This window comes from Adiantum capillus-veneris, chromosome 22 (genome assembly GCF_014529385.1).
Source record: "Adiantum capillus-veneris isolate H3 chromosome 22, ASM1452938v2, whole genome shotgun sequence".
Taxonomy (NCBI): Eukaryota; Viridiplantae; Streptophyta; class Polypodiopsida; order Polypodiales; family Pteridaceae; genus Adiantum; species Adiantum capillus-veneris.
Window position 1 is genome coordinate 21868197 of NC_140952.1, and position 144179 is coordinate 22012375.

Here is a 144179-nt window from a genome sequence, read left to right on the forward strand (position 1 = left end):
ACACAAGCATTTGTTGCGTGTGGCATATCGTTCAATGTTATGCGCAATCCAATATTTCAAGATGCTTTGATGAGTACAGCCAAAAAAGGATTTGTGCTTCCTGACTATAACAAGATGCGAACTGAATATCTTGATAAAGTCAAAGACAGTGTTGAAGCCATTCTCAAACGCACAATCCTAGAGTTTGTTCCAACATATGGATGCACCATAGCATTGGATGGATGGACTAACTGTCAGAAAAAACCTTTAATCAATGTAATGCTTATTAACCCTAGAGGGGCTATGTCCGTGGAAGCAATTGACAGCTCATTGAAAGAGCAGACTATCACCTACCTAGCAGGGGTGTATGAGCGTGCAATTGCAAAGGCAGGTGGACCAAAGAATGTGACTGCTATTGTCACAGATAATGCGGCCAACTACAAAGGAGCAGGAAGAGCTATTCAAGTCAAGTATCCGGAGATTTTTTGGGTACCATGTGCAGCTCACACTTTAAATTTGCTTTTAAAAGATATTGGTAAAATGGCATGTGTGAAGCAAAATTTATTGGATGCAAATCATGTGGTGAAATTCATTAGAGAGTATCAATTTTCGCATGCTCTTTTTCGAACCAAGTCACCAAATAAAGCTCTGCAAATATTTTGCGCAACAAGGTTTGCTACGGCGTACTATGTTCTTGCTGCTTTGCAAGAGTTGAAGCCTGCATTGATGGAAACCTTAGCAGACAGAAGATGGGATGGATGGCTCAGCAAGTATCCAAGTTATCAGGAAGCAGCTGGTCGATGTGCACAAATAGTAAACTCGCGAGTCTTTTGGCGTAATGTAGAAAGAATAGTAACTGTGTCTAAGCCATTCGTAGATCTTTTGAGAGCAGTTGACACAGATTCTTTTATTTTTGGTCGGGTCTACTGGTATATGTCAGAGGCTATACGCAAGCTAAGAGAAAATGTCAATTTTGGTGCAAAGGATAAAGCTACCATGATTACAATTGTTAACAAGCGTTGGGTGCAGTTGCATACACCATTGCATGGTGCGGCTTTTGTATTGGATCCTAAGTTTCAAACGCATCAGCAATTTGCCAACAAAGAAGTTATGTCCGACTTCAAAACAGTGTGCTCCCAACTCTTAGGGCACGAATATGGAAAAACAGCTTTTCATCAGCAAGTAGATTATGCCAACAGAACTGGTATGTTTCAGGATCCGTGGCATATAGATGCCATTGGCAAAACAAGTGCACCTTTATGGTGGAAGGAGTATGGTGGAGAGAAAGTGGAGTTGCAACACATTGCAGTTAGAGTTTTATCAGTAGCTGCATCAAGTGGAAGTTGTGAACGAAATTGGTCAGCATTCGACTTTGTGCACACGAAAAAGCGAAACAGACTTCATACTAAACGGGCTGCTGATTTGGTGTATGTTTTTTGCAATATGAGACTTATTTATAAACCTCAAAAAATTGCAACTAGAGCCGCTCAAAAGCAATATGGAGTCTTCCAAATGCATGAAGCTATTTCTACAGAAGTTGATGATGAAGATGATATGGAATGGGAGATAGTTTCAGAATGCTCAGATATGGACGAAGTAGATGATATGGTTGCAGTTTTTGAAGATGGAGATGATTTGTGAGAGTACCATTGTAATACTTAACAAGTTTTTGCATATGATGAAAGAAAGTGGTATCTCGTTGTCGTTCACATCAAAACCTCTCTTTCTCTCTTTCATACGCACATATTTACTCACACACAAATATAAATTGCCGATAATATATTGTCGAATAACAATTACATAAAGTCGATGTAGGTTTGAAATTACAACAAGGTTCTGGGAAATTACTCAATCGAAAAGAGTTTGATATAATTTTGAGATTACAAAAAGCTTGTGAGTGACTTATGAGTTTGATAGATTTGCTATAAGCTGGTCTATGGTAAAATCTATAATTCCTAGCTCAGGGGATGGTTGAGCACCATCTTTATGTGAAGTGGTAGTATCATCTGGCAAAGGTCCATACAATGATTCATATCGTTGAAGCTTTGCTTGTGCATCACTTAACTCTATTTCAAGCTCAAGAATACGACCACGATGCATGTCCGGTGTTTCTCCTTGGCTAGCAAGGTCTTGTCCTTGGCTGGCTAATTCAGTTAGTGTTTCTGACTCTTCAGGAAGTAAAACAATAGGACGCTTGCGAGGAGGCATTGGATTATTTGCATTTCATGCTGCCACCTTTTCTGCAATGCGTCCACGTCCAACGCCAGCGGTGCCTGGACGATCTGACTAATCCACTCTCTTCAGCAAAACATATCGAACATAGCATTGTTGGATAAAGTAAATTGCTACTTGGTTGTTGTTTGGTAGGCATCTCTCTTGTCGTATAAACCTTTGCAGCAATACACGTGCCAGTCCTTTATGCTGCAAATCAGAGAGATTTAACGGAGCTGTATCTTTTGCATTGCCACTTATTTGAAATAGTTGATGACGTACAAAGTGATTAGGGCAAAGCTTTTTGCACTCTTTAAGGGTTAGTGGTTCGCCCTGCAGCTCAGATTCATCTTCTTCAATGTTCGCAATAGGAGAAAGATTTGCTTGTCCACATCTAACTTGTTCTTCTTTAAAAATTGCATGAGCTTCAGCGTCGTTGAGTTCTTCTTCCATATCTGCATATTAGGTGAACATGTCATTACTTTTAAATACCCATTCAATTAATTTGACATTGAACAGTATATCAAATGACAAACATAGATATTTTGTTCAATTAAACATACAATTAAATCTGACACCAAAAGTAAAACAATGATGAAATCATGAGACTTGTGTTTTCATTAATCATCAGCTGGTCGTAAGCCAGATGTCATTACAATGTTGTAACCCACTCTATGGGCACCATTTAAACATAAGGAGAGGTCAAAAGCGTTAGGCCGGGTTTTGGGGTTTAGGCGCTTGCCGGTTTCAAGATGAGCAAGTACATTACTCAAAAAATGTCTCTTGCTTTGTTCTTGGGGCTCGAGTAAGCACTTTAAAATGCGTTTACATGTATGACACATGGAATAAATATCCATAGCTTTGGTCCAGGAGGGAGGATTTCTAGATATACATTCGGGGGCTGCCCATGGATAATCTCTCTCATATTGTTTTCTAGTTTCTATCTGCATATCGCGTAGAGGAGGAAAACCGGCTGTGGTATTTGTTTTGGTGCATGAACCCCAATCCACAATGCCGGCATAAACACCTTTTTCGCCAAAATGCAACATCATATTCCGAGAGTGTAGACCATTGTGGAGGTAGTTATGCGAATGTATATACTTTAGAGTTTGGAGGAGAGCATTGATGATCTGCAAAATATTCTCCTGGAATAGCTCTATTGTTCCTGCAGTGAGTACATAATCGCGGATGACAGGTTGGCTGCCGTCTGCAGTGCATTCTTTGATCCATTTCTCCACATGGCCGCCATTCCAAAATCGTGAAATGAGCATTGGTCGCTCCACGTGGTGCACCATGGCAAGAGGGTAGATAATACCTCGATGTGAAATATCCAAAATTGTTGCTTCGTCTTTGACCTGTTGCTCCATGGTGGGCCCATGTAAGTGTACTTTGAACACTTTTGCAGCATACACTTGATCTTTGAAAGCGGGATGTGTGACACCCACACGCTTCACATGTGCCCATCTTCACTCTCCTAGCTGTGGAGCTTGGATATTGAAGACGGTTGTGTCAGGTAAAAGGTGTAAAATACGTGGTAGTTGAGAGAGGTCTAATGTAGCAACGGATGACGTTGCAGGCTCTGTTCTAAGAATGATTTCTGGTTCAACAGCAACTTCAGAAGAGCTGGCTTCCACTCTTGCACGCTTTGCTGCTCTTTTTAACTTTTCCTTGCTCTTGAACTCCATGTAAAGCTGTTGCACAAGATGTATGCGCTTAGCTATGTTTGGCAAGGAAGTAATTGCTGGATTTTTCAATTCTTGAAAGGTTTTCATGATCTATCCAATGGTTTGTTTGACCATGTTTACTAAAGCACCTAATGTCAGGAGGGCTATGTCAAAAATAGGTGGTGCAAACTCTGCCTGGAGCTACTCAAACACAGACTTGGTTAGAGTCTCTGTAAGCTGATAAAAATGCTCCGGAGCGACAGGGTTTAAACAACGCCTAATCTCTGCCTCTGACGAGTAATGGAAGTGTCTCACAATCACTTCGGAGACGAACTTTCGTTGATGTTTTGCTAGCTTCATGTCTGCCATATCTGTATGACAAAATTATAAATTAATAATCTTACGAAATGATTGTACTCCTTAGTAACATAGTTATTATATAATGAGTGTTAACCCTATATATATATTAAATGATGATTCAAATTTATTAAACAATACTAAATTATTACAAATTAAAGAGAAAATCTTATGATTACAAACCACATCGTGCGAATCGACCATGAAAATTAATTTAGAGAGAGAGAGAGAGAGAGAGAAACAGGCCAGGAGTGTGAGATGCTCTCAGCACAAGAACTGGACCCTGCTATGTGCAGAAGTGTGAGATGATCAAAGAAATTACATCTAAAGGGTTGGAAAATCGTATATGTGAACAGCTCAGCTAGTGTGAGATATTCTCAGCACAAGTCCTGGATGCTGTTGTAAAATAGATTGATAGTTTTTGTCAATATAATCCCTGATAAAGTGTGTGGAACTCACAACACAACTATCAGCGGATAAATTAACAATTGCAGATGTAAGTTACCTATCGTATGTGTTTACGTCCAAAACAACACCAAGTCATTTAATGATGAAAAATGATGTTCTTTTGGAATATGAAACACACGAGTAACCAGTATGTCACATTAAGATGAAGAGGGCATGAAAATATGCATCTCTTCACTCTTAATATAATGAGTGGTAACGCTTGTGTTTCTATGTAACACATATGACAAAAAAACTTAATCTAAAATTGTAAATTTTATAAGCTATTTCTAATGGAGTGTGTGGCACGCACAACACAACCATCAGCAAACAGCTCAACAATCTCAAATGTAAATCAATTGTTGTATATATCTACGTTCAAAGTAACACCAAGTCATCTACTGATGAACAATGATGTTACTACAGAAATAGAAGCACAAAAATAATGAAAGTCGTATTAAGATGAAGAGGGCATAAAGTATGCATCTCTACACTCTTAAAATGACGAACGTTAATTTTTGTGCTTCTATGTAGAATAATCAATAATGATTTACTTTAAGATTTTAAATTTTATAGGCCACTCTGAAGTGAGAGGTGTAGCATCATGCCTACTACACTCCACGAGTCGACCTCTAATCCTAACTCATCTCTATGGTGAGAGATATACTACTACACCATACGAGTGAGAATCTAAATTTACCCTAAGCCTTCCCTAGAGTGAGTTATATAACTACACACCACGGGAAAGAAAACTATATTCTATACACCTCTGGAGTGAGCCATATGGCTACACACCACGAAGTGGACTACGACCTGCAAGCCAACTTTGTGGTGAGAGCCAAAACTACTGCATCACACAAGTCTGGCACAACACAAAAAAAAAGTTAATATTTATTGAAAATTTAAAAAATATACCTGAAAACCGCTGTAAATCAAAGACACTGTCTCTATCTGGCAAACTCTCAGAAGCTCCAAGCTCTCCAAACTCCAAGAAAGTCCACAATGCTTTTCGATCGAATACGGCCACATTGTATATATATACTTTTTTTCGATCGATATATTTTTCGATCGAAATACTTTTCGATCGAAAATATATCGATCGAAAAATGTTTTATACGGCTATTCGGTAATTATTCGGAGATACGGCGTATATTGATGTTTTATACGTATAATTTTTGTTATACGGGCGTATAAATGCAACACAGCTCATGAATGGTTGTAGGCTCTCCAGACCCGCCGGATAATGCATCGGTGGTCGTCTTCCCCGTCTCCACTCGATCTGTGCCCTCTGTCGTTCTTGCTTTGCATCCTCGTATTGTGAAATCCACTTTTGCATCACTGGATTGTGAAGCATGCAAAGTTCGATTGATTTTAGCCTCTAGATCTTTCGTTGTCTTCTTCTCAACACCGAGATTGCACATGACAATTTCAGATATGCGCTCATCATCTATAGTTCGCCATAGCGTGTCCCGGGCTTTATCAAATCCACTCTCCAATGTAAACTAGGGACTTTGATACCAGCCAACCTTCTGCCATATGCTACCCTCCGGACATGCCTTTTGACGCACATATCCCTTGAGTGTTTTCATGAAACGTTATGAAAAGAACATCCATTTGGAATGTACTATGCCAGCTATTTCCACCTCATCAACTATGTGAACAAGAAGATGCACCTGAATGGTTAGCATGGTAGTAGGAAAGTGTTTCTCAAACATGCATACAACCTCCACAGCGTTTAGTTTGGCGAATGGTATGGAGTCTACATTGATCTCCTTTTGTGAGATCCACTGCACCAACTTCGCAAGTTTGTAGATTGTGTTATGGACATCAGGAGACAAACATCCCTCAATGGCCACCAGTAAAATAAACTACAAAACACGTCTAGCAATGATATTAAAGTCCACACACAAATTTGTTACACAATTCCCACTATGATATATTCCACTTCAAACATACCTGACACATTTTATGCCAGCCATGTGACTTCAAACCGGTAAGCTTTCCTTCTTTAGTGAAACACGTTTGGAGCGAGTGCATTACGCCAGTGGGGGTCTGCACAGATCGAATGGTCTCTTTTACTTTGCGCTCTTAGGCTATTATCAAAATCCATGGCTCTTTAGGGAGTTTTATCGATCCATCGGATGCTGTCTACGGCCAATATTTCTCCATACGATCCACATTTCTAAGGTCAACCCTGGCTATCAAAGTATCTTTCTTGCGGTCAGATGGTCCCACAGCAGATTACCCACATTCTTGAATATGTGCATTGGATCAAGCAAGTAATTGATCATGAGTCTGGGCCAATATGGTAGCTCATACCATAGAGAGAGTCTCTTCATCCCTGGGGGCAAACCATCATCACACATCTCCTTTTGCTCTAACCATGCTTGTGCAGATATCCTCAGTGGCTCTCTTCCCAAGAAGCGATCGCGTAACACATGATTCTCTGGAAGATACACTTAATGACCTTCGTAGGTTTGCTTCTTCAATAAAGGCACCCGACGTGCATTAAGTCTAGGTCCACATGTGACACATGCTCTGTATCCGCTTGTTTGCAGCCTTGCATGTATACACATGACAATAGATAATCTTGAGAAGAACCAAGAATTATAGTGTTTGAGTTTGAGTGTAAATCACCTGAGCATTCTGTTAGTCCGGGATAGTCATGCGTGGTCCACATTAGAATACCTCTCATCAAAGCATTTTGTCGACCTGTGTGTCGGCTCATATCCACCACTTCTATGCCAATCCACAATTGTTGTAGCTCTTCCAATAGTGGACGAAGATAAACATCCATATCCTTCACTTTATACCGCCCGTGCACAATCAAGCTTAGCCACAGGTGCCCCTTCTTGGTAGTCAACCACGGGGGAATGTTGTAGTTGACGATGACAATTGTCCATACACTGTAAGATGGTGATCTCTGACAAATGGATTTATGCCATCCATAGCCAAGCCTAGGTGCAAATTTTGAGCTTCCCTGGCAAAATCCAGCCATGTTTCGTCTATATGTTTCCAGGCTGCGCAATCTGTAGGAATCCGTAGCACACCATCCGAAGATTTATTCTCCTCATGCCATGATGCTAGGGCAGCCATGGACTTTCATTCGAAGAAATGCTTGATGTAAGGAAGCAGAGAAAAATGTCGTAAAACCTTTTGTGGAATTTTTGTTCCGTGGAGATCTACTTAATATCTCTCGGAATCACATTTCGGAAACTTCTCCATGTCTATGTATTCCCCTCTGAAAAGAATGCAGTCGTTAGGACAAGCGTGAATCAAATTGTAATCCATCCTCAAGTTTTGCAAGATCTTTCTTGCTTCCTCTCTAGAATCTGCCATCACATTATGAGCGGGTAGTATATGCTCTTTGAGCAATCTACACAACAAAAAAAATGTGGTGCACTTGTGTAAGTAATCTATCATATCATTATACATCTAGATTTTTTTATTAAAGTAAACACATTGTAATAGATCACCTGAAAAGCACTATGATGCTAGTGTCACTCCATCCAAACTTTGCCTGCATGTTGAGAAGAATCAAGAGCGCCTTCAATCTAGACACACGTGCTCCATCATACAATGGTGTATCGGCTTCACTTTTCATATCATCATAGATAAGCCTTTCTGAATCCATGATCGTCTCGTTCATTTCATCGATCTCGGGCTCAAGCATTGCCTCGTTGGGAATGTGGTCTGCATGATCATCCTCCGAGATTTCAGAGGCTACATCTTGTGGCCTCAAGTATGTTGCTTGACCAAAGCGCCTGCGAACACGTCTATTGGGTTGCAAGATTGCTGCATGTTGGCCAGCGTCAAAGTCCGACGAATTATAATTGGCAACAACTCGATTTATAATATATGGATCAAACTTGCCAAATTTGCGAACGTTCTGCAAAGAAATGCGTCTTGTCCGTCGTACAGCATGCTTGCATTGATTACAAGGACATAAGATCCTTGTTGAGAGATAGGTGTTTCGGTTGGACGGCCCCACATCCTCGTCACTACTCATAATGAAGGTACAAATCTTATAACCTGTACATAAATTTATCTTCTATTGGCATTCTCCGTCTCTTCTCTCTCTCTCTCTCTCTCTCTCTCTCTCTCTCTCTCTCTATGTGTGTGTGTGTGTGTGTGTGTGTGTGTGTGTTTGTGTGTGTGTGTTGACACTGTAACTACCTCACATTCTCTAGTCATGTCCAATCCCCGCACACCTCGGTCCAGAGGTGCACGGAGATCAGAACCATCGGGTTATAATCTCGTCTTTATTGGTCAATGCTTATATTTGTAGGTAGGAGAAATCTACACACCCACGTCTACATGATAGTGCATGTAGTGGACAAAACCCCTTTGCCTCTTCTCTAGTTGTAGCAATTCACAGCATCTTAACATCTCTTCACAGCAGATTTTTGTTCGAGGGATAACTTAGTACATTACATGTTGGCCTCCAATTCGAGTATCATGCCGTTGAAAGCTTTTCAACTTAAGGTCGCATCTGTAGAGAGGAAGAGATGGATCACCATTCGCCTAACTCTAATTTTTTTACCGTAATCCCGAAGGTAGACTTTAATATAGAAACTAAATCCAAAATCTAATCTTAAATCTAACATAATTGAACAAATGGTGATTTGCGGCTAATTGAATATGGTTAGTGTGTGAGTTAATAGGTGTCAGATTCTGATGGGAATATACATATTATTGTGTAACTAGTGTTTGCTCTTTCGGCAAAGCCTTCATTGATATGCACTAAAATCTAACCTAAATCTAATCTAATCTTAAATCAAACATAAATCTACATCTAATCTAATCTTAAACTCAAAATAAACCTAAATTTAATCTAATCTTAAGTCTAACCTAAACCTAAATGTAATCTAGCTTAAATCTAGATCTAATCTAACTTAAATCTAAATCTAATCTAGTTAATCTTAAATCTTGTCTTAACTTTAAATTTAAATCTAATCTGATCTTAAACTCAACATAAACCTAAATTTAATCCAATCTTAAATCCTAAACCTAAATGTAATCTAACTTAAATCTAACCTAGCTAGCTAATCTTAAATCTTGCCCTAATTTTAAATCTAACGTAATTTTGCATAAATCTAAATCTAACCTAATTTTAAACTCAACATAAACATAAATTTAAATGTAATCTAACCTAATCTTAAATCTAATTTAAACTCTTAACCTAATCTTAAGTCTAACCTAATTTTAAATTTAGCATAACTTTTAAATATAAGTTAAATGTAATCTAACTTAATCTTAGATCTTAACCTAACCTAATTTTAATTAAATGTAATTTTGAATCTAACCTAACCCTAAATCTTAATATAACATTTTGTTTCATATTTTCTCTACTTTTTTTATCTATCTCTCTCTCTTTGTTTTCTCCCCTTACCTTTGTCTTTGGTTTTTTATTCTCTCTCTCTTTCTCCCTCTTTCTCTTTCTTTTTGTTTTCTCCTCTCTCTCTCTCTCTCTCTCTCTCTCTCTCTCTCTCTCTCTCTTTGTTTTATATCTCTCTCTCTCTCATTCTCTCTCTCTCTCTCTCTCTCTCTCTCTCTCTCTCTCAGACACAATGTGTGTGTGTGTGTGAGAGAGAGAGAGAGAGGGAGAGAGAAAGAAAGAGGGGAAGGGAACATGAGAGAGAGGAGAGGGAAGGAGCATACCTGGCTCTCCTTCCTCTCCTATGTGTGTGTGTGTGGGGGGGGGGGGGGGGGTTACCTCTTTCGCTTGAGTGCCAAAAACTCAGATCTGATATCTAAGTTTCTAGCGCTCTCGATTTATTTTTTACACCTGTTGGTGTTGCTATGAGCGTCGCTATGGGCGTCGCTATAGGTGTCGCTATGCAACAAAGAAAATAGCAATGCCTATAGCGACACCGTGGATTTTCACTTTTCAGCGTCGCACTGCGAGCGTCGCTAATGTGAAGTACCTCTTGTAGTGAATCCATCTCATTGATGGACTTCAAGATTTGGAAAGGACCATATTATCTTTTTGTTAGCTTAGCATAATACTTTTGATGGCCCGTAGGATTTTTGCATGTCGTTTGCTTCAATCGAGCCTTAGGAAACTTAAGTAAAACCCAATCATTTTCTTTAAATGTTAAGGCCCTTCTGTGCTTGTCAGTAATAGCTTTTTGCCTTTGTTGAAAGATAGATATAGCCTCCTTAATCTTTTGAAAAGATTCTTATAGGTCACGACTATACTCATTGGAAGCAAAGATCTTCCCATATACTTTAAGTAGCAAGGGACTCTTAGGTCTTCCCTCAATTATTTCAAAAGGTGCTTTTCAATAGAAGTATGTATAGTATTATTGTATGCATACTCTACAAAAGGTAAGTACTTTTTCCATTAAGAGTGTTGATCTACTTCTCTAACATAAGTCTTTAGTAGATCACGTATCGTAAGATTGACTATCTCACTTTGGCCATCCGTTTATGGGTGATAGGTGTGCACCGGTTATGCATCAAGCGGGAGATATGCTATGGTTGTGCATAATATTTCCAACTCACTTTGTATAAGTCTTGGGCTCACTTGGAGTTCCAAAGTTGTATATGCTAGTTAGAGGGCTCAAGCTTCAACCCATAGTAGAAGGGATTGTGGTGAAAGCCTTTAAAAGGAACCCTTAATTCGAGGAGGCTTCATTCGTGAGTATCCACTCTTGATGATCCACTTTTGAGAGCTCTCTCTCTCTCTCTTGAGTGTTCACTCTATGGATGGCGTAGCCTTGAGCTTAATGTCCATGCTTAAGAGGCTAGTACTAATCCATTGTAATTAGAGAAGCTTGACTAATCTAATATCTATTTTACTCATTAGTCTTATCTTTGATGTGATTAGAGTACCTTGGTTGGCATGTGATGATAGGGAAAGCCAACTTCAATGCAATTAGTGTGTGCTTTGATCATGGATGCTTGTGCTGACTGTGTTCTTGTGACTCCATAAGATTGGCAAGTCAGATTTGGTGGACTTGATGTGTATAGAAGTTGATAGATTAGTGATTAGAGAATGATTAGAGTTAGTCTTGCCATGGCTAATCTCTACTTACATTGGTGAGGTATTCTCTTGAATCCTCTATTTTTATTCATCCGATGCTCATGCTTCCATGCCCTAGCCGAGTTGCCGATCCACGGATTGATAATTCTATGTGGGTTGCAATTAGCTCATTGCTACAACGCCTCCCAACATTTGGCACCGTTGTCGAGGATCGATAACCTAAGCTAGTGAATACATGATGTTTAGAATAGAGTAATTTTACTACTAATTTCTCGGTTTTTAAGTGTGTGTAACTCAGTTTTGGTTTGATTTGATGATGTTATGCAAAAAATTGAAGCTAATTGTTGAGTTATGAATACCCCAAACCCCCAATTTCACTAATTTCATACTAACCCTTACTAATTTAGCTTCATTTTCATGCTAATTGTATTGATTTCATGCTAATTTTTTACTAACTTCGCTAACCTAACCACTAACATTTGAAGTGTAATGTATGTTCAATCCCCTTGTAAGAGGTGGAATCGTCACTCTAATCAAGTTAATTGTGTTAATTTAGGCCTAGTTTTATGGTTTGAGTGTTTGATTATTGGCCTACAATGGTCAATTTTGGAGCCGATTTGATGGTGCACACACTTGTGTGTGCAATGATGCGTCTTTGTGTGGAGAAAAGGAATAGCTTGGAGTGTGATTACGATGTAAGTGCACTCACTTGCTCATGTCAATTCTTGATTGATTAATGTGGTTCAATGTGTGCTAAATATTTGCTAAAATTAGGTGTGTAAATCAATTGACCTACACTTTGCACCTAATTTGATTCAATTGGAATGAAATTGATGGTCAATTTTTGACTAATGAACCTTGTGTGTATCAAAATAATGCTTAATTCTCATCAAGAATTCATGTGTGTGCATAAAAATCATTGTGTGTGTAATGCACGAAAGAGTGAAAAAACTGTCAAAAAATTCAAGTGTGTGTGCACCGAATCTTGAGTGTGTGCATGAATATAAAGTGATGGAATTGATGGTATATGAGTATGCAATCATGTAATTGATGTGTATGCTAGACTAATTCAATCATTGGATAAGCCAAATTACCAAAAATTTGGGCAAAAATTGAGAGTGTGCGCCTATCCAAGACCACTTGATTTTCAATTCTTGATGGTCAATTAGGTCACTTAAATGATTTTTTATTGTAAAATGTTCATGAAAAGTGTGTCAATCATTAGGTGTAAGCCTAAATGCATTGTCAATTGAGCCAAATTTGAATTTTTGTGCTTATTTTTGAGTGTGTGCATTGCTTGATTGGGTAAAAATACATGCATGCATTCACTTATGCTTGATTGAGTTTGCAATTTGAGCATTCCAATGTGGAATTGATGTAATTTTTGCATAAAATTTTGGCCTAAATTTAAGTGTGTGTGCCTACTCAATGGCATGTGCAATCCGGTGCTTGAATGAGTAAGTGGTATTTTTTACCAATTATGATGATTAATTCAGCCAAATAATTGATGTGTGTGTCACAATTGGCTTTGAGAGTTGAGATAGATTACTCAATGGGTATTCAATTGTGTAGATTTTTAGTGCATTACCATGCTAATGGATCAATCAATTTGATGAACATGGAAAAAATGCACTAATGTGTGTGCCTATGCAATGGTGCTTGATCTCCAATTTGGAATAAATGATTGGTGTGATCACTAATCATAATGATTGAATAGACCTAAACCTTTGTGTGTGTGTGTGTGTGTGTGTCGTCAAATCAATTGAGATGAATGACTCAATTGCACACAATTAAGAATGATTTTATCTATTGAAATTGAGTTGTATGCCAATTTGATGGGATGGCAAAAATTTCCATTATATTGTGCATTTGCAAGTGCCATTATCAAAGTGTGTAGCGATGCAATGAAAATCCCAATTAGGTTTGGATTATCTGAATAGAAGATTGCAATGATTACAAATTGGATTGGGGTAAAGGTGAGGAGTGTGCATCCATTAAGTGTGTGCATCTCCCAACATTATGAATTGATTCAATTTAATTTCAAATTTGGGAAGTTTTTGTACATGAATTGATTGACTTGAACTTTCATGTGTACAACTCCGTTACCTTTCAAAGGAAGATATGGTTTTATGATTATTCGATCATGCTCAAAAATTGGGATCAATTCCCTTACACAAAGTTTTGATATAACGTTTCCCGTGTTGCTCAAGCATGGCATTGAAACCTGTTGTCTGCAGCCTACCGGTCAAGGGTGCCTTTTTTGCCATGCTTTTCTATTGTTTCTAATGCGCCCTTGGACTCAATCGGAATCTCACACACACAGTCAAATTAGAACACATGCATTTAGTGTGGGAACATTCCCTTAAAGAGATTTTGAATCAAATCGAAAATCGAAAAGCTCCACGCTTTGTCTGACCACTTGTATGGCGCGCGATGTATCCGACGACCCTCGGGCCCACCATACACACACACAAATAGTGACTGGCCAGTAGCGGCCTCAATACCATCTTCCTAGCTGCCTTTGGCTCTATTCAAACACACACACACACACACACACACACACACACACACACATGTGTTGTACACGGGTGCCATTGGCGGCTTGGTACTCTTGTCGCATGTTGACTCACCGAACGCCTTTGTCACTAACTCCCAGCTACCGGCCCCATTTGCCTGGCTAAGCTGGCTTGACTCACACACCAAGTGACACGTCACTGCTTTGCAATTGAGCCCTATGGTCTACTGCCTTCAAAGTGCATTTCTCTCATCCCCAGCATCTTGCCTCGCCTCACAAGGCGTTGCCCCAAAACAGCTACAAAATTGGCCCACTACTCGCAGCCCGTCAACCATTCCTATTTCTACCGCCTTCAACTCGGCTTGGCCCATCATGCACTGCCGACCCACTTGCTTGGCCTGACCCACACACACACATCTGTTTTTGCACTACAGCCTTAGAATAAGGGTCTTTCAAACTGAATGCTCACCCACTGTCCACACCGCTCCGAGGTTCCTGAATCCTCCTCATCTCTCTCCTTAGACCATAATTCTCTACCCCTGCACACTGCCGACGGAAAAAGGAATTAAAAAAAAGTGGAAAAAATAAATCCCTTTTAGAGAATGAAACATAACAAGAGGTTCCCACCACTTTCTCCAGTCAGAGCTCGAAAGCAAGGATTTAAGGTACCTAGAGCTTATCAAAATCTAAAAAGTAGCTCCACACTTTACCTTGAGCGTAGGGTGGTCTGAATGAGGGAAATTGCAACTTGGTTTAGCCTTGAAAAAGTTTGTAACACTCAATTTTGCCATGTATGCCACCAATTGTGCTTATGACAAGAGTTCACCTTATGCATATTCATTGTCCCTTTGTGCATGAAAGATTAAAATTTTGGGATTTTGGTGCTTGGATAGAGGGAGAACTTCTTTCATACATTAATGATTGATTGTTGTAATGGGGATACTAATATCAAGTTTCATCGAGCATGTAAGAGATTTTCATTACTATGAATTGCAAAATCCGGCTATTATGATCTACCTCATCCTTTAATCAAGGCATACATATGTTTTTTATTTGCTAATTGGAGTTATCCTTGATAATTGAGAGAAGACAATTTTGTGCACTTTATGGTAAAATCTAGGTCAATCTCTCTTGACATGGATGTTGGGATTGATCGAGATCTCTTTTACACTAAAAGATAAGCTCTTCTTAACATGAGAGCTTCACTTTCAAAAATACCATTGACATTGAATGGCTCTTGGTCGAGAGATGTAATGCTTGGGCTTGGCATTGATTGTACATTGTTAGTGTTTGATTTAAATGAAAAATCCTTGCATAGCACTAAAAACTTGAGCTTTCTTTGGCCAAAACTAAGAATTAAAATTTGACCTGTGAATTCTTAGTGCTTTATTTGAATGCAAAAATCACTGCAAAGCACTAACATTGATCTTGTTTGATGGTCAAGAGAGAGTATGAGAATTTTGGGGTTGTGGTTGATCGTGCCTTTTTAGTGCTTGTGTTGAAATTCCAAATGCTTAAGAGCACTAATTGATTGAGTTGTTTTGAATGGTTGTGGGAAACAAGAACTTTCATTGATCCAAGAAGGGGCATCATTGCAATATATTGTTGGCTACTTAGAGCCATTCAATTTATTTTTTTCATTTTGAACTAGTGTTTACCCAACCTTTTTAAGAGCTTTCAAGTGCAAAATTTGGCTAGTGAGAGCCATTCATTTTCATTTCATCAAGTTGCAGTCATCTCTAGCTCATAGATTTCTCTAAAAATTGAAAATTTCATGTGAGCTAATTGTTAGACAACTTTTTGGAAAGCTTTAAAAATGTAAATTTGGCTTTCAAGAGCCACTTCATTTCATCAAAGTTGCATTATTTTCAGCTGTTGGCTTGTTTTAAATTTCATACTTCAAGTGAGCTAGAATGTAATCAACTTTGAATCATGCATGAGAGATTGTAAAAATTACAAAATTTTCTTGTGAAGAAGCATTTTTTTCTCTTATTTTTGTTGTGTATGTATAAAATTTTCTATCAAAGAGAATCATGTGCATAACCAAAGGTACTTCTTTCCCTCGGGTTTTTTTCCCTTTGGCAAATTAGGGTATGCAAGACCCTAGCTTTAGGTTTTCAATAATGGTTTTTGTGTGCTTTTGAATTTCAATAAAAGGCCTTTGGAGCTTGTGTTTACACTTAGCTTTAAAAAGCTTCTTTTACAAATAAAAAGGATCAAGAGACTTCTCTACACAAAGGGAATGCTTGCTCAAGGATGCTCAAAAGAGCATGAATAGGTGTAATCCTTCCATGATTTTGCTATTTTGTTCATCTCTCCATTCTCTATGCTTGGCTTAAGTAATTTTTGCTTCTAAGCTATGGTTTTTTCATGTTCAAAATCTAGGCATACTAAAGTTTCAACAGTTTTGCTTTGTGAATATTAATTCATCAAAAAATTTGGTTTTATGTGTGTTAATCATAGGTAATTGGCCTTGACCTTAGGGTATGTAGGTTCATTTCTCATTAGTCCTAGACTCTTAGTGATGGTCTTAATACTCCATTCATTTTTAACATGACCTAGGGCTATGAAGAGGCTTTACTCCTTTAGTCCAATTTCCATTAGCATCTCATATTGGAAGCAATAAAATAAGTGCTAAAAAATGAGTCAATGAAGAAAAAAAATGTCAAGAAAAAGTAGCAAAAATGCTAGTAGACACATGAAAAGAAATTTCTATGTTATGTTGTGTCTATGTGAGGCCTAGCGCCTTCTTGGCACTTGGCAAGCAAGGGGAATCACCTTGGCTTGCTTGGTCAAGGGCCTAAACTGATGCCCTGGGCTGATAGAGGTTAGTCGTCACCTTGGTAGGCTAGTAGGCCTTTGGAACACCTTCTTGAGGGTTCAAGGAGGCGAGGGTCATACCTAAACTTGCGTTGGGGTGGTAGCCTTGTATTATGCTTTAATTTTTTCTATGAATGACAAATACAAAACTTCCATGAGCTTCAAAAAGCTTTGACAATGTACTAATAAATTAGGGGCTTTTTTATAGCCCATAGAAATGATAGACTTGAATGATTTATTAAGATTGGTCACATAGTTTTTAAGCTACTAGGTTTATGACCTTGCATTACCCTAAGGTCTTAATTGATTGCTTGTGTTGCATGCATAAAACTGAAATTTCAAGTGGTTTAATCTTCATGATAGTTTGAGTGTTGTTTTGTTGTCTAGTTTTTTACTGTGATTCGCCCATCTTTTAGAAGCAAAAAATTCACTTTGCATGATTGTTCATTGTACTTCATGTTTTTATCCTTCGTGGCCTTTGATGCTCATTACTTGTTCTTATGTTTTGCAGCTCACTTCCATGGACTTGCTTTCTACCTTGTCAACGTGTTTTGCTTCACCAGCACACGAGGATGTGCGCCAAATTAGGAAGGGGGTAATGTTAGCAGCTGCTAACACAGGCTACACTGGTTATGCATCAAGCGAGAGATATGCTATGGTTGTGCATAATATTCAACTCACTTTGTATAAGTCTTGGGCTCACTTGGAGTTCCAAAGCTGTATATGCTAGTTAGAGGGCTCAAGCTTAAACCCATAGTAGAAGGGATTGTGGTGAAATCCTTTAAAAGGAAGCCTTTATGCAAGGAGGCTTCATTCTTGAGTATCCACTCTTGAGGATCCACTTTTGAGAGCTCTCTGATCTCTCTTGTGTTCACTCTATGGATGGCATAGCCTTGAGCTTAATGCCCATGCTTAAGAAGCTAGTACTAATCCATTGTAATTAGAAAAGCTTGATTAATCTAATTCCTATTTTACTCAATAGTCTTATCTTCTTTACATTTCATTATGTCATGAAGTAATATTACACTCTCATTATTCTAGATTTGAGAGAGGTATGTACTTCTTGCTTTGATTATAACTTTCTTCTTCCCTAAGTATTTCAATTAGTTGATTACATCTCTACTTCTCTTGATTATTGTAGCGTGTGTGCACTCTTGGTCATGTCATTAGAGTTTGTGCCTAATTGTGTGCTTAAGTGTATGAAGGTTTAAGAGCCTTGAGCTCAATGCCACTTGTGTGTGATGTGATTAGAGTACCTTGGTTGGCATGTGATGATTGGTAAAGTCAAACTCAATGCAATTAGTGTGTACTTTGATCACGGATGCTTGTGTTGATTGTGTTCTTGTGACTCCATAAGATTGGCAAGTCGGACTTCGGTGGACTTGATGTGTGTAGAAGTTGATAGATTAGTGATTAGAGAATGATTAGATTTAGTCTTGCCATGGCTGGTCTCTACTTGCATTGGTGAGGTATTCTCTTGAATCCTCTATTTCTATTCATTTGGTGCTCATGATTCCATGCCCTAGCCGGGTTGCCGATACACGGATTGATAATTTTGTGTGGGTTGCGGTTAGGTCATTGCTACAACGCCTCCTAACAATATGCCGAAGAGAAATTCAATCTTGTCCTAGATTTTCAAAGAGACCTTTCCAAAAATTACTGGTCATTCTAAGATCTCTATCTTACATGATGATGTTGGCAATCCATCGTGTTTGAAAATCTGTAATATGAAGAGAGTTGCCATTTGGTGTGCCTTAACAGTATTTTTGACAAGACTAAAGTGTGCTTGCTTACTAACCCTGTCGACTATTATCCATATTCCCGATAGACTTGGGTAATCCAAAGATGAAATCCATGGATATACTCTCCCATGGAGAATTTGGGATAGGTATTTTATATGTATTTTCACATGACTATGTCAACTTCCAAGAACTTGGTCTTGATTGTGTGGGTGTGGCCATTGAAAGAGAAAATGCAAGCAATGAGAATGCGGTTGAAGTTGGTAGCATTAATCGATGGAATATGTATTTGCCAATGAAGACAATGCTCAAATAATTCATGAGGGTAATGTTGTTCAATGTTCAAGGAAGAGACGATACACTTTCATCAATAGGATGAAAAAATAAAAAGCACAATTAGCTTCTAGGTTCTATCTATCAGCTGAATCGATTCAAAAGGTTTCGTGTATTGATTGTTGTGCAAGAAAATGTTGTCAATATGAAAATTGTGATATGGTGTTGAGGTTACAAAAAGAATTTTGGGGAGAATTTCAGAAGACACGAACAAACTATGTTTATGATGTTCTCTCCATATGCTACCAAAAAGATGAGAAGGTGCGGTACCAGTTCAAGATAAATAGGACTATTGTTTGTTGTAGGGCATGGTATGAGCTACATGGAATATCAAAGACATTGTTTTACCACTACAAGGAAAACTTTTGAGAACGGTGTGCGTCAATATGTGCATGGAAACACATGTACATTGAGAAGAGGACTTCAACATACTAGCTTAGCCAGAGCACTGCTCAATGAATTTGTGGATAACAACTCTGAGAAGATGCCACATAGAAGTAGAACAATGTTGGATGGTTCAAGGGAGACTCAATTGGTAATTCCATCAACATACAAACAAGTGTATATTTTAAGTGAAATCAACACAACACTTGAACAAATGGGTAAAAGAAGATGCTTTTCCATACTTCTTTTGGTAGAATATGGAACAAACAGTACCCACATGTCACCTTAACAAAGACAAGTGAGTTCTCTAAGTGCAATATTTGTAGTTCAATCAAAGAAAGTTTGGAAGCCAAACCTAACCTTGAAGAAAGATCTCTCCAATTGAGGGAGAGAGAAGCTCACATGGCACAACAAAAGAGTTGCAAAAGCCTATATTATGCATGGCACCCAATTTCAAAAACTCAAGCATACAAATATGTATGCATAATTCATGATAAGATGGATCAAAAAAAGACAGCAATTCCAAGACTATGCATTGTTCCCAAGGGCGTGGATTCAGGTTACAATTTGCAAGTGGCACTAATGGGTATGATCAGTCATGGACATGGAAAAGGTCATTATAAACACTTTTTTTATAGTGTATAGTGGCCAACTGATCCAAACCTTACAGTTGGCTCAATTGTTAATTGTTTACACAACTTCAAAAGGATGGATAAGCATCCACTTGGTAATCTGGTTACAAATGGGCTTTCTAGGAGCAATGTTTCACTACTACATGCTTTGAAAACAAGGGATGCTTTAGACTACCACAACATGAGTGACGGAAAAGAGCCTATCGTTCAATCACCTGAAATTGCAAAAGAGGATAATTTGCAAACAACATTTTGCAAGTTGCCAGAGAACTTATTGCTACAATTGGATAATTGTGCTGGGGAGAATAAAAACCGATATTTATTTGCTTACTTGTCATTGCTTATTACGGGGGGGGGGGGGGGGGGGTTCAAAACCATCCAGCTAGGATTTTTAATGGTTGGACATACACATGAGGACATAGATGTTATTTTTAGCAGGTTTTTAGAGAAGTTGAGAGTTACACAAACTTATACTTTGCCACATTTGATGGATACACTAAGAACTAGCTCATCTTCATCTCCAGCTCCATTCTTGCTCACTAAGGTTCCTGATTTCAAGAAATATTGTGATGGCTATCTTTGTGATGGACAAGGCATACATGTTGCTCACTCCAAACCACTTCAATTTAGGTTCTTTATGCAAGAACAAACACCAGTGATGCAATATAAGGCCCTTGTAGATGTTTCAAATTGGAGTGGAAGTATTTGTCTTTGGAAAACAGACAGTGAAGGGAATCCAATGTTGCCACAAGGAAATCCTGTTTTGGTACCAATGGTGCAATATGTCAAGGCCCATGAGGAACTGATTTTAGGACATAAGGTTTTGGTAGAATTTAGGAGGTGGTATAAGTGTTCCAAGGTAGTATAGACCCATGATAGATTATTGGACTAAGGTGATTGATGATATTGGAAAAGAAATCAGATCAGGAGCATTGTTGTATGAACACATTTGGCCAAAAACTCAGGAACATCATCAATTACAAATCAGTGTGATGAATTTTTAACAAGGGACAGAGAGGTTCTTAGGCTTGGAAGAGTTAAATGATCATTTTTGTGGACCTCAACGAGATAGACCAAGGGAATAATCTGACCCCATGATTGATGTGCAACAGGGTGACTTTGTAGTGCTACTACCAAGTGACACATAAATATATCCCATTTGTCTTGCCATGGCTTTGTCAAACATTGACAAAGAGCTTACATCACCAAAATATAGAAAGCTTTGGATTCAATATTGGGCACCTTGTGCTAGAAAGAGTGGTATGACTGATGTTCAAGCTTACACCAATTGTTGAAAGGGTTTTGGGCTATAAACTACAAGGACCCACAAGGATATAGACATGTGCTTAGAGATCTATCTCAACACAGGGCCAATGGTAAAGGGGCCCAAATGAGAGATGGTATGTCCAAGAGAAAGGCCAACCAATGGAGCTTAAAGACCTTAGGGTTAGCTTCATTGAAGACCTCTAATAGTTAGTGTTAAAAGTCCTTTGAACTTAGGTAAGCTAGGATTGTGCTTGAGGTGGGAAAATGGCCCAAGCTTGAGGTGCTTGTTGTGCTTGAGATTGAGATGCTTGAGATGCTTGAAGTGCTTGATGATTGATATCCTTGAGGTGCTTGTCATGCTTGAGATGCTAGGGTTGTACTTGAGGTGGGAACCCAACCCAAGCTTGAGGGGCTTAAGGGCCAAGCTTGTAGTGAGAACTGGGCCCAAGGTTGAGGGGCTTAAGGTGTCACAAAATTCAATGCAAATCCCTACACGGAGGGGGCAAACCATGAAAGTAGGGGGGTGGTTTCTTGAACACTCTCTCCCCCAAAGGGCACCCCTTGGTCAAGAGGCAAGTGGGACACATGTCAAGGCCCAGCTAGGTTATCCTCAAGGAGTTTCCAAAGCCTATTGGTTGCACTCCCAAGGTGTCCAATGATAAATTAGTTAATTTAATTAATTTTTTTTGCATTTATCAAGTCCTCTTTCTCAAAGGGAAAAGGGAAACACTTGTCCCAAGACTACCATGCTTGCTTGATATGCCTCTTGCTTGTGATTGGCTAGGTCTGGAGGGGTTCAATGAGCTTCAAGCATGGGCTACAAGGGGGGTCGACCAAAAAGAAAGCTAGGGGGTTGCTTGAGGGTTATACTCTCTCACACACACTCACGCACACTCCTATTGTGTGAAATGCAAAGTGAAAGAGCTCCGTCTCCTTCTCCAAGCTAGTAGAGAAGTTGAGATCCTTCACCAACACTCTTGACTATGGAATGCAAATCCAACCAAGAGCCATGCTTCAATGCTTAATCTTGCCATCTTCTCCATCTTCATTACTATGCTATTATGTATGCTAGCAAGAAGAGGGATGATAAGTGAGGAACTTATTCTTTTTCCTATGAAGTGTTTTCTCTTCCTCTTCCCTACCCTCATTCCATGCTAGCTCTCTCCACCTTCGAAGGTGTTTGAGGTCTTGGGACTGAGGCTTGGGATAGTTAATTCTTTCTGCAAAGTTTATGTTATGCTTGTGATGCATGAATCTTTCCATCTTCATTGCATCAGCTAGGTCACAAGGAACACCAAAATTGTATTGTACCAAGTTTTTCTTGATGGGAGAAACTATAATACAAATGCCTATTGGAGGGGGGACCAGCTCCACATAAATCCGGTTCTCAATTGTTGCATGTTCTCTAAACTCTCTCTCTTGCAAAAGTATTCTTCATGCCAAGTTAACTAAATGCTATGTTCATGTTGCTACCATCAATAAGTTCACCCCTATACTCACAAAGTAATTTCACAAAAGTACTTTCTCTAATTTCCTCAACTCTCAAAGTTAATAGGCCATTTCCATTTACATTGGTATCAGAGCATTTGGTTTCTCTTTTCTTTCTTAAGAAGAGAGGTCCTTAAGTAACCTATAAATGGTTGATTTTGTTAACTATAATAGGGTAAGTGGGACTCGGATCTACTATTGGTTTTGTTGAGCCCACTATGTGAGATATGGTGCACACCTCGGGAGATTTGGACTTTATAATGGGGTCTTTCTAGACTTGCCTACAGATTTACCTTTATTGAGCCATAAGAAGTCCAAAAGGAGCTAGCCCTTGGCAACTCTGCAATATTAGACCCACTCCACTACTCTCTATAATTAACCAATTCGATCCGTGGGTGTAGATACTTAAGTGACAATTTTTAAAGGCTAAGAGGAGTAGCAACTAAGGTTTTGAATTGCCAAAGCATACACTAAGTAAGTATACAAATTTTGTTAACATGGCTGACAATAACCAAGAGACTAGAATGAACATTGATAACTTTTATTTTGCATATGAAGGTGCTAATGATGATGCCCCCATGTTTGTCAACTATCTTGTTACTAGGTTGCAGCAAGTTATGGGCAACCCTACTTTGCAAGCCCAAGTTACTCAACAACTTCGCGCTTATGGGATTGCCCTTCCTCTGCAAGAGGAGAGACAGCTTAGGAGGCCTCTTGAAGAGACCCCCAAAAGAAGACTCTCTCCCATACGAGAGGAGGAATCAAAAAAAAAAGAGATGACACTTTAAGTTCTTCTAAAGATGTGGCTCCACGAAGACGTTGGTCTAGACAATCGCCAACTCCTCCCAAGAGAAAAAGATCAACACACAGTCCTTCTCCTCGTCACCCCAAAAGGGAAGACAGAAAACAAAGGAAGAAAATGGCAAGAAAGAGGTCACCCTCTTCTCCTTCTTCTTCACCTTCCTCCTCTTTCGATGAAAACTATGGCTATTCTCCTAGAGAATACAAGAGGAGAGGACATTGCAAATAATGTCCTGCATGGTGAAGGTCACAAAAGCTCAAGAAGTTCAAAGAGGGAGAAAGGGTACTTCTTTTTCACCTATGATGGCACCTTTGGTGCCACCTACAAAGTATTGGCCTTCAGCTAGCCATTTGATGTGGCCTTTGGAGATGAGGGATTCATAGAGTCCTCCAAGCTATGCCATGTAGCTATGCACTTCCAAAAATTGACTCGTCAATGGTGGGCTAGCCTTTGTGGCAATGGAGAAGCCCAAAGACATGGAAAACTCTACGAGTTTCCATCATGAAGCAATTCCTTTGCAAGCGATGCAAAGGACAAAAGTGCTTACCGAATGGCACAGTTTGAAGCTTCTCCCCCATGCGTCTATCCACAAATACATAGACAAGTTTTGGGATTTACGTCTCAAGGCTATTGTCTTCCAAAAGATAGTCTTTGCCAAGCAAAAGCAACAATTTTGTGTGGGATTACCTGAAGAGATGGCCGAGTATGTCAACTCTCAACGGCTTGGTTCTATCACCGAAGTAATCCACCATACCATGGTTGCTTCGTGCATCAATTTCCGACAAGGGGCTAGACAAAGTGTCAAGCCCATGGAAAATAAAGACAAAAGTGATGCGAAGGGGAAAACCAATGCCCAAAATTCTTCCCAAGGCAATTCCAACAACAAATATAAAAACAAACTCTCTCTTGAAGGGCTTTTTGCAAGGACCATAAGTGTTTTAAGTGTGGGGAGCAAGGACATGGCTATCGTTATTGCCCCAAGAAAAATGCTCGCAATGAGACTCCTAGGCTCCACCATCAAAGCTCCAAAAGAGGATGCTCATTGCAAAGGTGCACCACTCTCCTATGCTTGGGGAAAGGTAAGGGAGCATGATGCCTTCATCTTGTTTGACCCTAACTCCACTCACAACTTCATATCAACGGAGTTGGCCACCAAGTTGGGCATTCAAGCTTTGAGATGGGAGATGCTGTAACGACCAACATTGCTTTCAAGGGATTGCAAGCCTCTGTTACTCCCTTGATTGGGAAGTTGAGGCTCCATGTCCAAAGCTATGTTGAAAAAGAAGACTTTTTCATCTCTCCTCTCCAACTTGAGGATGCTATCCTAGGGGCACCATGATTCAACCGCATGGCTGCCAACATGAAGTTCCCTAAAAGGAGAATCTACTTCACCTACATGGGAAAGAACATGCATATAGATGCTAGTGAGTTTGGTTTTACTATACCACTTGTAAATCCTCCTGCTTTTGATAAATCAATGAAGAGCTCAGTTTCTGCATACATGATTTTTGTCAAAGAGTACCTAAAAGGTCCTAATGTTTCATCAAATGTAAATGCAAAGAATCAAGAAGAGTTAGCCTTGTCAAATTTTCTAAAAGGATTCCAAGCATTGAGGGAGAACAAGCTTTTTCTCAACCAAAAGAAAAGTGATTTTTTCCTTCAAGAGATTCAATACTTAGGTCATGTTATCTCTCAAAATAATATCTGTATGGATCCATCAAAGTTAGGAGTAATAAGATCATGGCCTAATCCAAAGAATCTACACAAGCTAAGAAGCTTTATTGGTATGTGTGCATACTATAGATGCTTAATAGCAAAATTTTCTCAAATAGCAGGACCACTACATGACTTAACTAAGAAGAATGTTAAGTATATTATGGATTGCTAAGGAGCAAAATGCTTTTGACAAGCTCAAAGAGAAGTTTACCTCCCAGCCAGTCATCATGCTTTTGAATCTCTCAGAGCCATTTGAGGTCCAATGTGATGCTTGTGGTGATTGCCTTGGAGCAGTTTTTCTTCAAGAAGGACATGCCATAGCATATGAGAGCCGAAGGCTCAATACAGATGAATGTGTCTTAGGCATTTATGAGAAAGAGCATTTAGTTGTTCTACATGCCATAGACACGTGGAAACATTATTTATTGGGGACTCCATTTATTCTGCAAACCGACCACCAAAGTCTCAAGTACTTCATGAGTCGGAATGATGCAAACCATGATTCCGACAAGCAAATGAGGTATGCAAATTTTCTTTCGTTTAAGTTCCATGTTTCTTTCATTACTACTAAGCACAATCAAGTGGTTGATGTACTTTTACGATGACCAAAATTTAATGCGGTGTCTATAGCTACTCACAATGATCTATCTTCTATGATAGATGAGTATGCTAGTGACCCTGACTATAGAGACATAATTTCAGCCCTTGCTTTGGGGAAGAAAGAAGAACCACTCACCTTGTAGAATATTAACCTTCTCCACAGAAATAGGCTATGTGTTACCCACTCCCTTCATGAGAAAGTCATGTATGAATCCCATGATCCTCCCTATGCAGGGCATAGAGGCATTTAGCCTACTCTCCAAGGCATAGAAACGTACTTCTATTGGCTTACCATGAAAGTGGACATACAAGAGTATGTTTCAAAATGTGTAGTATGTCAAAAGACCAAGTATGATAGAGGGAAGCAACTTGGATTACTCTAGCCATTGCTTATCCCAAATTCACCATGGGAGAGTATATCCATGGATTTTATCTTTGGATTACCAAGTTCTATCCATGGGAATACGAGAATATTGGACAATAGTCGACAGGTTTAGTAAGCAAGCATGCTTTATTCCTGTCAAAAAGACTATTGAGCCACACCAAATGGCAAATCTCTTCATATCACATATTTTCAAACACCATGGATTACCAACTTCCATCGTGTCAGATAGAGATGCTAGAATGACCATCAATTTATAGAAAGATCTCTTTGAAATTATAGGTACCATATTGAATTTCTCTTAACCTTATCACCTACGAACAGAGGGCCAAAGTGAGATAGCCAATCTTACAAGGCAAGTGGGACACATGTCAAGCCCCTAGCTAGGTTACCCTCAAGGAGTGTCCAAAGCCTATAGGTTGGCCTCCCAAGGGATCCAATGATAAATTACTTAATTTAATTAAGCACAATCTAGTTGGCGGAAACAAGGTGGACTACTCTATATGCCCCTACTTTTGTTGATGCATTCTTTTAATGAACACTATGGATATTCTAAAATTTGAGACTTAGATAATAGGTACTATTATCATAGCATCATGTAACTTCTCACATAAAGAGTGTCTAGTTTGTATGATGCAACTCAAAAAATTATGTGTACATCATGTAACTCCTCACATAAAGAGTGTTTGGTCAATCTTCAGTGGTGCATTATTGACAACCTTCCCGTTACCATATACATGTGGTAGTGATGTGTGTGAACACACTAGGACCGTCAGGGGCATTTTTTCCCTCTTTAGGAGGTTTTTCCCCCCATGCATTGTATATACGCCCATCACTCTAGGTCTATCTATCTTTCCATTGCACACTAAGTAACACACACTCATTTGTGTGCCTTGAGCTTCCTTCATCTTCTCCAAGTTGTGTGCATTTCTCTGCAACCCTAATTCCAACAATTGGTATCATAGCAAGTGTTGTCCTCCCGGGCTTAGTCGCCAGCAGCTCCAGCACACGCCTGCTCACTTTCTCTGATTTTTGTGAGCTTTGGCAAGCGTTTGCAGGTCCACAAAAATTTCGCGAACGTGCTCAGATTTTTTATTCGGGCTCATTTCGGCCTCTGTTTCATCTACAGGTAGGTCTACACAGGCAATTTCGTCATTTTGTGCAGAATTTTTGTCAGTGCTGTTTTCTGCATATAGCATGTGCTAGTCTCACTTAGTTTCTCCTCATTTCGGGTGTTTTCACATCAGGTGCATACATTTTCCATTGCTGAAAACAACATAGATGTGTTCAACATGTTTGTTGTTGAGGATAGGTTGGATGGGGACAATTACCCTATGTGGGCTTACATGATGCAACATGTTCTTGTGTCAAAGGGCGTCTAGAATATTGTGTAGGGCATTGATGTACATCCTAGTTTTGAGGATGTAGGCGATGTTGAGGATGTTGCAGGTCTTGCTGCAAGAATTGCTGCTATTAGAGTTGTTTTGCCTACGGTAGAACAAGCTTGTTGGGATGTAAAGGATGCACAGGCTTATGCATTGATTGCATTGTCTATGAAGTGCACCATAACTCCTCACATTTGTTCAACAAAATCTGCAAAACAAGCTTCGGATATTCTAGCAGGCCTTTATGCAAGCCGCAATGAGGCTAAAATTGCTTTGATGTGTAAAGAGGTGGAATCGAAGATAATGCATGAGGAAGATGTTATGGACACTTTCCTTGCTGGTGTCAAGGACATCAAAGAGCAACTTATTTTTGCAGGTGAAGTCATTTCAAACAGTTCCCTTGTGCAGACTGTTCTTGATGCCTCACCAGATTCTTACCAGACTTTTGCTAGTACTTGGAGACTCATGACCCAAGGAAATCCTGAATATCAAGTTTGATGCATTATACATATTGCTGTTGCAAGAGTCACTTTCCAGAAAAAATAGCTCTAGGCAGCGTGCACTTGAACATGCTTTTATTGCTTCTCAAAGAAAGGGTGGTAACACTAATGCATCCACTTCTTATGGTTTTGCTACGAGTGGCAAAAACTATGCTCCTAATGCTTCTGCTGATAGCAACTCGTCTGGAAATTCTGGTGATAAGGGCAAACAAAAAAAGTGTTTCCATTACTGTAAAGCTAATGATCACTTGATCATGCATTGTCCTAAGTTGAAGGCCAAAGAGGCTAAGAAGAAAGAGGGTGGCTCCACTGCAAATACTAGTTTCACTACAAATGTAGCCATTGTTGAGTCTTCTGTGAAAGGAGACTGTGATGCTGATGTTGATGCAGAATGAGATTTTAGTGCAGAGTGCACTTACAATCCTGCTACCATGATGCATGCATGTCGGTTGCTGCAGATTCACATGTGTGGTATTTCAATAGTGATGCTACAAAGCACATTACCTCACATCGTGAATTGCTCACTTCTCTCGAGTCTGTCCCTCATGGGAATTCAGTCACTTGTGCCAACAATGCCTCTTATCCTGTTCAGGAGTTGGAAAGATTGTGCTTACTGCTACAAATGGCAGTTCTTTCACACTTGTTGATGCACTTTATGTACCTGGGATCAAGAAGAATCTTTTGTCTGTATCTACACTTGCTAGACTTGGACTTGTAGTCAAATTTATGGATGAGAGATGTACAATTCATGATCTTAGTTTTGGTGATGAAATTGTTGCATCTGGCCTTTTGTGCCATGGGCTATATAAGCTCACTTTGTATGACAAGTGTGGACAAAATTTTGCAAATGCAGTTGCAGATTCAAGGGTTGTTTCAGATGAAAAACTATGGCATGCACGTTTTGGGCATCTTAATTGTTCCAGTTTGCTGCATTTGCAGAAATCTGATATGGTTCCTTCTTTGCCGTCTCTTGAAGCACCTATCAAACATGTTTGTGAAGGCTGTATTTTGGGTAAAATGCAGTGTTCTAAGTTTCCAAAGGATGGTTCAGTTAGGGCCACATGCAGGTTGCATCTTTTGCATAGTGATGTTTGTAGGTCCATGCAAACTCTATCCTTGGGCAATTACCTGTACTTCGTGACTTTCATTGATGATTACTCCTAGCCTGCATGGGCATTTCCGCTTAAAGCAAAGTTCAAAGTTTTTGGCTATGGCTAAAAATGTCTCGAAAAGTACTATGGGCACCCTCCGTTCCGATCGAGGGGGGGAGTATATGTCTCATGAATTTAATGCATTTCTGGCTAGTCATGGGATAAAACAACAATGTACAGTGCCTTATACACCTCAGCAAAATGGTGTAGCTAAGAGGAAAAACAGGTCACTTACGGAAATGGCACGATGTATGGTCAAAAGTCAAGATTTACCACATTCTTTTTGGCTTGAGGACATCATGTGTGCCACTTATGTACTTAATAGGTACTTTACAAAAGCTTTGCAGTTTATTACTCCATATGAAGCATGGCATGATAGAAAGCCTTTTATTGAGCACATGCGTGTTTTTGGTTGTTTCACATATGCTTTGGTGCCACAAACATAGCGCAGAAAATTGGATGATAAGGCTGTCAAATGTATTTTTGTTGGTTATAGTGCTGAAAGCAAAGGTTACAGGTTGTATCATCTGCAAACAAAACGTATTTTGGTTTCAAGGGATGTAGTGTTTGTGGAAGATTTTGTTCAACCCTTGCTGTCATGTACTAGAGATAGTAATGTAAGCTCACAAGACATTTATGACACTTTGTTGCCTCTTTTTAGTGGTGGAAGTTTGAATCTAAATTCCAGTGAGGCACATGTACAACCTATGGGGGTTTCCAAAAATGTTACAGATGAGCCTATTATTGATGCAGATGTACATGATGTAACTGATGAGGAAAGGGCTGAAAATGAGCAGGCTAGAGGTATGTCAAAATGGTTGGTGCATACATTGTGTGACAGTAAATTGGACGCACCTTTGTCTAGTCGTACTCGTTCAGGCTCTTGCCATGCATCTTATGCATCATATTGTTATGCTTTGGCTGTGTCTAGCTTACATGATGTTGAGAAACCTCTATCTTTTGATGAAGCACAGAATTTAGAAGATTGGATGGCTGCCATGCAATCAAAATATGATGCACTTATAGAAAATGACACATAGACATTATGTGATTTGCCTCCTGGCAAAAAGGCCATTGGTTAAGAAGTGGTTTTACAAGTTGAAACGCAAGCCGGATGGTGAGATCGATCACCATAAGGCTTGACTTGTTGCAAAGGGTTATGCACAGCAAAAATGGACATATTATGAAGAGACTTTTGCTCCCACTTGTTGTATGACTATTGTGCGTTTTCTATGTGCATTGGTAGCTCATTTTGGTTGGGATGTACATCAATCAGACATAGTTACTGCTTTCTTGAATGGTGACATATTTGAGGAAGTTTATGTAATGCAACCTCGTGGTTTTGTCAAGAAAGGACAAGAGGACAAAGTGTGCAGATGTAAGAAGGCTTTGTATGGGTTGAAGCAATCTCCTCGTGCTTGGTATGAGAAAGCTGACACTCATTTGGTCAAATGAGGCTTTCGTAACAGTCCAACAGAAAGCACATTGTATGTAAAGTGTGAGGGTGATGTACTTCTCATTGTGGTTCTTTATGTAGATGATTTGCTGATCGTTGGACCAAATGAGAGACATATTTCTGAATTAAAGGCTGATTTGAATGCTACTTTCAAGATGAAAGATTTGGGGCTTTTGCATCATTACTTGGGTATACAGTTTAAGCAGTGTGATGGTGTTATTGCCTTGTGTCATACATAGAGACATTGCTATGTAAGTTGGGACTTGAGGATTGCAAACCCATTGCCATTCCCATGGAAACAGGTTTGAAGTTGAGTCTACATGATGCTGGTGATCCTGCCGATGTCACTCTTTACCAAACTGCTATTGGCTGCCTCATTTATGTATGCAACAGGAGGCCAGATATTCAATTTGCAATCTCACAGGTCGGCAAATTTATGCATAGCCAAGGGTCTAAGCATTAGCAGGCTGTCAAGAGGATTTTCTGCTACCTTAATGGAACTTTACATCTTGGCTTGTTTTATCCCAAGGATCATTGCCACCAGATTTACATGCTTTTTCAAACTCAAATTGGGCTGGTTGTTTTGACACACGAGTGTCCACATGCAAGTGGTTTTTGTTTCATGCTTGGCAATTCATGTATATCATGGTTAAGCAAGAAGCAACCTATTGCAGCCACTTTGAGTTGTGAGGCTGAGTACATGGCAGTCTTCAGAACTACGATTGAGTGTGTATGGCTCAGACGCCTTATGGCTGATTTGGGTGTTGGACAGGACATTGCCAACACTATCTACACTGACAGTCAAAGCGCATTGGCAGTTGCGAGGAACCCAGTTTTTCATGCTCGCACAAAGCACATTGAGGTGCATTACCACTATGTCGTGGAGAGGCTCTCAACAGGAGAGATCAGCTTGGCTTATGTGCCAACACAGGACAACCTTGCAGATCTTTTCACAAAGGCATTGTCTCGTGAGAAACGTGAAGCTTTCCACAAATCTTTGGGCTTACTCCCCTTTGTGGGCTGATCATGTCCTCAGGGCATGGCACTTCCCTTTACTCATGTGCCAGCTCTCGTTCACCGCATCACTCCAGGGGGGATTTGTTACCATATACATGTGATAGTGATGTGTGTGAACACACTAGGATTGCCGGGGCATTTTTTCCCTCTTTAGGAGGTTTTTTCGTCCGTGCATTGTTTATACGCCCATCACTCTAGGTCTATCTATCTTTCTATTGCACACTAAGTAACACACTCTCAGTTGTGTGCCTTGAGCTTCTTTCATCTTCTCCAAGCTGTGAGCGTTTCTCTGCAACCCTAATTCCAACACCACCTATATAAAGTGTGTTTGTGGGGTATCTAAAAATCCTCTTTTTTAACACATTTGAATAAATATAATGACCCTTATTTTAGGAACTTTTTTCAAAATGGAAAATTAAAACCCCTTTTGTTAATGCATCTCTATTGATTTGCCTTAAATTTTTGTATTAAAAAACCCCTCGTGTTGAGCCCTCTTGATACATCAACACAATTACATAGTCTTGACAGGACAATGAGATGGAGTGCTATCATTGGGATCCAAACATCAGAAAGATTGTGAATCTTACTATGAGAAATATTTGATATTTAAGGTGAGATCCATCACAAAAAAAATTCTCTAAGCTATGGAATACACCACTTTGATTTCAAGTACAATAGATGTTTTATAGGCACAAGAAGGAGAAACACATGGATTACAAACATGGACCAAATATTGCTTACGGTAGTTTGGTACTTGGACATAAAGCGTCCCCATAACATTATTATGTTTTGTGACAAAAGAGAATTTATACATTAATTTGAGCATGCAATTAGCCTCATCCACGCCAGAGCCATTTCCAAGAACATGGAAATAGTTTTAAACACCTTCCTATAGATCCTTATTTGAGTTTTTTTTTTAAATGAAGTTTTAGATGCGATTTTAAATAGAGGTGCCCCACATGCCAGATTGTCCCGCATGTCAATGCAATCCAATTCACTAGCCACACACTAGTGAACAAAGAAAAAAACAATAACGTGCTCAAAAATAAGAGTCAAATTCATTAGTTGTAGTTCTAATTATTTTGCATGTCGAAGATGTGGCATCATATCTATGCTGTCAAGGTTTCCATCTCTATATCATAAATTATACATTTCATTTCTTTCTCTTCTTATCACCAAAATATTTTCCATGATTGTTGTCACTTGTGGATTCTAGTGTTTTCTTATTCACACCATCTATGATGCATTGCAATGGAAGGTATTCTCCTAATCCATGATAACATCCTATACCAACAAAGAAAAAATAGATGTGCCACTTTTTCAACATGTATCACTTTGATATGCCCCATGCCACCTCAACGGAATCATCATGGCCACTTTATTCCTTTGCATGTCAAGGAAACTCTTTTCAAGATGAAAGGCCTTGAATTTACCCTCAGGGGGTGCACCTTAAAGAAACTATTCATATAATGTGTGTTCAAAGGGTATAGGGTAGAAGCATGTTAATGTGCTACGCTTTTTATGCTAGATCACATGTGTGAACAAGCATACCTAGTTAGCATAAGTTTAGGCATGTAAGTCACTATATTAGTAATCATATTTAAAACCTCCTAAAGTAAAAAGTATAATAGAATAATCAAAAGTGGTGGCCTATTGAAATTAGTCTTTAAAGTTGTTTGTTGGCACCCGTGGGTGTTACAGAGGAAAGAGTGCAGAAGTGATGAAGCGAAAGGGCCGGAGCAGCGTGGAGCCTACACGTAAGGCGGCCCATGGAAGGCATTTGCATTCTCCTCAGCAGCCAGCAGTAGCTGCTAAGCAGGAAAGGAATATACGGTTCAAAGAAAAGAGCTCCAAAGAGCCGACTGCCCATATTATACGAAGAAAATGCAGAACCCCTACTGCTTCTCCATCTCCCTGCAAAAGGGAAAATCTAGCTTCATCTCAAGGTTCCCCAATGTCCCATTTCAAGCAGGCAGTCAAGGTGGAGAAGCATGGCTCTCGTACTCTCTCTCTCTCTCTCTCTCTCTCTCTCTCTCTCTCTCTCTCTCTCTCTCTCTCTCTCTCTCTCTCTCTCTCTCTCTCTCACGCGCGCGCGCATGCGAGTTCTGTGTGTTTTCTACCACAAGAAGCTTCATGCAATACAATTGAGCACATTTCCATGCAATAGAGTGGAGCACATTTCCATGCAATACATTTGAGAAATACAATTGAGCACATTTCTATGCACATTTGAGCAATACAATTGAGCCCATTTCCATGCAATACAGTTGAGCACATTTCCCTTTGCTAGATATAATACAGTTGAGCACATTTCCCTTTGATGTGTGCAGGCCGATGGAAAGCTCCGAAGGTCATGATCCCCATGTAGGACAAATTCTGAACAACTTTGGAGGAGTTCAATGCTGCTTATGGCCTTTCCATGGAGGGTTTAGATCCCAAAATGGTTAGGTTGGAGCAGGTCACTGATCTCAAATGGTTCAGTGTGTTCAAACAAACAAAGGATCCCAGCTAGTACCGCATCAAATGCAGTACCATCCACACGGAAATGTATGAGTTGATGATGAAACTGCACTATAGTGTATAGCAAAAGGCCCCAACCAATATTGAAATTTCCTGTACATTTGCAAAGGGTTTTCGTGAAAGAATTTTGTCCTATCGTGATTGCAAGCAAGACAGCCATTCGTTTCAATTGGACCGAGTTTGCGGTGCAATACTTAAAGGATATTCGAGAGAAGGGCTATTATAAGGGCCATGTTAACAAGTGGAGAATACTCAATCTTCAGCTTCCACCTTCAATAATTGAGGATGAGTCTGCTGACATCAGCGATGAGAACATGGCATTGGCAGGAAAGAGTACTTCCAAATCTACCAAGGCCACACTTCTGCCTCATCAAGATAGTCGACGTGAGATGGAAGCTTCTTCATTTTGTGGGTTGGAGGAATGGCAGTGCATGAAGGCAGTCGTCCTTAATATGAAAACACAGTTACAGTATGATAAACAGAATCTAAACAATGTGCAAGAGGCCTTGGAACTCAATAGAGCTTTGAATGCAAAAAATGCGAAGGTAAATCCTATTGTCACGGCCATGAGATAGAGGTTGCAAGCAGATGAGATGGAGTTGCAGGCTCTATTGCAAAGCAATGATGTGGAACAGAGCATCTGAACGCAGAGTCTGAGAGCAGAGGTTCCCTTGGGAGTTGTAACTTTGCTCAAGCATTAATATAAAAATAAATATCGAAAGGGGTGTCGTATTTTGGGGCCAATACCTATGGGCACGGAACTACGTCGGGCCATGTCGACTCTAATTTTAAAGTGTGATAAAGTTTTGAAGTATTTTAGGTGATTCTCTCATCATGTAAGCTAGACACAGTCAAAGCATAACAATCACAAGATGCATGGCCAGAGCCTGAACGAGTACGACTAGACAAAGGTGCATCCAATTTATTGTCACGCAATCTATGCACTAGCCATTTTTTCATACCTCTAGCCTGCTCATTTTCAGCCCTTTCCTCATCAAGTACATCATGTACATCTGCATCAGTAATAGGTTGATCTGTAACATTTTCAAAAAACCCCATAGGTTGTACCTTTGCCTCATTGGAATTTACATTCGGACTTCCACCACTGGAACGAGGCAACAAAGTGTCATAAATGTCCTGTGAGCTTACATTACTATCTCTAGTACATGACAACAAGGGCTGAATAGAATCTTCCACAAACACTACATCCCGTGAAACCAAAATACGCTTTGCTTGCAGATGATACAACCTGTAACCTTTGCTTTCAGCACTATAACCAACAAAAACACATTTGACAGCCTTATCATCCAATTTTTTGCGCTGTGTTTGTGGCACCAAAGCATATGCAAAATAGCCAAAAACACGCATGTGCTCAATAGAAGGCATTCTATCATGCCATGCTTCATATGGAGTAATCGACTGCAAAGCTTTCGTAGGACACATGTTAAGTACATAAGTGGCACACATAATGGCCTCAAGCCAAAAAGAATGCGGCAAAGTTTGACTTTTGACCATACATCGTGCCATTTTTGTAAGTGACCTTTTTTTCCTCTCAGCTACATCATTTTGCTGAGGTTGTATATTGGTGTTTTATCCCATGACCATCCATAAATGCATTAAATTCATGAGACATGTACTCCCCCCCTCGATCGGAACGGAGGGTGCCCATAGTACATTTCGAGACATTTTGAGCCATAGCCAAAAATTGTTTGAAGCACATAAAAACTTCGGACTTTGCTTTAAGCAGAAATACCCATGCATGCTTGGAGTAATCATCAATGAAAGTCATGAAGTATAGGTAATTGCCCAAGGACAGAGTTTGCATGGGCCCACAAACATCACTATGCACAAGCTACAACCTGCATGTGGCCCTAGCTGAACCATCCTTTGGAAACTTGGAACGCTGCATCTTACCCAAAATACAGCCTTCACAAACATGTTTGCCAGGTGCTTCAAGAGGCAGCAAAGAAGCAATCATATCAGATTTCTACAAACGCAGCAAATTGGCAAAATTCAGATGCCCAAAATGTGCATGCCACAGTTTTGCATCTGAAACAGCCCTTGAATTTGCAACTTCATTTGCAAAATTTTGTCCACACTTGAGATCATGAATTGTAAATCTATCATCCACAAATTTGACTACAAGTCCAAGTCTAGCAAGTGCAGATACAGACAAAAGATTCTTCTTGATCCCAGGTACATAAAGTGCATTAACAAGTGTGAAAGAATTTCCATTTGCAGCAGTAAGCACAATCTTTCAAACTCCCTAAACTGGATAAGAGACATTGTTGGCATAAGTGACTAAATTCCCATGAGGGTCAGACTCGAGAGAGGTGAACAATTCACGATGTGAGGTAATGTGCTTTGTAGCACCACTATCGAAATACCACACATGTGAATCTGCAGCAACTAACATGCATGCATTATGGACTGCAGGATTGTAAGTGCACTCTGCACTAAAAGCCCATTCTGCATCAACATCAACATCACAGTCTATTATCACAGAAGACACAACAATGGCTGCATTTGTAGTGGAACCAGAATTTGCAGTTGAACCACCCTCTTTCTTCTTAGCCTCTTTGGCCTTCAACTTAGGACACTGCTTGATCAAGTGATCATTCGCTTTACAATAATGGCAACACATCTTCTTTTTGCCCTTATCACCAGAATTTTCCATACAATTTGCTGCCAGCAAAAGCATTAGGAGTAGAATTTTTTCCACTCACAGCAGAACCATAACAAGTGGCCACATTGCTGTTACCACCCTTTCTTTGAGAAGCAATAAAAGCATGTTCAATTGCACTCTGCCTAGTCCTGTTTTTTCTGGAAAGTGACTCTTGCAACAACAATATACATAATGCATCAAACTTGACAACTTCAGGATTTCCTTGGGTCATAAGTCTCCAAGTACTAGCAAAAGTCTGGTAAGAATCTGGTAAGGCATCAAGAACAATCTGCACAAGGGAACTGTCTGAAATGACTTCACCTGTAGAAATAAGTTGCTCATTGTTTTGATATCCTTGACACCATCAAGGAAAGTGTCCATATCATCTTCCTCATGCATAATTTTTTATTACAGCTCTTTACGCAGCAAGCAATTTTAGCCTCATTGCGGCTTGCATAAAGACCTGCTAGAATATCCCAAGCCTGTTTTGTATATTTCGTTGATCGAATGTGAGGAGTAATGGTGTTCACAGACAACGCAATCAATGCATGAGCCTGCACATCCTTTACATCCCAACGAGCTTGTTCTGCCGTAGACAAAATAACTCTAACAGCAGCAAGACCTGCAACATCCTCAGCATCGCCTACATCCTCAGAACCAGGACGTACATCAATGCCCTGCACAATATTCTAGACGCCCTTTGACACAAGAACATGTTGCATCATGTAAGCCCACATAGGGTAATTGTCCCCATCCAACCTGCCCTCAGCAGCAAACATCTTGAACACATATGTGTTGTTGTCAGCCATGGAAAATGTATACACCTGATGTGAAAACTGCTCGAAACGAGGAGAAACTGAGTGAGACTAGCACATGCATATAGTACAACCCACAATAGACTAGATAGGACCTATTGTGCAGAAAACAGCACTGACAAAAAGTCTGCACTAAATGACAAAATTGTGTGTGCAGACCTGCCTGTAGTGGAAATGATGGCCGAAATGAGCCCGAATCAGAAATCTGAGCAGACTGAGCTCGTAGAGCTAAATAGTTGGAGTTTCAGAAGGATCCCTAAACCCTGTTTTGGCAATTTCAAAGTCGTTTTCAGATGTTTTGAGCCTAACCTGTGATTTGAGTGTCCAAATTTGATTTTAAAAAACGAGTGAGTTTCTCACACCAAGGCTTATGAGCACACCAGACCTCACATGTTTCTAACTATTTTCAACAGGCTTTTTAAAAAAAAACGTGATTCTTTTTTGAGGTCTCCATAGAGATATCAAGATGAATTTTAGGTTCTCCCCGCTCTATAGATCTTACCTACCAATTTAGGTCTAGTTTTAACCTCTTTGGCTGTTTTAGGTCAATTTCAGCATTTTCTGGCACTTCTGACTTGGATTTGGTCTAGACTTATGTGCAAATTCTCAATTTCATTTTTTATTAATGAGTGTGATCCTTGCATCAAGGTCCCCCTCCGATTTAAAACTTGTCCAAAAATCTCTCTCCAGTAGATAGCTAGAAAAAAATACGATTTTTTTCGTCTAGTCTTACTTTTGGAATTTTTTTTCAATTTTGGGTTGATAGGGGTGATTCTTGCAACAAGGCCTCTCATTGAACTAAATCTTGGCCAAAAATTCTTTTTCTAGCAAGTAGCTAAAAAAAAAACATGATTTTTTCCTCACACGCTTTTTCCCTCACCTACTACTTTTGGCACTTTTTTACAACTTTTCCCAATTCCCAAGTGTTTTTCCTTCTTTCAAGAGTACACTCACCAAATTTCACAATATTTGGATAACTAGGTTGAGTCTAACTCCAAATTAGCAAATTTTTGAGTCGGAAACTGAGATTTGACCTCACACTCACTCTATGAGTCCAAACTTACTTTTGATTTGATGGCTTGCTTTCTTGTGTTAAGAAGAACTTTTGTCCTAGGTGTTGTCAAGCTTTGCCTCTGCAGTTGGGTGTTGGGAAAAGAACACGATTTTTTTCTAAGGTTGAATTGTGGAGTGATATTTCAACTTTTGACTTTACAACTTTTGACTTTTTTCTAAGGTTGAATTGTGGAGTGATTTTTTTCTAAGGTTGAATTGTGAGTGATATTTCAACTTTTGACTTTACAAGTGTGCTTGAATTGGTCAATGAATGCTCTATGCAAAATTTCATTGAAAAATCTACCACAGAATTTAGGCCAGGAAGAAAATGCAATTTTTTCTTGTCAACAGCAAAATAATAGTTTTTCTAGGTTTCACTTTTCCACAAGCTATTGCTATCACTTTAGATCCAATGTGTCACGAGAAATCAAAATTTCAACAAAAAATTAAATCCTTGGGTGAATTTTCTTCTTTTCTCGCTCATTTTTGCTGATTTTCACACGAAGCACATGCAAACATAAGTCTCGGCCAAAATGTGGATAAAACCTCATCCAAAGATGCATCTACTTACCTTACTCCTAAAATAAGAGGAAACAACTCCCAAAACAACAACTTACTACAAAAACTCTAAAATTTGTGTTTTTTCAACCTAGTGCAAACTTCATTACTATAACAACCACAAAGCTACGCACCAAGCTTTAACCCTATTCTCAATACTTTACTTTATCTTTTGATTACTCTTATGACGAGAAACTCAACACTAAAAACACAAAGACCAAGGATGCCTCCATCTCCACTTCTATCCTACTCTATATAACTAGTCTATCTAAAACTCTGAAATTTGCTTTTTTCTTTCGTTTTTTCAACCTAGTCAAACTTTATTGCTTTAACAACCACAAAGCTATGAACCAAGCTCTAAACCTATTCTCAACACTTTACTCTGTCTTTCGACTACTCTTATGGCAAGAAACTCATCACTAAAAACACAAAGACCAAGGATGCCTCGATCTCCACTTCTCTCCTACTCTATATAACTAATCTATATAAGGTAACTATGTCGGTTTTTGTATGTGTTCACACTAGTCTAGGTTCTCGTTCCCCAGCAACAACACCAATGTCTGAGGGGGGCCTTTTATAGAATTTTTCACATCTCACAAAGAAACGGTCTCAAGACTAAAATGTCAATCTTAGGGACCAAGTGATTCGACTAGGGCATGGAGGCACGCCAAGAGGTTGTCAATCTCTTGTTTGAACACAATACACTCCCTGGAAACAATCTATGAGCTCTTTAACTGAGGAAAATCTAGAAAACCTTATCTACTCATTTTTTATAATAAAGTTGAGTGTTCAAAACCTTACAAAAATGCCTTTTATACCTTGGCTAAAGGTCTCATGTACAAGGGTTAAAAATACTTCAAAAATTAGTAATCTATTCAGGAAAATTGTCTAACTTATGATACAACTTGGAAGCTCATAGACCAAAATTCCGCATAAATAAAAAGTGAAGAAATATCTAATGGTTTTCTGGCGGGAAAATTACAATCACTTTCTGTACGAGGGCTCGAAAGATCTCTCGAGCATCCCCTTTTTTGGAGCAGGTATCTGTTGTTGGAATCTTCCAACAAGGCAGAAGCACTTGAGAGGATATGAAAGTTGTGGAGCTCCTTGGTGTTCACAAAGCTCTCACGCTTACAATATGAAAAGCTCTCTAACTTTGGTGCCCTCAAAATGACTCAAAACGAGTCATTAACATAATGGGCTTATAAAACTAGGGTTTGCATTTGATTGGCCAACAGCAATTAAAAATAGTCCTTGCACCTAGTTTAGGACTCTGTAATCATCACAAAAATAGAGAAAATTCCCTAACCTTCTTGATTCTCTCCTAAACTCCAAAGTAGGAATTAAGGACACAAAATTACAAGAATTTCAATAAATATGGACGAAATAGTCACAACCACTTTGACCAAAATAGTGGTCTTTGGCCAAAATTACTCATGACTCCACTAGAACCTAAATGCCCCTTTCCTTTTCTCCTCGTTGTTGGGGTGTAGACCAGGTGGCCGTGGGAAACCACCCTTTACTCTCTTTTTACCTAATGAATATAGGGAGAGAAAGTGAGAGAGTTGACCACTCTCTCACTTTCCTGTCCACTAACCCAAGACTTACTTTGATGTGCTTCATCCCCTTCCCACTTCTCTTCCCTCTCTTGCATGCTTTCATACACACGCACAATGCCCCCATCAATTAGTATTAGAGCTGCGGTGATGAACCACACGTGCAACCCAACCGACTCGGAAACAACGGAGCTTGCCGGCTATGGCGGAGCTCGGAGCTCAAGTTTGAGTAGATCCAACACGGATCAGGGCTCCATCAAAGGAGATAGAGGATCTCGAATCTCGGCGGTCCAATCCCCGGTGTTCGCATCCCCTTTCGCGCTTGGAGAATCTCAAACAACTTTTGGGAGTCTCTGCAGAGAAGTTGAGAAAAAAGGCAACAAGCCATGGCAAATTGAGTTGAGTGGGGGAAAATAGAGCAGGCAGTATGCAGGCATAACCGAGGACCAAGGAGGGCTTGCAAAGCAAATAGAACTTAGTCAGTTGGGGGCAGCAAATTATGAGCAAAGGCATGCTTGGAAGCAAGACAAAGCTTGAAGGCAAGCACACACACAAGAGAGGAGAATTGGGCTGCAAAGGAGAGTCGGGTTTTCGCTGAGTTTGTTGAGCAAAGCAAGGTCATTACGCCCATGGAATCTGAGGCTCGAGCTACCAATCAACTGTCCGCTGCAGATGATCTGGCAGGCTCCAATTCAGCATCACATCCGAGGCCTAGCGGGGAATAGGCACTACAATTGAGAAGGTAGACATAGCAGTGCAACTCTCGAGCGGCACTGAACCGAGTGCAGGCCAAGCAAGGGAGTGAGAGAAAGAGTAGGCCCGTGAGCTCCAAGCAATTGTAAGCAGGAGTTCTACCGAGCAATAAGCAGCAAAGCAACATCGAATGTTGGCAAGCAGGTCGATAAGCCAATTGGGTGTTTGCACATAGGTTTTCAAGGCAGCGCTGAGAGCAAGAAGAGCAAATCGAGATCCGAATTAAGCAGTGGCGGGTCTCGGCAGCTGGGAAAAGCGAGCAAGAGGCCGGCACTTGTTAGGGCGGTTACAGACTGTGCCGAAGCCTCTGCCCATCAACTCAGGGACGAGCGGGGAGGCTTTACACACTAATATGCCCAAGTTGTCATATATTAATAAAAGTGACCCTTGTCCCATGTAAAGCAGCCTTGTTCTATTGGTTACGCACTTTGTCTTTTTCGGTGGGACCTGAGGTTCAACCCCTGCTCGTGGATGGGCGGGGGAGCTTGGCAGTCCACAGAGTTGTCCAGCGCACATCTCACGGAGCGAATAATCTTTTGGCATCTGGCGTCCAACTCAACTCACGTACCTGCCGCCCAAGTTTGGGCAGCTAGTCTGTAAGCACCCTTAGTATGCACTACTATGCAGGCAAGGAGATTGATTGCAGTAACTGGGCTTGTGAGCAGACAAGAGCAAGGCTTGCAAGTTGCAAAGCACACACGCAATCGGCACACACGCTCCCCCCTCTGGCTAGTCAGCGCTGCCAGAATTTGACAGTGCAGAAAAAAACTTTTTTTTTTAATGAACCTTTAACTTAACCTTTTGTGGGCAAGGGCTCACTCCCACAGAGCCTTCGACAAACCCCCCCTTTGATCCTCTGACCCCCGACTCCTTGACCACTCACACACACATGCATGAGAAAGAGTGAGAGAGAGACAGAGAGCGATCGAGCAAAAGAAAAATCAAAAACCGTTCATTCTTTGGCTTGCGCTCACGTGCACACACCAACGTGTATAGGTGCGAGCGAGTAAGCCCACGTTATCCGACAACGGCCCGAGTTCAATCTTTGAGTATCATCTATGGCTATTCGGCTAGCCAATCGCGTCCAACGGCGGGAGACGACACTGACATCAGCGATTTGCTGCTTCGCATCGGCACATCATTTTACGATACCATTTCTGGCGCACCGGGTCGACATCCTTATACATTGTGGCGGACAATTTTTCTCCACGATCGACAGTTGTACTTGCCATATGCACGGGTGAGGTGCCTCTACCATAGAGGAGTGACACCCGACATCGACACCGAGCTCATTGATCATGTTGTACGGCATGATTTTTGGCTATGACACCTTTGGCGGCTATTCGACTAGCGCATTTTTGCCTGCCGGCAAAAATCGGCACATAGCGACACTGACAAGCAGGTTACAGGTTATAGAGGTTTTTTTTTCACCTATTCACACACAGATTCTCCAAATTACCAGACACAGCGCTTTCACAGGCGATTTGGTAGTCATTTCAATAGCAGATTCTCTAAGGACGGATACATTGACAGATGCATTTTTTGTGTGAGCTCACCTAGTGCTACTTAGCTCTTTCAAGAGCAGATATCCCCGCAGGGATCACTTTTACTGCATGCAGCAGTCCTTGGCGCATGTTTAAGCGCGGTTTTACTCATGTACGTTGAGTTGCGGACAATGCCCACTTTATTATCTGTGGAGCCATTTTTTGCTATTTTGGCGATTTTTCCCTGCCGTTTCTGAGACTCGGACCGGAAGAGCCTTTTCTAAGACTGTGGCTATTCCATTTGTGTCTACATTAGCCTTTGGAGGGTCGATAGCGTGAGGTTTTCTTTGAGCTAGGGTGTGCTCGAATGTTGAGACACCTTCGGTGATACAGGTAGCTGGAGTTCCCCTTTACGGTACCCTCGCCATAAAATATGTATCTGGATGGTTTTTTGTGCTTTTGACGTCGAGTTGGCAGTCATACCGTAGTGGTTTTGTGCAGTAAATGCCCAATTAGTGCAGTTGGCACATTTATGTGTATTTTGAGTTGAGTTATGACTCCTCATATAAAGGAGACTCTACCGGATTTCCTTCCCGCGAGTCGTGACTTTCATTGTTGGCACTTTTGAGTCTATTTCAGTTGAGATTTTACTCCCGATACAAAGGTTACTCTGCCCAAATTTCTGTAGCTTCTTGCCATAGTTTGGCACCTCTCAAACCCTCTTGTCAGCGATGGCTTCTTCTTCAAAAAAGGAGGAGTATTTCATTCGCAAGTTCGATGGCAGCAACTTCACCATGTGGAATGAGCGCATGAAAGATGTTTTAACAAACAAAGGCCTATCAAAATCGTTGAAAGAGTGTGCAAAGGATGATGACTATACACAAGCTCAGTGGGAGCTTTTGGATGCGAGAGCCATAGCTACGATACATCTACATCTAACCGAGTCAATGTTCTTCACTATCATAGGGAAGACAACGACCAACGGACTTTGGGATAGCTTATGTTCATCATGGGAGAGCAAAAGTACTTCCAACAAAGCTTTTCTCATGAAAAAGCTTATGTAGCTCAACATGAAAGAAGGTAGCACAGTTTCTAGTCACTTAAATGAGTTCAGCTCCTTGCTCAGTCAGCTGACATCTTAAGGCTTTAAGGAGTTTGACGACAAACTCAAGTCTATATTCTTGCTATGCTCTCTACCCAGTTCATGGGATATCTTTTGCACAACCATTAGCAATTCGTCTCCGAATGGCAAGTTAATGTTCAATGCTATCACAGATGCGTTGCTCACCGAAGAGATTCAATGTAAATCTCTCGACTGTGCTAGTCATGGAGATGCATACCTGGCTGGCAGTTCAACAAAGGCAAGAGGCCGTGACAAGAACAAATACAAAAGTAAAAAGTAGAGAGCAAAATCATTGTAGTCCAAGCAGACACAAGTAGAGACCGCAGTGTCAAAAATGTCGAGTGTTACTATTGCCACAAGAAGGGCCATTACAAAAAGGATTGTCGCAGTTTCTAAGAGATTAAAAAAACATGCAAAAAGATAATTCTGACAAAGGCAAAAGTACGATAAAGATTGAGGAGCTCAATGTGGTTGAGTTTTCCATACCTACCACTATAGTAGAGGATGCTTCTCCTCCAATGATGATCATTATGCCAACAGAGATTCATGTAGAGGTGACAACAGATTCCTAAGATGTTCTCATTTTTACTTCAGATCTTACTCCAAATGCTTTGGTTTCACAGGATGAAGGTTATGCACAGAATTGGATTCTTAATTATGGTGCAAGTTTTCACGTCACACTGCATAGAGAGTGGTTTTCCTCTTATGCATCCATGCATGGCATAGTCAAGCTTTGTGATTCCTACGAGCTTGACATTATTTGCATCAGTGATGTGAAACTTCAGATGCATAATGGCACTACTTTTGTGTTGCAGATTGTCAGACATGTCCCCAAGCTTACAAAGAGCTTGCTTTCTATAGGGCAATTGGATGATCTTGGCTACACTACAGTTTTTGGTAATCGTTCTTGGATGATCAGCAAGAACAACCTTATCATGACGAAAGGTCGTAAAAACAGATCCCTGTACTCTATGTTTGTTTTGAGTGTCAAACGAACACTCTATCTATGTTGCCGAGATGTCGTCTACTGAGTTGTGGCATAGCCGGCTAGGGCATATTAGCCAAAAGGGAATGAAAACACTTCAGCGTTTTGGCTACTTACCTGTGTTAGATTACACGGAATTTCCATTGTGTGAGCATTGTCTATACGGCAAACAGACTAGGTTGACATCTTTGCCATTGAACAAGAAACTAGGCGAACCCTTAATCTTGGTGCACAGTGATTTGTGTGGTCCAATGCCACATAAAACTCTAGGGGGGCAAACTACTTACTCGTGTTCATAGATGATTCTACTAGAAAGATGTGGGTGTATCTCCTTAAGCATAAGGAAGAGGTCTTTTCAACGTTCTAGAAATTCCTCGCCATGGTTGAGAACCAATTAGGAAAAAAGCTCAAAGCTTTTTGCACACACAATGGTGGAGAATACGTCTCCACGGAGTTCAAGGATTTTTGCAATAGAAGAGGCATTAGGCAGCAGTTTACTGCTTCATACACACCTGCACAAAATGGGGTAGCTGAAAGAATGAATCGCACGATTCAAGAGCGAGTTATCGCTATGATGTCTATGGCAAAGCTTACTCCAGAGTTTTGGGGGAGAATCTGTTCTGATAGCAGTGCACATCATCAACAGGTCATCTAGTTCTCCTTTGAATTTCAAAATTCCAGAGGAATTAAGAAAACACCAAGCTATGAGCACTTACGTGTATTTGGATGTGAGGCATATGCACATGTGCCCAAAGAACTGCGTCGCAAGTTAGATCCCAGATCACACACATGCATTTTTATCGGCTATGGTACAAATGGAGAGATGGGCTATCGTCTTTGGCACCCAGAATCCAACAAAGTCATTCGTAGCTCACATGTGATTTTCAATGAATCAAAAATGCACAAGAAGCCCATTAAGGAAGTTGAATACAGACGCGTTCGTCTTGAGGATGTGGCCTTCGAACCAACTCAGTTTATTAGTGTTGCACCTAATCCTCAAGTGCAACATATTACTATTTCTCCAGAGAGAGCCGTGTCCAGCAGTCAGGCATTGAGACGCTCTGTAAGAATATCACGTCCACCCAAGCGATTTGAGCCGCGTATACACCACATTTTGGGCACTGACAGTGGAGAGCCAACCTGCTACAAAGAAGCTATACAAATGGACGATAGCATTAAGTGGGAGCAGGCTATGCAATCAGAATACAATTCGATTGTGGGTAATGAGACATGAGATTTGGTTGAATTACCAAAGGCAAAAATGCTTTACCTTGCAAGTGGGTACACAAGAAGAAGTATACAGTGGAAGATCCCAAGCCTAGGTACAAGGCTCGTCTAGTTGCCAAGGGTTTCAAGAAACAAAAAGGTGTGGATTTTGATGAGATTTTCTCTTCATTAGCCAAGATGACTACACTTCGCATTGTGCTTGGCTTGGTTGCTATCCAGGACATGCAACTTGTCCAAATGGACCTGAACACAACTTTTCTTCACGGGGATCTAGATAAAGATGTCTACATGAAACAACTAGAGGGCTTCGTATGTGAAATCCAAAAGCCAACAAGGGCAGAATTGGGTTGTAGACTTAAAAAGGCACTCTATGGCCTCAAGCAAGGTTCAAGGCAGTGGTATCAAAAATTTGACAAATTCATGCAGTCTCAGGGTTACATAATAAGTCAAGAGGATCACTGCTAATACACAAAAAGATTGAATGATGGTTCTTTAATCATCTTGATCTTGTATGTAGATGATATGCTTATTGCAATCAAATCAATTGATGAGATCAATCAGTTGAAAAAGATGCTAAGCACTCAGTTTTCCATGAAAGACTTAGGAAATGCCAATCACTTTCTTGCTATGCAAATCAAGAGAGACAAGCAACGTGGAATTCTTGAATATATTCCAAGAAAACTACATCCACAAAGCCTTGCAACGCTTTACTATGCAGGGGGGGAAGTCAATGAGTACCCCAATGCAAGCATACTCCAAACTTAGCAAGGAAGATTCTCCCAAGACAGTGGCTGAGAAAGAGGAAATGGCGAAAGTGCCGTATTCTTCAGTAGTTGGCAATTTGATGTACGCTATGGTAGCCACAAGACCAGAAGTTGCACATGCAATGGGAGTGGTTAGTAGGTACATGGTTAACACTGGCAAGAAGCATTGGGAAGCAGTGAAGAAAATCCTCAGGTATTTGAAAGGTACAACTAGCAAGTATTTACTCTTTGGAAACAGTGATGCATCTATTGTAGGTTACACGGATGCGGATTATGTGGGTTGCGTGGATCATAGAAGATCCACATCTGGCTATCTATTTATGTTTGTTGGAGCAGCTATCTCTTGGAGATTGTGTCTCCAATATTGCACGTCTTCATCTACCACTGATGCAGAATATGTTGTTGCGTCTGACGCAAGCAAGGAAGCCATATGGTTGGCTCGTCTAGTGGGAGATTTGGGCATTCACGAGGTTCCAGTACTGCATTGTGATAGTCAAAGTGTCATTGCTTTGGTAAAGAATCCGGTGCTTCACTCAAAGTCGAAACACATAGAGGTCAGATATCATGTCATACGAGATGCATTGGCTAGCAAGCACATCGAGCTTGTCAAGGTTCACATTGACGACAACCCCGCAGATGTTCTCACAAAGAGCCTAACGTCGGAGCGATTTACACATTGCATAGAACTTACGGGTGTAGGATGAAGCCTAGGCGATGCTTCATTGACTTTGTATAGACTAACTATATTGATGCCACTATTGGCCACCATGACCTTCAAGTGGGAGGTTGTTGGGGTGTAGGCTAGGTGGCCATGGGAAACCACCCTTTACTCACTTTCTACCTAATGAACATAGGGAGAGAAAGTGAGAGAGTTGACCACTCTCTCACTTTCCTCTCCACTAACCCAAAACAGACTGTGTTGTGCTTCATCCCCTTTTCCCTTCTCCTTCCCTCTCTTGCATGCTTCCATGCACGTGCACAACGCCCCCATCACTCATTTGTTTTCTGCTTATTTTCTTTAAAGGATATTGTGATTGTTTAATAGTTTGGTATACACTTCTTGCCTAAGTGCAATTTGTGGGTGTGTTGGAATTAGGGTTGCAAGGAAACTCACACAACTTGGAGAAGACAAACAAAACTCAAGGCACACAACAGAGAGCAATGGAAAGATAAGATAGCCCTAGAGTGATGGGCGTAAATACAATGCACATGGGAAAAAACATCCTAGTGAGGTAAAAGATGCCCGGCGGTCCTAAGTCGTTCACACACATCACTACCACATGTATATGGTAACAAATCCTCCTTGGGAGTGATGCGTTGAACAAGAGCTGGCACATATAGTATAGGGAAGTGCCATGCCTTGAGGACATAATCAATCCACAAAGGGGAATAAGCCCAAAGCTTTGCAGAAAGCTTCTCAATCCTCACGAGACAATGCCTTTGTAAAAATTTTGCAAGGTTGTCCTATGTTGGCACATAAGCCAATCTGATTTGCTGAGAGCCTCTCCCTAACATAGTGGTAATGCACCTCAATGTGCTTTGTGCAAGCATAAAAAATTGGGTTCCTCGCAATTGCCAATGCGCTCTGACTGTCAGTGTAGATAGTGTTGGTAGTGTCCTCTTTAACACCCAAATCAACCATAAGGCATCTGATCCATACAGACTCAGCCGTAGCTGTGAAGACTACCATGTACTCACTCTCACAACTAAAAGTGCCGCAATAGGTTGCTTTTTTCTCAATCATGAGATACATGAATTGTCGGGCATGAAATAAAAACCACTTGTGGACACTCGCATGTTAAAACAACCAATCCAATCTGAGTCCGAAAATGATCCCCCCCTTGGGATAAAACAAGCCAAGATGTAAAGTTCCACTCAAGTAGCAAAAATACTATTGACAACCAGCCAATGCTTAGACCTTGACTATGCATAAAATCTATTGACCTATGAAACTCCAAACTGAATATCCGGCCTTGTGTTGCATATATAAATAAAGCATCCAACAATAGTTTGGTAAAGAGTGACATCGGCATGATCACCGAGATCAAGAAGACTCAATTTCATACTTGTTTCCATGGGAGTGGCAATAGGTTTGCAATCCTCAAGTCCAAACTTACATAGCAATGTCTCTATGTAACTTTTTTGACACAAGGCAATACCACCATCACACTGCTTAAACTGTATACCCAAGTCATGATGCAACAGCCCCAAATCTTTCATCTTGAAAGTAGAATTTAAATCGACCTTAAATTCAACTATATGTCTTTCATTTGGTCCAATGATTAGCAAATCATCTGCATAGAGAACCACAATGAGAAGTATATCACCCTCACGCCTTACATACAATGTGTTTCCTGTTGGACTATTACGAAAGCCTCGTTTGACCAAATGACTGTCAGCCTTCTCATACCAAGCATAAGGAGATTGCTTCAACCCATACAAAGCTTTCTTACATCTGCACACTTTATCCTCTTGTCCTTTCTTCACAAAATCGCTAGGCTGCGTAACATAAACTTCCTAAAAAATATTACCATTCGAGAAAGCAATAACAATGTCTGACTGATGTACATCCCAACCAAAATGAGTTGCCAATGCATATAGAAAATGCACAGTAGTCATATGACAAGTGGGAGCAAAAGTCTCTTCATAATCTATGCCCTTTTGCTATGCATAACCCTTTGCAACAAGTCGAGCCTTATAGCGATCAATCTTTGTGTCATTTTCTATAAGTGAATCATATTCAAATTGCATGGTAGTGATCTAATTTTTAAATTCTGTGCTTCATCAAAAGACAGAGGTTTCTCAACATCACAAAAGCTAGACACAACCAAAGCATAACAATCTGATGCATAAGATGCATGGCAAGAACTTGGACGAGTACGACTAGACAAAGGTGTATCCAATTTACTGTCACACAAAGTATGCACCAACCATCGAGCATATGTCTAGCCTGCTCACTCTCAGCCCTTTCCTCAACAAGTACATCATGTACATCTACATCAGTAATAGGTTGATCTGTAACATTTTCAAAAACCCCCATAGGCTGCACAAAAGTCTCGTACGAATCTGGCAAAGCATCAAGAACAGTTTGCACAAGGAAACTATCAGAGATGACTTTGCATGCAAAAATAAGTTGCTCGTTTATATCCTTGACACTAGCATGGAAAGTGTCCTTTTTTACTTCCTCATGCATAATTTTTGTCTCCAACTCTTTACGCAGCAATGCAATTTTTGCCTCATTGTGCGACTTGCATAAAGACCAGCAAGAATATCCCAAGCCTCTTTTGCAGATTTTGCTAAACAAATGTGAAGAGTAATGGTGCGCTTCACAAACAATGCTATCAATGCATGAGCATGCACATCTCTTACATCCCAACAAGCTTGCTCAACCATAGGCAAAATAGTTAAAGTTATACCTACAATTAAATATGAACCAAAAATAGTTCACTCATGTGTTGGTTTTTGTTGCCTTTATTTGCAAGAGAGGATGCAGAGAAGAAGATCAAATTTATGTTAAATATTTTGCAATCTAAGGATCTCTTCTCCTAAACGAGAGGAGACATCTACATAACAAGATATTATCAAGGTAAATACCATTGCCTTTTTAATGGTATGGTTTATGTGTGTGTGTGTGTGTGTGTTGTCTAGATATTACACTAACATGCCACTATGTGTGATACATGTTGACATTATGGTTTATGTGTGTGTGTGTGTGTGTTGTCTAGATATTACACTAACGTGCCACTATGTGTGATACATGTGTTGTCTAGATATGGTTTATGTGTGTGTGCGTGTGTGTGTGTGTGTGTGCGTGTGTGTGTGTGTGTGTGTGTGTGTGTGTGTGTGTGTGTTGTCTAGATCAACGTAACCGCGAAACGTTTCATGGCCGAAACGTTTCACCTTGAAACGTGGCGTTTCACTATGAAATGTTTTAGTCCAAAATTAGAGCACAGTGAAACGTGAGGCTGAAACGTAAGTTTAGCGACTTTGAAACTAAAACTATGGTAACTTGTTGTTAGTAAAACGGCTCGTGCTTCACTTGGTGAGTGAAACGTTTCAGGCCTTGAAACGTTTCACCTCCCCCGACCTCTCGAAACGCGTTTCATGGTGACACTGGTCTAGATATTACACTAACGTGCCACTATGTGTGATACATGATGACAATATTTGGCCCAATATCTCTTTACTGCTTAAGTGTCCAACGTCCATATTGGATGGAAGCGTTAATTTAGGCTCCTTTCTTTCCATCGCAAGGCTACATTTTTTAATTGCAGGATCCACTATAGGTAGGTGGGTACTATGAGCCGTTGAGAAGAACACATAGAAGGGAATGTAATTTGTGATGCACCTATCAAAGAACGAAAAACAATGAATAAATGGGTGAGTTTCATGTTGTAGATGAATGCAATTATTGTAGGATTATTGACGTAGATGGAGTACATAAGCTCTTAGTTTTTTTAATCAGATTGACACCCAAGGGTTTTTGACAAAAAGGAAAATTACCAAAACACCCCTCTAATTTGAGGAAATTCCCAAAGTACCCCTCAAATTTTAAAAATTCCCAAAATACTCCCAATAGTTTGTCATAAAATTCCAAATTCCCTTAAAGATTTTCAAAATTCCCAAAATACCCATGGTTGTAAGATTAAATTTCTCCAAAGATGAAAAAAATTGTAGCTTTCATAAGAAGAGCGATTGTCTATCAATACAAGATACTAAAACTAGAATTTGAGTTGGTTATGTAGGCTTTGGAGATTAATTTCTTCATTATTTTTAGACATAATCACCTTTTTTGTGAGGTAACTTGTGATAAATTACATGCTAATCACTAAAAATGGGTCTCAATTGTCAAAAAGGAATAAAGATTAAAAAATATTGAACAATCCAACCAAAATAGATACTAGGGTATTTTGGGAATTTCCTCAAATTAGAGGGGTATTTTGGTTCCTTTGACAAAATAATGAGACTAATTGAGATGATGGCATTGTCTCTGCTTATCCTTTAGCTTGGCATAATCCTAGGTAGTTGATAAGCATGTTTGTGACAACACATTAACACCCTCTACAACATGCGCTCTAAATTTGTTTATGCAATATGACTCTTTTGCTTTTCTTATTTTATGCATTTCTTGGGATGCATCTATCTCCATTTTGTTAATCCCCATCCCATAGCTATACCATGCATAAATAGGTTGCGTGACATTACCTTTGAACTCTATATCTTATAAAATTGGAAAAATTACCAAAATACCCCTCAAATTAAAAGTTATTCCTAATAGCTTCAAAAAAATAAAAGGTATTCTTAATTCAAAGATTTTCTCAACAAAAAAAAAAACGATGCGCTAGTCTATAGCACATAGCAACAGGCAATGACGAAGCACGTAGATTTGCAATAGTATTAGCTTGGAAGGACATAAACAACATTCCCTTCCCCCCCCCAAACACACACACACACACACACACACACAGAAGAGAGAGAGTGCAAGGAAAACCCTAAAGAGAAGAGAAAAAAACGCTAATGAAAAAATGAAGGAGAAGAGAAACACCTCTTTATATGGACACAAAAAGTCTTTTGACTTTTCAACTTCATCTCTCTTTTTACTTATGGCCTTTATCTGTCTTTTCATTTCCTAAGCTCACCCTTCACTTATGCACTTAATATGTTTTTGAAAGAAATTTTTTCCCCTGAAATTGGAGAGACCTAACCCTCTAATTTGTGGAAATTCCCAAACTACCCCCAATATTTTGTCATAAATTCTCGAAATGCCCTTCAAATTTTCCCAAATACCCTAGGTTGCGAGATTAAATTTCTTCAAAGGTATAAAAATTTGTAGTCTCTCATAAGAAGACCGATTGTCTACCAATACAAGATGCTAAAACTAGATTTTGAGTTGATTATGTGCTTCATTATTTTTAGACGTAATTACCTTTTTTGTGAGTTAATTTGCGACAAATTACATGCTGAGCACTCAAAAAAGGACCTCAAGTGGCGAAAAGGAAAGAACATTAGAAAACCTTGAACAATGCAACTAAAATAGATACAAGGGTATTTTGGGAATTTTCACAAATTTATTTTGGTAATTTTCCCTTTAATATTCCTTTCAAAAAAAGAAAAGAGGCCGGGCAAGCCACTGAGCTTTTCCGTTACTAAGCTCTTGCAATCTGCTCTTCTCTGCCCCCGGCTACGTCATTCTCCCGTAGCCAGCGTTGGACGACGTAGCAGAGGTATGTCGTTGCCGTCGTTCTTTTCGTTTCTATCCTTTTTTTCGCTCTTTGTGGAGAGACACACAACACACAGAGCGATGCATGAAATTCTCTCTCATTATGGGATATTGTTCCACACATGTTGCAATTCTCCTTGACAGAGAATTCCTTCTACGTGTTGATACTCATGATGCGCCTTCGAATACAAAATTTACAAATTTTACTCCTACAAATCCACTCGGCATGTAGCTCACCCAGTTGTCGTACCTGCAGTAACGATGAAGAAGGACAAAGAAGATATCAAGAAGATAAAACTCAGTTCATGTCTAAGGACCTACTTTTCTCTGCATGTCTCTGTGTGCTGAGGTTGTGTACGCATGTGTTGAAGCAGGGAATTTGTGCTGGAACGGCTGGAGAAATCATATAATCTTGTCAAGTATCTAGAGTCAGGATAATGGAGGATTGGAACACATTTTCCCAAATTCTTGGACCTACACATGTCATGGGGGTGAACTACTAAAAGAGTTTCCCTTGTTTGATTTTATTAATCTGTTAATGTCAACGAACTTGGAAAAGAAAAGCAATAATCAAATAGCTGATCTTGTACATATTCAAATTATCACCAGAGAGTAATAATTACATAGCTGATCTTCCAGGTATTTAAATCATTGTCTGGATCCAATCTGTTACTGTCAATGTAATCAGTTGGTGTTAACGTAATCTGCTAGCTGATCTTGTAGGTGTTCAAAAGCCATAATCACATAGCTGATCTTGTAGGTATTCATATTATCATCTACATTATTGCTTATTTGCTGTACTCCATCAAGACCTCATCATTGATAAAGACATCAGAGTTTTACGATCACAGTAATTTGGCGACCTGTGATGTTGTTGGGTCGGGCAGTTTGAAATGAGAAACAATGACAAATCTTTAAGATTCAGAATTGGGGTGCTATCAAATTAGACTGTATAAAGGGTTGAACTTTTATTAGAGTGGCTGTTAGAGCTCCTTGTATAAGACAATACAATACAACAGGTATAGATTTTCTTGTAGTTAAACAATTGACAATTTGTTTAACTGGTTTAAGTATAACTTGTACTGTTAGGATATTCCAATGATGTGGAAGCAGGTGCCAAATAGATATTTGGAATGTCTCTGTTAAAAGCTCCTTTGGTTGGCTGCCTGCCGCTATGGCCAACCGCCCGAATACTAACCTCAAACTGTACATTCTTTTATCTATACACAATAAGGGAGTGACAGTGAGCTACATTGGTGCTCCACCCACAGCCTGGTCTCTCTCTCTCTCTCTCTCTCTCTCTCTCTCTCTCTCTCTCTCTCTCTCTCTGTGCTCATCCGCCAGGACCTGACTCAGCTTGATACCAGGAGGACTTGGATACAACCGGCAAGGAACTAGGCATGAAGATGGCTTTCTATAGAGAGCATCTTCTCCAGCTCACTGAGGATGGTTTTGTGACGAGGCCTAGATACATGGACACCCACTTATGGATATGATGCGCTATTGCCTAGATACACACATCTTAATACCAGCTTCGGATAGAGAGTGGTAGATACAACGGAGTGCCTGCAGAGGCCCGGACATGCCCCTTGTGTCACATGGAGCCTGAGATAGAGTTGTACTACACATGCCACTGCCCAGTCTACTAAGAGATACGAGGCCGCTTCCAGTGCCTGTTCAGAGAGGGCTTTGGACCACTCTAGAGTCATGGGGTATGAGGACCATAGATGCCTGGGATTGTTTGTCACGAGGACGTGGCAGTTATTAACCATGTCACAGAGATGTGGCAACTGCTAACCTTGGTTGTTGGTTTCTTTCCAATGGGGTTTATTTTATTTGTTTTGAGACCCTCTTTTTGAAGTAGCAAACGGTCGGACATTGTATGGCCAATGTGAACGGTAGATTCACCCGCAGACGGGAAGTGGTCGGCACTGGAATTCGTATGGTAAGAGGATGTCTAGGCTCAGAGCAAGATCATATAGGTCCCCCCGTCGCACTTAGCAAGTTGGTGGATACTAGGAGGTGAACTCAATTAAGGCGTAAAGTCAAGGTGGGACTACCAACAAAAAGTATCCGACAGTTGGGACACATTGCACTTTTGGATGCGGTCCCAATGAGGATAGGTGGTCAGAAGACCAGTGGGAGCCCAACGGAAGCATCTCCTAAAATTTAGGGAACTGCTATTTTGGGCCGTGAAATGTGTTCGCGTCATTACCTCCGGTATGACTAGGGGAACATTTTACAACTCTGCCGCGAAGTCAACTGACGCGTCGGTTGGGATATTTTTAAGCGGCGAACCCGAAACGGAAAAATGCTTGTAAATGCACCAAGTGTCACATTTTCAGGGACTTGCCTCTTCCAGAAAAATGGGCGCTGAATTTTTAAGCTGGGATGAGCCTCCTTTTGCATTTGTCACAGGTTAAGAGCTATGGAGTGCTTCCTTTCCCTCTCATGTACAGTGTGGTGCTAGGAGTGATGCCCTGCACACTACACACTGCTCTCTCTCTCCCCTACGTGCAGTTATGTGATGCCCCACAAGAGGGCTACTCATTTGACTGATGTACAGTTGTGTGGGTTCATGCTTTTGTGCTGAGGCAAGAGCCTCCTTGAGCAGGAACAGGGGTAGCTAGCTGTTGCTCCAAAGCAGGCACTGGTGAGGGTCATAACCTCATCATACAGGTGCAAAATCAGCGCTGTGTATGCGCTGTATATTTACTGTTTTTCAGCCATACGGACGCCAGGATCATTGGGAATCGTGCCCCACTGGCAAAGGACAGTTAGGGGACTGTTTGGGGTTGAAAACATGGCAAAAACCAGTAAATACAGCGTGCTGAATTTACTGTTTTTGGACAGGAATCAGAGGGTATACGACAGTGCAAGTGAGTTCCAGCAGGGGAATTGGTTTCGCGCAAGTTTTGGGGCTGTTATGTTGCCGAAATTTGGCCAAATCAAATGGTATCTAGGTGGATACACGTGAAGGATTCCCAGGACCTTACCTTGTAATTTACCCTCCTAAAGAATAAAGAAATACCGAAAGGGGCGCCAATTTTGGGGCCTACAGGTTGTCGGCGTCTGCTCGGAGCATTCTAGCTTCCGAGCCGTGTGTGTGTTTAAGTGTTAATTCCCGTCGCAGGTTCTCTTTGCAAAGTGCTCTTTGTGTGTGTCTAAAGTAAAGAATTTCGGGTGAGAGCCAACGCCTACCGCCCTACGGGCCGGTTTCAAGGTTCCATTGCCGGGATATCAATCACTTTTTCCTCAAAGAGTGAGCCTGGATTGTTCAGGGTAAAGACACACAGTGCAAGAACGCGGGGATTACACTATGGCCGACAAGGGGAAGGAAATTATGGAAGAGGGTTCCTCTCCAAAGGACAGACAGGAGATTCCTATGGTTTTTGAGATTGGCGAGAGCTCACGGCCACGTCAGTCTGTACCTCCTGTCAACGTGAATGTCCCTCCAGTAGTACTGGGCTTTATGACAGGGCAACTTGAGGATGATGCGTTCAAGACTCAGTTAGTTGCCGCGGTGAATGTCTTTTCGCAACTGGTGTAGAATCCGAGGTTTATGGAATTCTTGCAAGCGCCACTAGTGCAACAGCAAAATAGGCAACCTATGCCGCGTACGGAGCTTGTTGAAGCTCAAGCCCAGGTACTTCATGAGGCGCAGGAGGAAAGGGAACACTCGCATGTTGCGGAGTCGGGGGCTCCAAAGCAGGTTCCTCCCGTGCTTGAACAGGTGGCTAGAACGCCTATTCCACAGGTTATGCCAGTTCAGCCCGCCACCTTTCAGAGCCAGCATGCTGTCTTGAATGGACAGGGAGCTGGATACCAGGCTATGCACTCAGTTTTTCCACCACCCACGGTACATCCTGGGTATTTCGGGGGTGGATCAGTGTTCCAAAGTATGGCTGGTTATGCGTCTGGAAGTCAGCCGTACATGCTAGGAAGAGTGTTCGGGGGTATGCAAGGCATCATGCCAAACCCCATGTATGGTACTATCGGTATGCAGCAAGGTTTCCACGGCAACCAGGGCCAGTTTGGGGTGCCACAGGGTCATTTTGGCATGGCTGGTTTTTCTGGACAGCAGCCAGATATCGCACCTCTGACGCAAAATGTGAATGTCCAACACGTGCCGATCATGCCTACTACAGTGCTCATGTTGCAGACCATTCCGTATGACAACTTGGGGGCACTAGAGAAGCCGAAGGCTTACAAAGAAGGTGGTGCAGCGGTAAAGTTCAGTACCTTCAGTGGTTTCGAGGACAAGACAAAGGCACTCACTTTCCTCCAACAGTTTGATACAGCTTATGCGGGAGGGAATTTTACAGAGGCCTCGAAGGTTAGGAAAGCTGCCACTTTCTTAAAGGACAATGCGCTTACATGGTGGACGACATTGTTAATGCAAGGACAGGCACCCGCCACTTGGGTTTACTTCAAGCAAATGTTTGCATCTGCTTGGCTATCAAATGAATTTGAAGCCGATGTCCTGACAGATTGGCACCAGCTTACTTCAGCTTCGTGCAAGAGCTTGCTGGAGTACAATAGGAGGTTTTGTAAAGTGTTACTCTCAGTGACTCCTACAGATTTGTGCCACTGACAGAGCAGATAGAGAAGTATTGTTGTGGGCTGCCTAAAGGGCTTCGTGATTACTGTACAAAGAACAGAGTGGCTACCCTTACTCAGCTTATGGAAGTTGCGAACACTGGTCTTGCCCTGTTGAAAGGAGAGGACAGTGGATTTCCGAGCAGTGATAAAGGAGGGCAGCAAAAGAAAAATTCAGCGAAGAAGCCCTTTGTGAAAACGGTTCCTGATGCGTCACAGGGGTCAGAACAGGCCACCAAAGACAAGGATTCAGCTGGGACTTCTGGAGCGCAGGCAAAGAAACAGAAAAGGAAGCCTTTTGTGCGCAAGTCGCTCGAGGAAAAGAAGGTCCTAATGGCTGAGAACAAATGCTTTATATGCGAGCAGCCTGGTCATATTTCTATAAATTGTCCACAAAGGAAAAGGCCAGCTGACTCAGAGGATAAAGAAGATCAGAAAGGCAAGAAGCCTAAACCCACGGCAGGTTTAGTGTCAGACATGGTGGGTGACAGGCCCAGCACAGATACCAGTGAGTTATGCAGGGCATGGGGTAAAGTTAGGGATCAGACGGCACTCATCTTCTTTGATCCAGGTGCCAAAGCCAACTTTATCTCACCAGAGTTAGCTATGAAGCTGGGCATCATAGCTGAAGAGATGGGGTACACCGCAGAGGCAGGGTTGGCATGTCTTCGCCACTCAGAGTGTGTTACTCCCATCATTGGAAAACTGCGTCTGCATATTCAGTCGTATGTGGACACTGAAGAGTTTTACATCATGCCGCTGGAAGGTTGTGACGCCTTGTTGGGGATCCCGTGGATGTTCCGAGTGCATGGAGTCTTGGATGCCTACAACAAAAAGATCACTGTACAGCATAGGGGCAAAACTCACATCTTGGATGTAAAGCTTAAAGGAGAGTCAGTCCCTATTGTATCTGCTTCTGCTATCACTTCTGTAATAAAGAATCATCTTTCTGTGTACTTGATTTTTGCACGTGATGTCTCAGATAGGGATCAGTCAAATTTATCTGTGTTAGATAAAGAAAGGTCAGCATTTTTGCAAAAGTTTAGTGATTGTTTTTCTGATTCATTACCGTCGCAATTGTCGCCAGAGAGACCTGAGGACCATCGGATAGATTTGGTGCCAGGGTGTAGCCCACCAAATAGACCTCCCTCCAGGGTTAGTGCGGCGCAACAGAAAGAGATTATGGGCCAGGTTGAGGAGTTATTAGAGAAGGGGCTGATTCAGCCTAGTTCTTCACCCTTTTGCTCCCCAGTGCTCCTAGTGCAGAAGAAGGATGGCTCATGGCGCATGTGTATTGATTACCGTGCGTTGAATAAGAATACCATCAAGAATAGGTTTCCTATTCCTCGCATTGATGATATTCTCGATCGTTTAGAGGGTGCTGCAATTTTCAGCAGGATAGACCTTAAGAGTGGGTACCATCAGATTTGTATAAGCCCAGAGGATGTGCACAAGACTGCGTTTAGAATGACATTTGGTCTTTATGAGTTTCTAGTGATGCCGTTTGGGCTAACAAATGCTCCTGCCACGTTCAACAGAATGATGGACCGGATTTTCCGCTCGCATCAACAGTTTGTTGGAACATTCTTCGATGACATGATTGTGTATTCGAAGAATGAAGAGGAGCATAGGCGTCACTTGACCATTGTGTTCGAAGAGCTGCGCAATCACAGGTTACTTGTCAATCCTAAGAAAAGTGAATTCTTCCTCAAAGAGATCCACTTTCTGGGCCACATAGTCTCAAAGGATGCCTTCCTACTATAGAAGGTTTATCAGAAATTTTGCAGAGATAGCATCGCCTCTTCACGCATTGCAAAAGAAAGAGGTCACTTTCAAATGGACCCAAAAAGAGATTTCAGCTTTTAGTCTCTTAAAGGAAAACTTGACTTCAGATCCAGTTATTGTTTTGCTAAATCTCAGGAAGTCATTTGTGGTCCAGTGTGACGCGTGTGGCAGTATCATCGGAGCAGTGCTAATGCAAGATGGACGGGTAGTAGCCTATGAAAGCCGAATTTTGCAAGGGCCAGAGAGGACTATGCAAATCTATGAGAAAGAGCTCTTGGCCGTTATTCATGCGCTTTCTAGCTGGAAGCACTACCTCTTAGGTGCTGATTTTGTTGTCCAAACAGATCATCAGACCTTGCGATACTTCTTGACACAGTCAAAGTTATCCGAAAAGCATATGCGATGGGCAAACATTCTTTCCATGTTCCACTTCCAGATTATGCATGTGGAAGGCAAGAAGAATGTTGTGGCTGATGCGTTATCAAGAAAGCCACAAATTTCAGCTGTGTCAATTCCTTATCATCATGAGTTAGATGACATGAAGGAACAGTATACTGCTGATGAAGATTTTGCAAGGATCTTTGAGCAGTTACAAGAGGGGCAACATCATGAGCACTACCTCCTCAGAGATGGTTTTATGATGATGCATGACAGACTTTGTGTCACTAGGCCATGGAAGAGAGTCATGTCCCACCGTATGCAGGGCATCGTGGCATTGATGCAACAGTTAAAGCGGTAGAGACGTTCTTCTATTGGCCTACCTTGAGGAGAGATGTGGATGCCTTTGTGCGAGCATGCATAGTTTGCCAAAAGGTCAAGTTTGACAGGCAAAAGGCACCAAGGTTGTTACAACCACTGCCGATTCCGGATAAGCCATGGGAAAGCATTGCTATGGACTTTATCTTTGATCTTCCAAGGACGCCAACAGGGAATGATGGTATATGGACCATTATCTGCAGGTTCAGCAAGCAAGCCCATTTTATCCCTGTCAGGAAGAAGATAAAATCTGATCAGATGGCACGCTTGTTCATGTACAATGTGTTTAAGTACCATGGTATGCCACAATCGATTATCAGTGATCGTGATCCTGGCATGACCAGTTTGTTCTGGAGAGGATTGTTTGAGGACATGGGTACTACGCTCAAGTTCTCGTCTTCGTTTCATCCACAAACTGATGGACAGTCAGAAGAGGCCAATTCTACTGTCTTAGATCTGCTGAAATGCTATGTGTCAGATAATAAGGGCAAGTGGGAACAGTATTTGCCTATGCTTGAGTATGCGTACAATAATACGGTGCATTCGTCTACTGGCAAAGCACCTTTTGAAATTGTTGAAGGCGGCAAAAAGGTTCCTCCCATTTTGCACACAAAGGACAAGATCTTTGAGGCAGATCGATATGTTGAGAACATGGATGAGATGTATAAGAAGATTAAAGTTGCCTTGGAGAAGACTCAGGCAAAACAGAAAAAGGCTGCTGATCGTCACCGTCGTGAATTGCTACTATCACCTGGTGATTGGGTTCTCTTAAGGTTCGAAAAGGCAAGGTTAAAGAAGATGAAGGGCAAGGAACGGCTGTTTCCTAAGCTCAGCATGCGTTACTATGGGCCTTTTCAAGTGCTTGACAAGATCAGCGATGTGGCTTACAGGCTGAAATTGCCTGATGCGTGGAAGATTCATAATGCGTTTCACGTGAGTCTTCTAAGACCCTTCATGGGTGATGTGCTAGAAGATATGCCAGTTGAGGATCAGCCAGAAGTTGAGGAACTTGATGAGATCCTGGTACCTGAGCAAGTTTTGGCACATAAGGACAAAAAAGTTAAAGGACAAGTTGCAAGACGTTATTTGGTGAAGTTCAAGAACTATCCACCTATGGATGCAAAGTGGATGGAAGAGCATGAACTGTCAGAGTCACCAAATGTATTGCAGCTCTACCTTGAAGCCTTTGGGTTACAGCCTACTTATGCCCCAACCCAACGTGTGCAAAGGAGGGGTAATGATAGAGCTAGTACATCAAATGTACATATGAATTCAGTGCCATAGATAGAAATGGCAAAAGTATGAAGGCCTCATTAAGTCATTTGTATCTATGTATGTTACGACCTTTCTTGCGGATACATGCGATGATAAAAGAGTGTTGATAGCACAAGATCATCAGTGGCGTGTATTTATGGAATGCAATCGAGGACGTTTGCGATTTCAAGAGGGGGGTATGCTTAGGTTTCCGCCTGCTTGCTTCTCTCTTGGCTTGTCATGGCTTCTTCCCGTATCTTCCCAGAGTCGTCCTCCTTTATAGAGAAAGAGAGGACGTGGCAGTTATTAACCATGTCACAGAGATGTGGCAACTGCTAACCTTGGTTGTTGGTTTCTTTCCAATGGGGTTTATTTTATTTGTTTTGAGACCCTCTTTTTGAAGTAGCAAACGGTCGGACATTGTATGGCCAATGTGAACGGTAGATTCACCCGCAGACGGGAAGTGGTCGGCACTGGAATTCGTATGGTAAGAGGATGTCTAGGCTCAGAGCAAGATCATATAGGTCCCCCCGTCGCACTTAGCAAGTTGGTGGATACTAGGAGGTGAACTCAATTAAGGCGTAAAGTCAAGGTGGGACTACCAACAAAAAGTATCCGACAGTTGGGCCACATTGCACTTTTGGATGCGGTCCTAATGAGGATAGGTGGTCAGAAGACCAGTGGGAGCCCAACGGAAGCATCTCCTAAAATTTAGGGAACTGCTATTTTGGGCCGTGAAATGTGTTCGCGTCATTACCTCCGGTATGACTAGGGGAACATTTTACAACTCTGCCGCGAAGTCAACTGACGCGTCGGTTGGGATATTTTTAAGCGGCGAACCCGAAACGGGAAAATGCTTGTAAATGCACCAAGTGTCACATTTTCAGGGACTTGCCTCTTCCAGAAAAATGGGCGCTGAATTTTTAAGCTGGGATGAGCCTCCTTTTGCATTTGTCACAGGTTAAGAGCTATGGAGTGCTTCCTTTCCCTCTCATGTACAGTGTGGTGCTAGGAGTGATGCCCTGCACACTACACACTGCTCTCTCTCTCCCCTACGTGCAGTTATGTGATGCCCCACAAGAGGGCTACTCATTTGACTGATGTACAGTTGTGTGGGTTCATGCTTTTGTGCTGAGGCAAGAGCCTCCTTGAGCAGGAACAGGGGTAGCTAGCTGCTGCTCCAAAGCAGGCACTGGTGAGGGTCATAACCTCATCATACAGGTGCAAAATCAGCGCTGTGTATGGGCTGTATATTTACTGTTTTTCAGCCATATGAACGCCAGGATCATTGGGAATCGTGCCCCACTGGCAAAGGACAGTTAGGGGACTGTTTGGGGCTGAAAACAGGGCAAAAACCAGTAAATACAGCGTGCTGAATTTACTGTTTTTGGACAGGAATCAGAGGGTATACGACAGTGCAAGTGAGTTCCAGCAGGGGAATTGGTTTCGCGCAAGTTTTGGGGCTGTTATGCTGCCGAAATTTGGCCAAATCAAATGGTATCTAGGTGGATACATGTGAAGGATTCCCAGGACCTTACCTTGTAATTTACCCTCCTAAAGAATAAAGAAATACCGAAAGGGGCGCCAATTTTGGGGCCTACAGGTTGTCGGCGTCTGCTCGGAGCATTCTAGCTTCCGAGCCATGTGTGTGTTTAAGTGTTAATTCCCGTCGCAGGTTCTCTTTGCAAAGTGCTCTTTGTGCGTGTCTAAAGTAAAGAATTTTGGGTGAAAGCCAACGCCTACCGCCCTATGGGCCGGTTTCATTGTTTTTGCTCGAGCTGCAGAGACACAGAGAGAGCCCGATGAGAGGAGAGGCTAGCCAGTCTCAGAGACGGATCACAGATTTCTTTAGAGCAGAAACTGGACATCCGGAGGAGCTACTACCATAGTAGAGCCCACATTCTCCTCGCACCAGAGGCACGACAATTGACCTAGCGACCGAGCTAGGGAGATCCACTCATGACTGCAGAGGGCTACACAACATCGACGGAGGTTGCATCAGAGGATTCGTATCACTTTGGCCCGACATCCACGATGCCCGGTCAGACTACTGACCATGAGGGAGATTGATGAGATCCGCCAATGCGACGGATGTTGGATCTCCTGTGATTTTAGCTCTTTCTGAGGGTACACCCACCTTGTGTTGTCTTAGCTCCCCATTCACTTCACCCCCTACCCCCTACTCATATCCTACACAAGCCCAGCTAGTTCCTTAGCTCACATCTAGCAGCTTAGGATTCTATAGTATTTTTATTTTGTTGATCAGATTTTGTATCAGATTCACCACATTGTAACTTTCTGGTCTCATAAGTCACTTTGGCCTTTTGAAGACGTTAATATAACATTTCATTTCATCTCTCTCTCTCTCTCTGTGTGGATTTCTTGTGACTTATGACAATCCCAGCTAGCTGCTTAGTTCACACCTACCAGTTTAGGATCCCATAGTACTTTTATTTTATCATTTTGTCATTTCATTTTGTTACTTTGACTTTGTATCAGATTCACCACTCTCATAGGTCATTTTGGCCTTTTGAAGACGTTAATATAACATTTCATTTCATCTCTCTCTCTCTCTCTCTCTCTCTCTCTCTCTCAGCAATAGTCCAGCAGCGTCCCTGTGCTGAACCCTCATAACTTATAAGGCTTGTGGGCACCTTATGGGGGCTGCTTTCAGCTTGACCCACAGTCCAAAACCCTAACTCTCTCTCTCTCTCTCTCTCTCTCTCTCTCTCTCTCTCTCTCTCCACCTACCGTGGGGGAGTAAACGGGCAAGTTTGGGGAGGTGGGCAGGTTGCAAGGAAGGCGAAATAGGGTTTGCAGCGGCACAGCAGGGGTAGCAGGGGTAGGAGCTGCGGTCGTTGGGGTGGTTACTATACAGTTTGAGTGTGCGAGTGTTGTTCCTCAAGCATTCCCCGCTTGATTCTTAACTTTGGAATCGCTACACACAAGTATACTCTTTATTAGCGATGCTCCTACTTGTTGTCTCCCTCTTCCTCTCTTGTTGCGGTTCTCAAACATGAAGTGAAATGGCAAGGACGACCCTTTGGAGGATGCCATTCAAAAATGCAAAGAAAGACCCTTCACAAGATTAATCGCAACCTCCTAGGCACAATAAAGACACTCGAAGAACGCGTGTTGGTCCAAGAAAGCACGATAAACACATTTCAGCATCGTGTGATGGCCCAAGATGAAGAGATTGCTGTCACGTGACACATCCAACCCTATGTGTCCGTGGACAAGCTACAGCATGAGCAAGGTTCAGTCAGTCCAGTCAGTCCAGTCAGTCTAGATTAGAAGTGATATGGCACTTTTGTGAGTCTATTCGTAGACCGTGCATGCCTAGTCACTTAGATTAGATGCATATTCTTTGGTTGCACACAGCATGATCATAAGCATTCCCATCAGAATCCTTCAGGGGAATTTTCTAGTGCATTTAGCCTATTTTACCTATTTTTGGCATTTTTCACTTATTAATTTAAGTGACTTTCCAACAAAAATAGGTAGGGCAATTTGGGTAAGAAAATATATAAGCAAAAGCTAGCACTATTTGGCAGAAGAGGCAACAGGAGCCAAGCTCAGCAGGCAACTTCTCAACAGGACCTTGGCGGTTTCCCCCACCAAGCAAGACGACCATTGCCAAAAAACCCCTTCCACTAGCGTTTTTGGAACTGCACCAGCCTGGCGTTTTGCATCAGCACCATCGCCCATAAGTCCCAGCAGATAGCGTTTTTGCATCAGATCTCCCCGCAGCAGAAACCAACTAACCTAGCGTTTTTGCCAACAGCTTCCCTAGCGTTTTTGGATTTCAGCATATGCAGAGATTTCAGCAGCAGATAAAGACCAACAAGATTTAGCCTAAAGTGTAGCAGATTCATCGCGGTAAGAACCTCAGTTTTCAGCCTTCAGGAACCTCAGTTTTCAGTCCTAAACGTGCAGAATTTCAGCATCAAAGACCCACCGAAAACAGCCCCCAAATCAGCGTTTTTGGCTTAGTCGCAGATTTCAGCCCATAGCGTTTTTGGACAGCAGTAGGAAGATTGCAGATTTCAGCCTTGTCCAACCTCCCCTTGTGTCTCTTTTCACTCATTGAGAGCGCACCGTGCACTTAGCGGCCGGCCAATCAACGTGAGGTGGGAAAAAGCAACCTTGGTGTGAGCGCAAGGCCGCCAAGGGGTGCGCCCACGGAAAGGAGTAGAACTCGGGTGAAGAGAAGATCCTTCTCAAACGCGGTTTGCAAGCGAAAGAAAACCTCAAGACCCTCATGAACCTCAAGAACCCAAGAACCCAAGACCCTAGTGCATGGTCGTCACCCGAAGCGGAATGGATACTTCGCATACAGGTGATGAGCATGAGAGAGGCGACGAAGAATTTTCCCCACCAAGAGATTTTTCCGACCCTCCCCCTTCGCCATCTACGCCACGAGTTGTACCAACTTCTATGGAGGAGATGGTCAAGTCGATGTTGGACATGATGGGACAACAACAAGAAACAAATTGATTTGCGTTGGCACAACTAGCAAGAAAAGCAGAACAGGAAGCTGAGGACCGCGAGCGCGACGAAAGAATTGCCGCACAACAAGAAGCAAATCGCCTTGCTTTAGAACGCGAGCGCGATGAACGAAACGAAAGAAAGGCTGAGCGTGAAGCTCAAAGAGTGGCCTTGGAGATCGAGCGTGAGGCAAAGAGAACTACGCACTCAAGAATTGATTTGATAAGTACTTGCCTCGAAATCCGAACCAGCCAAAGATCGTGGGAGTTCCTCAAGTGGCGCAAGCCACGATGCGGATTCCAACCATTCAGTCACAGAGAAGTTGACTTTCAGTAAATATGATGGTAAGATGGATGCTACGGTTATTCATTCTTGGTTGCATCAATTTAATGCTTATTTTGCGACAACTAAGAAGACACGAAATAGCAAAGTTTTGACGGCAGCCATGTACCTTGCCGGTGATGCCATTAATTGGTACCACGCATGGCAAGAGGCACAGTTAGCCGCGCACCTAGAGGAAGCCGACGAACTCATGCCCCTTTCCTTCAATTGAGCTGATTTCCAAGACAAGCTCAAGGCGCGGTTTATGCCACCTCAGTACCTTGCACGATTGAAGGACGATTGGCGCGCTCTCAAGCAAAATGGTATGCCGGTTATGTCTTTTTCTAATCGTGTTTTGTAGCTAGGTACCCAATTACGCAAGTCGGATGATGAATGCAAAGAGGCATTCCTTTTTGGGTTAGACGACTATATCAAGTTTGATGTAGAAGTCTTGGACCCAATCGATCTCAACAAGGCGGTAGCAATTGCTCTCGCACAGGAGATGAAGCACAATAAGAGAAAGCCTAAGGAGAACAAGACTTCCACAAGTACCTCGGAGACTTCTCAGAACCCTCAGAACGGTAAGAATGGTAACTCTTCTAACCAATCTTCCAACAGTCTCTCAAAAAAGAATTCTTCCAATGAATCTAAGGGTAAGGCTAACACAATTGCTAAACCTAAGCTTACTCCAGATGAAAAGGTAGCACAAGGAATTGTAGGAGGATACATCACGTCGGAAGAGCAAAGCACTTATTCTAAGGAAGGTCGTCGTTTTCATTGTCACATTAGGGTCACATAAAAAGAACATGTCCTAAGCTTGAATTGAATGAATCTAAAGAATCCACAGAACCCACTTCCTCTGTCAATGCAATTAATGATAACACGAGTGTGCCCCAAGTTTCTCATGACCCTCCCATTGATGATTCTCTCATTAAATGTTATGGTCATATGACGGGCATCGTTGTCATATTGTTTGACCCAGGCAGTATGCATGATGTGATCAGTCTCTCTCTTGTTGAGAGAGCCCGCCTAGAAGTTAGTCAGAGATCTCCTATCGAGGTCTCTGGCTTTGTTCCCGATATGGACGCTCTCATCATGGAGGAGTGCCTTGATGTGTTGTTTGCAATTCAACAAGTTGCCTTCACTAGAAGATTTGTTGTCTCTCCTCTCTCAGGATGTGATATAATTTTGGGCATTCCATGGTTTCGTGATACTAACCCTCTCATTGATTGGGAGGCTAACACTTTCACTCTCAATGCCAAAAGTGATTCTCCCATTGTCATTCATGGAGAGGACATTGTTCATTCTCCATCTCTCATTGCTAATATGCAGGACAAGATTGAACGAATTTATGAGAAGGAGACTCTCTGAGTCTCTTTTTCTCCAAAGCATGACACACAGGATTTGCATGATTGTGAGCAGCATGATGATTTGAATGACAATGATTTGCATGATGATGATTTGATTGACAATGATCAGCATGATGATTTGGATGATAAAGACAAGCATGATGATTTGCATGATCAAGATGTGATTCTCACAAGCATGATGATTTGCATGATCAAGATGTGATTTCTCACAAGCATAATGAGTTGCATGAAGAAGAGGTGATTGTTCACAAGGATGATGTGTTAGTGGATGCTTTTTCTAGCAAAGTCAACCTCGTTGTAGATTCGATCGATCACGAAGAACCGATCTTGGCTTTCGAGTCGAGGTCCAAAGAACCCCCACATGACGATTCGATCATTCAGGAAGAACCGATCTTGGCTCTCGAGCCTAGGTCCAAAGAACCCTCACAGGAAGTATTATGTGTTCGCATGATTGAAACGCACGCATTGTTCGAGTGTTTCATTCGTGATCGGTTTCTGTATTTTAGTCAGCGTCTTTATGTGATCCCTTTTACTAGGCATGACATATTGTACATTGAGCACGTTTCACTCATGAATGAGCACGGATGTATGCGGATTTTTCATGAAAAGCTGAAAAATATGCATTCAAGGAAGTCACAGTCCATGTCTCTTCCTTGGCACAACACAGTTGTAGAAAGAGCACATGAAAGTATGAGCGCCAAGCATGGGCATTTCTGTTGTGAATTGCCACAGTTGATTGCTCTAGATCATAAGAGAAAGATTCGATCTCATTGTTCGCATGTGTTTGATGAACGGTTTGTCACTCCGTCTCTAAGTTCATCTACATTGCATACACAGTCTTTAGAGAAGACAAGATTTTTTCCACTCACTTTACATGGAATAGGTATGTTCATGGTTTTGTGTTGGAAATGGTTTCGGGAATTTTCAGCCATGGAGATTCTTGAAGAAGAAAGAAGCATGACTCTCGACGAAGTTGAAGCATTGAAGGAGCCACAGGAGATTTTGTGTCCCTTTCGGCGCGGCCCAAAGAAGATGACTTTGCAGACCTTTATGAAGTTCAAGTACCGCACGACCCACACATCACAGTGGGCCGGCGAAGAGTCCCTTCCAGGATTCTGGATGCTATTGGCGATCTCCCTCGACGCCATACAGTTTGGTACCAGTACCTCACTTTGAAAAGGAGAGGATGTCGCGTGACACATCCAACCCTATGTGTCCGTTGACAAGCTATAGCATGAGCAGGGTTCAGTCAGTCCAGCCAGTCTAGATTAGAAGTGATCTGGCACTTTTGTGAGTCTATTCGTAGACCGTGCATGCCAAGTCACTTAGATTAGATGCATATCCTCTGGTTGCACACATCATGATCATAAGCATTCCCATCAGAATCCATCAGAATCCTTTAGGGGAATTTTCCAGTGCATTTAGCCTATTTTACCTATTTTTGGCATTTTTCACTTATTAATTTAAGTAACTTTCCAACAAAAGTAGGTAGGGCAATTTGGGTAAGAAAATATATAAGCAAACCAAAGCTAGCACTATTTGGCAGAAGAGGCAACAGGAGCCAAGCTCAGCAGGCAACTTCTCAACAAGCCCTTGACGGTTTCCCCCACCAAGCAAGAAGACCATCGCCAGAAAACCCCTTCCACTAGCCTTTTTGAAACTGCACCAGCCTGGCGTTTTGCATCAGCATCATCGCCCACAAGTCCCAGCAGATAGCGTATTTACATCAGATCTCCCCGCAGCAGAAACCAATTGACCTAGCGGTTTTGCCAACAGCTTCCCTAGCGTTTTTGGATTTCAGCATATGCAGAGATTTCAGCAGCATATAAAGACCAACAAGATTCAGCCTAAAGTGTAGATGTCACGTGACACATCCCAACCCTATGTGTCTGTGGACAAGCTACACCATAACAGGGTTTCCGTCAAGTCCAGTCAAGTTAGATTAGGAGTGATCTGGCTCTTTTGTGAGTCTATTCGTAGACCGTGCATGCCCAGTCACTCGGTGTAGATGCATATCCTCTGGTTGCACCTTGCATAAGCATAAGCATTTCCATCAGATTCCATCAGACTCAGTTTGGGGATTTTTCAGATGACTTTATCCCATTTTTCCCTATTTTTGACATTTTTCACTTATTTATTAAGTGAATTTTGTTTGGTACTCAGTAGGGCAAATTGGGTAAGTTAATATATAAGCAAACCCAAGTTAGTACAAATTGGCAGATGAGCAAAGACACAGCAGGCTTCCCCAAGCAACAGGTGTATCACCCTCTCTTAGCAGAACCCTCTCCATTCCCTTGGCGAGGCCACTCCCTCAAGGCCAGCGTTTTCATCCCAAACCAACCCTCCCTTCCCTTGGCGTTTCCAGGATTAGCATCGCCATCCCTCCACCCTCAAGCCTGGCGTTTCCATCATTCCCTGGCAGCAGTCCCTCAAGAAGTACTAACGCCAGCCAGCAGTCATCAGCAGCCAGCGTTTTTGGGATCGATAAGGATCAGCCTTGCAGCGTTTTTGGACCATCATTGGGCAGCGTTTTTTCAGCCTAATACTCCTGCTGTGGCAGCGTTTTCAGCCAGGTTATCAACACCAAAAACGCAGCTTAAAGGAGTAGGGTTTCCACAGCGTTTTTCCCTCATAATTCCAGCCGACAAAACAGTCAATTTTCAGCCATATACAGCAGAGGAAAAACCAGCCAATTCAGCCCCGAAAGTGGCACAAGTTTTCAGCTTTTGCCCCTTTGCGGACAGCAGATAAAGAAGCATCTATTTCAGCCCCTGAAATCTTCATCGTCTTCACCGACATAGTTCCGTTGCATCAGTCCATTGCATTTGCATTGTACGCATTTGTGCAATCAAGTAGACCACTCTCGCCGACGAGAGTGGGGCCCTCGGAGGAGGGTTTTACAACCTCTCGGTGTCGTATCTCTTCTCTCTCCTTCTCTCAGTCTCATTCACTTGCACGCACAATCCACTCACTTTGTTCGTGACCACAGCACTCTATAGACGGAAAGCTCTCTCTTTCCCTAAGAACTAAAAGGAACCTTGAGAAGTAAAGATCACTAATCTTGAGAAAATACAACATTTATTCCACTGCACCTTACATTGGTATCAGAGCTTTGGAAGTGTTCTGCATTACTCAAGGAAAGAACCACAAGAACCACAATATTTTTTTTTTTGCTTGTTGCGGTCGAACGAACCCAAGTTTACTTGGGCGTGGTGATTCCTAATCGTGTTTTGTTGAAGAGTGACAGGAATCCCAAGAAAGAAGGGCTTGTCCAACCTCCCCTTGTGTCTCTTTTCACTCATTGAGCGGACCGTTCACTTAGCTGCCGGCCAATCGACGTGAGGTGGGAAAAAGCAACCTTGGTGTGAGCGCAAGGCCGCCAAGGGGTGCGCCCGCAGAAAAGGGTAGAACTCGGGTGAAGAGAAGATCCTTCTCCAACGCGATTTGCAAGCGAAAGAACCTCAAGACCTCAAGACCCAAGTTCCTCGTGAACTTAAGAACAAAAGATCCTAGTGCATGGTCGTCACCCGAAGCGGCATGGATACTTCGCATTCAGGTGATGAGCATGAGAGAGGCGACGAAGGATTCTCCCCACCAGGAGATTTTTCCAACCCTCCCCCTTCGCCATCTACGCCACGAGTTGTGCTCTCCTATGGAGATGATGGTCAAGTCGATGTTGGACATGATGGCACAACAACAAGAAACGAATCGAGTTGCCTTGGCACAACTCGCAAGCAAAGCAGATGAACAAGCAGCAAAGGACCGCGCACAAGAAGCCAAGGACCGCGAGCGCGATGAAAGAAACGACAAACTTGCTGCACAACAAGAAGAGAATCGACTTGCTCAGGAACGTGAGCGCATTGCTCTTGCCGTAAGACAAGAAGAACAGCGACTTGCTCAGGAACGTGAGCGCCTTGCTCGGGAATGTGAGCGCATTGCTCTTGCCGCAAGACAAGAAGAACAGCAACTCGCTCTCGAACACGAGCGCGCTGAACGAAAAGAATGCAAAGCAGAAAGGGACGCCGAGCGAGAAGCTCAAAGGGAGATTCGTCATCAAGACTTTATTTCCCAAGTCCTAGCCAAGAAGACCGAATCACCCAAAGATCGTGGGAGTTCGTCAAGTGGCGCAAGCCACGATGCGGATTCACACAATCTAGTCACACAGAGAAGTTGACTTTCAGTAAGTATGACGGTAAGATGGATGCTACTGCATAGAGAAGTTGACTTTCAGTAAGTATGACAGTAAGATGGATGCTACTGTTATTCATTCTTGGTTGCATCAATTTAATGCTTATTTTGCGACAACTAAGAAAACAGGCAATAGCAAAGTTTTGATGGCAGCTATGTACCTTGCCGGTGATGCCATAAATTGGTAGCAGGCTTGGCAAGAGGCACAGCTAGCCGCGCACCTAGAGGCAGCCGACGATCTCACGCCCCTCTCTTTTAGTTGGGCTGATTTCCAAGACAAGCTCAAGGCGCGGTTTATGCCACCTCAGTACCTTGCACGACTGAAGGACGATTGGCGAGCTCTCAAGCAAAACGATACGCTGGTTATGTCTTTCTCTAATCGGGTTTTGCAGCTCGGCACTCAATTACGCAAATCGGATAAGAAGCGCAAGGAGGCATTTCTTTACGGATTGGACGAGTATATCAAGTATGATGTCGAGGTACTCGATCCACCCGATCTCAACAAAGCGGTAGCCCACGAGATGAAACACAACAAAGGAAAGCCTAAGGAAAACAAGACTTCTCAAGGAACCCCGCAGAATTCTCAGAACACACAGAATGGTAAGAACGGTAAGAATGGTAATTCTTCTAGCCCTTCTTCCTCTAATTCCTTGGAAAAGAATCTAAGGGTAAAGCTAAAGCACCTGCAAAACCTAAGCTAACCCCTGATGAAAAAGCTTCTCAAGGAATTATAGGAGGATACATCACGGCTGAAGAACAAGTGATTTATGCTAAAGAAGGTAGATGTTTTCAATGTCACATTAAGGGTCACATTAAGAAAAACTGTCCTAAGACAATCCCACCTAAAGAACCAAAGGCACCCGCAACTACCACAAACTCTGTCACAACACAACCTGCATCTTCTCATGACTCTGACACACACATTGATGAATCTCTCATGAAGTGTTATGGTCATGTAAAAGGATAGCGTTTTATCATATTGTTTGATCCAAGCAGTATGCATGATGTGATTAGTTCCCCTCTTGTTGAGAGAGTCCGCCTTGAGGTTAGTCAGAAATCTCCTATCGAGGTTTCTGGCTTCGCTCCTGGTATAGACTCTCTCATCATGAAGGAGTGCCTTGATGTGATGTTATCGTTCAGCAAGCTTCTTTTCGTAGGAAATTTCTTGTGTCTCCTCTCTCAGGATGTGATATGATTTTAGGCATGAAGTGGTTTCGTGAACTGAACCCTCTCGTTGATTGGGAGGCTCTCACTCTCACTTTGCATGCCAAAACAGATTCCCCCCTCATCATTCGTGCTGAGGAGGGCTTGCATTCTTTGCCTCTCATCTCGCATGTGCAGGTAAAGCGTGAATTATGACGAGGAGCACAAGCAGCATTCATCTATGTTGCCCCTGTTTCCCAGAGCATTCAGGCTCGAGGTAAGTATTCGGAGTTGTTTACGAAATTTAAACATCTCTTTTTGCAGGATGATCTTCCACCTCGTCTTCCACCGGAGCGGCCGGAGGACCATCGCATCGAGCTTATGGAGGGAGCGCAGCCTGTCAGTAAGGCTCTCTACCGTTTGAACAAGTCACAGGAGGAAGAGTTAGAGCGACAACTCACGGAGTTGGTGGCTAGAGGATTCATACGTCCTAGTGTAAGTCCTTTTGCTGCCCCTATTTTGTTCGTTCGCAAGAAGGATGGTTCGTATCGTTTGTGTGTTGATTACAGGGCATTAAACAAGATGACCGTCAAGAACAAGTTTCCGATGCCTCGCATTGAGTATATCCTCGATAGGCTCAATGGGGTAAAGGTTTTCAGCAAAGTCGATCTCAAAAGTGGATACCATCAGGTACAGGTATTCAAAGGCGACATTTTCAAGACCGCCTTTCGCACCGAGCGAGGGCAATGGGAGTATATTGTTATGCCTTTTGGATTGACAGGAGCCGTGGGTATGTTCAATCGTCTCATGGTAGGTCGTTTCGGCGACATGGTAGGTGTGCGTGTGTGTTCATCTTTTTAGATGATATTCTTATTTTTTCTGCATCGTGGGAACAACATGAAAGAGATGTTGAAAGGGTATTAACTCGTTTGGATGAGTGTCAGTTGTACATTGTAGCTAAGAAGTTTGAATTTTTTCTTACTGAAGTCACTTATTTGGGTTATATCATTTCTGTAGAAGGCGTCAAGCTAGACCCCGCGAAGGTGGAACAGGTTCGTAATTGGGGTTTGCCCAAAACTGCATATGATGTGCGTTCTTTTCTTGGTTTATGTCAAGCATATAGTTCGCACATAGAGAATTTTGCACGCATTGCTCCACCTATGACTGATGTTTTGAAAGGGGTAAAGACTCGCCGTCAGCGCGTAGACTTGCCCGAGGCAGCCATTGAGGCTTTTGCAGCTCTCAAGGTTGCGGTGACAGAAGCACCGTGTCTTATCCTTGCCTCTTGGGATGACCCCTTCGAGGTATGGACGGATGCGAGCAATGTCGCCATAGGCACTGTGCTTCAGTAGCATGGTCGCCCAGTAGCTTTCCTTAGCCGGAAGCTCAATAGTGCGGAAAAGAATTATTCAGTTTATGATAAAGAACTTTTGTCTGTCATTCACTCTCTTAAGCATTGGAAGCATTTTTTGTATGGTAGAGAGTTTACAGTGCGCACAGATCATCAAGCCCTCAAGTGGCTACAGTCTATGCGTAGTGCACATTGGAGTGATCGCCAAGCGCGGTGGTCACAATTTTTTGAGCAATTTGGCGGTTTGATTGATTATGTGCGTGGAAAAGCTAACCCTGTTGTAGATGCGTTGAGTCGCAAATGACAGATTTTGGCTCTTGAGTCAAGAACCACATTTTCTATACAGGGTGAGTCTTTTGACAGCATGAAGAACCAGTATGCAGATTCAGATGGTAAGTATTGGTTGCAGGCTCTTGCTTCCCAAGGGCCCATCAACTATCTCATTCGTGATGGATTGTTATTTTTTCGTCAGCGTCTATGTGTGTTGCCCTCTCTCAGGCCAACCATATTGCATGATGCACATGACTCTCTCACGGGTGGGCACAGGGGTATGAACACCACATTGGAAAAGATTGAACGATTTTTCTATTGGCCTAAAATACGAAAAGATGTGTTTAGTTATGTCACACATTGCACTATATATCAAAAAGTAAAAGCTCCTCGGGGTAAGCAGCAAGGCCTCTTGCTTCCGCTGCCTATTCTCGAGGGACCTTTTCATGATATCTCTATGGATTTTGTGACGAACTTACCACCAAGTCAGCATTCAAGGAACACTCAATGTTTAACTATTGTTGATCGTTTCAGCAAATTTTGCATGTTGATTCCTTGTAAGGCCACAGTTACTGCACAAGATGTTGCACGATTGTTCATAAAGCATTGGTACCCCCTCTGTGGTTTGCCAAAGTCCATTGTTTCAGATAGGGATGTTAAGTTTACGTCCAACTTTTGGCGTGCACTCTTTGAAAATTTTGAATTTTTCATCTGCTTTTCATCCACAGTCAGATGGTCAAACGGAAATTTATAATCAATTGGCTTTTGATGTGTTGAAGTCTTATGTTCATGATCAGCAGTCTCAATGGGAGCTCTATCTTCCATTGGTACAGGCTATTCTCAATGATTCCTTCTCTTCTGCTATTGGTCGAACTCCGTATGAGGCAGCTTTTGGCCGCCGATTCCAGTCATTGTTGACTCGATCGGTCAGTCAAATGCCTGATGCCAATGCTTAGAGTCAGTGATTGGATGAGATTTCTGAGAGTGTGAAGCTTCGGCTAAGCAAGGCTCAGGAATCTTATTCTTGACAGGCTAACAAGCATCGTAAGGAGGTCTCGATCAAGGAAGGAGATTGGGTGTATCTACGGATTATGAAACAACGTCTTAAGCAAGCTGGAAAGAAATGTCCTAAGTTATCTTTTCGTATATATGGTCCATTTTCAGTCATCAAAAAGATTAATGAGGTTTCAATGAAATTAAAGTTGCCTAACTCATGGTCAATGGACAACGTTTTCCATGTTTCTTGGTTGAAAGTGTTTCAGGGAACACCTCCAAAGGACGTTTCAGAAGAAGAAGAACCGGAGATCATCGATGAAGCAGAAGTCATGGAGCCGGAGCAAGTCTTGTTGCATCGGTTTCGCCATGGTTCGAAGAAACAAGTACGACAGTATTTTTTTAAGTTCAAAGATTGAGGAACCCATGAAGCGGTGTGGGTAGACGAAGAGTTCTTCAAGGATTATCCAGAGTTGTTGGCAGACTACAAGGAAGCCATGCAGCTCGGTACCAGTACCTCACTTTAAAAAGGAGGGGATGTCACGTGACACATCCCAACCCTATGTGTTGGTGGACAAGCTACACCATAACAGGGTTTCCGTCAAGTCCAGTCAAGTTAGATTAGGAGTGATCTGGCTCTTTTGTGAGTCTATTCGTAGACCGTGCATGCCCAATCACTCAGTGTAGATGCATATCCTCTGGTTGCTTATTTTACACATGCCTTTTCTAAAAGCATTTTTAAGTTAATAATGTTTTGTTTTATCTAGTTTTGTTTCGTAGCAAACAAAGTGATTTAGTTTGTTTGTTTGTTTGTTTTTGTTTTTCTTTTCTTTTCGTGTGTCCCTTGCTTTTATAGTTTTATGAGTGCTTTATTTCCTCTTATAATTCGTGAGTTCAGACTATTCTGAACTTATGAAGGTATATGCAATCCTCTGGTTGCACCTTGCATAAGCATAAGCATTTCCATCAGATTCCATCAGAGTCAGTTTGGGGATTTTTCAGATGACTTTATCCCATTTTTCCCTATTTTTGACATTTTTCACTTATTTATTAAGTGAATTTTGTTGGGTACTCAGTAGGGCAAATTGGGTAAGTTAATATATAAGCAAACCCAAGTTAGCACAAATTGGCAGATGAGCAAAGACACAGCAAGCTTCCCCAAGCAACAGGTGTCCCACCCTCTCTCAGCAGAACCCTCTCCATTCCCTTGGCGAGGCCACTCCCTCAAGGCCAGCGTTTTCATCCCAGACCAACTCTCCCTTCCCTTGGCGTTTCCAGGATCAGCATCGCCATCCCTCCACCCTCAAGCCTGGCGTTTCCATCATTCCCTGGCAGCAGTCCCCCAAGAAGTACTAACGCCAGCCAGCAGTCATCAGCAGCCAGTGTTTTTGGGATGGTTAAGGATCAGCCTTGCAGCGTTTTTGGACCATCATTGGGCAGCGTTTTTTCAGCCTAATACCCCTGCTGTGGCAGCGTTTTCAGCCAGGTTATCAACACCAAAAACGCAGCTTAAAGGAGTAGGGTTTCCACAACGTTTTCCCCTCAGAATTCCAGCCGACAAAACAGTCAATTTTCAGCCATATACAGGAGAGGAAAAACCAGCCAATTCAGCCCCGAAAGTGGCACAGGTTTTCAACTTTTGCCCCTTTGCGGACAGCAGATAAAGAAGCATCTATTTCAGCCCCTGAAATCTTCATCGTCTTCGCCGACATAGTTCCATTGCATCAGTCCATTGCATTTGCATTGTACGCATTTGTGCAATCAAGTAGACCACTCTCGTCGACAAGAGTGGGGCCTTCGGAGGAGGGTTTTACAACCTCTCGGTGTCGTATCTCTTCTCTCTCCTTCTCTCAGTCTCATTCACTTGCACGCACAATCCACTCACTTTGTTCGTGACCACAGCACTCTACAGATGGAAAGCTCTCTCTTTCCCTAAGAACTAAAAGGAACCTCGAGCAGTAAAGATCACTAATCTTGAGAAAATACAACATTTATTCCGCTGCACCTTATAGTAGCAGATTCATCGCGGTAAGAACCTCAATTTTCAGCCCTAAACCTGCAAAATTTCAGCGTCAAAGACCCATTGAAAACAGCCCCCAAATCAGTGTTTTTGGCTCATTCGCAGATTTTAGCCCATAGCGTTTTCGGACAGCAGTAGGAAGATTGCAGATTTCAGCCCTAGTGTCGGCCTTGTCATCCCTGTCGTCGTCGTCAACATAGCCTAGACTTGCATCAGTCCCATGCATTCCATTTGTACCAGATTGTGCAATCAATAGTAGACCACTCTCGCCGACGAGAGTGGGGCCTTCGGAGGAGGGTTTTACAACGTCTCTGGTGTCGTATCTCTCTTCTCTCTCTATCTCTCAGTTTCATACGCTTGCACGCACAGTGTCCATTCACTTTGTTTGTGATCATAGCATTCTCTCATTAAGAACGGAAGGCTCTACCTTCCATAAGAACAAAAGGAACCTTGAGCACAGTTCGGAGCACTCATCTTGAGCAAAGCGCAAACATTCATTCCGTTGCACCTAACAATTGCGTTACTCAAGAAGGAGCTTATAGAGGTGATCACAAACGACACTCGAAGAGGGAGACATTCAACCCTCAGTAGTTGACGAACTTAACACAATTAAAGAACAAGTGCGGGCCATCAAAGAAGGGGGAGGAGCAACACGAAGAAATGACGACTTCGTGGGTGAATGTTCTTACAAAGACCCAACAGAAAGCGGACTAGCCCGAGAAATGGATTGAGATCGCAAAGAAAGGAAAAGGCAAGGAAACAACCCCATGTGAGGTGCAGTGAAAGTGTTTATGGATTTAGCTTGGATCTAGTACTCCGCACAAACACAAGGGACACTTTACTTCACTTGAAAGAATTGAATTGAACGTAAGAGAGAGACACGAGAGAGGAAAGAGACCACACACGGATGTCGGGTTCCAACCCTCAAGGGGCCCCTTGCTCTGTTGCCAGAGCAAGTACTTTCTTTATTCTTGCACAAATGCTCATACAATGAGTGAATGCTGAGATGTTGATGCTAAGGGGTAATGAAGCTGTGGTACTTGATGACGACGCTGACGATGTCGACAACGACGATGATGTCAAGGCTGAATCTGAAAACACTAGGTAATCTGCTATGGATCTGCTACTGTGGCGGTACTGCGGGGCTGATCTGCAACCGCCTAGGTGAGCTAGGGCTGAAATGAAAAAACAGTGGCTGATCTGGGCTGAATTTGCAAAATGCTGGCTGTTGTCTTCTGAAACCAAAAACGCTAGGCTAATCTAGTTGTTGATGTAAAACCCGGCGAGGATCTGCAACTGGACGGTGTAGGTACTCGCGAGGCTTAGGGTTGATCTGAAAACGCAGGTTTTATGGGCTGAAAATGTTGGTCTTCTGTTGCTGAAAACGCTAGGGCTCCTGAGGTGTTGTCTGACTATTGGGTGCCTACCTCCTTGTGTCCCTGCTTCTTCTGCTCCTTCTGAGTGCCCAATGGGTTTCTTTTATAGTTCCTTTAGCGATTTGCCCTAACTACATTCCAACAAGGGTAAATGAAAAGTCACTTATGAATAAATGACCTACAAGAGGTGGTTCACCCGGTAAAATGCCTGCATGATGAAATGTCCTGTGCAAGAGAGGGTATGCAAGTGTGACCGGCCTGGACATGCACGTCCTGCTAGAGGCTCACAAAGGTGCTAGGCTCAATCCTAAGCTACTCGATCATGCTAGACTGTGGCAGAACATGTCCACGTAGCGCAAGTGAAGTGCGCACGTGACATCCCCCCCTGATAAAGGTGAGGCACAACTGCTGAACTTCTATCTGTACTTTTGATGCATGTGAATGCATAACCAATGAAGATTCCTCCAAACAGGTGGATATTGCGGATGTAGGTCTGGTGCGATGTCAACACCTACCATATGAGTTGCTAGGTAGCCTTACTACTATCGCAGAATACCAGTCTTTGCGCTGGCTTTGCCTTGCGAGCAAGTATGACCACTTGAATAGTCTTGTCGTGAAAACATTGCGGGTGAAGCTGAAAGGTAAGAGTGGCTCGGAGGTATTTCCAAGGGTTTCTTATCGACATAGTGGATGCACGCTACATGCAAATGCGAATACAGAAGAGTCTAGGGATCTCGTCTCTAACTCCTTTCATATCCGCATAAGAGGCAAGTAGATCCTGGTACTCAAGAACTGGGTTCTCGTGTATCCGATGTAGATCGTCCTTCAAAGACATAATGAAGATGGGATTTGGTAAGTCCATGATCGAGACTCAAAGATTCTTTAGGAAAAAAGACTGGGAGAGGTTCTTTGGGTTTTTGGGTTCTTGATGGTCCTTGAGGTTCTTGGTTTTTTTTGGGTTCTTCTTTAGGTTCTTCCCTTGAGTTTGCGAAGCCCAAGCACACACAATAGCTTTGATACCATTGTCAGGTGCAACGCACATAGGGCTCTGATACCAATGTCAGGTACAGCGTAAGTGTTTATCGATTTAGCTCGGATCTAGTACTCCACACAAACACAAGGGACTTTACTTCGCTTGAAAGAATTGAACCGAAAGAAAGTGAGAGACAAGAGAGAGGAAAGAGACGACACACGGATGTCGGGTCCCAATCCTCTAGGGCCCCCTTGTTCTGTTGCCAGAGCAAGTACTTTCTTTATTCTTGCACAAATGCTCATACAATGACTGAATGCTGAGATGCTGATGCTAAGGGGTATTGATGCTGTGGTACTTGATGACGACGACGTCGACGTCGACGACAATGACAATGTCGACGATGACGATATCAAGGCTGAAATTTGAAAACGCTAGGTAATCTGCTATGGATCTGCTACTGTGGCAGTGCTGCGGGACTGATTTGCAACCGCCAAGGTGATGTGGGCTGAACCTGCAAAACGTTGGCTGTTGTCTGCTGAAACCAAAAACGCTAGGCTAATCTAGGTGCTAAACGGAAACCCGGCAAGGATCTGCAACCGGATGGTGCGGGTACTTGCGAGGCTTAGGCTGATCTGAAAACGCAGGTTTTATTGGCTGAAAACGCAGGTCGTCTGCTACTGAAAACGCTGATCTTGTCCTGAGAAAACGCTAGGGCTCCTGAGGTGCTGCCTGACTTCTGGGTGTCTGCCTCCTTGTGTCCCTGCTTCTTCTGCTTCTTTTGAGTGCCCAATGGGTTTCTTTTATAGTTCCTTTAGCCATTTGCCCTACCTACATTCCAACAAGGGTAAATGAAAAGTCACTTATTAATAAATGACCTTTAAGAGGTGGTTCACGCAGTAAAATGTCTGCATGATGAAATGTTGTCCAGTGCAAGAGAGGGTATGCAAGTGTGACCGGCATGGACATGCATGTTCTTGCTAGGGGCTCACAAAGGTGCCAGGCTCAGTCCTAAGCTACTGGATCATGCTAGATTGTTGCAGAACATGAACTGTAGCGCAAGTGACGTGCGCACGTGACACCCCACACCCACTATCATTAACTTGACACTAGAAGAGGAGCAAAGGAGGCGTATGCGTGCCTTACACGTGAGGATTTGTGGCCTCAAAGACCAATATAATGTTGATGAAGAGGTAAAAGAACTCATGACAATGATGGGCGTTGATGAGCCAACACATACGAGGGCTCGAAGAATAGGCAATAAGAAATGTCACGTGTACATCTAACCCCATGTGTACGTGGACAAGCTGTTTCTATCTCTAGGGTTTAGGAAGCCTAGAAAGTGTTTTGGCACCTTTGTGAGCTTGTGTGCAGGCCGTGCATATCCAAGCACTTAAGAGTAGCTGCATACCCTCTGATTGCACGACCCAGGACCATTACCATCAATAGCCGCTTTTCCACGCATCACCAAAGGACATGTCTTGCATTTTTTGTATCCTCATTTGGCATACACAGTGATAGCATGTACAACTCGAAATCCGACATCCACTCATCAAGGCCCTCCTCGTCTGTGAAAATCGGTCCATAGCTTCTTGCTGCCATGACTTCCAACTCCAAAAACCACTTCTTTTCGATCAACTGCGACTAGTCAGTGTGCTCCTCCGTGGGATATGAGGTAAGCACGGCCGGCTCTATGGGCGAGGTTTCTTCATGATTTTCGCAAGGAGGTGTCCCCAGTCGAGATGGATGCGAAGCTGAAGGCGCTTAAACAAGATGTAAGTGAAGAGTTTAATTTGTTTTTGGGTCATTTTGAATGTTGGGCAGAATTAGCGGCAGCCATGCAATTGGCTAATGGGGATTACTTTAAGCTGGATAAATTTATGGCGTGTCTACACCCTAAAGTGAGAAGAGAGGGTCGATTTTGAAAGCCCAAAAACCGGACCGTAGGGCGGTAGACTTTGGCTTTCACCCAAAACTCTACTCTAGACTTTAGGACACAAAGAAACTTGCAAATAACACCTGTGACGGGAATTAACACTTCAACATACACGCCTTGAAAGCTAGAGTACTACCAAGTAGACGCCGACATCTGTTGGCCCCAAAGACTGGCGCCCCTTTCGGTTTTTCTTTATTGTATTCAAAGAGGGAATAAAACCTGTGATTTCCTACAGGCTGCCCCGCATAATCTGGGCTTAAAATGACCTGATGTGGCCCGATTTCGGCAGCATAATTGTACTAGGACGCTTCACAGACAGTATTCCCACACAATAGGCGACTTTCCCGACGCATACGAACACTTTGCAAAACCTGGCGAGAATCTGTAGCAAGCTGAATTCTCTGTTTTGTGCCCAGAAAATGTGCCAGAACACCTGCATAGCGGTCCCCTCGCGTCCCCGGACCTCCTGGGGGTATTAGGGACCGTTTAGGGCCGAAACCCTAAACCTGCAAAAATACACAGTAGGTTGTATTTCCGCGTTTTCGGTTCCATTTCGTGAGCCGGTCGTGTCCGTAGCAAGTCCTTGATCTCCCGCACCTGTAGGACTACTTGCTTTTTGAATCGGACGAGATCTTTCGTGTGAAATCTCTCCGAATTCGCCTATACCTGCGGGGATTAGCAATTAGCTAATCCAGTACCTGTGCAAGAGGCTCTTGCCGAGCATGAACCCACACAACTGTACATAGGTCAAATGAAAAGCCCTCTTGTGGGGCATCACATAACTGCATGAAGGGGGGAGAGAGAGCAGTGAATGCTGTGCAAGGCTTTAGTTCTTGCACTTCAGTGTATATAGAGGGTAGGCAAGCACACAATATCTTTGGTACCTTCAACAATCCACCATACGGCTGAAAATGCAGCCCACGTTTTATTTTTAATGCTTCTCTCTTTATTAAGTTGAAAAATGCCCAAAAATGTGTCAAGTGGCACTCATGTATTAATTCCCCGCTTTGGACCTTGTGGTCTAAAAATATCTCAACCAGTTGCTCAGTTGACTTAGCGGCAGAGTAATGAAATGTTCCTCTCGTCATTCTGGAGCTAATGATGCAATTTGGTGGCCGAAAATAGCAGTTTCCTAAATTTTAGGAGATGCTTCCATTGGACTCTCACCGGTCATCTGACCATCTTTCACTACTGGGACCACGTCCAAAAATGCATGTAACCCAGTTCTCGGGTGATTTTCTATGGGTGACCCCACCTTGTCACTGTGCCTCTATGGAGTTAATTTCCTAGTATCCACCTACTTATTAAGTGCGGCGAGGGGACCTAGATGACTTTGAACTGAGCCTAGACACCTTTTTACTATTGGAAATCTAGTGCAAACCAACTTCCCGTCTGCGAGTGAAACTATTGTTTCACACTGGCCATACAATGTCTGGCCATTTGCAACTTCAAAAAGAGGGTCTCAAAATTTAAATAAAAATCATTGGAAAGAAACCAACAACTAAGGTTAGCATTTGCCACGTCCTTGTTTCATACCCCCCTCTTGAAATCGCAAACGTCCTCGATTGCATACCATAAATACAGGCCATTGATGATCTTGTGTTGTCAACACTCTTTTATAATTGCATGTATCCACAAGAAAGATGATAAGACATTTGATACAAATGACTTAATGAGACCTTCATACTTTTGTCATTTCCATCTATGATAGAAGTAAACATTATACGTTTAACACTTAAAGAACGATGCACACTTCTATTACACTGAATCCATATGTACATTTGATGTGCTAGCTCTATCATTACCCCTCCGTTGCACACGTTGTGTTTGGGCATACGTAGGCTGTAACCCAAAGGCCTCAAGGTAAAGCTGCAATACATTTGGTGACTCTGATAGTTCATGCTCTTCCATTCACTTTGCATCCATAGGTGGATAGTTCTTGAAATTCACCAAATAGCGTCTTGCAACGTGTCCTTTGACTTTGTCGGCCATACTGTAATCCTACGTTCTTGTACTCTGTGTCTTCACCAAACCAACCAAGGCTCACTTATTAAGGAAAAAAAGTGATTTTGTCCCGGCAACGGAACCATGAAACCGGCCTGTAGCTTTCACCCGAAACCTTACTCTAGACTTTAGGACACAGAGAAACTTGCAAATAAAACCTGTGACAGGAATTAACACTTCAACATACACGGCATGAAAGCTAGAGTGCTACCAAGCAGACGCCGACACTTGTTGGCCCCAAAGACTGGCGCCCCCTTTCGGTACAGTTTAGCCAGCCATCAGCCACCAGCGTTTTCAGTTCCAGCCTTAGCCTCATAAGAACCCGCAACGACTATCACGACTTCAGTCAGCCTGACGTTCTCAGATTTAGCAGAGATCAGTCAGCTTTTTGCAGTTCCAGTCAGATCACGAGTTATTTGCATTTTCAGCCCTTACATGACGCGGCGGTTGTAGATCAGTCTCGTAGTACCGCCACAGTTGTAGATTCCATCAGCATGACCTAGTGTTTCCAGATTTCAACCATTAGCATCTCAGATCCCGGACGTGACGATGACACCATCATCGTCATCGTCACAGTCACCATCGTCATCAACTTCGGCATCATCAGTACCACACCATCTAGAAGCATTGTACCAGGGAGCAAGGTGGTAAGGTACGTAAGGTACGGTACGTATTCGGTACGACCTGTACGTAGTACCGAATAGATAGAGTTGTTAGGTACGTAAAATTAGTAGGTTTTTTTTAAAAAATGCCAAAAACCTACAATACGGTTTGTACTTGATAAAAACTTCATAAGTATCACTCCAAGGATGTTAGTTCACTATTCTACAAACCAAGGCAAAGCTTTCATACGAGTTCCTGATCGTGCTTGCCTTCCTATATTCACCACCGCAATGACGTTCGTGTGTGCTCTACAGATGCAAGTTGTGTCGAAATGTCTACAAAAGTAGGTGTTGGGATAAGGCTAAAGAAGGGCAAACCAAAAATTGCTGTCACAATATGGTTTATTTCCACACATTACCCACATCACCGCCGACCCCTTAAAAAAAAAAAAAAGTACAGTACGAATCCGTACGGCACGGTACCGTACGGTATGGACGTACCGTATTGTACAGATCCGTACGTACGTACGGATCCTACCTTGTACCAGACTTTGTGCAATCTAAAACAAATATCACTCTAGCAATAGAGAGGGGTGCCCTTGGAGGGGGGTTCGGGACCCCATTTGGTGTTGTCTCTTCTCTCTCTTTGTCACAAAGTGATGACGTGTCTGCCCGAGAGCATGCGGGAAACCCTAATTCTGGAAACCCTAACCCTAAAACGTGCAAACCCTAAAATTTGCCAAAAACCCTAAACCTAACCCTAACCCTAAAAACTGCCATAAAACCTAACCCTAACCCTAACCCTAGGGCAGCAGACTGAACCCCTGGAAAAAGCGCTGACTTGATGATGTGGCACTGTACGGCCAGGCCCGAAAATTGCGAGGCTGCTTTTGCTGCAGATTTTGCCAGCTTTTGGGCACCGGCAATTGATGCTTTTCTCTACGCATTGGAGCTAGAGAGAGGGAGAATACTCTGCTTTATTTTTACAACTCAAGAGCGAGCTTGAGAGAGAAGAGCCTTGACTTTTATTTAGGCTTTTGATCTGAAGCTTTTGGGGCTCTGCTTTTGGCATCCCTTGTAATCAATAAATAAGTGGTGAGGGCTTACACTCTGTAGAGCATCTGGACGCAAAGTCTGAGAGTGAAACCCGAATTACTCTCTTGGACTTTCAACACTGATTAATACATAAAGAAATACCGAAAGGGGCGCAAGTCTTTGGGGCCAATATCTCTAGGCACGGAACTCCGCCGGGCCAGTGCAAATCTATTGTGAACTGTGAACTGTTTTGAAGTGGTTATTTGGTGTTGTCATGATTGATTCTTGACTTGGAGTGTCCAAGTCTGTTACAGTGGTATCAGAGCACGGCCGATTTCTCTTCTACGGGAAATCCGATCCCCAATTTTTTTTTTCCGTGGCACCTATGGCTTCATGCAAGGATCAGTCAACTCCCTCTGCATCCGGAGATGCGGGCAGGGATCACAACGAAGATTCTGGCAGAGAGTATGGCCTGCCTCGGCCTACTCAGGCAGAGCAACGAGAGATGAAGCGTCGTCAATTGATCGGCGATGCAACAAAGATGATGCTCAGTTTTGCGAAGGATCCGAAATTGGCAAAATATATGAGCGAGACTTCTTTTTAGGAAGTGCATGTGCAGTGCCAGAAAACCACAACACCACCCCCGAAACCCGCTCTCAAGAAACCTTCTGATCACAAGTAATATTCAGAGAAGGAATTAGAAGAGGTGGTTGATGCACGGATTGCTCAACTTTTTGACACGCAGAAGAAAGCCAAAAAGCACGGCAAGAAGCAGAAGAAAGTCACTGACTTCCCGGGTTATTTGGGTCGTTAGTCGACATTTGATGAAGCAAAGAAACAGAAGAAGCGTGTTCGATTTGAAGAAGTACCCAGTTCTTCTTCTTCTTCTTCTTCTGACAGTTCTTCTAGCTCTTTAGATTCGGGCAAAGAAGACAGAAAAGGCAAAAAGCGAAGCAAGAAACAACGCTTCGAAAAGGGCAAGAAAAAGGCAAAGAAGTCTAAATCTCGCCCAGTGAGTGAAAGTTCTACAGAGGACTCGTTCACAGAGAGTTCAGACTCTGATGACGGCAAATTTTATGCGAACAAGAAGAATTTCTATAAAGCCAACCAGTATGACTTTCTGGAAGATAAAAGCAAGAAAGTCCGAGAGTTTAAGGAAGGTGGACAGTCGATAAAATTTGACACTTTTTCAGGATACAAAGATGCTTCGAAGGCTTTGTCTTTTATATAACAGTTTGACATCGCTTTTGCGGGAGGACACTACTCAGAACACTCCAAGATTCAGAGAGCTGCCTCTTACTTTTAAGGGGAATGCTCGAACTTGGTGGTCCACGCTTCTTTTAAACTAGATTGCGCCAGGTAAATGGCTGAAATTTAAGAAGCTTTTTATTTCTTCTTGGTTGATGCAAGAGTATGAACGCGATATACGAGCTGCTTGGAACCATCTTCGGATGACCAAGAGAGATACAGTGGATGCTTACTGTGAGATTCTGGAGCTCTTTTCTACCCGCCTCTTCATTCAAGAAGATCTCGTTCAGAGAACAGATTGAGTGATTCACCTTGGGTCTACCTACAGAGATCCGAGATCACTGCTTGGAACAGAAGTCAGCTTCTATTCAGGAGTTGATGAGTCATATGAAACGGGGCTTTGTCATTCACTCTGGCAGTGTGACCCACAGAGAACTTCATCCATCCACAATTCTTTAAGCAGATGGACTTTGATTATGATGCAGAGGGTGAAGAAATTGAAGCTGAGCTAGCCACATGGCAAACTCAGAAAGTGGTACCACTCATTGGTGCTCTTCCAGTGACTATCCAAGATTATCATGGAAAAGCGGATTTCCACATTATGAAGTTGGGCAATTGTGACGTTCTATTAGGCATGCCTTGGCATGACAAGAATGATGCGACTCTTCAAGTTCGAAACTTAACCATCACCGTGATGCAAGTGGGCAAAGCCAGTCGTCCTTAAAGTTCGGTTGTCTGAACAAAACCCTGACTGAACTCTCTAGTCTATAGTTAGATACTTTTGAACTTTGTTTGAGAAAGTATTGTTTGAAGCTTTGTTTGAAATTTGTTTGAAATGGATGGATCATGGTATCTCTTTGAACCTGTCTTGGTGCCGATTTGAAATGTTTGACTCTGGTTTTAATACTGGTTTCAACGATTGGTGATTATACTCCCGGGTGGAGTAGTGAGAGAAGATGTTTGAGAATGCTTGTTCATACTCATGGCCCGGACCCTAGTGGTTATTTGCGGGGGGAGTACTGAATGATTGAAAAGTGTTGTTTCTACTCATGGCCTGGACCCTTGCAGTTATTTACGGGGGGAGTATTGTTGTTGTCAGTCATGGCCCGAACCTGCATGGTTATTTATGGGGGGAGTATTAAGAAGTCTAAGCAGTGGTTACTCTCAGCACCTCCAAACGACGCAGGCTGCAGTTTAGGGGGCGTTGGTTGTAAAAGGCCTCTATATCTCATGGCCCGGACCTTTTTAGGTTATTTGCGGAGGAGTGATGAGGGAGTCGTTGAACAGCTCATGGCTCAGACCTGGATGGTTATTTGCGGGGGGAGTGTTCATCGGCGGCTTTATGTTTCTATGTCTTGTAACATGCATAAGTGAGCATTTGTGTTGCATTGTGATGTGTCAACCACTGAATATTCCTAATTGGACGAGATTGCCTGGGTATGTAATTTTAGTGCATCAAGACACCCGTGGAAGATCAGTACAGTCTGGGCGTGATGGTTAATTTTACTACGCCGGAATATCAAGAATTTCGATCTGGACGAAAGGAGAAGCTAACTCCTTAATAAAAAGAGCAAACTGATTGTCCCTCGGAAATTTTTGAGGCAACTTGAGTTGTTTTGCAGATATGCTGTAATCGCGGACGATTACTCTCTTTCAAGAAGGGGAGATGTAACAAACTGTTGACGTGTTAAAGCCTTGAAGAAGGGGCCCAACTTGCAGATGTCGGTCGAGGGGCCTAAACCCTAAGAAGAACAAGTAACAGAAGGAGAAGTCCTACCAACTTATAGGGACCCCGTCCGATGGGGCCCCAAGTGACAAAGGATTAAAATAAAGCAGGACCCACACACACAAGAAAAAAAGCTAGCAGATTTTCAAAAATTGCGCTGGCATGATGATGTGGCAGGCTGTACGCATTTCCGCGTTTTGCGTTGGTTGATGACATGGCAAGCTGTACGGATTTCCGTAAATTACGTTGGTAGCTTTTTGGCTTTGCTTTTGGACCAGATGCTTTTGAGTTTGAAGGCTTTTTCTGTAAACTGCTTTTGGGGCCTAGGGCCTTTAAATATGAGGTTAGGGCTCATTCTCTGGCATGCTTCCTGGAGAAGGTGCAGAGTCTGGAGTACCGGCTTGTACTGTGTTGATGCAATATAAAGAAATACCAAAAGGGGCGCCAAGGTTTGGGGCCAATACTCTCTGGGGTGGAATTCCGCCACTCCGTATCGCGTGTTGTCTCTCTCTCTCTCTCTCTCTCTCTCTCCCAGTTCAGTTCAGTTAATGAAGTGCTAAAGTCGGTTCAGTCTGTTCTTTTCTATTAGCACGTGGTGCCCGTCCTGTGACATACCCCCCTCTTCAAAGTATTGTAATCGCCCTCGATTACGCCTGCAAAACAGACAGAGGTCATAAACTGTCTTAGTAGACACTGATTGTTTGTACCAACGCACTAGACACTACACATCTAGCACTTGTACAAAACGACAGTCACATAAGGGAATTCCCGAAGATGAATATGATTCAGTTGTACTCTCTCATTTGACTTGTTTGAGTGCAGGAACTGAAAGACGAAATGATTGCAGCGTTTCTGTCTCATAAATCTCTATAGACATGATTGCAATAAGGATTAGTTAATTAGGCATCAATGAGGTCCGGAATGGATCTAGATGCGATTACTAAATATGTTGCCGATGGTCATGGTTTGAGACTTATAATGAATTTTTCTCTGAAAGCTTTTGGGGCTCTGCTTTTGGCATCCCTTGTAACTCTTTATAAGTGACCTTAGGGGCTCACTCTGCAGAGCATATGGACGCAAAGTCTGAGAGCGAGCACCCGCGGGTCGGTTGTACTTTGCTCAAAAATATAAAAATCAACTGGTCTAAAAATTGCCCACAAAAAAAGCTGTCAGCGTAATCTGCGGAATTCCATACGCTCTGCCACGCCAATAAGTTTTCTGCATTAGACAAGGACATATGGGAGTTTTCTAGAGATGGTGATACCATTCTCTTGGGGGACTTTAATGCCCGCACGAGAAATCATCAGACAATTTTTTATGATACCTCAGATGAGATACTGAGAGAGCTAGATACCAGTGATATGGGGATTGGCAGACACTCACGGGATGAGTACATTGAGTACGGGAGATATTTGATGGAAATGGGGGCCTCACATGGATTGGCCATAATTAATGGCCTGCATAAATTTCCCACAACAGCTGGGTTCACTTGCTTCCCATATAAGCATGGGGCCAGCACAGTGGAGTGTCATGGCAGAGCGAAGCTTCATCCCCTCCATTCAGGATTTCACAATAGGACCTAGACCGGTACACCTCAAGTGTCAGGAAGGAGGACACATATCCGCTATATATTTACATGAAAGACTGACTCTGTTTATATAGAGCAGATCTATGACCGTCTATGTACAGCAGCTAGGTCAAGACTCTTAGTGGAGGGGATCACCACTTTAATGACTGAAACATTGCATGATGCAACATCAAAGGCATACCCACACACTCGGCCTGATTAGAGACACCGCCTTGGGAGCATGCCTCTAAACAGTTGGTACGACGAGGAGTGTAGAGAGACAAGAGCACAACTTCAGAGGACCTTCTCCTAGGGGTCATCAATAACACAAACAGTTTGGAATAGCCTTGGCGACGCAAGAAGCGAGCGTTCCTAGCTCACATGCAACGAGACTTAAACCACTTGTTCTTGAGTAGAGACTCAAGAGAGGCATGGCATCTCTTTCATGAGCACTCCCCTCCCCCAGTGATTACTTCCCCTGATGTGTGGGATCACTATGCAACATCCCCCTAAGCCATGCCCATCAACGAGTACCTTCTTTACCATTGAGATGGTAAAGACGGCCATTGATAAGATGAGGACCTGAAGGGCATATGATCATGATGGTCTAGTAAGAATAACACTTTATACATGCTAGAGATATGCTAACAGAGGTTCTTGCAGTTCTGTTCAATTGTGTCATGTGTGAGGGTCTACCTGAGACCTGGAGGTTGTCTACTATTTACTGGGCCAAGGTTTTCTTTGAAGAGAGCAACAGAGACTAGACTGATGAGAGCATATGTGGCCTTGGGAGGATCGGAGAGGATGTGTTCGCAGGTTCAGTTCCACGAACCCCGAACAAAGCTTTCGCTCTTTGAAACCTTGGTAGCTTCAGCTATGCTCTATAGGGTTCAAGTTGGGGATCCTCTGTGGGTCAAGATGGCTAGAGAGGTATGGCGAGGCCCTTGGTATCTATGATCTCTCGGCTGATTACAGTCAAGGCCTCCCCCCCCCCCCCCCCCCCCCCCCCCCCCCAACACACACACACACACACACACACACACGGAGATAGAGGCGCTTACCAGATCAGTCTCCTTTATGCACAGCTTATGGGATACTACCAGAGACAGATATGCCACATTGGACCTTGAGTCCTCCGGACAGTTAGCTTTACAGGGGGACACATCATGCTGGTATGCATAGATGTCATCATGGTTTCATATACATGGCTTCAGCATGGACAGCTTACCTGGCTTCCAGTACTGCCTTGATGCACCATCACTGTCTCTTACAAGCGTGGAGATCACTAGACTCGTTTGCTAGGACCCGACCCAATTGGATACCAAGAGGACATGGATAGAGCCGACACAGAAGTGGGGCACGAAGATGGCTTTCTATAAAGAGAATCTTCTCCAACTCACAAGGGATGGGTTTGTGATTCGACCCAGCTATATGGATACACATTGGTCAGATACGAACACCTTCACACCGACTTGAGATTGAGACTTGTAGATTCAGAGGGTTACAAGTAGCCAACAGGATATGCCGCCTATGCCATACAGAGCCAGAGACGGAGATGCATTAGATATGTGAGTGCACAATGTACTATGAGATACGGAGTCGTTTCCACTGTCTATTGAGAGAAGGCTTCGGACCCTTTTCCAAAGTCATGAGCTATCACGACTAGAAGATGGCTTTCTATAAATAGAATCTTCTCCAACTCACAAAGGATGGGTTTATGATTTGACCCAGCTGTATGGCTACACATCTATCTCATGGGTTACACGACCAGAAGATGGCTTTCTATAAAGAGAATCTTCTCCTTTCTAAATCATAAGACTTAATGGTTAAATGTCACGTGCACATCTAACTCTATGTGTACGTGGACAAGCTACTTCTTGTCTAGGGTTCAATTCAGTTAGCTTAGGAAGTGTTCCGGCACTTTTGTGAGTCTGTTCGCAGACCGTGCATGTCCAGGCACTTAGAGTAGATGCATATCCTCTGGTTGCACACAGCATGATCATCAGATTACCAGCATGATCATCAGATTACCATCAAAACCCATAAGGAGCATTTTTACAGTGCACAGACCTATTTTCCCTATTTTAGCCATTTTTCACTTATTATTATTAAGTGACTTTGTTGGGAAACTCGGTAGGGCAAAATGACTAAGGAACTATATAAGAAAAGCTAGCGCTAGCACTTTCTGGCAGAAGAGGCACCAGGGACCAGGCGTCCGACAGTGCACCTTCTCAGCAAGACTCGCCCGGCAGGCAACCTAGCGTTTTCAGCTACCAAGAACCAGCGTTTTCTTCAAGTGCAGATCAGCCCTAGCGTTTTGCAGTTGCTGATCAGCCTGCTGGCGATAGCAGACCACAGCAGATCCCTTAACGTTTTTGCAGCAGGACATCAATTCAGCCTAGCGTTTTTGCACTAGCAATTCAGCCTAGCGTTTTGCAGTTTCCGGCGACAGTTCAGCCTTTGTGCATCAGCATTTTTAAATTTCAGCATTACGACTCCGCACCGTAGCCCCCGAACCGTGCAGATCTCACCTTCCTGCAGCAACAGATCCTCGCCGCACGGTCAGATCAGCAAGCGTTTGCAGTTTCACCCCGCTAGTCGCATATTTCAGCATTTACGTTTTCAGCGCGTCGCCGTCATCGCCGTCATCGCCGACATAGAGTCAGAATTCAGCAGATACAAGATTTGCAGATTTCAGCCCGTAGGGTTTTCAGTTTTCAGCCCGTCTCGTCGTCGTCCTCATTGTCATCGACATCGTTGGCAAGTCCATAGCATTGTAGAGATTTTTGCAATCAATAGTAGACCGCTCTCGCCATAGAGAGTGGGGCCTTCGGAGGAGGGTTGACAACATTCAGGTGTCGTATTCTTCTCTCTTGATCTCTCAGTCTTAGCACCTTCATTCATAGTGTTTTCCACTTTGTTTGTGACCACTTGCACTCTCTCACTAAAGGAACGGAAGGCTCTCCCTTCCGTAAGAAAAAGGAACCCTTGAGCACAGTTCGGAGCACTCATCTTGAGCTAAGTTCAACATTCACTTCCGCTGCACCTTACATTGGTATGAGAGCTTTGGTAGTGTTCTGAATCACTCAAGGAAAGAACCACACGATTTTTTTTTTGCTTGTTGCGGTCGCACGTAACCCAAGTCCTCTTGGGCGTGTCGATTCTTAATCGTGTTTTTGAAGAGTGACAGGAAACCCAAGAAAGAAGGGCTTGTCCAGCCTCCCCTTGTTTACTTTTGACTCATTGAGAGCGGACCGTGCAGTTAGCGGCCGGCCAATCGACGTGAGGTGGGAAAAAGCAACCTTGGTGTGAGCGCAAGGCCGCCAAGGGGTGCGCCCGCGGGAAAGAGAAGAGCTCGGGTAAGAGAAGATCCTTCTCTAACACAGATTGCAAGCTAAAGAAAGACACTCAAGAATCCAAGACTCTCAAGACCCCCAAGAACCTCAAGACCCCCAAGCACCAAAAGACCCTCAAGAACCAAGAACCACAAGAACCCAAGTTCCTCGTGAACTTAATAACCCACGACTTCAGTGTATAGTCATCACTCGAAGCGGAATAGATACTTCGCATGGAGTGGCGAAGAAAAATTTCCCCCACGAAGAGGTTTTTCTGACCCTCCCCCCTCCTGAGGCTTTTGTCAAGATGATGATGGACAGGAAGTTACAACGAGAAGCGCAACGCGCCGCCTTGGAGAGTGAGGGCAAGGAAAGAAAAGCAGAAAGAATGGCAGCCATAGAGCGTGTACACAAAGAAAGAATGGCCGAATTGAGCACGAAGAAAGACGGTTAGAGCGTGAAGCGCAGAGAGACCAACACATGCAAGAATTGGTCCTACTATTTTCTAATGTGCAAGCGTAGATTGAAAAGAATGAGAAGAAGGAGACTCTCTCAGTCTTTTCTTCTCCAAAGCACGACACACACGATTTGTATGATTAAGATGTGATTATTCACGAGTATGATGAATTGCATGATAATGATAAGCATGATGAATTGCATGATAATGATAAGCATGATGATTTGCATGATAAGGATGTGATTGTTCACAAGGATGATGGTTTAGTTGATACTTTTTCTAGTGAAGCTAACCTCATTGCAGATTCGATCAATAACGAAGAACGGATCTTGGCTCTCGAGTCGAGGTTCCAAGAATCCCCACAGGAAGTATTATGTGTGCTCATGATTAGTCAGCACACTTTGTTGGAGTGTTTCATTCGTGATGGTTTCCTGTATTTTAGTCACCGTCTTTATGTGATCCCTTTTCATAGGCAGGACATATTGTGCGATGAACACGATTCACTCATGAATAAGCACGGATGTATGCGGCTTACTCATGAAAAGATGAACTGTTTGCATTCAAGGAGTTTACATTCCATGTCTCTTCCTTGGCATGACCAGTACCTGAAAGAGCACAAGAAGGATTGAGCATCATGCATCGGCATTTCCATTGTGATTTGCCACAGTTGATAGATTTAGATCAGAAAGACAAGTTTCGATTCCATCGTTTGCGTGTGTTTGATGAACGGTTTGGCACTCCGCCTAAGTTCATCTACATGGCATGCACAATCTTTAAAGAAGACTAGAATTTTTCCAGTCACTTTACATGACCCATCCGTGACGCATCAGGACTATTTGTTTCTCGGTCTCTCCTACCGAACTAACGGTACAACCCCCTCACGATGCTTAATGTCGCCCATCACATGACACATCATAGTTGTCCGTTCCTGATGGCTTTTAATAATTCCATCTACAGTTCCTAACCTTACGGTTCAAGTGCACACATTACTCAAAAAAAAAAGAAAATAGTCCATTTAGCAACACGATCATGTATAAGGACAAGTCGATCTCAACTTATCTTATTGATGGTGTACTCTTGAGGATAATGAATGTTTGAGTTTGAGCATTGACACGCCCCCACGGCTTCGTCCTTCTGCTTGAAGTCGCTTGCCTCAAGCCAGCCTATCGGGTGGGCACATACATAGCTTGTACCGCCAGAAAAGGTACATCTACCTCAAATACGGCCGGGCATAGCCACAAAATAGTCCACTCCCTAATTATATGTTGAAGCCACCACCACTAGACAAGAGATGAAACTTTAACACAATTGAATTATTGTTGAGATGTAGAGCATATAATTTTTAACGTAGAACATGACAAATTTTTTTACATGAGCGCCAATTGTTGAAAAGGAGAGGTGAGAACGTGAGCAGCCAACTGCAGAGTTGGAGTAGCATACTATAAATCATCAAAGAAGTTACATATATAAGGCTATTTAAGAGCTCTATGCAAGAGTACCCAAAAACACTCCACTTTTGATCTAATCCTGTCCTTTGTAAGAGGCTTTAAGTGTGACATACCCAAGGACAAATTGCATAAAGAGATAGCTTATTGCTGCTTATGCGCGTGCCCAAAATGGAGTTTTTCAGAGTGTGAATAGCACGATTCAAGAGAAAGTTCTTCAAACCACAATTTATGTGATTAACATATTAGTAATGAAGGCACAAGATGGTGGAGTTTCGGAAAAAACTTCGGGTGGACATAAACCTTTGTATGATCATTTGAGAGACTTTGGTTGTGAAGCCTTTGTGCATGTGCCAAAGGAGCTTAGAAAGGAGGTGGAACAAAAGTTGCAGAAGGGCGTTTCCCTTCGCTAGAGAGCAGATGGTAAGTTGGGAAATGGTTTGTGGGTATCTTGTGTCTCATAAGATAATCCGTAGTAGTGATGGCATATTCTATAAGAAGAAAATGCAGATTACATTCCATGACGTTCTGCACTTGTTTATGAGCAAAGACAAGAGGCTGTCCACGCGCCATGCGGTAAAGAAAGTGTGCAAAGTGATGCTCCTTGTAACACAAAATAGTGGCAGTTTATTAGTAGTGCTGAGACCCTAGTGGCGTAGCTAGTTCCTCATGTAGAACGTGAAGCATTGAGAAGATCAACTCGTCTTTCTAGGCCTAAGGCCGCATGAATGGGTTGTGCCAAGCCTAGACTAGTGTCACAAATTGCTGACGTGTCAAGCCATTGAAGAACGGAGCCAACCTACAGATCCTGGCCGAGAATGCTAAACCCTAAGAAACAACAACAATAGAAGGGAACCTTATGGGACCTCGTCCGATGGGGCCCAAGTGACTTAAAGATATTAAAATAAAGCAAGACCAGTGTACACACACAGGCTCATTTGCGTAGAAGCTGATGACGTGGCAGCAATACGGATTTCCGGATTTTGCGCTGACATGATGACGTGGCAGATTGTATGGATAGTCCTGGTTTTTTTTGCTGACAAGCTGTACGGATTTCCAAAAATTGCACTGACAGCTTTTGGGCGCCAGCTTTTAGGCCAGTTGCTTTTAGTTTGTAGCTTTTCATGTAAACTGCTTTCATAGGCCAAGGGCTCATTCTCTGGCGTGCTTCCTGGAGAAGGTGTAGAGTCTGCAGTACCAACGTTGTACTGAGTTCAAGCAATATAAAGAAATACCGAAAAGGACGCCGACCTTTGGGGCCAGTGCTCTCTTGGGGTGAAACTCCACCACTCTTCGTCTCGTGTCGTCTCTTGCTTTCAATTCAGTTGTTATTTGAAGTGCTAAAATTCTGTTCAGTCTATTCTTTTCCATTGGCAAGTGGTGTCTGTCTCGTGATAGTGATATCAGAGCTTCGGGCGTGTGCTTTTCTGAAAGCATACCGATCCGAACAAAGAGCAGACATAGCAAACCGAAGCTTCCAAAGTCTACTAGAATTTTATTAGAAGAATCTTTGTGTCCCGACTTGGACTTATTAGCCACTCCCACCCTTACTTCGCGCATCGGGGGCGCTCCCGTTTTCATCGCTCTGTCTTACAGAGCATAAGCCATAAAGATCACTTGCAAGAGAAGGATCAAGGATTTCTCAAGCCGCTGTTTTTCTCAGAGGCAGTGCCATGCAATGGTGAATGACTATAGCTACCAAGCCGCACACTCCAAGGACTAGCAAGCTTTCAAGAAAATTTTTGCGCGAACTTATATGCCTTAAGACATCTTTCTTCGGAGTGTAGCTTCTGGCAGAGTGGGTTATTCTAAAATGCTTGCCATGGAAACCCTAGCAGGTTACAACTTGCAGTCTTTGGACATCTCTTAACAGGTGTCTCCTCTCGAGCTGATAACCTTGGAGGTCCAGTTCGATTGCTATGTCTTGGAACTAACACCATTCCTTTGGACATCTCTTAACAGGTGTCTCTTCTCGAGCCGATAACCTTGGAGGTCCAGTTCGATTGCTATGTCTTGGAACTAACACAGTCTGTCCACGAGCTAACGGACCATGCTGTGGTCGGCTACGACCTTACAGAAGGAACCTAACCCTAATTTTTGGTGCAGGTTTTAAGATGGAAAGTCAATTGACTTTTCAAGCTCGATTGATGTTGAGATTGCTTTTTAAGTTTGAATCTGTTTGGGAAATTGTTTGGTGGTCCTGTTTGGAATTTGTTTGAAATGGATGGTATATGTTTTGAACTTGCCTTGGTGCCAATTTGAATTGTTTGACTCTGGTTTTAGTACTGGTTTCAGTGATTGGTGATTTTACTTCCGGGTGGAGTACTGAGAAATGATATTTGAGAATGCTTGTTCATACTGCAGGGGGAGTATTGAATGTTTGAAAAGTGTTGTTTTTACTCATGGTCCAGACCTGGATGGTTATTTATGCGGGGAGTGTTCATTGGTGGCTTTATGTTTCTATGTATTGTAACATGCATATATGAGCATTCGTGTTGCATTTTGATGTGCCAACCACTAAAAAAAATTACTTACTGGATGAGATACTTCTGGGAAATCAACAACCTAGGATATCAATAGCTCCAATCTTGAATGAGACTCCTTATTAGATGAGATACTTCTAGGAAACCAATGACCGAGGATATCAAGAGCTCCAATCTGGAACGAGACTCCTTATTGGATGAGATTCTTATGGGAAGCCAACGACCCAAGAAATCAAGATTTCCGATTTGCAATGAGAAAACAGGTTGTCCCTCGGAATGACCCTCGGAAATCGTTTGAGCTAATTTTAGTTGTTTTGCAAATATGATGTAATCGTGGACGATTACCTTCTTTCAAGAAGGTGGGATGTCACAAATTGCTGAAGTGTCAAGCCACTAAAGAACGGTGCCAACCTACAGATCCCGGCTGAGAAGCCTAAACTCTAAGAAGCAGCAACAGTAGAAGAAGAAGAAGAAGAAGTTCCCACCAACTTATTGGACCTCGTCCGATGGGGCCTAGGTGACCTAAAGATATTAAAATAAAGCAGGACCATCACACACACACACACACACACACACACACACACAGGCTCATTTGCGCAGAAGCTGATGACGTGGCAGTAATACAAATTTTTGGATTTCGCGTTGACATGATGACGCGGCAGACTGTACGGACAATCCCGACTTTTGCGCTGACAGGCTGTACGGATTTTCGAAGATTGCGCTAACAGCTTTTGGACCAGTTGCTTTTGAGTTTTTAGCTTTTCATGTAAACTGCTTTTCATAGGCCAAGGGCCTTCAAATATGAGCCAAGGGCCTTTAAATATGAGCCAAGGGCTCATTCTTTGGCATGCTTCCTAGAGAAGGTGCAGAGTTTGGAGAACCGACGTTGTACTGAGTTCAAGCAATATAAAGAAATACCAAAAGGGGCGCCAACCTTTGGGGCCAATGCTCTCTTGGGGTGGAACTCTGCCACTCCCCGTCTCGTGGCGTCTCTCTCTTTTATTTCAGTTGTTATTTGAAGTGGTAAAAGTCTGTGAAGTTTGTTCTTTTCTGTTGGCACGTGGTGCCCGTCTCGTGACAACTAGCTCGACACCACCTCTGTTGCTAGAGGTGGAGAGCTAGTTGTGTTTAGCATGGAGAGCAGGTGTTTTGGGAAACCATCTTGGTTACACGTGGCTCGGTGGAACACTGCTGTGATTGGGTGATATTTGTGGCTTATGAGATAGTGCAGCTGCACCCACGTTCTTCTTTCCCCTTTACATATATGCATAAGGATGGGTTTTGAATGGGCAGTTTCATTAACTGATAGAAGGATCTTTTTCTCGGAAAAAAAAGGATGGGCCACCATCTTAACATGATGCGTCCCATAAATGTGCGAACTTTAGTATTGCTATGGGTCTAGATGATAAAGCAGTTTGTTTCTGTCCAGCCATATGTAGCACAAGCCTACGGATGGAGCTTGACAACAGGTTTCAAATTTTGGTTGTAGCAATCTCAAGCATCTTATGAGCTTTAAGTGCTGCTTTTAGTTTAGGTGACCAAGCAGTCTACTATTGGTTCGAACATGAAGTTTTGAAATTGGTGGCTAATCTCAGGCATCGCATGAATTTAGTGCTTCTTTGAATTATGTACAGGGATGTTAGCATGTCTGGGAAGGCGAGTAATCCAGCTCTGAATTTCTGGCCTTGCTTTCTCTCCTCATTGAATTCTTTCTTCGTCCAGCCACTCATGAGCCCCTATACACGAACCAAGAAAGCTTTGGCACATTGAATGGCACAAAGTCTAAACGTTGGAATTCATTATCTGTTCTAGATTCTCTTAGTACGGTTTCTTTTGGCTTTTGATCAAGCACTAGCACAAATATGTAGTGGTAAATTTTTGTTGAGCAAGCAAAATTAGGTTCTCTAGATAAGGGTGTTGCCGATTATCTCGGCATCTGAACTTTTTTACCCAGCTATTAACAAGCAACGTACAAATGGTTTTATTGTTGTGCTCAAATGCACATTGCTATCCCTTTTGACACTTCGTGCTGTATTATGAAATCTGCCACCAATGCACAGCAATACTTGTCAACGACAAACTTCTGATATAGCTTTCTTGTTTGGTGCTTTCAGATTCATCACTGGGCCCCTTTTCAAATTGCTAAACAAAAAATCTGACACTTCCATGATTCAGCAACAATGGCAGAGGACCATGGCACTCATTTTAGTACAAATGAGGCCTCTCCTGAGGCAGAGTTCGCAGAGATGGATCCGACGGGTCGATATGGCAGAGTGAGTTTCTCTTCCTACCACCCTATGAATGCAGTATTTGGAATATAGTTTAGTCATTTATGTTAACTTTCAGTATGTGGTTTGTAGTTCAGAATAGATTTATGTCCAGTTTCTGAACAGGCAACAAGTTTGAAATTACTCAATATCTTGATTTTTTTTCTTTCCGAGAAAAAGATCCTTCCATTAGTTAATAAAACTGGCCATAGGGCTACAACCACCTTTGCTAGAGAGGGCTACATCAACAGCAAGGGGAGACACTCCCAATGAGAAAACAAAATATCTACAATGGGGCTAAATCACGAGATGGGAGGAGGAAAGAGCCACATAGGTGGACGGTAGTGCCATCTGGGTACACCCTGGACCATGGTGAAGAAAGGCCTGGGTGGCCAGAGTCGTAGGAAAGCCTCTGTGTGCTCCCGCATGTGACCTACAGGGATTTTTGCACCGTTATGTTGGCGAAATTGGGTCAAAAACCTGCAATTACAGCCATGGACAGGTTGGTGAGGGTTAGGTGCAAGCGTTCGGATCGTTTATTTGACAGGGTAGCCTCGGGAAAGCATTGCGTGCTTGTACAGGACAATTTAGAGAGATTTTCCGTGAGGAATCTCGTCTAATTCAAGGGGCAAGTGACCCTACAGGTGCGAGAGCTCGAGGGCTACCCAGAAAAGTGATCGACACGCGGATCGGAGCGCAAAACAGAGAATTCAGCGAGTTGCAATTTCTCGCCAGGTTTTGCAAAGAGCTCTAAAGTGCGTGGAAAGTCAATATTTGTCTGGGATTTTGTCCGTAGAGACTTCTACTGTGGTTATGTTGCCGAAATCGGGTTGGAGTAGAGGAATTTCAGCTCGATAAAAGTGGGACAGCTTGTAGAAGTTTACAGGTTTTTCTCAAGTATTACAAGAATAAAGAAATACCGAAAGAGGCGCGAGTCTTTGGGGCCAACAGGGTGTCGTTCTCTGCTTGGTAGCGCTCTAGTTGCCAGGCCGTGGTTTGTCTTGAAGTGTTGAATTCTAGTCACAAGCTTATTCGTGAAGTTCCTTTGTGTCCTAAAGTCTAAAGTAAAGTTTTGGGTGAAAGCCAAAGTCTACCGCCCTACGTGTGGGTTACAACAACTCTACTTGCCAAAGAGAGCCGTGCCAAGCTCCAATATGCAGTAGCTCCTCCTAATGGACAGGTGGAGGGGAGCACTTTGCTGCTCAGGAGACAAGCCCAAGCCAACCTGACAACCTGGATATTGTACTGGAGTCTCTGGGGGAATCCATCTGAAGCCCTCACCTGGCGACCAATCAGGCCTAGGAGCACTGCCAACCCAGAAAGCCATTGTCTTTCTCGAGTTGATCAGTGCGCCTGATGCACAACAAAACACCTCTAGAGCGTGCTCACACCTGTGCAGATTGGCCCTCTGGTGTTACAGACTTGGGAACCCTTGTCGGGAATCTGACACGACACATGAGAGAATTACTTAAAATACTCCACAACTTTAAAATTTAGAGTCGACATGGCCCAGCGTAGTTCAGTGCTCAGAGGTATTGGCCACAAAATCTGACCCTCCTTTCGGTATTTATTTTTATATTAAAATTTAGAGTCGACATCGTCGACAAGTCCAAGCGTTGTAGAGATTTGTGCAATCAATAGTAGACCGCTCTCGCCATAGAGACTGGGGCCTTCGGAGGAGGGTTTGACAACATTCTGGTGTCGTATTCTTCTCTCTCTATCTCTCAGTCTGAGTACCTTCATTCACAATGTTCACCACTTTGTTTGTGTCCATTGCACTCTCTCACTAAAGGAACGGAAGGCTCTCCCTTCTGTAAGTAAAAGGAACCCTTGAGCACAGTTCGGAGCACTCATCTTGAGCAAAGTTCAACATTCACTTCCGCTGCACCTTACATTGGTATTGGAGCTTTGGCAGTGTTCTGTATCACTCAAGGAAAGAACCACAAGAACCACATTTTTTTTTTTTGGCTTGTTGTGGTCGCACGTAACCCAAGTCCTCTTGGGCGCGTCGATTCCTAATCGTGTTTTTGAAGAGTGACAGGAAACCCAAGAAAGAAGGGCTTGTCCAGCCTCCCCTTGTGTCTCTTTTCATTCATTGAGAGCGGACCGTGCACTTAGCGGCCGGCCAATTGACGTGAGGTGGGAAAAAGCAACCTTGGTGTGAGCGCAAGGCCGCCAAGGGGTGCGCCCGCGGAAAAGAGAAGAACTCGGGCGAAGAGAAGATCCTTCTCTAACACAGATTCCAAGCTAAAGAAGAACCTCAAGAACCTCAAGACCCTCAAGAACCGCCAGAACACACACTTACACTCGCACGCACACATTTAAACAAACACATGCACGCCATATGCACACACAAGAAGAAAAAACGAAGGAACTCAACATCGACAAAGAAGACGACCAAAAGCACGCAGAAGCGACCACAGTTCAAACAAAGACGCCGAAGGCATACCCCGGCCGGCCCCGAAAGTGACGAACGCATCGCAATCTCGACATTAGCAAAACACCAGTTCTGGCAGTATTAACCTCACACCAGCCACCCGAACCATCAAGAACACCCATTGTAAATGCCCCGATCTCCACTCTTCTCTAAATACCTAGCCAACGGCTAGTGAATTGTAAAAAACTCCCCACCCCACTCTTACCTCCCTTCTCTCTATCTCTACCTTCTCTCCCTCGCTCTCTCACTAGAGAGGCATCTAGACTCTCTACAGTGACCAATGGGTATTTGCAAGGACCATTAGGTAAGAACCACCTCTCAGGCCTATATAAAGAGGCTTCCACTACGCATAGAAAGAGGACATTGGAGGCACCACCCTGGCACCATGCACTCTACATTCCATACACCACTAAGCACATAATGCACCTCACAAGCTAGGGAGCTCACGGTGTCATGCGTGTTGCAAGCATGGGCGTTCTAGCATTGGCAACATCTTCACCACCACCAATCTCCAGCCACACCATCGTTGATTTACTAGTCATGGCCACCCCATGCACGTAAGGCACTCATTATCACCCTGCAAGGCAGCATAACCACACTAGGATTGAGTGCACCGACAGCAGGCTACCCCGGGCCACTCTCGATGCTAGTGATCGACGTCGCCGGCGGCTGCATCGTCTTGGTGTTTCCCTCAACTAACCTCCCGCTAACGTGCTAACACCGCTAACTCAAAAGTTCGCGATGCACCATATGGCGCTCGCATTCCATCGTGTACCCCCAGTGTCAGGAGCAAGGATGGTCACCAGCCAAGATCACCGTTTGTAAGTATCATCATCATTAATATAAGTGTGCAATTCTATCATGATCTTTGAGTCTATTCTCTCTTCTCCTTAGCTTTGTTCTCCCCATACTCGTCGGATGATTTTTCCCTTTTATGGCATCTCATTCCTGCCACTCTAGGTCATCTATGTCTGCGTCCTAGCCGCACCTATGCTAGGTGGTACCCCTTAGAGTTATAGGATAGCATACCTTAGGTGCTACCTCCCCTTGAGATGATGCTTGGGGATTTCAGGCAATGTGTGGTGTAGAGGCCACCCCACCTGGCACGTCATTTCCGACAATGACTGACAGAGCAAGTCGAATGGTGGGCTCTGCGAGGTTGGTCGAGGGGGCTTTGCCACTCTGTGGTGAATCATGAGTCCATTCGTGTCTGTTGCTAAGGAAGAAGGCGAGGGACGGGGGTGATGGAGCGTTTTGCCGACCTGGGGGGGGGGGGGGGGGGTGTAACGGACTTGGACACTCCAAGTCAAGAATCTACCACGACACCACAAATAATCACTTCAAACAGTTCACAATTCACAATTGATTCGACACTGGCGCGGCGGAGTTCCGTGCCTAGAGATATTGGCCTCAAAGACTGGTGCCCCTTTCGGTATTTCTTTTTGTATTAATTTGTGTTCAAAGTATAAGAGTGCGGGTAGGCGCTCACACTCAAACTTTGCGTCCAGATGCTCTGAGTTGTGAGTGGCCTACCCACATATTTAAAGAGATTACAAAGGGATGCTAAAAGCAGAGCCCCAAAAGCTGGTAAACTCAAAAGCTTTTAAAAATAAAGCAAAAAGGAGTTTCTCTCTCTCAAGCTCTCTTGAGCCCCAAAATAAAGCAAAAGCAAAAGCTTCTCTCTCTCTCTCTCTCTCTCTCTCTCTCTCTCTAACTCTCAATTGCGTAGCCAAAAAGCTGTAAAAACAGCGCCGGAACTTCCGTCACGATTTGCGGACTGCCACGTCAGCATGCAATACGGAATTCCGTGAAGAGCGCTGCCATTTCCGGCCTGTCCGTACTAAACCTACCACGTCAGCATTCAGTTGCAATTTCCCCCTGCAAGAGAGTGTGCGTGTGTGTTAGGGTTATGCCACGTCAGCAGAGTTGTGACATACCTCCCTCTTGAAATCATTGTAATCGCCCTCGATTACGCCCGCAAAACAGACAGAGGCCATAAACTGTCTTAGCAGACACTGACTGTTAGTACCGACACACTAGGAACACACATCTAGCACATGTACCAATTGACAGTCACATCACACGACATCACAGGACATCACTCGACATCACAAGACATCACAAGATATGACATGACCAATCACATTCAACATTCATTCGGATCTTAGACCATGATACCACTGTAACAGACTGGGACACTCCAAGTCAAGAATCTACCATGACACCACAAATAATCACTTCAAACAGTTCACAATTGATTCGACATTGGCTCGACAAAGTTTCGTGCCTAGAGATATTGGCCCCATAGACTGGCGTCCCTTTCGGTATTTCTTTTTGTATTAATTTGTGTTAAAAGTACAAGAGTGCGGGTAGACGCTCACACTCAGTCTCTGCGTCCAGATGCTATGAGTTGTGAGTGGCCTACCCACATATTTAAAGAGATTACAAAGGAATCCTAAAAGCAGAGCCCCAAAAGCTGGTAAACTCAAAAGCTTTTAAAAATAAAGCAAAAAGGAGTTTCTCTCTCTCAAGCTCTCTTGAGCCCCAAAATAAAGCAAAAGCTAAAGCTTCTCTCTCTCTCTAACTCTCAATTGCGTAGCCAAAAAGCTGTAAAAACAGCACCGGAAAATTCCGCCGCGATTTGCGGGCTGCCATGTCAGCATGCAGTACAGAATTCCGTGAAGAGCGCCGCCATTTCCGGCCTGTCCGTACTGAACCTGCCACGTCAGCATTCGGCTGCAATTTCCCCCTGCAAGTGTGTGTGTGTGTGTTAGGGTTATGCCACGTCAGCAGAGTTGTGACAGGGGGCACACGATGCTGGCTGGGGGACAACGCGCTGCCGGGCTGGTGCGCAACACGAGGCGGGAGGGGGTAGCGATGGCTAGAGGGGGCGGGTGTAGGGCAGCAAGGGGGATGATGCACAGGCGAGCGGGTGTGTAGTTCCTACCTTTCTTTCCAGATACAATTACCTTTTTTGAAATATCATGAATTTAAGGAGTATTGAATAGATTTATGCGTTCACAGTAACAGAAAATTTACAAAAAGTAGTTGTCTGACCAATTTTGCATAAGTATTTTTTTGAAGATATATATATATTTTTCCCGAGAAAAAGATCCTTCTATTAGTTAATGAAACTGCCCATAGGGCTACAACCACCTCTACTAGAGAGGGCTACAACAATCATAAGGGGAGACTCTCCCAATGAAAAAACAGCACATGTACAATGAGGGCTAAATCAGGAGATGGGAGGAGGGAAAAGTCACACAGGTGGACGGTAGTGCCATCTGAGCACTCCGTGGACCATGATGAAGAAAGGCCCAAGGCGCCAAAGTCGAAGGAACGCCTCTCTACGCTCCCACATGCGGTCGGAGCTGGCCTGAAGTCTCTTGAACTGTCCCCTGAGAGTATGGATTAGCTCCAACCAACAGTCTCCGTTGGTGGCACAGGTCGAGCTTCAAAGATGCGGAAGCAGTGGGCCCGCTAGATGAACCATAGTGTCAGGAGCCAACAACACCTGGTTGGCCACTACAACTCTGCCTGCCAAAGAAAGTCGTGCCGAGCTTCACTGTAACAGCTTCCTCCTAATGGACAAGAGGAGGGGAGCAATCTATTGCTCAGGAGACAAGTCCAAGCCAACCTGACAGCCCAAGTATCGAACTGCAGTCCCTGGGGGATCCATCTAAAACCCTCACCTGACAGCCAATCAGGCGTGGGAGCACTGCCAAATCGAGAAAGCCACTGTCTTCCTCCAATTGATCAGTGCACCGATGCACAACAAAACGTCTCAAGAGCTTGCTCACACCCATGTAGGTTGACCTCCTGGCCCTCCAAGTACAAAGCTGAGTTGTCTGCAAACCCAACATCCAATAGCTCATCGCCCTAAATAGGACGGGCTAAGCCACGTAGACCTACCTGCTGTGAAACCAAAAATCTGCTCATCACCTCAGCATAGAACAGAAAGAGGGAGGGGGCAAGAGGGTAGCCTTGTCTGACCGAACGTGTGAGCATGAAACGATCTCCTTTACCTCCTGCCAAAAGCACCTGATTGTGTGCACGTCTGTAAAGAGCTGACACACCTTTGATCTAGGCATCTGAGAAGCCCATCCTGTGTAGAGTGCTCTCCAAAAAGTCCCAATCAACTCTAGCGTAGGCCTTCTCAAAATCGAGAAGAAGTATCACCAATCCTCACCATGGAGGCGCGCGATAGCAGATGCCTCCCAGAAAGCAAAGATGTTGTCAAGGATACTACGCTCCTCAGTGTCCAGCAAGGTCCCTCTGGGGTGGAGCATGAGCCTCCATCTGTGTCTACTGCTGTGAGTGGGGCGAAGAACCAGACGACTTCCGAGAAGCTTCGACTGCGAAGGACATGCCCTCAAGGTCGAGACGCAAGGAGAAACCGATGGCACAACGGGGTTTTTGCGTGAGGGAGAAACGGGAAGGGGAGCTGAAGGCAGCGAGTGGGGGGGCTGGCGCGTGAGGGCAGATGAGCGAGCGGGGGGGTGGGGGGAGGGGGGCTGGCGTGTGAGGGCAGATGAGCGAGCGGGGAGCCGGGGATGCCGGCTGGTGTGTGAGGGCAGCTGAGCAAGCGGGGGAGGCGGGCTGTGCGCAAGAGCAGGCAGCACCAGCGCGCAGGGCAGTGGCAGCGCGAGGGCGAAGGGAGGGTGTGCAGCGATGGCCGGGGGGGGGGGGGGGGGGGCAGCGTACAGCAGTAGCGAGCTCCCGGATACAGCAAAGTTTATAATTTTTCGATTGATTTGTTGGCTCCATGAACAAGTCGCTCGTATACACCTTGTATGTAGACAACTCTTTTCTAGGGGTTTTCTGATAGTGTTTTTGATTGTTTAGTTTCTTAGTGTGGACAAGTGTGTGTGTGTGTCCGTGTGTTGGTGGGATGCGGTCGCTATGCTCCTCGTGTTGCCTTGCATGCAAGGGGCCCGGAGCGGAGAGGCTCAAGGGGGTTGCCTGCGGCGGCAGGAGGCCGTGCTGGCTTCAACGGCAGCAGGGAGGTGGCGCCTACGAGGTGGGGTTTTGCCCCGGTGGGTGGCGACCGGCCATCTCACCCTGTTGCAAAAAATGTGTGTGTGTCTATACACAATTGCCACATATGGGTAATTTGTTGCACTCTCAGAGCATACATTGGAGTAGAGCCTTTCTATAGCTGTTGGCCTTGACTTATGCATGAAAAACACAGTCTCCCTACAATTGGTATATGCCGTGGCGAGTTTCCACGACTACAAACTCGCGATACTGAGATAGTTTATTTCTTTGGGAGCCATTAGGAGCTATATTTTAAGGCTTACGAAAGGTCATGTTTGATAATTAGAGTGGCATGTGCATTTTGTGCAACTATTTGCCCCTGTTCCTCCTCATGGATCTCTCATTATGCTACCCGTTTCTTTTGCGTAATGAGAGATCCATGAGGAGGAACAGGGGCAAATAGTTGCGCAAAATGATCCATTTAGAATCCCTTTCTTTTTATGTCTCTTGACTCTTTTTAGGACAGAAAGTCATGTTCATGTTACAAAATATTAACATAATTTGTCATCTTCATTAATTCTCTGGTGAAGTTTGTGTAATTGACCCTTTTCAGAGTTTTCAAATCCATATTTTTCTTACCTTATGAAGGTACGTCAGTTTTTGGTTTGTCTGTATGTAAGAAACTTTATCATATTGCCATCATGGTGTTTTACTCTTTTTAGCATTAACACTAATGCTCATAAGGGGTCACACACTTGAAATTTCCAGAAATTCAGGGACCTGTGGACTGCAGTTTTCAACTCACATTTCTAGGCGTCCCAGTCAATATTTTGCTACTTCTTGCTGCGTAGTGTTTGATTGCCCAGGAGGCTTGCTTGCTTTGTAGAAATTGAATGGAATTTTACAACAATTTGTTGCAAGTCTATCATGTAGGAGACAACTTTGTTTAGGAATAAAAACATATTTTTGTGGCTGTTTTTGCAGTACAGCGAGATTCTGGGTAAGGGTGCCTTCAAAACAGTGTATCCCACATTCAATACAGCATTGCCTTTAAAGTTCTTTGTTATCTATGACTAGGGTTTTTCCAATCCTTAACCTAACTGCAGCTATAAAGCATTTGATGAGGTAGATGGGATAGAGGTCGCTTGGAATCAAGTCAAGATTCAAGATCTCCTTCAGAGCCCTGAGGAGCTTGAGCGGCTTTATTCAGAGGTGAATCTGCTGAAGTCGTTGAAGCATAAAAATATAATCAAATTCTACACTTCTTGGGTGGATGCGAAGAACAAGAATGTCAACTTTATTACAGAAGTATTCAATTCTGGAACACTTAGACAGTAAGTTTGACATCAACAGTGCTGTGTCTCAGTAAAGCTTATAATTTTTATGGCTTTTTTCTCACATTTTTCCTACAGTTTGGAAATGCAAAATTATGCCATGCTCTCAGGTATCGAAAGAAGCACAAACATGTGGACATCAGGGCAGTGAAAAGCTGGGCAAGACAGATTTTGCGAGGTTTACTATATTTGCATAGTCATGATCCTCCCATCATACATCGCGACTTGAAATGTGACAACATTTTTGTGAATGGAAACAATGGAGAGGTTAAAATTGGAGACCTTGGATTGGCAACCATATTACGTCAAGCTCATGCTGCTCACAGTGTTATTGGTAACATCTTGTTATTTTGATGATTGTCACTGAATTGTGAGCCTTGATTAGGTCAACCGAACTTATATGCATCTGTGTTTTAATAGGCACACCTGAGTTTATGGCTCCAGAATTGTATGAGGAGGAGTACAATGAGCTTGTTGACATCTACTCATTTGGGATGTGCTTGCTAGAAATTGTAACATTTGAGTACCCTTACAGCGAGTGCACAAATGCAGCACAGATTTACAAGAAAGTGACATCTGTAAGGGCCTAAATTTTGATTTAAAGGCTACTCATCGAAACTTCACGCCCTATGTGTGTCAGCATGCTCTCATAAGCAATTTTGGGTTACTGAGAGCAAGTCACACTTCTAGTTTTTACTTGCTGATGAGATGTGCTAAATCTGTGTTTATTTTAGCACACCAGGGAAAGAAGCCAGCCGCCTTGGATAAGGTGAAAGATCCAGATGTTCGTAAGTTCATAGAAAACTGTCTGGCTGTTGCATCAAAAAGACTGCCAGCAAGAGAGTTGTTGTCGGATCCCTTTCTTCAGTGTGATGTAAACAAAGAGCATTCTGAATGCCCACCCATGCCAGTTTTGTGCCCAGAACTTGGCGGAGATGAGTCAGAAGTAATAGTCTCAAAAGAAGAGCCAGAATCAAGTCTTTGCCACAGAATTTCAAAACTGGAACAGGCAGAGTCCAGAGCAGATGTGTCAGATACAGTTTGTGATGAATTCGAACTTAATATGAAGGCTCCTCCTTTGAAGTCTGTTAGCAGTAATGAAGCATTGAGCAACAGTGATTGTGATTCTGGCCCTCTCTCTGGATATTTGAAGGATGATCAGTTACAAACAAGCCGGGACTTCAAAGTAAAAGGGAAGAAAAAAGATGATAGTACTGTTTCTTTGAGACTGAGAATTGCAGACCCACAAGGTATACTTGTTAGGTATTCGAGTTTTAATCTACAATGTAACACCGCCAACATAGATATGATGGTATTGTTGACTTAATGGAGAGCAGAATTGTGCAGGTCACGTTCGTTATATCCATTTTGTCTTCGACATAGAAAGTGATACGGCGATAAGTGTTGCTAGTGAAATGGTGGAGGAGCTTCAACTGTCTGATCAGGATGTCACCACAGTTGCAGAGATGATTGATGCTCAAATATTAGCCCTGGTACCAGATTGGAAACCTGGAGCATCTTTTGAAGATGCAACCCCTGACACTGGACATTCTGATCAAGATCGTTGTTTGCCAGATGTCTCCTGCAGGAGATTGGAGGATGAGATTGGTATTGATGAAACGACTTTGGAGGGGTGCTGTATGTCCAACAGCTTGATTACACCGGACGTCGGTTCCTCAGGTCTTATTCCAAGTAGTACAGAGGAGTCTCCAGCACGAGGGGAGGGTATGATGTATGGACGTTTTGAGGATGTCACATACAATCAGGGTGGTTCAGACTACTCTCCGTCAAGCTCGGGAGCACCTCCTCCTATTTCCAGCATCTCCTTTGATCAACAGGCTTTGGAGGATTCTCTTTGTAACGTAGCAGATCATACTTCACCAGACTTTGGCCCCGCTGGAAGGGATATTGCTGGTGCACTTTGCGAGACCCTGAGCAGTTTGCTGGAGCCAACAATAGTGAGTGCAGGTGATGTTGATCCAGGTGAGGTAGGCTGTATGGCATTTAATGACCTTGTGGAGTGCCAGAGAAATGCAGGTTGCAGCAGGTATACACATCAAACATGGGAATTGATAATGAACATGGCTGCAAGTCCAGAGGGGCAAGATGCATATGCAGAAGCTGAAATGCATGAAATGGACAAAGGTTTCCATTCGCCTGTACTATGGGCCTCAGGTGCATCAACAGTTGTCACTCCTACAGATCTTACGGATGGGGAGGAGGAGTTGGATGAAGAATTGAAGATTCTTGCCTTTGAGCAGGAAAAAGAGCTGATAGAACTCAGGAAAAAGCATGAGATGGCAATTACCGAAGCAAAAACACGATGGGAAAAGAAGAGCGGCTCAACTTTATCTTCTAAACCAGTTTACAGTGATTTGCAATCTGATAATGTATCAACATCTAATATTGTGCATGGCAGTTCTGCTCTGGAGCCCCATCTAGACAGACAAGGGCTGGCTGGTGGGTGTATTCTTTCAACTTCTTTTGGCTCTCATGGCTCAGTTTCTCCTCCCATAGATTGGGAGGCTCAGCTAGCGACAGTCAGAGAGAGCTCTTCTAGCAGAAAATCAATAGACTCAGATAGACTCTCTCTTGAAGAACTTTCAGCTATGACAAAGGCAATTTTTAAAGAGAATGCAGAAAAAAGGTCAGCTGCTCAACCGTTATGCTCAAGTCTATCAGGAGTTGTGAATACTATGGATGCTACACATATTCACTCGGAAATGACTGTTATCAGACCTGCTTCCACATCAGGACTTCCAGGAGTTCATACAGGAGTTGGTGGAGAGAAGCAAGTATGTGTCCCTAAGGAGGTTGGCCTGCAGGTTGTAAGCATGGGAAGTATTAATGAGGGCTCTGTTACTCATTATGAAAATTGTACTAGTAGCAGTCACAGAAGCCAATCTGTTCCTTTGGAGACGCAAAAAGGTCAGCCAAAGCTTGCCAATGCTGGTAATGAGAGAGCTGTGAGTGCTGTGGTTTCTTTGTGTGATTCAAAGATGCATCTAGATGAGCTAGGATTGAGGCATGTTGTTTCAGATGCCATTCTTGATAGCACTATTGTGGATGAGGTGAAGCTGCCTGTGAGAGATCGTCCGTATTCTGATGTTTTGAGTGCCAAGGTAGAATTTGGGGACACCAGGCCATCTTTTCCAAAGTCTTGTACAAAATCAGACGAGGATGTAGTTTGGCAAGCGGCTGAGACTTGTGGGTCACTGCTTCCAAAGTCTGCTAGTCCTTTGAGTCTTTGTTCAGGTAAGACAGGTCGCGGATCTGAAGCTTCAAATGTTAGTGGTACCCAGGAGAACTCAGGTTTCTGTGTTGTGCCTCATGTTAGCTTGAACAAGCCACAAGAGCTCGACGCCTCTGAACGTGATCTTGGGAAGCCTTCTGTTGTTCAGCCAAAGGTTTACAGAGCATCAGAAAGGACAGATACACACGGTCCAGAGAGATATGTGTGTTGCACTGGCTCCCCAGTTGTAAGCATGAATCACAAGGACAAAAGCTCCATATTGCAAGTTAATGAAAGGCAAGAAACTCCACAAAGGACAGGATCAAATTGTCAAATGGATGGTGGTTCGTCGGAGTCAAAGAAGGAACAACTTCAAAGGTCCATTGCCAGGCTAGAAGCAAAAACCCTGGAGGGTTTACAGATTGGCCTAGTGGCCAATCTTGGGTGCAGAAAGCTGTCTTGTGCACCTTCTGTTCAACCAACAGGTAACGCTTCTGCAGCATCCCAATCACGGCCTAACTCAGCATCTGAGTCCAGTAAGCAGTGATTGCTGAAGCAATGAGCAAGCAGCACATGTATATTTTCTGCAAAAACATGTGCTTCCAGTTCAGGAGACTGATCATTGGTCAAGGTTAGATAGGCATTATATGGTGGCTGGCTGTCTCCGGAGGTTTTGTTGGAAACTAGGTATTCAACTGAACCAGTACCATCCAGCAAAAACAGGAGTAGAAAGCTTCGTGGCTTTGCAGTAGGCTTGTACATTATTAATAGTCCATCTTCTTACCCAGAAAGTCTGTCAGACTTTACAAAGCGCAGAGCCTCGAGAAGCTGAGGAGCGTATTCATGTAATTATTATCAGGCTTTGAGATATAAAGGAGTTGGAAGGTAGCATTAATACTTCTTTTCTGTAGGTTTTTTGACTCTTTCAAGATAAAGGTAAGTTTTTGGCATGCATTTGGGACAAGACTTGTTCTTAGGCCATCATGATTATGTAGAGGTATGGTGGACCCTTGGCCAGCAGGTTTGACCCCTGCACTGCTCAAGGAAATCGCTGTATCGCTCATCATGATTATATAGAGGTATCGTGGACCCTTAGCCAGCAGGTTTGACCCCTGCATTGCTAAAGGAAATCGCTGCATTGCTCATGCATTTGGCACAAGACCTGTTTTTTGTTTCTTAAAAAACCTTATTTTTGTACAACACACCAGATGGTCCACAGGGGGAGGTGCTCCAAATATTAGCCATGAATAATGGTTGGGCAAGGGTCGCGTACCATCGGGAAAGAGCGTGTTGGCATCACCATGGCCACCTAATTGATGCACCACACGTGCTGGGAACGGCGGAGAGAACTTGTAGCAACCAGCTAGGAACCTTCTCGTCGGGTGACCCACCCCAGGAAGAGGATGCACTTTGAGTGTTCAAGGGCAAGAGCCCTAGCAATGTGAACACCAGGTGAGCACAAGATGTCTCGAGAGAGAGAGAGAAGAAGAAGAGAATTTTTACGACGTAGGAAAATATCCCAAGAGACCTTAAAGATCTATCCGACGAGGAGAGTTGAACTCAAGACCTGTTATTCAAGAGGGAAATGGCATAATCAATCTACCACACTTTGGAGAGAGAGAGAGAGAGAGAGAGAGAGAGAGAGAGAGAGAGAGAGAGAGAGAGAGAGAAATGAAATGAAATGTTATATTAACGTCTTCAAAAGGCCAAAATGACCTATGAGACCAAAAATTTACAATTGGTGAATCTGATACCATGTCTGAGTACAGAAATTACAGAGTTACAAAGAACTAAATCTATAACACTAAGGAAAAAGGAAATTAGGGGGGGGGGGGGGGGGGGGGGGGGGGGGGTTTGTGGGTTCAAATGAAATCTCTCATCGGTCGCTGTTGGATCTCATCGACCTCCTCCATGGTCAGTACTCTGGTTGGGCGTCTTGCATGTCGAGCTAGAGTGATCTGTATCTTTTGTTGCAGCCTTCTTCGGTAGCGTGAGACCCCTCGAGGTCGTGGACGTCTGGATCTGCCAAGCTCCGTGGCTCGATCAAGCAGTGTATCTCTAGTATGAGTAGGCTCTGAGGTCTGCTCTAATGATTGCTCCGTTGGCTCTTCTCTGGCTAGTGTAAAGAAATCTGTGATTCGGCTCTGAGACTGTCTTTCCTTTGATGTCCTCAGCAAGCTCTAGTAGGAACAGTCCGAGACACCTCTGATCCTTGTATCTCATGACTCCAGAAAAAGGTCTGAACCCTTCTCTGAACAGGCAGTGGAAGTGGCCGCGTATCTCATAGTATGCGGGGCAGTGACATGTGTAGTGCAATTCTGTCTCTGGCTCTAAGTTACATAGGTGACATATCCTAGCTCTTACCGGCACCCCTCGAAATCTGCCAGTTTCGATTTGGAGCTGATGTGAGGATGTGCGTATCTGTCCAATAGCGCATCTTATCCCATGAGATAAGTGTGTGTCCATGTATGCAGGCCTAGTCACAAAGCCGTCCTTCGTGAGTTGGAGAAGATGCTCTCTGTAGAAGGCCATCTTCGTGCCTAGCTCTTGTGTCGGCGGTATCCATGTGTTCCTGGTATTTAGCTGAATCAGGTTCTGACGTATGAGTCTGGTGATCTCTGTCCATGTGAGAGACAGAGAGGGTGCATCCAGGGAGTATTGAAGTGGAGGTAATCTATCCATGTTGAGACCATGCGACTGAAACCATGCTGTCATCTGTCCATACCAACATGCTATATCGCCTTGTAGAGCTAGTTGTCGAGATGACTCCATGGCAAGCCAAGCGTATCTGTCCCTGGGGAGATCCCATAGACCGTGCATAAAGGAAACTGATCTCGTCAATGCCTCCACCACGAGGGGGGGGGGCGGCTAGCTCGGCTCGGATAATCTCATGTGGTATTGAGGCCTTAGCCCGAATCATCCGAGCGATCATAGAGACCAGAGGCCTCTCCATACATCTCCATCCATTTGTGTTGCCAGATCTCCCCTGGTGGTCTACTGAGGGTCCCCATTCCTGAACTCCATAGAGCATAGCTGGAGTCACTAGAGTGTCAAAAAGCCAAAGCTTTGTTCGCGGTTCTTGAAACTGAACCTGCGAACACATCCTCTCCAGTCCTCCCAAAGTTGCATATGCTCTCGTCAGTCTAGTCTCTGATGCTCTTCTTAGTGACAACACCGGTCCAACGAAGACTACCCCAAGATAAGTATATGCATGTGTGTACTCCACAGTCTCCTGGCCATACATAAATGTGGGTGCCGACACTGACCCACTGTGGTGTGGTGTTGAACACCATAACCTTGGTTTTCCCGAGATTGACAGACAATCCACTGTCACGAGCAAATGTATGCAGAGCATCCAAATGACGCTGCATCCCCTCTGGAGAGTCAGAAATCAACACAATATCATCAACATATAGTAACAACGGAATCCACGTCCCTACTAGCTGAGCCCCCCTGTCACCTTGACACTCTACATAGTCCAAAAACTCATCCACATACATCCCAAAAAGAGTCGGGGATAGGGGGCATCCCTGATTTACTCCAATAGTGGATAGGACCATGTCAGACATTCCCTCAGTGGTGCGTACCCGCCCCATCACTGTCCTGTATAGAGCCAAAATCCCCCAAATTAGCTCTGTAGGCACACCCATGTCTTGTAATCTGCATATAAGTCTAGCTCTTGGCACTGTGTCGAAGGCTTTGCGGAAATCCAAAGAGCTACAATAGATCCTCTTGCCATGGTGTCTACCCTCCTCAATAATAGCTCTGAGTGTCAAAATATGGTCATTGCCCTGGTGCTCTTATGCCCTCTCGCTCTGCCCATCTACTCAGCTCCTGTTCAAGAATGGATGCATATAGCCTAGCTAGTGTGTGACCAACCATGATGGTGCGATAATTCCCGGGAATCATGGGATCTCCTGACTTGAAAATAGGCACAATCGTGGACATACTCCAAGTCTCGGGGAAGCCTTCATACATGGCTCGATTAAACATCATAGCCAGGAGCTCTGCAAGCATATCTCTGGCATGGATGAAGTGCTCGGCAACCAGACCATCATGATCATGTGCTCTCCTTGTCTTCATCCTGTCAATAGCTTTCCTTACCCTCTCGGTAGTAAAGAAAGAACATGTCTCTGGGCATGTCTCTAGTGGGTCCGGCAGAGGTGGTTGTCCTGATACAGTGTAGAGAGATGTGGCATATTCCCCCCATGTCTCAGTGGAGGTGACCGCTGGTGGTGGTGAATGTTGGTGGAGTAGCCTCCATGCTTCGCCTGAGTCCCGACTTATAAATAACTGATACAAATCTTGCTCTAGCTGGGATAAATAAGCCCCTTTCTTTCGTCGCACTAGGCGGCGAAAGATAATCCGTGACTGTCTATGTGTGGTACCCATGAGCACTTCCCTCTGTAACTTGATCCTCATCTCTCTATACTCCTCATCATACCAGTTGTTATGGGGCATTTTCCAGATCGTCTCCGTGTAGGCTGGCTGTGGGGGTATGCTTCTGATGCTGCAACATGGAGCGTCTCTGTCAATATCTGAGTGAGTTCATCTAGTGGCCGTCCTTGCTCCTGGGTGCATAGCTTCCTGTATATCTCATGGAGAGAGAGAGAGAGAGAGAGAGAGAGAGAGAGAGAGAGAGAGAGAGAGAGAGAGAGAGAGAGAGAGAGAGAGAGAGAGAGAGAGAGAGAGATGATGAAATGGAATGATATATTAATGTCTTTAAAAGGGAAAAACAACCTATGAGACCAATCCATGACAAGTTGGTGAATTTGGTACCATGTCTCGGTACAAATAAGAGATGCTAAAATGAATCTAGAAGTGCTACTAGTTGAAGCTGAGTGGGGTATGTGTGATCAGTGATACAAGGGGTGCCCAATACAAGAGGGTGATATAATGGGTCATGAATCTATCCTTAAATGTACTTTGGATATCAAGATAGAATGGCTCCAATCCTCACCTGTAGTATTTGTCGATGCTGTGAAGCTCCTCTCTTTAGTAGTCGCGAGGGTCTCTAGCTCCAATGCTCGGTCAATTAGAGTATCACGGGTGTGAGTATGAGCCGAGCTTTGCCGTGGTGGCTTCTCCTATATCGGTCCATTGTTTGGTATGAAAAAATCAGTAATCTGTCTCTTGGATTGTCTCTCTTCATAGCTCCTTAGTAAACTATCTCTATGTCTTTGTAACTCAAGTAGATACAGTCCAAGGAATCTCTAGTTCAAATCCGTCTAAATAGACAATGGAAATGATCCTGTATTTTGTAATACACTGTGCACTGACATATATAATGGATCTCCATCTCTCTTTGTATGACATAGACGACATATCCTGTTGGCTACTGGTGTCCCTTTGAATCCACCGGTTTCAATCTCAAGCTGGTGTGAAGATGTCAATATATATGACCAATGGCACATTGTAACCCATGAGATAGATGTGTATTTATATAGCTAGGTCAAATCACAAACCCAGCCCTTGTGAGCTGGAGAAGATGCTCTTTATAGAAAGCCATCCTCATGCTCAACTCCTCTATCGGCTCTATCCATGTCCTCCTGGTGTCCAATTGGGTAGGTCCTGGCGAATGAGTAGTGTTCTTAGAATTTCATTCTGAGGTCATCTCGGCCACCGTTCGGCTTCGACAAAGGTCTGCACAAGCCATTTTCGACTACGTGGTCTTGGCGGGTGCAGATCCGACTCTGCAAATTTGGGGTTTTCGGCCTACGACTGCAGGTGCTGAGGATATCAACACTCCCAGAGTGTTGATTTGTGGCTGTCTACACATCGAAGGACGGCTCACAGTTCTTGGAGGCGTGTCACATACGACACGGACGCATCTACACACAGACTGTAGGCGACATCCACTAGTTCATCACGTAGCTTGTGTTTGCTGCTTGATATTCCAGATTTCATCCTGACATTGCAGGTACTTCCACATGGGATGTATTGTCAGAGATGATGTATGTTTGTTGAGGGTTTGCTGGCTGTGAGTCACGCAGCAAACAACCGCCGCAGCGGTTACAGCATATAGTGGGAAATTTGTGGATGTATGACTTTGTGGGAAGTCTATGTACTGTCAGATTTACTGTAGCCTTTGTTGAGGGTCGAGTGAGGTTTTATTGAGCTGGGGGATTCTCGAATGTTGAGATCCTTTCGGTGATACAGGTCTTGGAGCGATCCCTCGAGCACCCTTAGATAGGCAGCTAGGATGTATTGACTGTGAGTTAGACAGTTGGGATTGCATCTTTGCTTTACTGCCGTTGAGGCATTGTCACAGTCTATGCTTATAGGACAGTGAGAGACAGTACAGGTGCAGGACATGTTTACCCGCAGCTTACAGTGTCAGAGAGACAATGTTTTTTGAGCTATTTTTGGTCTGTTTTTTGAGTACACCAGAGCCATTTTACAAAGGAGACTCTGCCGAAATTTATGCAGAATCTGAAGCTTTCTTGGTTCATTTGACAGGTCGATATTGGTTCAGAGGTCAGTTTACAGGGGAAACTCTGCCGAATTTTTCCCAGAAAAGTAAACCACTGTGAAGCGTAGCTGTGGCTGGATCACAGGACACTGCTCTTTACAATATCAAGAAGCTGGATGGAACCAATTTCCCATTGTGGAAGAAGAAGATTTGGCACGTGTTGGTACAAAAGAAGCAGATAAAACCTATAAAGCTCAAGGGGATAAAACCAGAAGATATGGACGAAGATGAATGGAGCGAAATGGATGAATTGGCACTTTCTACCATTATGCTGACTTTGGCAGAAAGCGTTTACTTCAATGTAGCAGACGAGATGTCGGCTTATCAAGCATGGTTAAAGCTGAGTGATCTTTATGAGAAGCAGAGTGCAGCTTCACAGGTATACTGGCTTAAGAAGCTTGTTGACTTGAAGATGAAAGAAGGAACACCTATGTCCAATCATCTGAATGAATTCAACACAATGTACAGTCAGTTGTCAGCTCAAGGTGTCAAGTTTGATGAACCTGTTAGAGCTATGTTCCTGTTGATCACATTGCCGGAAAGTTGGGACACTTTTCACACAGCTTTGAGTAATTCTGCACCTCCAGATGGTTTGAACATAGCAAGTGTAGAAGGAAGTCTGCTTACTGAAGAAAACAATAGAAAGACAATGGACAAAGGCAAAGGAACAGCCTTAGTTGTCAGGGGAAGGAACAAAGAAAAGTACAAAGGTGGAAAGAGGAATCAGTCTCGTAGCAAGTCCCGCAGTGCTAAAGGCAAGAGTGACATAGAATGCTACCATTGTGGCAAGAAGGGTCACATGAAAAGAGACTGCAGAGAATGGAAAGCAGAAAAAGGCAAAGAGAAAGCTGAAGACCATGGTGAGAAGAACAAGTCCTCAGTGAAGATTCAAGAAATAAATGTGACAAACACTGTTGCAGAGGATGACAGTCTAGTGTCAGGAGACATCTACTTCTTGAAGAATACAATGGACTCAGCTCTTCTTACATCATCTGATGGAAATGCACTGAGTGACTGGATTATATACTCAGAGGCATCACTTCATGTGTCTCCAAACAAGGAGTGGTTTACCTCTTATGTGACCACTAAAGATCATGTTCGGCTAGGCAATAGGCAGACATGTGAGATCTTAGGTGTTGGAGATGTTCAATTGAAGTTTCAGAATGGATCTTCTTTCACGCTGAAGAATGTGAGACATGTTCCCGCAATTACAAAGAGCTTGATCAGCACAGGTTTACTTGATGATGCTGGCTACGTCACCACTTTTGGACAGAACATGTGGAAGATATCCAAGGGTTCTATGACAGTAGCACATGGAGTAAAGTCTGGAGGACTTTACATGATTTATGTATCAAATGTCTCTAAAAATGTAATCAATGTAACCGAGCAGCCGAACGTTTCTTTGTGGCATAGCCGGTTAGGACATATGTCCAAGAAGGGAATGGAAATCTTGTCTCGTTCTGGTTATTTTCCTGGCTTTTCATTTAATGATTTTGAATTCTGTGAACATTGTCTGTATGGTAAGCAAACACAGCAGCCACATAAGCATAGAAGCAGTAGAAGAGATACACAGTTGGCACTTGTTCATAGTGATTTGTGTGGACCTATGCCTAACCTATCTCTAGGGGGAGCTTCTTACTTTATGACATTTATAGATGATTACTCGAGGAAAGTATGGGTTTACTTTCTCAAGCACAAGGATGAAGCGTTTAGTGTTTTCAAAACGTTTGTGACACTTGTGGAGAATCAGAGTGGCAAGAAGCTTAAATGCTTACGCACTGACAATGGTGGAGAGTATGTTTCAAAGGCCTTTCAGGACTTTTGTGAGTCAAAAGGTATAAAACGTGAACTTACTGCTCCTTACAATCCTCCTCAAAATGGTGTTGCTGAGAGGATGAATAGGACCATACAAGAGAAGGTCAGAAGTATGTTGTCTAATGCACAGCTGCCAAATGGGTTTTGGGCTGAAGCTGTATCAACAGCTGTTCATCTTGTAAATAGATCTCCTAGCAAGGTTTTGCAGAAGGATTCAGTGCCAGAGATGGTATGGTCAGGCAAGGTGCCCTCATACAAGCATCTCAGAGTCTTCGGCTGTGAGGCATATACTCATGCTGCAAAGGAATTTAGGAACAAACTTGAGCCAAAGAGTAGAAAGTCCATCTTTCTAGGCTATGGTAATTCTGGTGAGATGGGGTACAGACTTTGGGATCCCGAATCCAGAAAGGTTATCCGCAACAATTATGTTCACTTTAATGAAGCCAAATATCATTCTAAACCAGAGAAAGTTGAGGAGATTAGAAGAGTTGTCTTCCAAGAAGATGGACCTGCACGTGCAAGACAAAATGTCAGGGCTCAAGAGGAGCAAGGACAGGATAGATTGGAACCACAGGTTGTGGCTGAGCCTGAGCCACCTATTGTGCGTAGATCTGGACGTGTTACGCGACCTCCTGATAGGTTTGTTCCATCTATGAACTATGTCATGTTGACTGATTGCAATGAGCCTTCATGTTACAAGGAAGCAGTGCAAATGAAGGACTCCGGGAATTGGCAATTGGCCATGTAGTCAGAGATGACAGCTCTACATAAAAACAAGACATGGAAGCTAGTTAAATTACCACAGGGCAAAAAGGCTCTACCTTGTAAATGGGTTTACAGGTATAAGATCACCGCTCATGATAGTCAGCCAAAGTACAAAGCAAGGCTTGTTGCCAAGGGCTTTAAGCAAGAACAAGGCATTGACTTTGATGAAGTCTTCTCTCCGGTGGTCAAGATGACTACATTGAGATGCTTTCTTGCATTGGTTTCCATATTAGAGTTGGTGTTGCACCAAATGGATGTCAAGACAGCGTTCTTGCATGGTGATTTAGATGTGGAAATTTACATGTAGCAGCCAGAAGGGTTTGTTGAGAAAGGCAAGGAAGATTGGGTATGCCAGTTGTTAAAGAGTCTTTATGGCTTAAAACAATCACCGAGGGCATGGTACCATAAATTCCACAAGTTTATGCTTTCTCAAGGCTACAAACGTAGTGAGTTCGATCACTGTCTATATACAAAGAAGGCTAAGGATGGTAGTTGGCTGATCCTTATTTTGTATGTGGATGACATGTTGATTGCTGACAAGCACTTGGAAGAAATTTCAGCTTTGAAGTCAAAGATGGCAAAATCGTTTGACATGAAAGACATGGGTGAGGCAAGTCATATACTTGGTATGCGCATTGAGAGAGACAGATCAAAGAAGTTGATTTGGTTATCTCAAATAGAGTATATTGACAAGGTTTTGCAACGTTTCAATATGGAGAAGGGAAAGGCACTGAGTGTTCCATTGCCACCATATGTGAAACTTAGCAAACAAGATTGTCCTGTGTCTGAGGAAGAACAGGTTGAAATGGATAAGATTCCATATGCGTCTGCAGTGGGTAGTTTGATGTATGCAATGATTGCTACTCGCCCAGACATTGCATTTGCAGTGGGAGTAGTAAGTCGATACATGTCAAACCCAGGCAAGAAACATTGGGAGGCAGTGAAAGGAATATTGAGATACTTGAAAGCTACAAAGAGTATGCGTATATGCTATGGGAGTCAGGAGCTAAGTGTAAAGGGTTTTACAGACTCAGATTATGCAGGTGACTTAGACAACCGAAGGTCTACGTCAGGGTATGTCTTTACATTGGTTGGTGGAGCAGTATCATGGCGTTCTAGATTACAAGATTGTGTTACTCAGTCTACTACAGAGGCTGAATATGTTGCAGCATCAGAGGCATGCAAAGAATCAATTTGGCTCAATCGACTAGTAACAGATTTTGGAATCAAAGAAGAGATGCCTGTGTTATATTGTGATAGTCAAAGTGCTATACAATTGGCTCGCAATCCAGTTTATCACTCAAAGACAAAGCATGTGGATGTGAAGTATCATTTTATCAGGGAAATGCTCGAGGATAAGCAACTTCAGCTTGTCAAAGTTCACACCACAGAAAATCCTGCTCATCTACTTACAAAAGGACTTCCCTTAGAGAGCTTTGTGCATTTTCGCAAGCAGTTAGGTGTAGGGTAGTACATCACTTCTCTACATTTCTTGTATATTAGCTTGTATAGTAGCTTCTCTCACTTAAAGTACCACATTGGACTTTAAGTGGGAGGTTGTTGGGGTATAAAGCCCAATGTGGTCGCCCAGGTAAGTGGGCGGGCCGCCAGGTATGTACACATATTCTTTTGTTAAAACCTAATAAGAACTCACTATGCTCTACACATTACAGTAGAGCGAGTTCACCATATTGTCATGCTTTTCTTCTCGCACTCTCTCTCGCGTCGCACTTCCGCTCGTACTCCTTCAGATGGTGCATGAAAGGTGTACTGGAAGGAAGGTAAGCTGTCCATGTTGAAGCCATGTATATGGAACCATGATGACATATGTTCATACCAACATGATGTGTCCCCCTGTAAAGCTAATTGTGTGGAGGACTCAAGGGTAGATCTAGCATATCCCATAAGTTGTGCATAAAGAAGATTGATTTGGTAAGCGCCTCTATCTCCATTGTAGTGGTGGTGGTGGTTGGGGGGGGGGGGGGGGGGGGGAGGGGGAGGGGGGGGCTTTCTTACTCCGCTCTTATGATCTCATGTGGCACGAAGGCCTTGGCTCTAATCAGGCGAGAGATCATAGATACCACGGGCCTCTCCATACCTCTCCACTCGTGACCCATAGGGTCCGCAAACCTGAACCCCATAGAGCATAGTTGAGGCTACAAAGGTATCAAAGAGCTAGAGCTTTGTTTGAGTTGGAGCAGAACCTGTGAACACATCCTCTCCAATCCTCCCAAGGCCGCATATGCTCTCAGTAAAGACTACACCAAGATAAGTTTATGCAGTTATGTACTCCATAGTCTCCTCACTATGAGTGAATGTAGGTGCTGATCTTTTGGTCCAGTGCGGTGTAATGTTAACACCATAACCTTGGTTTTACCAAGGTTTATAGAAAATACACTATCCTCCACAAAGCTATGTAATTCATCCAAATGTCGTTGCATACCCTCCGGTGAGTCAGAGATCAACACAATATCATCAGTATATAACAACAATGGAATCCATGTCCCTGCAAGCTGGGCACCTTTGCCACCCTCTCTATGAATATAATCAAAAACCTCATCTGTATACATACCAAATAGAGTGAGGAACAATGGAAATCCTTGTTTCACTACAATAATGGAGTGCACTAAATCATATGTCTCCTCTAGAGTGCGTACATGTCTCACCACGGATTTGAGCCATGATCTCCCAAATCATCTCATTGGGCACTCCCATCTCTTGTAGTGTGCACATCAATCTGGCTTCGGAACCCATGTCAAATGCTTTGCAAAAATCCACAAAGCTACTATAAATCCATCTCCCATGTGCCCTAGCCTCCTCGATGATGGCTCTGAGTGTTAGAATATGGTCATGAGTGGAGAAGCCTCTCTTGAAACAAGCGTGTCCCGCTACTAGTACGTCCTCACTCTCTGCCCATCCGCTCAGCTGCTGCCCAATGATAGATGCATAGAACCGTGTCAATGTATGTCCAATCATAATAGTATAATAGTTTCCACACTTTGTACCATCACCTGCCTTGAAGATAGACACAATAGTAGATAGTCTCTAGGTCTCAGGTAGACCCTCACACATGAAATGATTGCACAGAACTGCAAGAGCCTCTGTCGGCATATCTCTACCATGTATAAAGTGTTTTTCTACTAGACCGTCATGATCATGTGCCCTTCTGGTCCTCATCTTATCAATGGCCATCTTTCCCATCTTAGTGGTAAAGAAGGTACTCGTAGATGGACATGGCTCAGGAGGATTTATAAGGGTGTTTGTCTAGGAACCGTATATAAGGATGTTGCATGCTGACCCCACACATCAAGGGAAGTAATAACTGGTGGAGGGGAGTGCGCATGAAAGAGACGTCATGCCTCTCCTGAGTTTCTACTCAAGAACAACTGGTATACGTCTTCTTCATCTGATCTAGAAACACTCGCTTCTTTCATCGCACAAGGTGTGGAAAGGCTGTTTGAGACTGTCTGTGATTGATGAACCCTATGAGAAGATCCCTCTGAAGTTGTGCTCTTGTCTCTTTACACTCGTCATACCAATTATTCTAAGGTGTGCTCCCAAGACGACGTCTCTGATCAGGCTAAGTGTGTGGTTATGCCTCTGCTCCCAGGATGGCGTCTTTGATTAGGTTGAGTGTGTGGGTATGCCTCTACTCCTTCTGGCATGATCATCTCTCTAAATAATGTGTACAATTAGTTGTAACTCCTCTATGAATGGGACTCCTTGTCCAACTAGAAGAGAAATGGCAGAGTGCTCTGATCTCATATCTAATCGACAAGCTGTCTCCCACCTATACGAGTCACATGTGGCAGAAATCTCTCTCGGTGCCTCGTGTGTCTTTGAGTAAAAGATGATGTCTCTCCCTATAAAGCTGTCCTCAAATGCCCCTACGTCAGATGAAGTGACCCATTACAATTCCATGCAGCCATCTTTAGTGTGGTCTCATAGGTCTTTCATTGTCATGTGGAGCGTCTCTCCAATATCACCACCCTTCCATATCGATAAAAGGAAATTTTACCTTTTCCCCTTGTCGCTCTAATATGCGGCATTACCTCCTATGTATGAGCAATTTGCAAGAACCTGAGGTCATCTCCAAGAAATATGCCCGTCTTCTTAAGAGCTGGTCTCTTCTTCAAAAAAAAGTCCTTTGCTTCCATGGAGGGGAAACGAAGGATAAGTGCCCTTTCCTTTGAGGTTTGCCCATTGCTCACTCTCCACACCCTCCTATGCATCGACTCATTCACCCCATCATAGTAATGAGTTCTTTACCGCTTCATCAACATTATTTGGTCTTTGAGGCCACAAATGCTCACATGTAAGGCATGCACATGCTTCCTTTGCTCCTCTTCTAGTGTCAAGTTAATGATGGTGGATGTGGGGGTTGTTTCCTTGCCTTTTATTGATCCATTTCTCGGCCTCATCTGCTTTCTATTAGGGCTTTGTAATAATATCTACCCACGAAGTTGTCATTTCTTCGTGCTGCTCCTCCCCTACTTTGATGGCCCACACTTGTTCTGTAATCGTGTTGAGTTCGTCAACTACTGAGGATTGAAGCTCTCTCTCTTTGAGTGTGTGTTGTGATCGCACCTTTGCAAGCTCCTTCTTGAGTAACATGATCTCCTCATCTTCCTGTCACACGATCCTCAAGTGTGTTTATTGTGCTTCATTGGACTGACACACATTCTTCGAGTGTATTTATTGTGCCTAGGAGGTTGCGATTAATCTTATTAATGGTCTCACACATTTCTTCTTTGTATTTTTGCATGGCATTCTCTAGAGGGCCATCCTTGCTATTTTTCTTCTTCATGAGAACCGCAATAGGGGGGGGGGGGGGGGGGGAGAGAGAGAGAGAGAGAGAGAGAGAGAGAGAGAGAGAGAGAGAGAGAGAGATCCAGACTAGGTAAATAGGTGTTTCCACAATATGCATACATGCTTATTCCACATTTGTGTAATTCTGAGACATACTACGCATATATGGGTTCCCACATCATGCATTTATGTTCATACTATGCATATATGGGTTCCCACATCATGCATTTATGTTCATACCATGCATATAGGTGTTCTGAACCATGCTACACATATAGGTATTCCCACATCATGCATATAGCCTCATTCCACACCTGCCTACAATTCTGAAAACCATTTCCAAAAATTTTGTTTCCTCTTCTTGGGAAAAATATTGAATTTCTGAAATTTTCCACAACTTGTGCTACTGAATTTTTGCAGTTTTGAAATTAATGTTTTTTGAGATTTTTGAAACTTCCCCTCAAAAATTTCAAAATTTTTGTAGACATCCCTGGTCGTGATAGCTCATGACTCTAGAGAAGGGACTGAAGCCGTCTCTAAATAGACAGTGGAAGTGACTCCATATCTTGTAATACATTGTGCACTGACATATATAATGCATCTCCGTCTTCGGCAAAGGTGACTTTGGGAAGTGGAAATGGGGGTGCCCCAGTTTAGAGTTGGCCAAGCTCTAATAACTTGCTACATATAAAAAGAATGACAAGTGACATAACACGATAACAAAGAAGACATTGCAACTAAAAAATGTGTCAATTCAATCAAAAAGCTAATAAATGGGAAAACAATGGGATAGAATGTATAAGTAGCACCATTGTGGCCATGCAACCATGTTGTGAAACTTAGGATGCCACCATATGGTGACAACATACCTCCAACACCTCTTAAGTAATGATAGGTGGTTCACCTCTAGATTTCTAAAGAAGATAATCGAAAGGTAGAGGCTTGGCATATAGTAGTAGGAGATAAGGTGCAATGGCAACATACTCCAAAATCTGAGGCAATGGTGTTCACGTGTGATATTTCCATGATATGTGAGAATCACCAAAGAGAAAGTAATAACTAATAGTGGATCACCACGTGTCAATTCAACCAACCCAAGTAGAATCATTATAACCAATAAGAATATCATCGCCCAATAGTGTGGTGAATAACATAGTTAACAATGCCACAAACATACCGAAGTACTCAATGAGCTCCTTGTCAATGAAAGTGATGAGGTTGATCACAAAATGAATCAAGATACTCATTTCATAGCAAACATCAATCTGAATATTAACCAAGGACAAGTTATGACGATGGGAGAGCAAATTTTCCACCATACTTTTACAACTGTTTCTCAATATACTTCTTGTGAGAGATAAAACTACCATCAAGAGGCTGCATACTTCAAATTAAGAAAGAAATGCAACAAACCAAAGTGTTATAGCAAAAGTAGACTCATGTTTTCACTAAACCAACAAGATGCTCCTTTCAACCTATGATATAGAGATATTATCCATATAGAAGATAATGCTACAAAATGTCACACTCCCTTAAAATTGTGACAAAGATATCATCCTACAAGATAATGGTACAAATATCACCATATTAAAAAAGGACATAAAGGCTAGCGTTAGGTTATAAAGCCAAAATAAATGAGAAAGCTCCATCTTTTGATATAAAGTCTTGGTGGATGCCTGATTAAGACCATATAGTGATTTCTTCCATAAGTAGCCATGATCCTCATATTTATTAATGAAAAATTTAGGGGGTCCCACATAAAATTCCTCCTCTAAATTACTATTCAAGAAAGTGGACAACATCCATTTGATAAACATGACATCCATAACGTGTAGCAAGTGCCTTCACAAGGCGTATGGTAGTAAATCATGCAAACGGAGCAAAGCTCTCATCTAATTCAATGTCTTTCTTTTGAGCATTCCCTTTAGCAACAAGGCGAGCCTTGTACTTTTCTAAAGAGCATCAAAATGAAACTAGCGCATCCACCTTTGTAGCATAAGAGCATAATTCATATGCTATAACCTATGAGTCATCTGACAAGTAGAAACCTGCTCACATTAATTGTAGATTTATGAGAGACAAAAATCTCGAAGTAGAGCACAAGCCCGTTTGGGAAAGCCTTGGGATTTACATGTGTGATAGAGGATATGGGACTAGAAGTATCACCAATATCAACTCACATAGAGGGTGTGGGAATTATTGCGCTGACATTCCATGTGCTAGAGACTTCATGTCTTGAAAAGCATTAACAATTACTTGGTGTTGATTTGTTGGCATTGCTTGTGCGTCATATGCTTGCTCTTGCTCAAGCATGGTGTCTCAAAATTGAAATTGCCAAATAGACAAATATTATATATCTTGGCCAAATATTTTTCTCTCAAACAACTACTTTGTAACTCTTCAATTCAAAGTGTTTATCAATCATGCCAAGAACATATCAAACCAAAGATATTAGAATGACGAAACAAAGTAATCAACACAATTATAGACAATTCGCGCAATGAACACGATTATAGATAGTTAGTCTAGTAAACATGATTATAAAAAGTTGGCCCACTCTGCCCAATTATAGTAGGAAGGATCATGGGAGTGGAGGTGCTAGAAGGGATTGAACCATCTCAACACTTGGAATGAAGAAGCTCCAATCAAGCCAAGACCAAATCTAATCTTAGCAAATTGAGCATAACGTGAGAGAACTATGTTTTTCAGGTAGGATCCCAAAACTAAGATCCTTTGAAGCAAGAGGCACAACCACAAAATATCATCTCTTTGAATTTAGCTCCAAAGTCCTCTTCTTTGATGGAACATGAACACCAACAATTGAGACAATAAATTCATGTAATCATAGCTTTAAAATGAGAGAGAGAGAGAGAGAGAGAGGCATGATGTAAAAGTCTGCATGCCGGCTTCTTCATTGTCTAAGGAGTGTAAGGGAGATATGTTTTCCATTCAATGCCCTTATAAGCAAGAAATGAATCAAAGGGTCTAAATTTATCCCCATTTTTAGTTGGGAAGATAGAGAATTTAGAGTTTAATTGGTTTTCAACTTGACTTACTCCTCTTTGAAAGTTAGAGAGAGCCTTGGAATTTTTAGCAAGAAAAAATGCCCATATCTTTATACTAAAATCATACGCAAGTTTCAAGTTGTACTTTGATCCACGAAGTGAATCAACCTCCAAAGGGCCAACAAGATTAACATAAACTAGCTCCAAAATGTGAGGCATGAAAAGTGGCCTCCTATGAAAATGAGTCCTTGTGTTATTTTCCTTTTGCACATGAAGAGTAAACATGATGAAGTTTCCAAATCTTGGGCAAGCCAATAACCAGCCTCATGGAAGCAAAATGATGTAAAGTAGCAATGTCAACCTAACCAAAGCAAGAGTGCCAAAGAATTACACTCTTGTCGCAAGAAAACTTGTTACAATGCTTTGTGCATGAAGTAGGTAGGTTCAGAGTAGCATGCTCAGAGCCTCACTCAAGTCTCGATCAATGTGTAGTGCAATGTGAGAATACAAATTGTGTAAAAGAATCTAACTAGTGCGCTTTGATAACAAAAATTGTGTAGAGAAAAAAATTGAAATAATAGAATAACGCACACACTAGAGATAGGGATAGCGAGAACAAGGGCAGGGATCAACCTTCATACCCTCAAACCGCAAACCTCTAAGGCACAGAGAGAGGAGAATCAATCTAGGATCGAGAGAAATAGACACAGACAGAAGGGGGAGGGGTGATGACAGATTTCAATGCCTGGTGGTGTAGTAGTGGAAGGGAGAGGCAATGCCACACGCGAGAGAGAGAGAGAGAGAGAGAGAGAGAGAGAGAGAGAGAGAGAGAGAGAGAGAGAGAGAGAGAGAGAGAGAGAGAGAGAGAGAGAGAGAGAGAGAGAGAGAGAGAGAGAGAGAGAGAGAGAGAGAGAGAGAGAGAGAGAGAGAAATGGCGATCCCAATCACTCCAAATGGAAAACTTAGGACGAAGAAACCCCTAAGCCACATATATAGTGAGCCACAATAAGCAAATATCTTTGTCAAATAACATAACTAAAAATAAACCGAGCATTAGGAAGACAATCGGATCTTTTAGGGCTCTTAACTTTCCATGAGATTATGGAGGTGAGTGAACTTTTGACAAATAGGCGTATGCTATGTGTGCAAGAATATTGGGTGTGTAAGAGTGGTCAAATGATGCCCCAAATAATGATGCAAAAGCCCCAAATATGATGTCTCAAAGGTGTCATTCAAATCAACCTTGAATTAAGTAATCTGCATATGATGAAGAGGAGTGAGTAGTAAATCATCCACATACACAACTATAATAAGATTTATGTTATCCACACGTTTTACATACAAAGTTCTCTGAGTTGGAAATTTCAAAAGCCATGTATAGTCAAATGATTATTCAATTTCTCATCCAAGTACGAGAAGATTGCTTTAAACCATATGATGCTTTATCAGATCTGCACACTGTTTTTGCGTGCTTTCTTGACAAAACCACGAGGCTGCATTACATACTCTTTCTCATACAAATCACCACTCATTAAAACAGCTGTATGACTAATGTACATCCCATCCAAAATAAGCTGCCAACGCACAAATGAAATGAACATTAGTAATACAACAAGTGGGAGAAAAAAAAAACATAATTAATGCCCTTTTGTTGAGCATAACCTTTTGCAACAAGCCTTGCATTGTAGTAATCAATATTGCCATCCAGCTTATGTTTTAGCTTATAAAGCCACTTTATATCAATGGCCTTCTTGCCAAGAGGCAAGTCACATAAAGATCAAGTATTGTTCTTCAAAAGTGCATCATATTCATCTTCATAATAGCCAACCAATTCTCTGAATCAAGTACATCATTTTTATTTACATCAGAGATAAGCTGATCTCTGACATAACTTAAAACCTACGTAGGCTGAGCATTTGTTTAATTTGACTTACATTTGTATTCACACCATTGAAAAGAGGCAACAAGATATCAAAAATGCCGTGTAAGCTCACACTTATCTCTTTACTAATGACAACAAGGGCTGAACTGCATCTTCCACAAAGACAACATTCTTGAGAAGTCAAGATATGTTTTGACTACAGAGGATATAACTTGTAACCCTTGCTCTTAGCATTTGAATAAACAAATATGCATTTGATAGCCTTATTATTTGATTTCTTGCCTTGTTTTTGCGGCACCATGTCATAAGCCAAGCAATCAAAAACACGCAAGTGACCAATAGATGGCTTCTTATCATGCCATGTCTCATATGGAGTTACAGAATGCAAAGGTTTGGTAGGACACATATTAAGTATGTTGGTAGTACACAAGATAGCCTCTAGCCAAAAAGCATGTGGCAAAGCTTGGCTTTTGACTATACATCGTGGCATCTCCATAAGTGACCTATTTTTCCTCTTAGCAACACCATTTTTTTGAAGTGTACTATATATTGGTGTTTGTTTTAGGGCAAAACTACTCCCCTGTTCATACTCACGAGCACGACACAAACAACATACTTATCATCCGATGACACGACTAACCCGTAGGTGCACGTAGGCAATCTTGTTAGCTTGTCAGGCTGAGACCAATCTACACATACGCACTTTTATGATGCATCAATCACTAACCCTGGTAGAATGCAATCCACTCTATCCCTAAACGCTCACAACACCATTTACATGTCCAATGAACTCTGAATCGCATCAAACTTACTAGGCATCATCCTCTCACTAGGACATACTTACCTATAAGTCTAATCTCACCAGATTTGAACCCTAGCTATCTCGAATACTGTCGCGATAGACCAACAGGTCATAATCCAAAAGTGGGCAAAACTTAAGTTTATCAGTATCTATGTGTAGCTAATCTCTTTCTCATTCCATGAAGCACTTGATTATTGAAAATAGACACCGTTTGTGCTACTTACAAGCAAAACAAGCTCGAGGAAGAATCGATTGCGATCAACTCGAAACGGCGAATGCGTGGCGTGGGCGCGTAGCTCTCGGAGAGACTACCGCGATGGTGTGGTCGCGTTGTGAATCCGGTGAGGGAGAAGCGCGTAGCGAAGAGGATAAGACACATTCACTCTCTCTCTCTCTCCCTCTCAGACTCGTACGACACAGGATTAATATTCAAAAAAATGTTGTTCAAAAAATGGTTCTAAGGTGACTTTTATACTTTAGTCACCTTAGCTCAAAAATGTACATGGGGTTCTCTTGCTCATGATTACAAAGTGGGAATAAATCTGAGTCCTGACTAACTGACTAATATTTACATAATCCAAACGAATGGATCAAAATGATAAGACGTCTTTGACATAAAAAATGGAATTTGATATGCTTTACAAGATGGGCTCGTTACAACAGTTGGACCAATGGGGCTCCAACACTCCCCCCCTCCTAATTCATGTCTACCACGACATCATCGTCTTTGTCTTCATCGTCGTTGTCGCCTTTCTTGGGTGATTTGATGTAGAAACGCATCATAGCGCATAGACTCACTTGCCATTAATGGGCCAAATTTTTTTGACTTGTACATGAAGAAGCCCGTGTAAAATGCTTCTTCAAAGGTTTGGAGATGGTAGCTTGGCAGAAACATCAGCCGTTTGAAATAGGCATACAATACTGGCTCTGTCGGTGGCCCACTTAGATCATATTACAACTCTGAGATGCTTCTTTCAGTATTCATATACTCTGATGTCCAGCTTTCTGAGAAGACTGTGAGACAGGCCAAAAATGTTCGAGCTATCTTACATAGCATCTTGCAGGATAGGTCAGGAGAGCCTCCGAATTCTGCTATGGCGCCCTGCAGGGTTTTCACCATGTAAGAACCGGATATTCTCTCTCCCTCTGCTGGCCCTGGCATTACTGGATAATTCAGCCATGTCGGATTTTTGCTTTGTAGTGCTTTATGTTGGCTGTAGGTGTATATTCGGGGAGTGGGGCAAAACGTTCTGTCATTCCTCAGCTCAGGTGGTGCGTTGACTAAGTGGATCAGGTTATTAGGGTGATCCAATAGCCATTGATGTCTCCACTTTGGCTGGTTGTCCACTATTCTGTTTTGCTGTTCCCTATCCTGTACTTCTCCTTCAAACACTGGCACTTGTTCTTCTTTTTCGAGCTGCCGTTGATGTGTTAGAGTTTCGTACTTCAGCAGAGCATAGGGTAACATAGGTGCATTCCATTCCTTCCGTAGCTCTGCTGCTGTTTTGCCCGATCTGGAAAGCCCTTGTAGCAACTCCTTTTCGAGTTGCATAGCCTTGTACCATATCATTTCTGTTTGTTTTTCCATCTGCTCGGCCAGCCTCTGCTCTTCCAATTTCATGACTGAATCTTCTTCTGTCTCTTGGTCTTTGGAGCCGGTTTGATCCGTCTGCGTATCTGGTGCCTCCTGTTCATCTGAATCATCCTCGTACTCATCTTGACCCCCATATACTTCGGCGAGTCTAGCCAAATTCGTTGTTGCTGGCTCCATGTGCACTCGTACCTGTCCTTGGTGCTGCTCTGCACTTTGTAGACTTGCGATTTGTGCGGCCATTGTTCTACTATTGATTTGTAGAGCTTGAAATTCCATTTCTTTTTTAGCGGCAGATTCCTCTAACTGTTTTAACCTGATGTGCAAGTTTTCATTTTCTTCTCTGATTGATTTGGAAACAATGCTTTTCATTTCACTGTCAGGAGCTGGTCCTTGTTGTTGTTCACTTTGCAAGTCTGAAATTTGTCTTTGTAGTTGATCTTCTGCTCTAAGCGCACTTTCAGCAATCATTAAACGCTGTTTTCTTTCCAACTCCAGCTCCCTCTTTAGTGCAGCCACTTCTTCTTCTTGGTGGACTACTGGTGTTGTTGGTAGCGACGTTTTTTTCTTCTTAGCGCATTCGATTTATCTTGCTTGGATATCTGTTACTGCTCTCAAATCTTTGACTTCAATTTGTAAGTCATCGATGACGACTTGCAAACTTTTGATGGTCTCCAGCGCATCTTGCTTTTCCTTTTCCAACTTTTGGATGTGTTCGTCTCTGTCACTGACATCTTCAAGGAATACGTTTATTGTATCTTCACATATGGCATTGAAGTCTTCCGACTCCTGTAAATTGTCTTTGAGAAGATTTACTGTGCCTTTGAGCCCCAATATTTCAGCATCTCTGATGCTGATCAACTTTAGAGTGTCCTCCCTTTGCTCTTGCAGTCTCAGAACTTCCTCATCAGTTTTTTGTAGCTTCATTTTGTTGGACCGGTTCTGATTAGCTAACCATTGACTGTGCAGTCTTGTTTGGTTTAGTATTGTCGCCATTGACTGCAAATCTTCATCTATAGTAGCTTTTCGAAGGCATGACGGCGGCGAAGCGGTTGAGCGCCGCATGACTGCAGCTTCTTCTTCATCGCCAGCTCAATTTCTTGAGAGGAAGAAGCTTTATCTTTAGTCTGATCCACCTCCTTTTGCTTGCCTTTATCACTTTGTGATATGGCTCCAGTGTTTGGGTGTCTATTTGTTCCTTCTTCTTCTTCTTCCTCTTCTTCCTGTTCACTGGGCGGTGTGTGAACTCTGTCATCACGATGTGAGTTTTCTGAATGCGAAGTAGATTCAGCAGATGGGCTAGATTGCCTTTCACTTGTATCTGGCCTTGGAGATGGCGGCGGTGTTTCCTGATCACGCGAAGTTGGCCTCAGCTGATCTCTCAAAGTTTGGAGATCCTCCTCTTCTAGTAGCAATTCTGGTTCATCCCTAACATTTCTTTCTTGGATGTACCTCTCGAACCAGTCCAGCTCAAAAGCTGGGTTGTTTCTATTCTTCGTTCTCAGTGTGAAAGTGCTACTAGAAGGTTTCCAAGTGGCGCCTACATCGCCTCGTAGAGATCTTTCTAGAGCAAACCCTTCTAGCATCCTTTCCATTTTTGCTATCTTCTGCAACTTGGTGTTGTTTTCCATTTCCGCTTTCCACTTATTTAGTCGGGCATCTTCCTCTTCAGTTCTTTTTTCTTCTTCCATATTTTCTTGTGTACTTCTTGTCACTCTTTCCAGCTTGTGTCCTCCAATGGTGTTAATAGATGCCGGTACTTTCCTTTGTGATCTGTCTTCGCTATTTTCCCTTAATACCAGCCAGTCGTTGTGATGAGGGGCAGGTGGCAACTGATCTGCCGCGCCTATGGCATGGTATATTACTTTGGTTAGGACTTCTCCTCCTACAATATAATTGGGTTTGTCCTGTCTTAGCTTTGTCATTTCTTCAAACAGATATGACGCGTGATCTATATAGAACTCACGGGTCATTCCCATAGCCCATGTCAGTGTGGTTGAGATGCTCCCGTGCGGTGTAGTGTATCTTGGCGGCCTTTTGCTGTAGCTCAACAAACACTGACTGTAGATCTGTGTCAGGTCTCTTACTTCCGGGTTTGCTATGAGTTCGAAAGAAGGTAGTTTGGACTTTTGCAAGTAAACTGTGAGGTTTTTCCTTCTTTCTCTCATGTTTGCTCCTTGATCTGACAATTTCAATGCCTCTTTGATGATCTCTTTGGTGATCTGGATCTCCATCACTTCATTATCCATGCCTGCCACTCTGCAAGTTCCATCTTCTTGGATAGTCTCTATTAGATGCTGTACCCTCTTGAAATCTATCCCTACTGGTGGTAGTGGTACGAAGTTCCACAAGCTGACTTTTTTGAGCCATGACCTTTGCGGTGATCTTTTTAAGTAATTCTCTGCCTCCTTGGGAATCATCACTGTATCCACTAAGTTTCTTTTGTCATCCACATATGAACCTTGATATATCTGAAAGGCCGCTGCCTGTTGAACATCTGCAGGTATCCAGGTGGCTGCTGGCTTTAAAGAATTGGGTAGAAGTGCATAGGGTACTGCCCCTTCCGTTGCCAGGTTCTTGCCTTTTCTTTTTCCCGGAGAAGCCTCCATTGATCCTGTCATCACAATTATCAGTTAATGCACAAACATAGTACTACTCTCCTAAATTGATTACCACTTAATCATGCATCTAGATGAGCCTTCTTAATCCCAAGATTAGTTAAGATAAAATGTTAGCAGATAGACAAGCTCTTCCATTGTGCGACTTTGGCGGCTTCAAATTGATGTTGTTGGTGAAGGAGAACAAGTCCAAATGCCTTGAAATTTTGTGTGGTGTATGCTCTCATGGCATGTAAGGTCACTCCATAAGCCAAAGCTCAAAATCTGTCCATTTGCTACTTTTTTTTCAGTGTATCGCGATAGACTGGCATTTTTTTGATCTGGGTCCTTTTTTGCAGTTGTGACTCCACCAATTGGTTTCCCATACCTTGTACATGATCTGACCCCATTTCTACCTCAAATGAATGTCAAGTGACCCCTTTTTGAATCAACTCCCATTTTTCTAGATTCCCTTCAAGGAGATGTTGGTCTATCTCCTTCATTTTGTGTTGTTTTGGGCTCAAACTTAGTGGGTGGTCATCTTGCATTATGTTGAAGACAACTGCTAATTCAAATTTTTGATAAGATGGTCCAGTATCCCTCTGCTTGGTCTATCACGATAGACTGGGACTTAGTGCCAGTTTGTCATTTTTTGGCTTTGTGACCATCTGTCTGCCTTCTCCCAGTTGATGCAAGGTTTCTCGACCCCTCACATGTAAATTTTACCTGTCTGCCCTTGAGATGTCCTGTTCTGACTCTGAGTTGTCTGCATGTCTTTCTCAGCTTGCCATATGAGTCCATCTTGGCACCAAATTTGGTGTACTGCCTTCATTTGCTTCTCCAAGTCTAGCTTGTAAAAATTTGAAAAGTCTTTCCCCCCAATAATTGTTGTAGCAAGTCTATCGCGATAGACTGAGTTTTTGGCCAAAAAGGATTTTTCTTGCACTTTGACTTGATATTGGTGGTTAACATTCCTTGTTAGCACCCCTCATGAAGCCAAAGTCAAAGTTTCCCTTGTCTAAGTGTAAGTTCAAGTCTATCGTGATAAACTGGGCACTTTGTCATTTTTACCAGTTTTTTGATGTTAGTTGACAATCATGGTTTTAATAGGCCCTCCTAGACACACACATCAAGTTTTAATCAATTTAGCAGAATGTACTCCCTGTTTGCAGCACTTAGCTGGTCCTGAAGTCGAAGTAGACCACTTAGGTGATGATCGCGGTTCCTTTTGGTCTTTGTATGATTCCGACTGTCTTTTACTTCCTTTTGACCTTCCATCCAAGCAGTCAGTTGTTGTTTTGGTGTTTGAAACACCAAGAACGACCATTTGGACGTCTTTCTGGCTTGTTGCCGGCATTTGCCCTAGTGGAAGAACTTTTTTCCTGAGTGGACACATTCCATCTCGTAGTTGACCTCCTTTGGATGTTCCTTGTTGAATTTGGTGTAATTTTGTCACTTGGTCGGCCCGTTAGAGTATCGTGACGCTTTGTGCGGTTTTCGTCAGATAGGGACTTTAGACTCCGTTTTGACGAACTTTTTCATAGTCTAACCCTTCAGTCGGTTTGTCGAGGTTATTGGCTTGCTGTCTATGAATTTTGGCTCATTTCCGATCACCTTGGTTTTGTCGCCCTTTTGCAGGCCTGCTAAATTAGGGTTTTCTGAGCGGCTTCCTCCACGCTTTCCGAGGTCATAGGCTCGATCCCTAAGCTATAAGCATTGTGCCTTTCACTTTTGGTCCCATTTGGTGGCCTCTAGGTCTCCCTAACAACCATTCTACCGTATGTGTGCACAGGTTGTGATTGTGATGTCGGCGAGGTTTTGCGACTAACTGAAGTAAACAACACTTAGAGTCAGTGTTGACGAGCATACCTCTCATATCTGATGTCGATCTGGTGACCGTGCGCGATGGATGAGCTCCTGGAAGTCTCAACTGCTGTAGGGAGCTCTCTCTCTCTCTCTCTCTCTCTCTCTCTCTCTCTCTCTCACTATGGAAAATGACTCAAATGAGGGATTTCTAGCCTAGCCTCTCTATATGTAATCGAGACTCCGACACCAAATTTTCCCATCTTTTACCTGTGGCCATAACTTTTTGTGAGATGCGGTTTAGGCTCGAAAATTTCCTGATTTGGATTTCGGTTGCTTCGGTTTTACCACTTTTGCAGATTTCTCGAGTTGGAGGTCCCTTCATGACAGTGGTCATTTTGCCCTGTCACCTTTGCAGTCCTTATTTTTTCTGTGTCTTCTTTACCTTGCTCTGATCAGGCGTCTCTTCTTTTGTGTTTCCATCTAGATTACGGATTTTTTTCTATAATTTTTGCAAGAAAATGGTTAAAATAAAGCAAATAAATCCCAAAATAACCCAAAAATGGCAATTCCAACCTAGAAAAATACCAATGAAAAGCAAAACACTTTGTAGCTCACTTTTCTCTTGTCTATGTACAATCTCGCTCATTATCGTGAACCTTGGCCTATTTTTTGCTGTTTTTAGACAGTTTTTGGCCAGATTTGACTCTCTTTATAGTCTATACACATCCCTAGGGGCTCATGAATGATGATTTGGTCCCCAATTCTGATTAATTATGAGGGCATATTCTTTTTCCCAAAAATGGCTCACAAACATTGCCCTCTAATATATGACATGAGTCCGCATTGGAATGCCTCCCCCCCTCCTAATTGGAGTCCTCCCAGATGACAGGGTATCGTCAAGGGTATGTGTTGTGCATGGGTTTGAACTCGTGCTAATGCAGGCCTTGTAATATAGCCCTATATGCATGTGGAGTCAATGCATGTAGAAAGAATTTATGCGGTGCAAGAGGAAGGTATAAGCGATGCGCTTATTGGCATTTGTCGTTGAGGTTTCCTGTGGTATCTTGAATTGGCTGGCAGATTTTCTTTGCAAGTAGTAGTTGTAACTCTGCCGCTCGTTGTTTGATTGTTTTCCACTGGTTTTGAATTGGCGTATGTGGTTCCTTTGAAGCCGATATTGTCGTATCTGGTGGAACATTCTTTCTTTCTACCTTGATGACTTGTGTCTGATACATCCTTGTAGTTTTTGTTGTGGATTCTGTTTGTTTCCCCGTGTTGTTTGCATGATGTTGCTTGACCTTGACAGTTGTAGATAGCTGCACGATTTTCATCTTTGTCCGCCCTTCTTGTGTTGTTGGCTCGTTTTGAATTGGCAATTTTGGCCGCCATACCAATATAGTCCGTTGTGTATTTGACAGATTGACTATGTTTCTTTGAAGTTGGGCTTGTTTTTGGTGTTTTGTCTGTTCTTCTGACTCTTTTTTTATAGGAATTAGGCTGTCGTGCCTTATCCAAACTTTGTATTTCCACTTTTGATGTAATTGTGCCTCGGTTAGCTCTGTACGCCGTACCCAAACTGGCCTGGTTCCCTGCATGGTTGCTGATTTTTGATAAGACGTTGCTGGACTTGAAAACTTTGTTTGTTGTTGGGCAGATTTTTGCGGTTGTATTAACTTTTGTTTCCTCCTTGACATGAATTGGTTATATGATAAGAAGGGTTCTGAAAATTTTTCGTTTCTGAACAGTGCCTCATTCGTATCCAAATCAATCAATACCCTGTTAGCTTTCATCCATGACACTGCTAAGATACACAGAGTTGCTGACCTACTTGGTGGCAGTACATGGAATTTTGTAGTGTACGGGTGTGCCTGCATTGTGATTGGTATTATAATAGACCACAACGTGGTCACCTCATCACCCGATGCTCCTTTCAATCTGTGTGTCTCTGGGATCGTTTTCATTGGTCCAAGTTTCTGGAAGAGCTCAAAGCTGATGAAACTCATTTTTGCCCCAGTGTCAAGTAATGCATAGATTTCAACTTGTTTTGTGCCTGCATAAGCTTTTATGTAAGGACTACACCATGTATCTTCCAAGTCGTCGATGATGCTATCGTCCTGAGCCCTAAGGTCTGTCATGGTCTTTTCTAATTCGTCGCTTTGTATATCCGCTTCGATTGTTTGGGATGTTGAAAGAGGATATTCATCAATCATCATTGGGGTGACCATGTTTATTGTCCTGAGAAACTGCTTTCGTTTAGCAATCCGTTCCTTTGCTTCTTGTTGTGCCTGGTCCTGAATTCTTTGTTGTTCCTGTCTATAGGTTTTTCCATAATGCAGTTGAAACAACATTTCCGGTGTTAAAGGTAGATGATATTTTTTTAAACGACACCCACTAATCCAGTTAGGCATTTCTTTTCCATCTAGTGTCGACAGTTTTACTGCTCCGCTGGACGATATTTCTTGGATCAAATAAGGCCCCATGCCCCTTTTCTTTAGCTTTTTGGCATGCTGTTTAAGGGTGTATACTAAGACATAGTCGCCCGTTTTAAAGTTCTTGTTCTTGACATGTTTGTCAAAAAACTCTTTCTGTTGTCTTTTTTTTGCATAGATGGCCGCTATAGCATTGAGTCGTAACTCATCTAATTTTTCAAGGTCCTCTAACCGTTCTGAAAGTTCATGCCCCGTCCAGTCCAATTGTTTTGCTACCCTCAGTGTGGGGATTAAAAAGTCAATAGGCAATATTGCATTTAACCCATATACCTATTAAATGGTGTAGCATTGAGTGTTGTTTTGTATGCAACTCGATAGGCCCACAATGCCGAATAGCGCATCTGATCCCAATCTGTTCTTGTTTCACTAACCAGTTTCGTAAGAACCGTGCATAATATTTTGTTGGTCGCTTCCGCTTGGCCATTGGCTTGTGGATGATAGGGTGCAGATTTGCGATGAATTACCATAAACTCATTTAAGAGATGTTGGATAACTTCATTTACAAAGTGTGTCCCTCTATCACTCACGAGCTCGATTGGAAGGCCATAACGTGTAAACACATATTCATATAAGAATTGTGCCGTGGTTCTAGCGTCTGCTTTCGTTGTGGCTTTTGCTTCCACCCATTTGGTCATGTAGTCCGTGGCCACTATGATATATTGTGCTTGTGAACGATACGCTGGTGGAGTGATAGGACCAACAAAGTCCAATCCCCATTTGGCGAATGCTCGAGCACTCATCATTGGTCTTAAAGGCATTTCGTCTCTTTTAACTGGTACCTTAGTGCGTTGACATTCATCACACCTTTTCACGAATTCTGTTGCATCTTGAATCATGGTCGGCCACCATATACCTGCAACCATAATGATTTTTACGGTTCTCTCTGCTGAAAAATGACCACCTGCTATGCTTGCATGAGCCTGTTCCAATAAAGGAAAGTAGTCATTTTCATGAGGAACTAACCTCAGCTGGTCATCAGTTCCTCTTTTGTACAATTGGTCACTAATGAGGGTATACCTATTCGCTTCGATTTGTAAAGCCTTTTGTCTGGCTTTAGACCAATCTCCTGGCAGCTCCTTATTAGTCAAATAATCCACAATAGCATGACTCCATGCGGGTGCTACTGTTACTTGGTATAATGTGGCATAATCCACAGTGGTATTGGATGTGAAAAAGTTGCATTTCTTGATGTAATTTGCTACATCGCCTGCCATTCCTGGACAATACACTCCAGGTCTTCTTAATTGTTCATACATCATTTGATTTCCTCTATGGAATCCCCCTGTTTGTGTGTGGGTCTCCTCTAGATACGCTTTGTACTCCTTTGGGCCTATACACAACCTTAGAATCCCATCGTTTCCATGATGGTACATTCTTCCCGCAAGCATTGTGTAATTTCGTGCTTGTCTAATGTCTTCTACCGTGTGTTTGTCGTCAAGATTCATTCCATATGTCAGCAACGGAATAATTTGCTCTGACCATTTCAGTACCATCTCTATATTAAACAGGTATGCGTCTGGGAGATCATCATCTACTCCGGTAGCTTTTTCACCATGTAGTAATCGAGAAAGGTGGTCTGCTCTTTGATGAGTTTTTCCTTTCTTAACTACTACCGTAAAATCAAACTCCAGCAATACAATGAACCATCTTACAATTCGTCTCGTGTTGCAAGGTTTGTTTACTAAGTACAAGAGTGCCTGATGATCCACAAAGAATGTGAATTTGTTCGCGAGTAAGTAATGCCGAAATTTCTTTACAGCATATATCATACCCAATCCTTCTCTTTCAGTGGTAGTATAATTCTTTTCTGCAGTGTTGAGTTGTCTACTAGCATAACTGATTGGAAAATCCGTCTTTCCCTCATCTGGTTGTGCTAATATACAGCCTATTGCAAATGCCGAAGCATCTACATGTACATGGAAGATCTTTGACCAATCTGGTCCTTTTAGAATTGGTGCAGATACCAGTGCATCTTTTAGTTTCTGGAATGACTCCTCACATTCATTTGTCCAAATGAAGAGCGTGATTAGACTATACAAGGGTTTTGCGATTACCGCATACATGTAGATAAAACGTCGGTAGTATCCACAATGTCCCATAAATGATTTTACCTCTCGTACAGTGTTTGGTCTTGGCAATTCTATGATCACCTTTACCTTGTCTTCATCAGTGGTAATTCCATTAGCCGACACTATGTGGCCTAAGATTTTACCTTGTCGTACCATGAATACGCATTTTTCTGGGTTGAGGCAAATCCTATACGTTCTGCATTTTTCGAATACCTTTCTTAGATGATCTATATGGTCTTCTCTCAATAGAGAATAGACACACAAGTCGTCCATGTAAATATCCAAGAATTTTCTCAAGTATTCTTTAAAAGCGTGTGTCATTAATCTCTGAAATGTGGCTAGAGCATTGGTCAAGCCAAATGGCATTACCCTAAACGCATATATGCCCCATTCTGTTGCAAATGCTGTTTTGTATTGATCTTCTAGTTTGACCCCCAATTGGTTATAACCAGAGAATCCGTCCATAAAGCTATAGGCTTGCTTGCCTGCCACTCGTTCCACGATGTGTTTAGTGATAGGAAGAGGGTAGTTGTCTCTTATTGTTGCTGCGTTTACCTTCTTGAGATTCACACACACTCGTAATTTCCCATTTTTCTTGGGTACCACCACTATCGGGGACACCCAGTCTGTGTGTTCTATCTCATAAATAAATTCAGCCTCCATAAGTTTGTCTATCTTCTCTTTTATCCTTTTGGCGAATGTCTCATTATACGTGTAGGGACGTTGTTTGCTTGGCTTTGCATCAGACTTCAGAGGGATTGAATGTTCACAAATGTTAGGATCCACTCCCTTCAAATCTTTGTACGACCATGCAAATACATCTCAAAATTCCTTAAGTGTTTTGATCAGTAAGTCCTCTTCTTCTCGACCTAGATCTGTGGCAATGTAAGCAAGTCGAGGGTTTTCTCCTGGCTCTGCTAAGTCTATTTTCTTGGCGTTCTCTGGCCTATCGTAGGACTCGTTTGATTTAGGCTCCCTCATTGGTTGCTGAACCACCAATCTTCTTTCCTGAATGGTGTACTTACAATAGTGAGGAGGTACATCTATCTTTTTACTCCCATCACTAGCGTTCGTTCCATCGCTACTTTCCATTTCAGTTGTCCATACATTTTTAATTTTTTGTTTCAACTCATTGTATCTCGTTTTCCGTTCAATTTTCGTCATAATTGGACTACCACAGACATTCAGTTTTTCTGTTGCAACTTTTTTTTTTGGTTTGCTGGTTTTCTTAGGTTTCAACAGTCTGGACTTAAATCCTGAGTCTTCAGCAACCTTAAGAAATCTTCCTGACACTTTATCCTTAGCACAATCAACAGCATGAATGTTCATAAGGCAATGTGTCTTACCCTTAAACTCTGGCATGGGTCTCAACCTGGTTGGTGTACTGATGTGGTGTCGTTTACTCTTGTATCTTTTTTGGCGTCTCTCACTTTGGTTTGGGAAATTGTAGAAGACGTCATTGTCTTGATCGTGATTGTCGTCTCCCTCTGTATTTTCCGACTTCTCGTCATCCGCGTTATCCTTGTTTTCACTTTGATCAGAAGAATCATAAAATT

At 42.8% G+C, this 144179-nt stretch overlaps 2 protein-coding genes across 5 annotated transcripts; both read left to right on the forward strand.

Moving 5' to 3' along the window:
* Positions 1-18832: 18832 nt before the first annotated feature.
* LOC147429017 (uncharacterized) lies at positions 18833-34993 on the forward strand. Its single transcript, XM_086494968.1, has 4 exons — positions 18833-19002; positions 33531-33829; positions 34160-34179; positions 34955-34993. The coding sequence occupies exons 1-4, from the start codon at positions 18833-18835 to the stop codon at positions 34991-34993; spliced, it is 528 nt and encodes a 175-aa protein (XP_086351094.1).
* Positions 34994-53434: 18441 nt separating this feature from the next.
* LOC147429018 (uncharacterized) lies at positions 53435-113475 on the forward strand. Of its 4 annotated transcripts, XM_086494882.1 has the most exons (9): positions 53441-53556; positions 53697-53853; positions 100389-100547; positions 108945-108977; positions 109062-109289; positions 109400-109623; positions 109710-109867; positions 110032-110539; positions 110637-113475. In XM_086494882.1, exons 2-9 carry the CDS (start codon positions 53723-53725, stop codon positions 113066-113068), a joined length of 3873 nt encoding a protein of 1290 aa, XP_086351008.1. In that variant the 5' UTR covers positions 53441-53556; positions 53697-53722; the 3' UTR covers positions 113069-113475. The 4 variants fall into 4 exon arrangements, with proteins under 4 accessions (XP_086351010.1, XP_086351008.1, XP_086351011.1 ...); XM_086494884.1 differs by lacking the exon at positions 53697-53853 and having other exon boundaries at positions 53435-53556; XM_086494885.1 differs by lacking the exon at positions 53441-53556 and having other exon boundaries at positions 53711-54043; positions 108940-108977.
* The last annotated feature ends 30704 nt before the right edge of the window (positions 113476-144179 follow it).

What these genes read in the sequence shown, in the direction of transcription:
- LOC147429018 (XM_086494882.1), top strand. Translation starts at nt 53,723, where the DNA reads ATGATGCGCCTTCGAATACAAAATTTACAAATTTTACTCCTACAAATC. An exon ending in TTTACAAGAAAGTGACATCT is followed by an intron (nt 109,868 to 110,031) that starts GTAAGGGCCTAA and finishes TTAGCACACCAG; the next exon opens with GGAAAGAAGCCAGCCGCCTT. An exon ending in GAGAATTGCAGACCCACAAG is followed by an intron (nt 110,540 to 110,636) that starts GTATACTTGTTA and finishes AGAATTGTGCAG; the next exon opens with GTCACGTTCGTTATATCCAT.
- LOC147429017 (XM_086494968.1), top strand. Translation starts at nt 18,833, where the DNA reads ATGGATATACTCTCCCATGGAGAATTTGGGATAGGTATTTTATATGTA. An exon ending in AGCATTAATCGATGGAATAT is followed by an intron (nt 19,003 to 33,530) that starts GTATTTGCCAAT and finishes TGGGTGTTACAG; the next exon opens with AGGAAAGAGTGCAGAAGTGA. An exon ending in GCCGATGGAAAGCTCCGAAG is followed by an intron (nt 34,180 to 34,954) that starts GTCATGATCCCC and finishes ATGGAGTTGCAG; the next exon opens with GCTCTATTGCAAAGCAATGA.